Source organism: Misgurnus anguillicaudatus, chromosome 21, assembly GCF_027580225.2.
Source record: "Misgurnus anguillicaudatus chromosome 21, ASM2758022v2, whole genome shotgun sequence".
NCBI lineage: Eukaryota > Metazoa > Chordata > Actinopteri > Cypriniformes > Cobitidae > Misgurnus > Misgurnus anguillicaudatus.
Genome location: NC_073357.2, coordinates 1,529,177 through 1,673,355, shown reverse-complemented (window position 1 = coordinate 1,673,355; position 144,179 = coordinate 1,529,177). Strand labels below are relative to the sequence as shown.

The window sequence follows — 144,179 nt, the reverse complement described above, 5'->3', positions numbered from 1 at the left end:
CAATCGAATTTATCGAAATCGTGCTCATTTCTTTTTTTCTTAAAGGGGACAGAGAATGAAAAAGCATTTTTACCTTGTCTTTGTTGAATAATGGTAGTCTACCCACATTCACAAACATACAAAAAGTTCTAAACATCTCAGTCTCATAGAAATTCCTCTTTTAGAAATGTCAGCCAGAAAACAGCCCAATCTGAAAAACTGATGCTTATGACATCACAGGCATCTAACTACCCATCCACTTTAAAATAATTGGCTACATTTTTGAGTGGCAGCAAAGTCAGCCAATCAGTAATGAGATTGCAAGTTAAGCCAGTAGGGGGAGCCAAATAGGTGCAAAACCACTTGTTTAAAATCCCCCACCCTAATAGAGCTATCTGAGAGAGGTTTTTAGGAAGCTTCTAAGGCATTACAGATCCAAACAAAAAAAATTTTGTCTACATGTCACATCACAGAACAAGGATAAATACTCCGTTCAACCATTCTATGTCACCTTTAAGTAAAATGCAAAATAGAAATAATTTACATGTGATAACAGGCTAGAATGTCTAGGGTTCAATTTCTCTTTAAGGAGCCAAAAAGCGCTGAATGTAGTATGTAACATTCCATTTTGAACACCTGTGTACGTGGACAAATCAAACAAACTATGCACGTAAAAAAACAAATTTATTGTGTGTGTGAACAGCACATTTTTGCAGTTACTGGGAAAGTCATTCTGGTAAATTCATGGTAATTTATAGAAATTACTGTGTGAAATAGGCTTCTCTCTTTTCTTAAACTCATTCTAGAGAATCTGGCCTTAAGAGGACATGCCGTACAGTCATCCACATATGCTACTTTTCAAGCATCAAGGGCCATTGACACTTCACTCTCAACCTGCACCATTACGGACACAAGTAATGCTAATAACCCCTGGTGGAGAGTGGATCTTCTGGATTCTTACTATATCTCCAGTGTTGTCATCACTAACAGACCAGACTGCTGTGAGGGTCGAATGGAGGGAGCAGAAATTCGTATTGGAAACTCGTTGGTGAACAACGGCAACAATAATCCCAGGTTAAGTGAAAACATTAAAAGTTTCTGGTTTTCGTTTTCGTTCCGTGAACCGGTTCAAAGCCTTGATTTCAACTTCATGTTAAGCATTAATATAAAGCTGATAAAGGAGACATTCAACAGTACTGATGGCAAATTGATTATGTTTGACAGGTGCATATTTACATAATCGATCATTATTTATTTCTGTATATTTTAAATTACATTTATATCTGAATGTATGTCAATCTATAGACTTTCAAACATCAAAATGTCATTCATTTAAATTTATTTGTGTACAAAATGACATATAAACATATTTTCGTATTCTATTTTGCCTGGAAATGCTTCCAACACGCTTGCGTCTCGCATGAAAAATGGGCGTTGTTTCTATTTCTTTACCAAGCACGCGTTTTCCGTATTAGAAACGAACACGCCACACAGCTGAGACACTTACGGCATCAATTTGCAATGTCAATTTGCGCAATTTAAAGAGTAAAGGAAAGACCACTATTGGGAGAAACTTCTTAAAATGCTCATGAACATAAAACTGTGGCTAATAAGAGTGTTTTTCTCCTTAGATGTGGTGTGCTGTATGGTGTGGCATTGGGTCAGGTTGTATCTGTGTCCTGTGGCGACATAAAGGGACGATATGTGAACATCATTATACCTGGAAGTCCAAAAGTTGTCTCTATGTGTGATGTAAAGGTGTATAGAACAAAAGGTAATTTTGTACAGTCAGATTTAAACATAATGTCACTCTTAAATATATGTGTATGGATTATACTGTATATACACTTACACTAAGCAGTGTTTTTCACACTGGGGGTTTTGCTGTGTAATGTTAGATCATGAAAATAAATTGCTGAATAAATGAAAGATGTTAAGAAAAACAAACGTCTGTTTTAGTATTTCAGATGTTTAGGTGAAATTCTACTGTACAGAAGTGTTGACATCTGAATGAGATCATCTTGAAAACTTTATGTAACCTATTTTGTCTGTGATTGTTTGTGTTTTCCAGTCAAAAGATGTTTCATGAGTATAAAATTTACCTCCAGTCTCGATATGTCAGATCCAGCAAAGAGGAACAGCACTCTTAATGAGGTAAGAAAGACATTTTAAGAAACCTTTGAAGGACATCCACACTCTTAAAAAATAAAGGTGTTTCACGAAGCAGATTCTAAGGCTATGTTTACATTAATGCGTTTATCCTTTAAAACGCGTTACTTTTGCTACGTTTACGCCTTTCATCTACACTACATCACCGTTTTCAACCCTCATAAACGGATATGTTCGCAAACGCTGAAGACCCTGTTTTAGTTTGAGAACTCAGACGTTGCTCTGAGTGTAAATGAATGTAGACAGAGTCTTATGTAAACGAACAGCTGATGTTAACGTGACAGCGCATCATTTTCAAAGTAAAAATTATTTTTATTCAGGTAAATAGAGGTTTGCAACGGAGGTTTTGCCAAAAATAGTAAACATCTACCAACCAGCTATTATAAACGCTATATCAGATTGTTTTAACATGTATCCGTATAGATAATGTCTGTTTTATATTAATGTTTGAGTATTGTTGGGTTGCAAAGGCCAATATGAAGGGAGAATTGTAATGGGTCAGACATTATTTTCCAGTTTAATGTAAGTTTTGTTTGCTACTTTAAAATGAATTTCGTTTAAGATAATTTGTCTCTTAATTTTAATCGATGTTTTATTAATAAGTTTTGTGAATATAAATTAATAAAAACAATAAACTCAACGTCATTAATATAATGCTCGTTTAGGCGCTTGCGCTTTTAGCTATTTGTGTGTTGCTAGCGGATGACGTGCATGGACCTCGCACACTTTAAAAAATTTAATGCAATAAGCATTTCGGGTACTCTCTAAAAACAAACGGTGCCATATAGCACCAAAAGTGGTTCTTTGCTCGTAATCATAGAAGAACCGTTTTTAGTGCCATATAGCACCGGTGAAGCACCTGTGTAGAACCATATAGTGCTATGTAGAACCAAATGTGGTGCTATAGTGGTGCTATATGGAACCTTTATATTTCTACACAGGTGTTTCACCGGTGCTATATGGCAGTAATAACGGTTCTTCTATGGTTACGATACAAATCAACAGTTTTGGTGCTATATAGCACTGTTTGATTTTTTAGAGTGTAGGCTAAAGCAACACTTCACCTCCTACTATGTTTGATTGAAGTTTGCATTTGCTGAAATTTATTTTTGCTTCAAGTTCATTTAGTACTGTTCACTTGAATGCTTTTTTTTTAAATCATAAAGACCTTTCTGTTTAGTTATAAAATCAAAATTAACCTATTAATCATATTAATATGTTGTATGGGGGGGGGGTAGAACAGTACACATTTTTATAGGTTCAAAAATAGTGTCTGTTATAGTTGCCAGCAAATGACCCATGTATGACTTTTTGTCAATATCGCACACCTTTAGGCTGCGTAAACGCGCAAAGGTAAGCTATTATTAGAGTAATAAGTTATTTTACACTTTTATGCGCATGCCCAGTTACGTGATTGGTCATGTTTCATGCGTTTATGGTGGTGTATAGTGTGGATGAAGATTCTTTTTTTAAATGCCAGTATAAACGAGGATCGTTTTCATTTTAAAATGCCGTTTTAAAACACAAATGCTCTAATGTAAACATGGCCTAAGTTTGTCTAAATGTGTCACCTTTCTGTTTCACAAATAAAATGTTTAAGGTTGAAAAAGGCTCTTCAGATTATAAAAAATGTAATAAAGAAATCTTTCTTTAAAGAACATTTGACTAAATGGTTCATTGAGAAAGCAAAAAAGTTCAATCTTTCAAGCACCTTTGTTTATAAGAGTGCATTCATCTGTTATCACAGGACTAACAACATTCACTGCTCTCATTTTATCTGCAAACAATGAACCTGTTAAAACTACCTTAGTAAAATGACCACAAGTTAAATGTTTGTTAGCTTTAAGGTTATCTACAAGAGGTTTAAGTGATAACAAAGCAGATGTAGTCCAATACAGTCCTGGGCCTGGATTCACAAAACATTCTTAAGAAACTTAGCTTAAGAAAGAAGTTAAAAATAATATTTTATATTGTATTCTTAAAGTTCTTTTTTTTCTTAAGAGACATAAGACAACATTCATAATATTTCAAAAGCAAACATGCATTGAAAAAATCATCTAAAAAATAAAAGGAACAGACAATATTAGCCTCAGTGCAACTCAACTCTAACCAGCTCCAGAGATTTTATAATATTGACTTGTCTACAAAATATTTATTAGTAAGGGCGCTTTTGAAACACTGGATACATCCAATCTCAAACGCTGCTTATTTTCATTTTATTCAGATATTTTTAATAATTTAAAACAACAGGTGACACAACTCTGGCTGCCAGGTTTTAATTCCAACAACCCGAGGCTAGATTTTGTGGGGTTATTAAGTTGGTGGATAAAGTGGATAATTTTGGCACTTAAAGGGGTGGTTCAATGTTTTTTCATGCATTCTGACTTATTAACACAGTTATAGAGTTGTTTCCTCATGCTAAACGTTGGCAAAGTGTCAAAAAAGCAGTTGGACGTGTTACAGAGTATTTCTGTGCCGAATGCACTTCGCCAGGGTTTGTACAAGTTTGGGGAAATTTTTTCGATTACAGGTCCAGCTGACGTTTCCAGTAGTGCCTCACTGCAGAACACGACATCCAGAGGGCAGGGTTGGATCCAGATCCAGGGGGCGGGGTTGGATTCAGATCCAGGGGCGGAGCTGGATCCAGATCCAGAGATCTCTTCCCACTGCATTATGATTGGTCAGCAGTTTTACCACAAGATATGTCATACACGTGTTGTTGCGTTACCATTTCCGCATTGAGTTGTAACTAAATTAAGTTAATCTTTTGACAGAAAAGCAAACTTTAATTATGACTACAATAAAAGTAGTGCCTTTAAGGGGAAATGTAAGTGTATTTGCTATTACACTTGAATGTTTATCTTTTAGGGACTTTGAACTTGTTTTAACGTGTCTTTGCTTACAGCCATTAGGAAACATGTTTCTTAAACATGGTTTACATTTTTTTTAAATGTGCTCATAAAAGATATCAAATAAATTTGTGTTTTTATGTGTAATAAGTGGGATAATGTACAGCCATGCGGGTCTCAAATGTATCCCTTCAGTGATATCACCCTGTCGGGAACGTCTCCCTTACCTCCCCTTACACTAACTGATCATTACTTACTAAATTATGAATCATTCTCGACTATATTATTAATCAGACATACACTTAAACTGATAAGAGCAAACGTTGTCAACCACATGATGCAACTAATTGCGGGCTGCAACAACGCAAATATACTGGTTCAACAAAGTATATAAAGTGGGAGGATATGGATCTAGATCCAACCCCGCCCCCTGGATGTCATGTTCTGCATTGAGGACCATCTCGACGTTTCAGGGGTTTTTATACGTATCACTTCTTTTTATGGGCACTTCCCCCTGAAAACCCATTCGTCAATCAGTGGGAGACACTAGAACTTGCAAACTTCTTATCACGCGACAGCTTTCTTTAATTTCAAAACTCAACAATGGCACGAAAGAAGAAGTGTATTTTTGGATCTAAGGAAAAGAAAGCCAGCCTTATGAAAACAATGGATATAGTTTATTATCCGGGGTAGCAGCGTAGTTTTGTGTGTAAGTTTGATGCGCTGGATTTCATTGAAAAGTCCCAACCGGGTCACGAGTTGCATGCGGTAAGTAAGACTTCTGTCTTATTAGGATTAGGATTCTTTATTGTCATTCCAAAACATTTACATGAACTGGAACGAAATTAGTTTCTGAGGTCCGGTTAAAAACCATTCACAATAAAAATAACTACTACACATTAATAAATACAATAAATATAAATACAATATAATTAGGACAGCAAGTTCAGTTTGTCAGATTCTAGCATTGGCAGTGTTAAAAAGTCTCACAGCGTCTGGATATAAGCTGTTTTTTAACCTTGATGTTCTAGTTCTGATGCTACGCAACCTCTGTCCCGAAGGAAGAGGGTCAAATAGTCCATTAGCAGGGTGGGAGAAGTCTTTCATAATGTTTACAGCCCTGATCTTACATGCATTGGTGTATATATCTTCAATTTCAGGCAGACCGCAACCGATGACTTTCTCTGCCATCTTAACCACACGCTGTAGGGCCTTCCTATCTGTTACATAGCAGTTTCCATACCACACTGTAATGCAAGATGTTAAGGTGCTCTCCACCACACACTTATAAAAAGATGTAAGAACTGCAGTTCCCAGGCCAGCCTTTTTAAGCTTCCTCAGAAAATACAGTCTTTGATGAGCCTTTTTTACCAGGCTGCTGCAGTTGAGTTTCCACTTAAGATCATCGGTTATGTGTACTCCTAGATATTTGTAGCTTGAGACAATTTCCACCTCAACCCCTCCAATACAGATGGGAGGGGGGTGACTCCTATTGATTTTCCAGAAAACCACAATAATTTATTTGGTTTTCTTCACATTAATGCAAAGATTGTTATCCATGCACCAAGCCACCATTTGTTCCACCTCTGATCTGTAGGCTGACTCGTCATTCTGAGAGATGAGTCCCATCACAACTGTATCGTCTGCAAACTTGACAACATGGTTGCTCGGGTGTCTAGCAGAGCAATCATATGCCAGCATTGTGTACAGCATTGGGCTCAAAACACAGACCTGCGGCGAGCCGGTGTTGAGAATGATGGAGGAAGAAAATGTGTTATGGATTTTTACAGACTGTGTCCTATTTGTTAAAAAGTCCAATACCCAGTTGCACAGTGAATAACTCAGTCCTAAAGTTTCCAGTTTGTGTATCAATGTCTGGGGAATGATTGTATTAAAAGCTGAACTGAAATCCATAAAAAGCAGTCCTTGATGTCCAAGTGGGTAAGAGCTAGGTGTAAAACTGATGAAACAGCATCTGCAGCAGACCTATTCTTTCTGTAAGCATACTGATTCTGATCAATGCTGACATCTCTTTCCTCACAAATTTGAGTCATGACCAATCGCTCAAAGCACTTCATCACTATCGGAGTAAGTGCTATTGGGCGATAGTTATTTAAACATGACACAGTATTAGTCTTAGGCACAGGAATAATAGTGGTAGATTTAAAACATGATGGTACAACTGCTTTTGACAGTGAGATATTAAAAATGTCAGCCAGTACATCTGAGAGCTGATATGCACAGTCCTTCAGGACCCTGCCTGGGATGTTATCTGGGCCTGCAGCTTTCCGTGGTTTTACTCTCTGAAGAACCCTCCTTACATCCTCTGTGGTTACCCTGGGCGGCTGCTCACCAGATGGTACAGTGAATCTTGTGCTAGTATTGGTGTTAGAGGCCTCAATACGAGCATAAAAATTGTTGAGTGCATCGGGAAGAGATGGATCTGTGGGACATTCAGTATCTCTACTATTATAGTCAGTAATGCTCTTAATACCGGGCCCCATTCTCGGAGGATCGTTAGTAAAGAAATGGCCCGGTATCTTAAGAGCATAATCAGCTTTAGCTCTTTTAATACCGGTCCTCAGGTTCCTTCTTGCCACTCAAAGCACCTCCATATCACCATTCCTAAATGCTGAGTCTCGTGCTCTCAAAAGTGATCTGACCTCAGCAGTCAACCAGGGCTTCTGATTAGGGTGGACAGTTATTGTTCTGGTGGTAGTAACATTGTCCATGCACTTACTTATGTAACAGGTGACAGAGGACGCATACTCCTCCAGATCCACCTCTCCAGCATCTGTTGCTGCCTCCCTGAAGACCTGCCAGTCAGTACTTTCAAAATAGTGTTGCAACTCAGAGGCAGTGTTACTAGGACACACTGTGATTGACTTTTGTGTTGGTTTCATTGACTTCACAATAGGGCTGTAGGAGGGGACAAGCATAACAGAAATATGATCAGACATTCCAAGATTAGGAAGGGGAACTGCTCTGTAGGCTTCACGTCTGTTTGTGTACACCCGATCGAGGGTGTTTTTCCCTCTAGTTGCAATAGTAACATGTTGATAAAACCTTGGTGTAATGTCCGTCAAATTAACATGGTTAAAATCTCCAGAGATCACATAAAACGCGTCCGGGTGCTTGTCCTGAAGACAGACTATGTTTTTATGTAGTTTCTCTAATGCCTCATTAGCTTCCGCGCTCGGGGCAATGTAAACAGCAACAATAAACACCGCTGTAAACTCTCGCGGTAGATAATACGGCCGGCATTTGATGGTCACATATTCAACATTTCCAGAGCAGTAAGTGCTAATAATGGAACAGTTAGTGCACCAACCGTTGTTGATATACACGCAAAGCCACCTCCTCGAGTCTTCCCCGACAACCGACTCCTGTCGGCCCTATGAAGTAGCATGCCACTTATCTGGAGCGCCGAATCTGGAACATTGTCATTGAGCCATGTTTCCATCAATAGAAACACACAGCAATTTCTCATCTCCTTGTACATATTAATCCGCAGCCTTAGTAGATCCATTTTGTTATCCAGCGCCGAACATTGGCTAGAAAAAGGGATGGAATCACCAGTCTATTGTTCTTAGCCTTTAGCTTAGCCAGCAGACCCGCTCGCTTGCCCCTCTTTTGCCTCCGTACACACCACTTCCTCTTGCCTCTGAGCCGGCGTATGTTGCACTTCCAAGCCGTTGTCCTCAGGAGTCCCCTCCTACCCAGATCAGACTTCAGGTTCTGTGATAGTTTTGCTTCATATTTGCTGTATGTTGGAAATAGGCTCGTGCACATTATATAAATGACAAGAACATGTAGTGAATCATAAGTTAAACAGTGTTGTATAGTGTTGCATGACTCATACTCGCTCTTCCCAGAGTATAACTCATTTTTAGTACATTATCAGAAAGATTCAGTAAAGCAAATTTTTCTTTTATGAATCTGATTAAAGACTAAAGACTCTCTTCGGAGATATAGAGGATGTAATACTACTCTATAGGTACTCCAGACAGGGGTGTAATTATCGGTAAGCAGGGTAAGCATTGCTTATGGGCCCAGACCAATCAGGGGCCCGCCCGACTGGAAGATAGTGATTGCCCCTATCGGTTTTCATTTCTCACGACCGGGCCTTTCACTTTCACTGTAACAGCTTTCTGCTCAATGGTGTGTCCCTCTTTAAGAATGTCATCAGACTACATAAATACATATAAGAAGTAAATAAGACAACAACATATTTTACTGATCATTAAAAACATGTTTGAAACGAACAATGATGGATTTTGATGTAATTTGTTTGGAATTGGGACGGGCCCGATGTGATACGGTAATTGAACATGCTTAATACATATGCATAATACGCAATACATTCTAAATATCTATTGTGTGCAAAACAGTAAAAACATTGAACGTGATACAGACAATGTCGATATGGAGTCGTCAAATTACAAACACAAAAGTGGCTTTCAAAAGAGAAAACGAAAAGAGGAATTGGAGAAACTTACCCAAAATAGGACGTTTCTTTACAAAGATAGCACAGGAGGGGGAGCGTGAAGCACCTGCAGCAACCGTTAGCAGTAGCAGCTGCAGTTTGATGGTTAATGCTATCATCAGTGGATCAAGCGGTAGATTCTATGCCCATCACTGCTAATATACCCTCTTTGCATGAGTATCCAACCGACATGGGTCATTATACTGAGTGTCTAGACTCAAATGCCAAACGTTATATATTATCTACGGGGTTTTGCCAACCTACCTCCTTTCCCACGGGATCCCGCACAGGATGACCTCTCCTTTACTACGGCATATTATCTTAATAAAACAAAGTCTGGTTTGGAGATACCGAGGACATGGCTGTGCTACTCCCCGACAACAGCCCTGTTGGCTTTTTGCCAAGTCAACATGGAAAACAAATACCTGGCGTAATTTATCAAAGAAAATTCAACAACACGAGTCATCCACTCTACATAAAGCTGCATGTGTGACATGCGACCATTGGCATAAGAATAAAACTATCGATAAGGATATGGAGAGGGACATACTTCATGAGTCCAAGCAAGGATAGCTGCTAAGGAGCCAACTGCCGTGTATGTACACTGTGCCTCACACAATTTGAATCTCATCCTTAATGATGCAGTGAAAATACAAGAAGTAAGGCAGTTCTTTGGCATTGTTGATTGCATTTATGTGTTCTTTGGGCACAGCATAAAGGAATGGGCAATGCTCTCAAATAAAAGACACAGTGACGACACAAACAATGACAACATAACACTGAAAAAGTTATGCCCGACTAGATGGTCCTCACGTTACGATGCCGCTGAGATATTGGTACAATGATGTGATGAAGGCATTGGCAAAACTTTCACTGACAAGCAGAAAGAAAGATGAACAGGACGAGGCTGCATCGTTAAAACAGGCAATGGAAAATGTTCATTTGTTTGTCTGGTTGTCCTCCAAAGCAAAATCCTGGAGCGAACTAATGTGATATCAAAACTTTTACAGTCCAAAGACATGGATCTACAGCAGTCCAGCTACTGGACAGTGTTATCAGAGACTTAACTGTGTTCCGAGAACATTTTGAAGATGTGAAACAAACAACTAAGGTCCTTTCAGAGAGGTGGGGAGTGAGCAAGGCATTTGAGAACACTCGGCTGAGAAAACTGAAAGTGCATTTTGATGAGCTGTGTCAAGATGAACGTTTATAGCAGGTGCTAAAGAGTCTTACTTTCACGTCCATGTGTTTAATGCCTGCCTTGATATTGCCATCTCTCAGCTGACCCAGAGATTCATCGGTTTACGATCAACAGTTGACAATTTTAAAGTTGTACTGCCCGAGACCCTTTGCACTGCAACAGATGATGAACTGTTTTTGCAAGCAAACAGGCTGGTGGAGATTTATAGTGTTATTGTTTGTGTCGTCACTGTGTGTTTTATTTGAGAGCATTGCCCATTCCTTTATGCTGTGCCCAAAGAACACATAAATGCACTCAACAATGCCAAAGAACTGCCTTACTTCTTGTATTGTCACCCCATCATTAAAGGGGCAGTGAATTTGTGGATTTTATTGTTTTATACTGTTGTCTGATGTCTACTTATGATGTTCGTGTGGTTTTTACATTCAAAAACATCAAAAGCAATAAGTAATAGGCTATTTTGTAACATGGATTAGTGGCTGTCTGGAGAAATGGTTTGTTTGAAGGGGCGGGCCACACTGAAGACCTGGACGTAACGCCCACTGCTATGATTGGACAGCTTCATTCCCCGTCATTAACTGTGGGCAAATGTTTTAAAAACATTAATGTGTAAAAATAGCAGCCGAACACAAATATGTTTGAGCCACAAAAGATTATGGGTGCTAAAGATGATACACATAAATGACAATACGTATAGTAAAGTAGAAACAAAAATTTAAACTCGACGTGACTAAATTACCGTATACAACACAGTAAGCACGCATCAGAATCTAAACTGCGGCTGATAAATCCTCATCAATAACTTTGTATATTTCTATTGTGCTTGTGAGGTTGTTCTGACATACACGTAACGTTACATACCACAATTATATGATAAAAAAGCTCTGTTGAGTGTTTGACATTTCAAACGCAACTTGCCTAAATTACCGTATACAACACAGTAAGTGCGCATCAGAATCTAAACTGCGGCTGATAAATCCTTCTTTATCACTAACTTTGTAGATTTCTACTGTAAAATTATAGTCGTGTTTGTTAAGTGTTGTACCTTTATTAATCGGTTAATGTTTTTAGTACATTAAAACAGTCAAACATAGACACAGATGTTACAACAGGACACATCAAGAAATCTCTTCTAACAAAGCAATAGTGAAATGCAGTTACTTAAATAAAGTAAATTGTCTTACTTACTTACTGTGTATACTGCTGTGTCATTTTTGTTAGATCCAATATTAGTGGTGTTTTTAATCACAGTCTCTCTGCAAATCTACCATCGACTTCTTTACAAATGAATTTATGTACACAAAGTAAACAAACACTCCCCACGCGAGCTGGAACTTCTTCAAAAGCAAACTTTATACACGTATTCCTAATGTTGAGCCTCCGTTATCCAGCGTCTGTGTTCTTCCCATAGACGGTTCTTCCACAACCGAAAATGCGTTTCCATGGTTACTTCCGATCACCGCGTCAAAATAAAAGTCTCTCAGAAAAAATGTATTTAAAAGTCATTTTGGTTACATTTGGCAATCTTTAAAGACATGTTTACTTATTGTTGAGACACACGTGTGTCACGCGAAGCTGTTGGAGGGGCTACAAAAGTGGTCGTTGCATTTGGCTATGGGGAGGTGCTTCAATTCTACTTTGACGTCATATTTTTTCGAATTCCATACTTGGTCGTAATACTGGCTTGGTGCCAAAAACTGTTATATTTCAGTAGCAAAATTATCAAGTTAAAATTTTGTATTTGATTCACCGCTCCTTTAAAGATGAGATTCAAATTGTGTGAGGCACAGTGTACATACACGGCAGTTGGCTCCTTAGCAGCTATCCTTGCTTGGACTCCACCGTGCATATTTGCGGCACTGTCTGAAAAATGATGGACATATGCATCTCCGACCGCTTCGGGGTGAGTAAATCAGGGGTTTAATATAATTTTTGGCCGAACTATCCCTTTAAAGGTCTCATTATATTTGTTGCTTTTGGACCAGCAGGCGTCACCAGCGTGTTTTAAACGTTTTAAAAAAGTAACTTGTTTCGCAAAGCAATTGGTTCAGTTGATTCACAGCTTCGAAAAGCTTCTGGAGGAATCACATGAGTTTCACAGTTACACTGATTCAGTAAAGTATGTGTATATATTTTAACAGTAATGTTTTTATTTTAGCTGAAGACCGTTTTTACTTCAAAAGGACTCTCTGTTTTCACATTTTCCTGGTCAATACTCCCTCAGAAGGTCAAAGCGAAGACTTACCTGGGTGGTAAGTTTTACACAACAAAATAATAAAAAACCTTTTAAAGTCCACAGTACATGAAATAAAAGTGTATTTATGATTCACCTTATTGTTTTATTCAAAGGTCCATGTGTTAAGGGCAGATACTGAATGAACAGACTGTCTTTGGAGAAAAAAAGAAAGGTGTTTTTCATGTGACTGAAACATGCATTTCACATTTATTTCATTTAATTTATTACATTATTTAATTTATCATCATTAAGTAATGCTTTGTGTTGTTTTAGCCATTGTCTCAGTGTATATTGTCTATTGTGCTTTAGCCACATTGAAGCTTTCTTGCTTTGAAAGACATATCACAGCTAAAAAATTTTTTTTGCATGGAGCATGATCTAATAAGTCCATTGCTGCTATAAGTATATATTATTAAACAATTATACATGCTAGCACAAAGTTTCACATAATACTCGAATGTGTTAAACTTCAAAGGTGTTGAGCAACCTCTAAATATTAATTAATAATGAAAAAAATGCCCAATTTATTTATTCAAACATATTGGTGGGGTGAGAGCATGAAAGTTGAAAAATAAGGACCACCCTAATATATATATATATATATATATATATCATAATATTTAGTTTATATTATATTTATTTTATTCTATCTATTTATTTTCATTTATCTTCATTACTTTCTTAATTTTGTTTAATCTTATGGTGATGCTCTATAGTCTCCAGTGGTTTCCATCTCAAGGTTCGTGATAATTTCAATAATGTAATTTATAACCACTATCTTGCATGCTATAATAATATCTGAATCTTTTTATAGATTATATAAATTATTTTTTAATTTTATTTAACAACACTTCATATCCTGCCTGCTGTTTTTCCCTTCATCTCTGTATCTGCCATCTCGTGGTTGATTTGAAGTATTAACTCACACAACAGAGTTTATATGTATGTACAGATTTAGTGATTTTGTTATGGAGAGAGAGAAATCTAGTGAAACTGTAATTTAATTAAATCTATAAGATCTGCAAGTCATACAGTTGAAACCAGATATTTACATACACTTAAGAGAAAACCACAAAAACCTTTATTTCATTACTGTCATACATTAAATCAGAGTAAACTTTTTCTGTTTTAGATCAATAAATATTAACATATTTTTAGCATTTGTTAAATGTCAGAATCGAGCAAGGGATCATTTTTATGTTTTTTTCTTATCACTTTCTTATCACAAGTCAGAAGTATACATACACTAAGTTTATTGTATCTTTAAACAACACAAAGAAACTCCAGATGATTCCATTCTGAGCTTAAGACGCTTCTGATGGGTTAATTGATTCCATTTGAGTTAATAGTGGTACACCTGTGGATGCATATAAAGGCACACCTCAAACACAGAGCCTCTTCCTTGACATCATGGAAAAATCAAGAAAAATCCACCAAGACATCAGGAAAAGAATTGTGGACCTCCACAAGTGTGACTCATCCTTAGGTGCAATTTCCAGATGCCTGAAGGTCCCACGTTTTTCTGGTCAGATAATTATATGCAAGTATAAAAACATGGGAATGTACAACCATCATACTGCTGAGGAAAGAGACTGATTCTGAGTCCCAGAGAGGAACGTTTTTGGTGCGAAATGTGCAAATCAACCCCAGGACAACAGTAAAAGTTCTTGTGAGGATGCTGGCTAAAACTGGTAAGACACTGTAATTATCCACAGATAAACAAGTCCTGTACTGCCATTAGCTGAAAGGTTACTCTGGGATGAGAAAGCCATTACTTCAAAACCACCATAAAAACTTCAAAAGCACCATAAAAAAGCCAGACTACATTTTGCAACTGCACATTGGAACAAAAATCTTAATTTCTGGGGACATTTCCTGTGGTCTGACAAAATAAAAATTCAACTGTTCGGCCATAATGCTAAACGTATATTTGGAGGAAAAAGGGCGAAGCTTTGAAGCCTCAAAACACCATCCCAACTGTGAAATATGGGGGTGGTAGTATAATGTTGTAGGGCTGCTTTGCTGCAGAAGGAACTGATGCACTTCACAAAATAGATGGCATCATGAGAAAAGAAAGTTATGTGGATCTATTGAAGCAACATCTGAAGACATCAGCAAGGAAGATAAAGGGGCCGTGAATTTGTTGATTTTATTGTTTTATACTGTTGTCTGATGTCTACTTATGATGTTCGCGTGGTTTTTACATTCAAAAACATCAAAAGCAATAAGTAATACGCTATTTTGTAACATGGATTAGTGGCTGTCTGGAGAAATGGTTCGTTTGAAGGGGCGGGCCGCACTGAAGACCTGGACGTAAACGCCCACTGCTATGATTGGATAGCTTCATTCCCCCGTAATTACACGTGGGGAAATGTTTTAAAAACATTAATGTGATAAAAATAGCAGCCGAACACAAATATGTTTGAGCCACAAAAGATTCTGGGTGCTAAAGATGATACACATAAATGACAATATGTATACTAAAGTAGAAACAAAACTTTAAACTCGACATGACTAAATTACCGTATACAACACAGTAAGTGCACATCAGATTATAAACTGCGGCTGTTTAGCTCATATCAATAACTTTGTATATTTCTATTGTGCTTGTGAGTTTGCTCTTAGATACACGTAATGTTAAATACCACAGTTATATGATAAAAAATAAGCTTTGTTGAGTATTTGACCTTTCAAACGGAAGTCGCCTAAATTACCGTATACAACACAGAAAACGGGCATCAGAATCTAAACTGCGGCTGATAAATCCTTCCTTATCACTACCTTTGTATATTTCTACCTTTAAATTACAGTCTGGTCTGTGTCTTCCTGGACGGGTTCGGGTCCAGATTTGAAATAATTTTACATAGAGAGTCAATGGGGCTGTAGTCATTGGGTGACAGGGCTAAAGCCGAAAGTATACTAGGAACGTCCGCGTATGCGCGCCGTCTGCATGACGTCATTTTCGTCATCAAGAGGGTCCGCGGCTGGCCGCGCGGACCGTCCGCGTGCAGCCAAAAATTTGAGAGCGCGCGGACAGTGCGCGTACAGTCCGCGTACGACATCGCATGCGCGTGAACATATTTAGACAGGGCATTCCACTATAAACAATTATACAAAGGAAATAGACAGCATTTGCACACACACTATCGTTTTTCTTCTTTAACTTTTACTTCTTCCAAGAACAGAAAGCCTTGGAGCATGTTTGTTTGATTCCTGTTCTTTGTTGTCTTATTGTTTGTTCTAAACTGTGTTTGCAATGGTGGATCAGTTACTTTTCTTCACCTATCCTAATGTTTTAATGTACTGTAAATGTCGCCAAATCAGTGCTGCCCTGACAGCCTGTTAGACTAATAATTTGAATAAGAAATCATTTGAACTGCGTATAGTGTCGAACGCGGCCATCCGCGTGTAGCCGCAGGGACTATACTCGGAAAGCTGCGCGGACCCGTGCGCGTGCGAGCCGGACGCGGACGCGGAAAAAAAGTATACCCGGGCCTTAAGTATATCTGGGTGTCATCTGCATAGCTGTGGTAAGCAATTTGGTTATTTTTCATTATTTGACCAAGTGGGAGCATATACAAATTAAACAGAAGCGGTGCAAGAATTGAACCCTGTGGGACTCCACATGTCATGGGTGTCCACTCAGATTTATGGTTACCTATGTTCACATAGTAACCTCTTCCTTGTAGGTATGATTTAAACCATTTGAGGACCATCCCAGAGAGCCCTACCCAGTTTTCCAGTCTTAGCAGGATCAGGCTTAACCCCTTGGAAGTGATAATACGGCCCAGGAATGTAACAGACTCAGCATGGAACTCACAATGAATACCAGAAAGAAAAAGGTTTCCTGAGGAGTGATGTGAGTTATAGAAGAAAGCAGGTGCCCAGATAAAGTCCAGACCATGAAGGGTTTAGCAAGAGGGATAGCTGGAATCTTCCACTTTAGAACTGTGGAACGATAAAATTTTCCTCAGCCCCAGAGTCCAGGAAGGCACTGCTAGTGTAGAAAGTACCCTGAAATCACAAGTTACATGGCAACAAGATGTGAAATCTAGGAGAGTTAGACATGGGAGTAACACCCACCAGGGCTCTCTGCTGGTGGTTGGTGTGGGCTTTTCCTGGACACACAGAAACAATATGCCCTGACTTCCCGCTATAAAAACATAAATGGTGAAGAAGGCGGTGCTGTCTTTGAGCAGTGAAAAGCGCGCTGTCCCTAGCTGCATTCGTTCGATATCACTTGAGGGAGACGAGGAAGATGTCTCAGGGGTGCGACTCATATGACTCTCGGAACTACACCAGTTTGAGTCAAGACAACGCCAGCGGAGGAGGGCGAAATGACTTTCAACGCGTAGAGCAAGATTAATGATGCCTTAAAAAATCCTGAGGTATTTCAGACACAGCGAGTTCATCAACAATCGTAAAGTTCAACCCCTCTAAGAAGTGAGCGCCCAGAGCCACCTCATTCCAGCTGCAGACTGCCACCAATATCTTAAAGTGAATAGCAAAGTCTGTGATTGACAATTTTCCTGGGTTAACCGTGAAAGCCACACCTTCTTCACCCCGAGCGGACCTGTCAAACAGCCTTGACATCTCGCCAGGAAAGTCTTCAAAAGCGCGACAACACTTAGCGCGAGCATTCCAGACAGCGATCCCCCACTTGCGAGCGCAGCCCATAAAAAATGTGAGAACATATGCAACCTTGGCATCTTCGGATGCATAACGGCAGGCTGGAGAAAAAAGACTAAGGCACACTCGGAAAGGAAGGCTTGACATGCATTGGGATCCACATTGTAGACCAGAGAGTTCTTTGCATGCGGTTTGGGATCAGCTGAAAAGACTCCCCGCCAGGCGGAGGTGGCATCTAACTGCAACTCTTCAGCCCGCGCGAGCAGTTCTGCAACTCTGGCATTTAAGGCTCCAATCTCCTGGGAGGTAACATTTTACTGAGTAGCTTGTTGGCCTAACATTATGCCTTGCAGGTGTAAAACTAAATGAAGCAGGTCACCCCCCTGCTGAATCCATGGGTTGGTTAGTTCATCTGTCATAACAAACAAGAACAGGACTCCGACGCTGGGAATGCAGCTCACACAGTGTTTATTAAAGACACAAAACACTGGCTGGAAATAGCTGGCAGAGGGATAAGGTCAACGAAGGATAACAAACAAGGAGGATAACAAACAACCTGGAGCCTGGACAGATGAGACACAGTGAAAGGTAAGAGTTTTAAACAACAACTATAACTAATCTCAAAACTGTGAAAATACACTTGGCGTGACTATGGATAAAGATCAGACAGGTAACAATGTACAACGAACTGACAAGGAACCAGAGAAAACACAGGGATAAAATAATGGAGATAAGAACGAACAGGTTTGACCCGAAATAGATAATGAATGGGGAAACAAGGAGGGAGGGGCGAAAGCACGGAGACAACCAAGCACGAGGCGGGCTGTCAAAACACCACCACATGCTCAACAAAACATCAACAAAACACGAACACAGACAACAAAACCCAGATGATCAGACATGACACATAAAGCAGATGAATGAATGCGATAAAACACACAAACTTTGTGCTGAACAGGCAAATATGAACAAATCAAATTACAAAATATTATCAATTATTACAATATCAACAAACATGTAAAAACTCTAAAGTCAACTAAACTAATGGCACTGTGTGTTTGCAACCATCTTGTGTAATAAACACATGAAGGCAGATTAATGCAGACTCTCTTGTCATTAGATTTTGTATCTTTACCTCAGACAGACATGTCTTGTTACAGTTTTACTTTTGTTCTGGAGATTGATCTTGATATTCAACTTGCTTCCACTGACAAGTACTGTATCTATCAGTTACATGACAATCTGTGACCTCCAATCACATGAGGTCAAAAACATAAAAAACAATATTGATTTACTTACAACATAAGTGTGAGGGTTTGGGGTGCACAGTGCTGCGGCACAAGGCGGATCTGAAACCAGCCAATTAGAGTTCAGCCTCAAGTCACATGCTTTTAAGAAGTTTACTGACCTACATACACATTCGTTTGGGTGGCGCACCACACACACACACGACACACAGGCAATGAAATTAAGTTTTTATTTTAAATGAATTATAATACGACTAACAGTGAAATAGTCCAACTAAATTATTCTATTTTGTATTAATTTGCACTATATATTTAACTTTTTGGTAACATGTTAAAATAGCTTTCTTCTCTGGCCAACTTTAAGGGTTTATTTCATTTGTACTTTTTAAACAATATTGTGGTGTTTATTTTCTGTTTCTATAAAGAGCCTGGATGTAGCAATTTATAAAAATGTTCAGTTGTAAATTATTTATAAGTTATAAGTTATACGGCTGGTTGGAATGCTTGATTCTTATTGGCCAGTTATGACATTTGCAGGTTTGTTATTTCTGAGATAACAACAGTCTGATCCTAACTGTTGAGACTTTTTAGCTCATCCACGAAAAAAAAGAAAAAAAATATATGTATGTAATGTATATGTATGCACATGTATGTATATTTATATAGATGGATGACAGTCAAATGGGTCTGATGTGTTTAAATTAAATGAGAAATGAGTGATTTCATGTTCAGATATGTTACGTTATGTGCGCATGCGTAGCTTTATTAAAGACTTAAGTTATGGCAGCTGCTAATCACTTCATCACAGACATTCAGCAGGAGTACACAGCCCGTTGGTATGTAACTCACACAGTCTAGTATTAATGTATAAGTGGCCTGTGAAGACGGCCAATGAGATAGTGACCTGAGTCGCTGATGATATTAAAAAGTTGCAGAGAAGAGCATTCTCAGCAGTAGTCACCAGGTCTCAGGCAGAGAAAATCACGAGCCCCAGCAATACTGATGATAGATTTGGTCCAACTCTAGTAGTAGAGAGGCAAAAGAGAAAGCCCTGGGGTGTAGCTCTTGTGCGCCTTGTTGGGCCTGAACAATTTAGTAATTTGTCTAAACTGTGTGGAACAATTGCCTGGGTTCGAAGAGCTGCAGAATCCTGGCTGAGAACAATCTACAAAGCATCAAGCTCAGCAAAGTGGGAGGTGAAGTGTCGCAGACTTTCTGTGAAAGAGAGGAAGGCGGCTTTCCAAGACCTAGCCCTTGAGGCCCAAGATGGCGTGAACTTTCAAGATACGACCTTAAATCGCCTTGTTGTAATTAAAGATGATAACAGTGGGCTCTTACTTTGTGGTGGTAGAGTCCAGTCTTGGAATGAAGATGGAACCGCTGTACCTTTAATCCCATTTCAGGCATGGCTGGGGACTTTGCTTGCGAGGGAAGCTCACAAAGTGAATCATGAAGGCGTTGCTGCCACACTGCTGCACATTAAAAGAAAGGCCTGGGTTGTGCAAGGTCGAAGGACAGTGAAGAAGGTGGTTAACTCTTTCACCGCCATTGACGAGTTATCTCGTCATTTATGAGTTCATATTTAACTAATAAATGTGCCTTTCTGGACGAATTTCAAAGTGAAAGTGTAATACCGCTTTTATCCACCAGATGGCGAAGCGAATTTATCAAAAACGGAAGTTAAAAAGAGTTAATGATTTTTTTTTAACTGCGTTTATGTTTGATAGTCATTCTGAGTCTGATCTCTAACATGAATTTCTTTACAAAAACGCAATTTTTTAAGCTTTTTGCTCAAAATATTGTATTTTTGAAGAGAAATATTACCAGTGGCAAATTAAGTAGAAAAAGTAAATATATAATGAAACGTTTTTCCCCATTTTGTTTGTTTGTTTGTTTATTGTTTCTTTGAAAGCAGAGGGTGTGGTCTTTAATTTGATATAATTTGTATGTTTATATATTTATAGAAAATAATTTTTCCTGCAAGGAATTTTGTGAAAATTTTGTTAAAATCACAAAAATGCAGGTGGGCAACTTTTCTCAAAAAGGCTGGCGGTGAATGAGTTAATAGGTGCATCACTTGCAAGAAACAAGAGGCCCGGCTGTGCCAACAAGTTATGAGCGTGCTTCCTTAGGAACGTACCAGTAGAGCGAATCCATTTGAGTATACTACACTGGACCTCTTTGGACCATTTGAAGTTAGAGACGCTGTTAAGAAAAGAACCAAGAAAAAGGTCTGGGGAGTTGTGTACTGCTGCATGAGTTCTAGAGCCATCCATGCCGATCTTGTTGACGACCAGTCTTCGGAAAGCTTTCTTCAGGCATACTCCCGGTTCACTGCTCTGAGGGGGCATCCCAAAAAACTATGGTCAGACAGAGGCACAAACTTTTTGGGTGCAAGGCCTGCTCTGAGAGAGCTGCACAAGCACCTAGCCTGTTTGCAGAATGCATCTATTGAAGATAAGGCTGCCAGAAATAACACAGAATGGCAATGGGACTTTCATCCTGCAGACTCGCCACACAGGAATGGAGCAGCAGAGGCAGCTGTCAAGCTCCTTAAAAGAGCTCTTAACAGTCTTGGCGCAATAACTGGTAACTACACCTGGGGGGAGTTCCAGACACTTCTTTACTCAGCAGCCAACTTGACTAATGAGAGACCTATTGACACCAGGGCACAGGAACAAGAGGACTCTGTTGAGTACCTTACCCCCAACTCCCTTATCCTGGGACGCACCGGACAGGGAGGAGACTTGTACGGAATCGATGTGGACACCCGCTCTTGGCGTAGACTAAGGGCTGTCCAGGCTGGAGTCGACAGGTTCTGGAAGAAATTGAGTGAACTGGCAGGACCAAACTTGTTCATACGACATAAGTGGCACCAAGCAGAGAGAAGTGTCAAGGTCGGAGATGTAGTCTGGATTGCGGACCAGAACGTTTTAAGGGGGCAGTTCCGGCTTGGCCGGGTTGCTACAACGTATCCAGACAAAAAAGGGATTGTCCGGGATGCGGACATAACAACCTGCATGGGTCTTCCTGCTCCCATGGTGCCTAGAGCCTGGAGAAAGGACTCAACCATGCCCACGACCATTGTCATTCGCAGAGATGTGCGGAAGCTTGTGATCTTGATTCCTGCTGAAGATCAAGGGGAGGACATATAAGTCCTCACCATGGGTACCCAAAGACTGTGACTCTGTGTTCTTTGCTTAGTTAGTGAGTAACCCTGGGAGGCAGCTGAGTGCTTCAAGGGTAAACCTACACTCAGTAGGAGGAAAGGTGGTGGAGCCTACCTCCTTAGTTAAAAAAAAAAATTCTCATTGAGATTAAATAGGTTGTGCCCTCCTTGGATCTTCGATCAGTCGGCCAAGTGGGAGGTGTTGAGACTTTTTAGCTCATCCACGAAAAAAAAAGAAAAAAATATATATGTATGTAATGTATATGTATGCACATGTATGTATATTTATATAGATGGATGACAGTCAAATGGGTCTGATGTGTTTAAATTAAATGAGAAATGAGTGATTTCATGTTCAGATATGTTACGTTATGTGCGCATGCGTAGCTTTATTAAAGACTTAAGTTATGGCAGCTGGTAATCACTTCATCACAGACATTCAGCAGGAGCACACAGCCCGTTGGTATGTAACCGCTATCTACTCACACAGTCTAGTATTAATGTATAAGTCACTTTTATGTTTGAGCACTGAATGTTTACCTTACTGTGTCGGTGTTAGTTGGCAAATAGTAACTTGCAGCTCGCTGGGTGCAGTAGCGTAACCACCGGACGCTGTATAGCATTCGGCTATTATTATCAGCCATTTGCGTTGTGCAAACCAGCACTTTGCTGGTTTCCTGGTGGGGTGAATTAGTTCGGTAGTCCATAATAGAGTGCAGCGTTACAATGTGTTTAGGCGTGTGTAATTCCTTTGGTAGGGGATCGCGGTGGCATGGGGTTTGTTTACTGAAATGGCGACATAGCAACCAGTGACGTAAAGTCACTGTGCGCATGCTCCTCTGGCGCTAGGCATTCTGGGTGATGTAGTTAATGTAGTTTTAAGCTAGATTTTCCACATTTGTTGGTGTTGTAGGCTTCCTTTCATTATTATTATTATTATTATATTATTTGAATAATTTACATGATATATTTGAGTAATATATTGTCATTATTTAAATAATTTAAATTATTGATTTAATTGCCATTATTTGAATGATTTATTGCCATTATTTGAATGATTAATTGCCATTACTTAAACAATTTATTGTCATTATTTAAATAATATATTGCCATTTATTACTATTTGTTTTTGTATTTTTGGTTTATGACCTGTGGTCACTTGATTTAAATAAAATTAAGGACAATCACGAGTTATGAAATTGTGTGCTTCCTGGTGAGCCTTTTCGGAGGGCTAAATAATAGAAAGTCTGAACACTAACACTTGGTAACCCAGATGCTGCAAATCATTTTGACAGGTACAGTTAAATATTACACAAAACCAAATATAAGTATTTATTTTAATAACAAATATGACATTATATTTACAAATGATTAAACCAAATAGCGTGTTCGTGGACATTTAAATGTCTTATTGCAAAACCGAACGTAAACGTGTTTTCCTTGCTGAAAGGTCTGCATTTGTTAAAAATTAGCAAATAACATATTTCAAATCAATTTTTAATGTTCCTTACCTTATGAGGTAAATAACTGTGTAATAAGCAGAATAATGTACAGGCAGCAGGTCGTTATCACGAAATAAGTCCTCTGCTCCATGTCAGGTCCTGATCACACTGTTGGGGGTTTATTTCTGTGATAACAACCTGCTGCCTATGCATTATCCCTTACATAATTAACTAATTATTGACAAAACATGACTACATATTCATAAATTATTAATAAGTGATATGCTAACATTTTATTTAATTTGGTAAGAAAAAAAAAACGTAATTCAGGGGCATTTCCACCAGCATGTCAATGTTAATACATTGTGGTTGTTGATTTTTTTTTAGATCCAGTTAATCAATATTAGTCTAAGAATATTAGGCTGATAAGTTTTTAGTCAAACCCACCTGGTTGAACCAAGTTAAGTTGTCTGTGTTTTTAGTGATTTTGACGCTTATTTGCATTTTTCTTTGACACGTTTAAGTTCCTAGAAGTTATTTACTTACTTATGTAATACGCCAAATCAGTGGCAGTTGGGATGGGATCACTTTTGCAACTTTAGTAGCACAAAGGTAGTTTTAAAATTTAGCACACTGTTGTATCTGTGACATTACATACTATAACATCTACTGTAGTAATATATCTACTGTAGTAATATAGAGAATATCTGAGGAAGAATTTTAAAATGTATTTGATTTCTGCACTTATTGCTTTAGTTTTCACTCAAGCAGAGATGAACTGTACAAAGTGGTCAAAAGAGAATAATACAAGTTATCCCAACATAACTAATAATGCTTCAAACAGCCTCTTGAAGTATGTCTTTAAGGAAAGCAACAAAAAAACTGCCCCTTCTGTGCAAAAGCGTCAATCAAAAAATAATGCAAAACCTTAAATATTCAAGGTCATACGATTGCTTTGCATTTTTTAAATTCCACATCTAAAAAAGAAAATGTAGGTTTCAGTGACATCTCTTACTGCTGCCATTGAAACATATAGTTTACATTTAGTTTAAATTGTGAATTTCTGCACCACCTGGACACTCAATAAATTTTGCATTGCAAATGTCACGGAGTGACTTTTTGAGGGCAGAACTAAAGATGAGGGAGATTGGTTCCGCCCGGACCATAAACCCCAAACACCGGAACTCCGGGAAAGAAATTAGGGCGTCATCGGTCGCAGGTGTGTCGACGAGCGTGGCGATCGCGGATTGGATAGTGAAGAGAAGAGGAGGAGTATAAAGAGAGCCTTAGAAACGTCAGAGGTTGCAGTTTATTCTAGGCGATACGGCGAGAGTTGGAGTGTTTGGGCGAGTGCAGCTAAAAGAAGGCGGAGGATATTGTTGACTGGGCGAAGAAGGAATTGAGGAATTGGCAAGAACAGCGATCAGGCTGAGTATATTTGGATAAGTACTTATCTGTGAACGACCTATGCAAATGTGTAACAAACTCTGAGTGATTGCAAACAGGAAGACTCACCGGAAGTATTGCCGAAGGAGGCCTTTCAGAGACAGTCACACGGCAGTGGGGAAATCATCCAGTAGCTGGAAAGGAGAGGAACTTCCTCTAAAGTGAAATTGAGTCTTTGTGAGTTGTGGCGTAGTATGTGAGTAGCCCCACTGTGGAGAACAGTTGTGGGTGAGCCGAAAATAGTGAGCGAAGGAAGACGCAGGGGTGTCGTGACGGCGCCGTCTACACTTGACTATTTTGCTGAATCAGTGTCTCAACAAATTCCAGGACGAGTCCACGGTCAGAGGTGGTGCCTGACCTTATTTCACAAAGAGTGTTTGGAGTGCAGTAGGTGAGTCCTTGTCCTTTGCTATGAGTGTATACACTTGAAAACTGCAGTGTTGTGCTGTGTCCGTGTCGTCATTAAACACCTTTCAGGCCGGACGGACTCCTGTGAAAGAAGTGAACATTGAGGCTGGTGAAGTAAACATATTTATTCATATGCCGTGGGCGATATCCTGACCTTTCTTCCCCACGAGGCGGTGGTGAGATAACTAAACCAAGTAAGAACAGTGTGGATAAAGTGGGAAGTATTAACGGTGAGAAGTTTGGCTGCTGTAGGAGGAAATCAGCTGTGTGTATAACATTACCTGCTGTGAAGTCTCTTCAAAGGTTCGCCCCTGTCTAGATCTTTTGCCCTGTTGGTTGGAAGAGAGGAGAGGGAAGCATTTCGATCCACTCAGTGTAGCACACCCAGGGTGAAACATCTTACCTGAACTTACCTGTGTGGTGACACCAGCGGAGGCCGTGTTCGGCCCAACGCAGCAGCTTTCGACCCACATCTCTATCAGCCTTTTGTTGAAGCTCCAGAAAAGGTGAACGCCTGACGTCCATCTCCCCAAAGGTCTGTGAGTTACATCTACTTTCTGTTTCTCTGTATATTCACTGTAAGCCCACCGCCAAAGATAGCCTGTTGTGTTATACTCACCTTGTGCCAAAAGCTAAAGCCAGCATATTGTGTTGTACGCCCGCCTGTATGCCCAAGTGAAGCCCCAGTTAACTTCAATGTACTTACCTTATGCCAAAAACTAAAGCCAGCATATTGTGTTGTACACCTGCCTGTAAGCCCAAGTGAAGCCCCAGTTACCTTCAATGCACTTACATTATGCCAAAAGCTAAAGCCAGCATATTGTGTTGTACCCTCGCCTGTAAGCCCAAGTGAAGACCCAGTTACTTTCCATGTACTTACCCTATGCCCAAAGCTAAAGTCAGCATACTGTGTTGTACACCTACCTGTATGCCCAAAGGAGCCCCCGTTTGCCTTTTCGATATACTTACTGTATTGCATACTTACCTGTGAATCAAGTGAAGATCCAGTGGCCTCTCTGTCTACCGTTAGTACACGGTCCTGTTATACTTACCTGTCTGCTCCAGTGTAGATCCAGCGGATCCCTTCTGAAGCACCTACCTGTACATTGACCTGTTGCCCAGTGATTCCTCAACTGCGAAAACCCTCCATACATCTACCAGGGCGGTTTAAGTTAGATCCCGGCAGCCGACGTACAGCCCCACCTGGATCTGGACGGTCAGGAGTGCAACCCGCTGGGCTGTTTCGGAGCTCGCCACGTGTGACCACAGGTACCCATCGCACATTCAAAACCTCAATACTTACCACCTGTATCCCTTACGTCCAGGAAAAGGCCCTGGACGTCTCCCTGCAAGCCAGAACAAAGGAGCACTTTGTGAATAAGCTGATTGTCGTCGCAAAGCCAGAAGAAAAGAGGAGTGGAGGACCCACCTGAGGTCTCCCGCGACAGAGTCCAAGAGACTCGAGACTGTGCCTCTCCAATTGGAGAGTTGGATTTTAGCTTCCCTTTCCCCCCTGCCCAAATACCTTTTTAAATAATTTAATACAGCTTGTTTTAATATTTACTTAATTTCTCTGTATGTCTGGTCATTGGGGTGCTCTTGGGACCTCCTCGAGGTGGAAACTAGGAAGGGGCATGGCTCACGACATCTGTGGCCCGCTCCGACCTGTGACACAAACATGTCAGGTTTTCACTTGACACCTGGCGTCCCTCAAGGGGACACATTACAGGTGATAAATGACTGACTGGAACACAGACAAAAACACAAGAACACGACAAACAACAACGGGGTACAAGAATACATCATAAATGGGTTAGGGTGTGACAATAAAAATAACAAAAATGGTAGGGGGGCAGAATAGAATTCAGGAGGGGAGGGCAGGGTGGGAAAAGGAGGTGCTGAGAATGGTTGTAAGTGGAAAGTCCAGGTAGACTTGACAGGGGATTTGGAAAGGGCAGATCCAGGGGGGCATATTCTGCGTCCAGGGTGAAATAGGGACTGGGGCAGGACTGGACCTTGAGTAACAGGAAAACAGATGTGAACAGGCCATGGATTCAGAACTGAGAAGGGTCATGAAAGACTGGACCGGGCAAGGCTGAAGATGTGAGCCAGGGGGGAGGAAAGTTGGAGCAGCCGTAGGCAGGGTTTAAATTTGGCCAGGGCCATCTGGGGGTAAGTCCCAGCACATAGGTTGAAGGTCTCGCTTTGCTCCGTCCCATTGTACCTGCTGCCGCTGGTGCATGTGGACTTATGTGAACAGAATAACGTGTTTTCATTCATCGATTGTTTTTGAGCATCCGCACGCAGTCTCGCGTCAAGTCTAACACAACACAACTCACTAGAGCCCAGCACGGGCCTGAAATCTAGGCCCTGACCCGGCCCTGGCCTGAGACGCTTAGGCCCTAGCCCGGCCCTTGTACGACAGCTTATCAGAATTCTCAGCCCGAGTCCGAACACTTTAATTCTCCCCATTAGGAATCGGTGTCCGCAGATATAGTCACTGCATCGCGTGTGTTTGTGAGTAGAAGTCTGTGCTGTCTGCTGTGAGGTTTTTATGAGAGAAGCACAAACTTTTTAATAGCCTATTTAATATGTAAAACTTGAATTTGAAATAAAACTTACTGCGGAGAAGTTAATGAGATCTCTATCGTCTCTCTTGCTACGTGACGCGACAATTATTTATTATTTCAAATCCGTTTACAAGATAAATCTATATACATTGTGTTGTTAAACTGATGAAATGATCTTGCTATATACGCTACATTCATTATGAGAAGCCTTTTCTTTTTACTCTTACATTGTAGACAGTAATATATGTATATTATATAAAACTCTATGGTCGTGACAGCACATTATCCATTATCTGTTTGTTCATGTTGGTCCAGTTTAATTCAGGGTAATCCTTTAATAAAATGTATAATATAGTTATAAAATATTTTATTGTTTTGTAATATTCACAGCGCACATTCTCTCAGATCATTTTAAAACATTTTAAATCATTCTGCAAAATTCCGCATAGATTTTGCAAAAGAAATCCAAAGAAATAGCAAAAAAAATCCTTACACAGCTTGTACAGCTGTACTCTTGCAACAATTAAAGCAGTTCAGTTTTGTTTTAAATGGCAAAATAGTTATATTTCTTTTTTATTTACATTTTAGAGCAGTTTTTGTTTGTTAAAGTTTTTTATGATAACCAAGTGGTTAGCGGCGGACAGCAAATTGACAACATGTTTGATGAATTGAGCCTCTCAAATCAACACTTCACTTGCCTATAATAACAACTATATAAAATAAATATTTTCAGCATATCACAATGTTAGTTTAATCGTTTATTATCAACACACACTATTTTTAAAAAGGGAAGGCAGGTTGCTCTGCTGTTCGCAGTTGCAACGGGGTGCAGAAATAAAAAAATAAAAAGGGCTATACAAAACGAAACGAAATAAACATGCATGTTGCCTTATCTTACAACTTCGCTTTTGCATATACATTTTTTTAAATGTAAGGACTTACCACAGAAGATGGCTATTTATGTGTCCATCCAACAGTTAAACTAAGAAAAAAGTCGATCCATACACAAACAAGAAATAAAGACACAGCCTTCTTACACGAAATTAATACAGGGAGAAGTCTTTAATAGATTATGTACAGTATCCAAGGTTTTACTCTAGTACTCCATTTATAATTTTTCCTGGTGCGCTGAAGGTCCTGCTGTTAAATACGCAACAGCTGCATTGTAAATGTGTGGCTGGCTGTGCTTATAGCGCACTCATGCGATAGGTTAAACGTCTTCCTATGTTTGTTTTGCAACCCGACCCGAGGGGTGTAAACAGGTCGGGCCCCGTCGGGCTCAGGCTGAAATTCAGGGCTCTACAACTCACTTAGATCCTCAAGAACATGCATGTGAGTGGGGTAACCAAGATGGGTTAGTTGTGACTCAGTACAAGGTAAGTAACCACTTGCGCAAGATCTCTCGGGGTTCGTGAGTCTTTTCAGAGTGGATTTAGCTTCCGCTTAGTTCAAGGTAAGTATCTCACTTTTACGGGATCTCTCTCTGGGCTTACGAGTCTTCGTAGAGTGGGTGTTAGCTTTAGCTCGGTAAGTATCACACTTTGACAGGGTCTCTCTAGGCTTACGAGTCTTCGCAGAGGGAGTGTTAGCTTTAGCTCGGTGCAAGGTAAGTATCACTCTTCGACAGGGTCTCTATCACTCTTCGACAGGGTCTCTCTAGGCTATAAAAAGATGGATAAGCCACTCGTAGAGTGGGTTTAGCTTTAGCTCAGTGCAAGGTAAGTATCACACTTTTACAGGGTTTCTCTAGGCTTACGAGTCTTCGTAGAGTGGGTTTAGCTTTAGCTCGGTGCAAGGTAAGTATCACACTTTTACAGGGTTTCTCTAGGCTTACGAGTCTTCGTAGAGTGGGTTTAGCTTTAGCTCGGTGCAAGGTAAGTATCACACTTTTACAGGGTTTCTCTAGGCTTATGAGTCTTCGTAGATTGGGTTTAGCTTTAGCTCGGTGCAAGGTAAGTATCACACTTTTACAGGGTTTCTCTAGGCTTACGGGTCTTTGTAAAGTGGGTTTAGTTTAACTCGGTGCAAGGTTAGTATCACACTCTTACAGGGTTTCTCTAGGCTTACGAGTCTTGGTAGAGTGGGTTTAGCTTTAGCTCGGTGCAAGGTAAGTATCACCCTTTTACAGGGTTTCTCTTGGCTTACGAGTTTTCGTAGAGTGGGTTTAGCTTTAGCTCGGTGCAAGGTAAGTATCACACTTTTACAGGGTTTCTCTAGGCTTACGAGTCTTTGTAGAGTGGGTTTAGCTTTAGCTCTGGCACAGAGTGACAACAAGAATGAATGCAAAACCATATGTCACCTCTAGCTTCATGCACGGGTAAGGAGAGGGAGGCTTTTTACCGGCGTCTTAGCGGTGGCTGACAAGCCTATGCGGTCAGTGCCCCGTTGGTGATGGAATTTAGGATAGAAACGTGAGCATACGTCCGTCCTCCCGGACCGACACGTCCTCTTCCCTTCCTCCTGTGGACAGGCAAAGATCTAGACGATAAGGTAAGTTGCTCGACGTACACCACCACACACAGAGTATACACAGCCGTCCAGATGAATACAGCACTCCCAACATCTTCTCTGATGTTACGTTTCAGATTACAATGTTCCCACAGTACCTCACTCGATGAGTCCGTTCACCTCCTCTGGCTACGATCGTGTCGCGTAGTTAAAAGTTTGGCGTCCACCATCTCAGCGGCTCCCATTGGCTTCCACAGAGGCCTGATCCTTCCTGGGGTGAGTACAGACAACAGAGACACGGCACAACACTGCAAAAAGCTTCAGGTGTACTCACATCAAATAGGTAACTCACACGCTGCACAGCACACACTCCAGTGAATAACTCGCCTGGCTAGACCGGCTCTGGGGGGAGGGATCTGAATCGCTACCCCGAGCGGTGTCCGGTCCAAGTCGTAGCAGCTTCACAACACAATGCCAGTACAGTTTCCAATGCTCCGGCTCGCCCACCCGTCGCAACACACACGGTGGGGCCGCTATCAGCAGGTAACACTTTCACGCTGTTATATGAATTCGTCACAATAGTGGTCGTTTAATGGTACTCACGAACTTTCATTTCGTTGACCGAACTTTCCTTCCGTTCCTCTCCCTCCAGGGAATCCGCAGAACATCCAACTCTACCGGTGTATTTCGCCCTGACCTTCTGCAAGCACATGCAATCAGTACGTATCAACTCACTCCAATGTTGTCTTTCTCACCCTCCTTTGGGTCCTGGTTCTCTTCCTCCTCCTCGTTACAAGCAGTTTCACAAAGACTCAAAACAGTACCTTTTCCCACACTCGTATTTCAACCCTGCGTCCACTCACGGCGTTTTTCCCAACACAACAGCACACTTTCTGTATTTCCATGCCTTCTTTTATACTCCTCTTCCTGGTGTGACTCACCCAATCAGCACTCGCCACGTCGGTCACACACCTGCGGTCGATTTCGTCTGATTTGGGGGTTCCCGGGGATACCCGGAAGTGATGGTGTTTGTAGAATTCGGTCCGGGTGGAACCTCTTCTCTCACTTTTGGTTCCGCCCTACCAAGTCACTCCGTGACATCATACAAATCATCAATTACAACTTTACTAAAGTTACTGTTTTACTACCTGATTCTTTTAACAGTGTGTCTGTGTTATCCTTGACTTTCACTCTTTGATAGTATTATTTGATACGGCTAAAATTCTACGACACATGTCAGACTCATAGATTTGCATCATTTAAAGCCTAGACACTCTTTTTAAAATATTTTGGGTCAACCTCTGGCACAGCTTCAATGCTGTAACTTATCAGTTACTATCAGAGGTCCAGAATGTCTTCGAAACACACCAGTGGCTTTGCTAAGTATTAATCATACCCACTTAACAAATCCCTGGCCGTAGGTGACCTGTACCCCCTTCCACCCGAAAGAGACGGATGCTAGTTCAGAGCTAGTGCTGTTGCTGGTTCAAAATTGGATCGACTTGCGAGCCTTCTAACTCACATTAGAATTTTCTGATTTTCACAAAAGTTAAGTTTTTCTACTATAAATCAATAAACACACAATATAACAAATTAGAAAACAGACCCTCTGCTTCCAAGCAAATAAAACATTTTTTAATTCTATCTTCATTTGTTCTCCTTTATCATTTTTCAAATATGGGTAGGTTTCTTATATACCAAATACCAAATTTTGAACAAAAAGCCGAGATAATTGCAATTTTGAAAAGGACTTTTAAAATACTTTTTTGAGACCACTAGTTAATGGTGGGGAAAGAGATATGAACTGTTTTGCCTTTCCATGCGCTAGAGAGCCACTACAGAGCCAAGTCTTATGTCACTGAATATGTCTAATTTTTCCCAGCAATGTTAGCGTGGCAGCACCAAACACAAACACACCATAACAATGTGGGATGTTGCATTATTATTAATGGTCAATGGCGTCACATATACATTGGCATCCAAACGCAGCAAATGAACGTGTACGTGGAGCTTGACATAATGTATATAAACGGAGGTTGCAATCGAGAATAACGGTACGGGCATAACATATTGTATCATTTACACAGGACAACTTAGCATGTACCACTCAGTTCTTAATTCTTGACCAACAATGTTTTGGTGCTACTTAGGAACAGGCACGTGCGGGGGGGGGGGGGGGGGGGTTGGAGGGTGCCCCTGGATGACCAAAGTGCCCTTTTTGTAAAGGCATTTTTTTGTAATTAAATGCCCTTTTGTGAATGCCTGCCCAATCTAACTATTAGTAAAACTAATAAAAAATAATTTAGCCATAAATAAAATTAGTCACATGATGACATATTGACCTTTCATTGGACAATCTCTTAAGGGACGATCACTAGCTCACAGCGCTAGCTGCGCACCCACACATGCACGACACAGTGCGCAGTACAGGGAGGATGCCCCTTGAGGCGGCATTGAACCGAAGCGGTATGCTTGTTAACCTTACTTACTATTATTATTTTACAAGAGCAACGTGAGGAGAGCATGCACAGCTTTTGTTTATTGCTGTCTGTGTGTATTAACATCTCTGGTCGTTAGATGCAAACAGGGCTCTCAAGTCTCACAAATTCGGCGTGAGACACACGCATTTCAGCCAGTTCACATGCCACACCTTGTATTTCTCACGCTGAAAATGAAACATTCTTCCCATATAAAAACAATGGATAAGCCAAAGGCAGGGACGTTCTCTGGTGGGAGTTCATACAGGTAGCTGTCTCTAGTTTTTAGGTGTGCTCAACTTCACGCAGCACTGCAAGAACCGAAACGCACATGACATCAAAGTACCGCGAGAAATATTCAGGAAATCATATGGAGGAGTTTGATTTCAAATCACTCTCGCGCTAGTTAGTTAGTTAGTTAGTTATCAACTTTATTAATCCCACAAGGGGCAATTAGTTAAGAGCAGCAAGTTCTGTATACATTCATAACATACATCATACACATTCACTTAACGTACATGTCACGGAGTTACTTTTATGGGCGGAACGGAAAGGGTGATGATGGTTCCGCCCGGACGAGTTTTAATGAAGCACCAGGCCGGTTCCGGCTAACTCCGGGCAACTCAAATCAAGCGCTATCGGGATCAGGTTTGTTTTAGTAAGCATGGTGATCGGTGATTGGGTGTCGTAAGGAGAGGAGGCTCATAAATAGAGCGTGGAAGAAACTGAGTGAGGGAGTTGTTTAGGGAGGTCCTGTTCCGCAGCTTGCGCTGGGAGGCCACTGGGATGCGGTGAAAGGGGGACGGGTGAGCGAAAGCCGGAAGCCGTGCGTACGATGAGCATCTGAGTAAGAGAAACCAATGGCAGATGAAACGTAACCTTCAAAGAAGGAGTTGGAAAGCCACGTTGATCCGGCGTTCGCGAAGAAGCGAGGCAGAGAGAGTACAGGGCTGAAGAGACGAGATTGTGAAGAAGTTTATTCCGGCAAATGCTGCAGCAAGACGGAAGTGGCCGGTGTGTTTGGAACGACGTGTTGATGTGGATTGGCAGGCTGGGCACGAAAAACAAGATGGAGAATTGGACTGCAAAAGAATAAAGCTAAGTGTTATCATTTATTCACCTCCAAAGTGACTGTTGTTGATGTGCCTGTGTATATTGGAGGAACACAGGAAACAGAGCTGAGGGGAGAATTTACCAACGAAGCATCTGGTGTATGTGAGACCTCAGATGCAGGAGATATCTGCAAGAAAGAGGGAAGCAATTAGCAATTAAAGAGACAATGTGTTGAGTTTGAAATTCGTTCTGCTGCTGCCCTGTCATTTGCCCGAGTGCTAATACTGTCACTTCAGTCTATCCCTGTCATTGCAAAGTGTTGGAATCTAGCGAGAAGAGGAAGGAGGAGCGCAAGGATCGTGGTCTCGACGTTACCTAGTTATCTAGTTGCCCTCTGTCCCAGTCGTTCGACATCTCAGGAACTACAGGCTCAGCCAAACGTTGTGACGCTGACCTTATATCACAGTGAGTGTGTGGAGTGCTGTGTGTGAGTCTTTTTGAAGTGTGTACACTTGGGCAGTGTAGTGCTGTGCTGATGTCAGTGTTGTCAGTGATCACTTCTTAGGCCGAAGGAAGAGCCCTGTGTCGGAGGAACAGAGTGGTGGCGTCGGACGGCTGCCATATACACATACACGACGGTGATCTGTGAAGCTCCTTCCCGCCTGGTGAGGCGTCGCGGCTGTGGAGGGTGTCAGCTTACGCTCAGTTTGTGTGTCAGTCCAGTGTACTCCCCTATATGCCTCTCCCTGTACGCCCAAAGCCAAAACCCAAGTGTACTCACCTGTATACTTACCTGAATGCCCAAAGCCAAGAGCCCAGTGTACTCATCTGTATACCTCCCTGTACGCCCAAAGCCAAGACCGCAGTGTACTCGCCTGGATACTTACCTGTATCCCGACCTGAATGCCCCTCCCCTGTGTGTGCCCAAGAGGTGAAGGCTAAAGGACTGGAGATTTTTTTAAAAGTATTTAAATCCTCCTAAGATTGTTTTTAATATTTATAAAACCTGTTACATTTTATTTTCCTTGTCTGTCTGGTCATTGGGGTGTTTTGGGACCTCCTCGGGGTGGAAACAGAAGGAGGAGCGTGACCTGCAACAGGGGCGGTCCGCTCCCACCTGTGACACATCATACACATTCACAACATACAATCTTCAATCTATACGTGCACTTGTTTAAATAATATCCCCCAAGGAGCCCTACACAGAATTTAAGATTTTGATAGAAGAAGGAATGAAAGATTTGTGATAGCGATTTGTTTTACACACAGGAAGCGCATAACAACGCCCAGAAGGCAACAGAGAAAATTCCCCTGCTAAAACGTGTCCCGGAGAGGCAAGAATACAAATTTTGAAACCAACAGATAAAAGAAAAACTTTATATACTCTTGTTACAATAAAGATGTTGTATTAGGGGTATTTGTAACACTATTTATTAAAAACTATAATTTTAGGGTGTCAGGCAAAATCAAGAAACAAAGGTGCGGTGCAAAAACAAGTGTTTTATTTATACAGTGATAGTGATTTGTGTACAAAGTGCTGGTGTTATATTTTAATATTTACAAACTATTTACAGTATTTGATAAACAAACAAACAAACACAAAATATCTTCAGCGTCCAAGACGCCCTATCTAAGCTACACTCTCTAACCAAAAAGTCGGGGAAAACATACAGTGGGTGGCACTCACTCCTTACCTAGTGTACTAATACAGTAAATACCAAAAACCTACGTGTTGCAAATGTACGTCACGTGACAATAAAAGATTGGTAGAATCTGCCCAAGATGACCGGCGAGACAGAAAAATAATTTAATTTACGTAAAAGGTAAATTCTCTGTTGCCCCTGTTTCTATTCTAATGTCATTCACCTGTCACGCAGAGTTTGTTGGAAGAGCAAGATCCGATATCCGATGAATATGGTAAAAAAAAATTTGTATCATATTGAATTTACGATTCCTGGACTCGCCTTTGATAAAAGACAATGGGAGCTGATGTTGGGTAATATAGCCATACTCGTGCTAAATGATTAACTCAGTCAAAAACTCCCCAGCTTTGCAACCAGTTTTAGGTTACCTTAAAATAATGAAAGTACTAGAGGCTTCCTAAAATGAATAAAAGGACTAGAGATGAATGTCATTATTATTGCCCTGTCATCAAGGCATCAAAGTGTGCAAAAACACCACACAAAACACCATTCAAAAGCTAAAATATGTAGGCTACTCTCTTTGTATACAAATTTCGAACAGGATTAGAATAGAATAGAATTATATTTTAAATGACAACTAAAACACAAGCCTGTAAACGTAATAATATCTTAATGTCACAATCCAATTAATAATATTATATAATATCAAAGCATACTGTTGACACACACACACACAAAATGTAATGCACTGTAAGTTGCTTTGGATAAAAGCAGCTGCCAAATGCATAAATACATAGATATGTCTATGTAGATTTTCTGTCTCACTCTATTTGCAAGGAAAATAAAGAAAAACTTTAGACTTAAAATGGTCTTTTTTATTCTGTATTGCTTTATTATTTGTTTCAATTGTGTGTTTGCATGTCAGCGAGCAAAGTGCCCTTTTTATTCTTTGAGCACCTGCCCCTCCAATGGTCTTTGCACAGCCCTGCTTAGGAAGCACTTTGCTTGGTTCAGAGCTGGTGCTTTGGCTGTCGAAAAAGAAAGAACTGATGTGAAATCAGGCACAGGCTCTGAACCAGCACTCAAACTGCCTTGGCGGAAAAGGGGCACTTGAGGAAGTCCAGGGAGTACATTGAGCCCAGAGCAGCAACTGAATTAACATGACACGACATAACATGTAAACTTTAAATATATTGTAGTTATGTCAGACATTTCCTCGTCCTGCATATTTTTTTTAAATCATTTGCTTTACAAAGAGGCTGGAACAGCTGCTTCTTTGCATGAACTTAACATGCGATCAACAAGACAAGATGTTTTGCTGTCAAGAATATTTCCATTTGGTCATGGATAGAAAGTACGAATAGGTGAGAAATAGCCAAAGATAAAGAAAAAAACTAAAGGTAAGCTTTTTCTTTTGAATGTATGCATTCATAAGTATTTCTGTCTTGTTTTCCAGTAAAATAAATGAAATGCAAGACTCTATTGTAGTTATTTTCTTTACCCTGCACTCTTTATCACAATGATAATAATAGTAAACTGAGATGTAGATGTATATTATATCAAAACAACTTATTAATGCCAACTACATTTGTTTTGCATAAAAAAAGTTTTTGTTGTGTGGTATGACATTTAACTTGGTTATGCAAGTAAATTTTACCTACTAAAGTTAAAGTTATGACTTGTGATAATTTGATATAACTTAGAAAAACATGTTTAAATTGTTCAACTTAATTTGTTAAGTTAAAGTAACATAAAAATATATGTTATCATTTTTTAACAGTGCAGCTAAAGATATTATTTGTGATTTACTGGTTTCTACATAAACTTATCCAACATACTGTAGTGTAAAGGGCATTCTGTGCTAAAAATTTAATCATCTCAATTTAATGTAAATGTTGTTCATGTTAAAGATTGAAATCAAACTTTGATGCTCCAACCCAGGTGAAAAAGTAGTACACTTCCATAGTGTACTTAAAGTGCTTTATTTTCGCACACTAATTTTGAACTTAATATACTAAAAATTCATCTTTAGTACTTAAGATGTTCTTAAGATTATCTAAGTGTACTTTACTGTGCTATTTTGAGACATCATAAATATGAACTAAAATGTGCTAAAATGTATTTAATTCACTTGTAGTAAACTTGAAGCCATCTTTGTATGAAAGTTGAGTTCAAGTTTAATACAAGTGTTAACTAAATAATTTTTTTTAATACAGAGATAGTATGTTAAAACTGCATTTTAGTTTATATTCATGGTGTCTCAAAATGGCACACAAAGTGAAGTTCACTTTGATAATCTTAACTCTTTCCCCGACAGCGTTTTAAAAAAAAAGTAGCCAGCCAGCGCCAGCATTTTTCATGATTTTCACAAAAGTTAAATGCCTTCCAGAAAATGTTCTTCTTTAAATATATAAACAAACAATATATCAGATGAAAGGACAGACCCTCTGCTTTCAAAAAAAAAAAAAAAGTTTCATCCTACCTTCATTAGTTCTCTTGTAATTACCTCTCAAACATGGGTAGGTTTCTTCAAAAACACCCAATTTTGAGCAAAAAGCTGAGATAATTCCATTTTTGCAAGGACTTTTGATAGAGATCAGATGCAGAGCGATCTTTAAAACATACACGGAGTTCTTTCTCTTTCACGTGAGGCGCTACTTCCGGGTTGTATAAGTTGCGGAAGTGCGCCTGGTGGATAATAGCGGTATTGCGGAAAGACGGAAAATCTCTTCATTGGCAGGGAAGCGTTTTATCTTAATTGACGAGATATCTCGTCAATGGCGGCGAAAGAGTTAAGAACATCTTAAAGAAGTACTACAGATTAAGTACAAATTAGTGTGTGACAATAAAGCACTTTAAGTACACTATGGAAGTGTACTACTTTTTCACCTGGGAAATCTCATTTTTAGACACATTATTAAATTATTAGACCTTAAAAAATGCGTCATTTTTGTCAAATCAACATATATTTTTATGTTACTTTAACTTATAAAAACAAGTTGAAATTGTTTATCTTAATTTGTTAAGTTATGTTAACTTATTACAGGTCAAATAACTTGCATAACCAAGTTGTTTTAACTTCATGCTGCATTTGAGATGTGGATTTCAGACAGACACATATACTGTATGCTTAACATATGTGTTTCTTACATGTCAGAAAAAAAACTGTCTGTGTGAGATTGTAAGCTGTGTTTTCATTGAGATGTGGATGTTCAGTTGTCTCTGTGTATTTTTCGGTAAGTGTTACTGATTTATGTTATTTATCTTAAAGAAATTCGAAATTTATTAGACTGATAACAAAAAGTTTAATTGATTAATTTATTTATTAATTATCCAAGTAGTGTAGTGGTTTTCACACGGGGCACCAATTGGTTAGTATGCCATACACAGGACATCAGAGATGAATTTCACCTCTAGTGTGTGTTTGTGTGCGTGTGTGTCAGATCACCGTTTCCTCCTTTACTTCGGGACTCCAGCTACAGAATTTTACTTTAACAGGATAACAACAATCTAAATAGATCATTCAACAAATATGAAAATATGTAAATTAGAGGGAGTTTGTCATCTAATTTGATTTGAAGGATTTTGTGAGATTCTGGCCAGCTTGTAGAACCTTTAACTGTATTATCAACACAAGGAAGACACAGTGGTTAAAAAAAGAATTTATTAACGAAAGATAAACAAGAAAACTAAAAACACAACTAAATGATACAAAAATACTAAAAAATAGAAAGGAGGAAAAACAAAGTGCAAAGAATAGATGAGTTGAATTTATGACAGAATGTTTTCTGTATCTGATAAGATGAAAACCTTATTTCTCATAACCCAAATAATTTAAGAATTGTCTGCTAAACATAAAAATCAGTTACTGACACAAAATGTGTGCATTCAAGTTCAAAGTCTACTCCTCCTGCAAGATTTGTTAGTTTTGATCATATTTTATATTATTTTCATTGAACAATAAGTGACATTTGAACATGAATTAACAAATATGCTCTATGTGACATTGTTAAACCTCTTATTAGTGATGCACCGATCAACTGGCCATAGCCTGATTCTGAACCAGTCGGTAACACTGAAACAGTTTCTTTGTTTTATTTTGACTGATTTGCATTATGGAAACAAAGCTGTTATAGCAAGAAAGTAGGGACTTTAAGCAACAGCCTCTGGTGGAACGGCAATGGCATTCTGACGTTGTATTGCGCATGCGCGAATTTAACTGCTACTTTGCGACGTTCTACTGTAACGGTCTACTACAGGAGAACAGCTGATTTGCCGTAGTCGCTACAACATGAGAGATTATGTAAATAAATGTTATGTTTTATGGCATATGACATTGTAATTGCATCAGTTTATGATTGGACCACAAGTCTTTTATATAATATGTGTTAAAATGTTTTAAATTTAAGCTAATTTAAACGATTTTTAAGTATTCAACTTTTCAAGTACTGTATTGCTCAAATCTAGGTTTTTAGACTTATTTACATCATACAATAGTAAAAACTCCTCTTCTGACAAAAAAAATTGTCATTTAATGCCAATAGCAATCCTTCTCTTGTTTTTTAAAATAATTTTTTTTTGTATCTCAGTAAATGAATTAATGCCGTGTTGCGCTGTCCTGCTTACGGTTGCTTAGTGATTTTTATGTTCATTCCCAGCTGTTGCTTAAAGTCCCTACTGTCTTGAGAAAAGTCTTGATGGTATTTTCACATATCTCACTTTAATGCAAGATAAAGCATTCTGCTGATGAGCAGGGTCAACAACTGCTTAAAAGTCATCAGCATTATGCTGACTCCATAGCTAAAGATTTCCAAACCCTGGCACTTATGGCATTAATGTAAGCACAAAAAGTGAGCGGTGGAAGATTCATGAAATAGCTTTCTATGGCCGAGCAGTTGCATGCAAGCCTTAAATCTCCAAAGCCAAACATCAGATGGAGTGATGTTTGTTTAGTTATTCTTAACAACATCTATGGCTATATTCATGGTGAGAACTGGTTAATCTATAAACAAGTTGGGGCGGGGGCAATTTGGCATCTCCACTTCACATAACTTGGATGTTTTTAGGCTGTGGGTGGAAACCGGAGTACCTGGAGTAAACCACACCCAGAAAGGCCACCTGACCTAGCCGGGTCTCGAACTTAGGACCTTCTTACAGTGCTACCCACTGAGCCACTGTACCGCCCAGGATGGAGTGATGTTAAATATACCACCACAGAATTGTAGAGCAGTGAAAACATGTTTGGTGTAGTGATGCATTACACTTCTCTGTTTGGCAGTCAAATAGTGAATAAATTCATTATTTACTGACAATTTAAGAAGCAGCTTTTAAAAGCCACACAGCAGACATACACACAGACTGGAAACAAATACTTTGCACTAACAAATGTGATTATATGAAATATGCGGTTCCCCACTCCTAAAAAAACAGCAATGTATTGCAATGGTTTTGCAACCCTTGGTTAATGTCATGCACTGCTAGGGAACAGAAGCATTTATGATTCAGAAACAAATGGTTACTTAGTGAAACTGTCACAAAGAATTTATCTATGTGACAGTTAGTCCTCTCCTGGCTTAAGTGTTTACATGCCAGTTTAACATTTGCCTTTTGCTTTTTTAGGTGCAGGAGTTTTCACCACTACACATGCCCAGAAGGAAGGTAACAACTATAAACCTACTTAACTACTGAAACAAATAATAACATCTCAGTGAAGATTGCTCATAACTGTTTCATGCTTAAAACGTTTCTGGTTAGTCCAGATTGTTACTTACTGAATTGTAAAGCAGAACTAAGAGTTAAACAAAGATTCTTTACAGTATGCTTTCACAAATGCAGACTGACTCGAATTCCTTTTACACATATGGCGCTTTGCATAGTACCCCACGGTTTAGTTTAGTTTGGGTCGGGTCAGCTCACCTCACTTTGGCGTGGTTAGCTTTTCCATCGAGTTTTGTATCACTTCGCAGTGGGAGGGATTATAGGCGTGTCGTTATATTTGCGCTGCCTACTGCTGTGACATCATACAAGTGAGAGTGTCGTTGTACATTCCCATACATTTATTATTTCTCAGTCTGCCGCAAAATCAAAATTGGCCACCACAAATAGATGTTTTCACATAGCATTTATCACTAACGTTACCTCTGTCTCACATGACAGTTTATGTACAAACACCCGTGGCGTCAGACACACTCCGCTGAGCCTTATTCAAGTTGCATTTAAGCATATAATGCTGACGTGCTCGTCGCGAATGTTCCGCCACAAACTGCAAGTCTGGAAAAAACTGTTATGGTGTCTCTGATTCTCAACCTTTGAATGTTTTTCATCACTAAAATGAAGTTTGGGAACTTATAGCAGAGCACAGATGACAGCATGTTTTCTCGAGTGCAAGCTAGCACTAAGGTAAAGCTAATCTTTTACATTACAGCAATGAGGCTGGTAGTGACGATTCTCTCAGACCATTCAGTGATCTACAGTGTTTTCACGTAACGTTTGGTATCAGCTCGGGTCGCTTGGAACCCCAACCGAGGTGGTACGAAAAAAAGTAACGGGTACTACGTACTGCACCTAATGGAAAAGCTCCCAAAAGTAAGCTGACCCGACCCAAACTAAACCAAACCAAACCATAGGGTACTATGCAATGGAAAAGTGCCACTACTGTACAGTCTTTACTGGTAAATTACTGTTAAATTGCAGTTAAGAGATTATGTAAGGAACCATTCTGGTAAATCATACAATTTACCAGTAAGAAAGATTCTAAGATTACCCTTAATTTACTGGTATGATGCTATGTGTGAACAAAGAATAGGATTACAGGTAAAGTGCAATTTATAGTCGTGCGTACTATAGGTTCTAGGCAGTTGGCTGTGCTTAGCCTGACATGCACCTCTGAAAAAATGTGACGGCAGGTATGTTGTATGCAGATAGCAAGCGTCCACTACAACCCCTCCCATCAGGTAAAAAAAATCTGCGTCACATTTCCTTATACAGACTTCCGCTTGCGATTATGAAAACTAATATAGGTCAAGTTGAAATTGTGATAAACACAAGCTGCCACAATAGGAGCTGTCCATTTACCTCCACCACATCTGGTCTTGTCAAATACAGTGGCGTGCAAAAATACCAGTGGGCACCCCTGGTAAAAACATTTGTTCATGTGAACAGTTAAGTGAGTGAAAGATGAAATGATCTCCAAAAGACATACAGTTAAACATGAAACACTCTTTTGAAATATTTTAAGCAATATTAGTGTATTGTTTTAAGTTTTCTGGGATTTTAGAGTAAAAAAAGGAAAAGCAGCACCCTGCAAAAGAATGGGAACCCCATGAGACCTGAGCTCTCAGATAACTTTGACCAAAGTATCAGACCTTAATTAGCCTGTTAGGGCCATGGCTTGTTGGCACAGTCATTGTTAGGAAAGGCCAGGTGATGCAAATTTCAAAGCTTTATAAATACCCAGGATCCTCCAACAATCAGCATCCATAGGTTCCTCTAAGCAGTTGTCTGGCACTCTGAAAATGATTGACGCCGACAAAAAAGTGAAAGGCTGTAAGAAGATTGCAAAGCATTTTCAGGTACAGATTTTCTCAGTTCAGATTGTTATTAAGAAATGATGGCAGTTACCAGAAAGAGTGGAGGTCAAGATAAGGTCTGGAAGACCAAGAAAACTATCAGAGAAAATTGCTCATAGACTGCTAGAAAAGCAAGTCAGAATCCCTGTTTTGACTGCAAAAGACCTCCAAAAGATTGGTCAGACTCTGGAGTTGTGGTGCACTGCTCAACTGTGTAGTAACACCTGCACAAAAATGGTCTTCATGGAAGAGTCTTCAGAATAAAACATAACTAAAATTATAACAAGCCCTTTAGGTGCCAGAACGCCCTGTTTACAGACGTTTCTAACAACACGCATGCTGCTTCAAGTCGAGCAAACCTGAAGTTATCGCCTACATCTCTTTACCACAAAGAATTTACAACATATTACCCGAGTTGCCCACGTCCTTAGCACACTCTCTGGGAAGACTGAAGCTAGAAGTAAAGTCCTGTTTTTACGCATACGCGAGGGTCCTCGTACAGTTTGTGTGAAGCAAATTTTGGCAGTAGAATAGTATGCGTGACTGTATGCGCACTGCCGGATTTTTGTAACCGTGTGTACTTTGTACACATAGGTTGCATGTGTGTACAGGAGAATGTAGTATGTAGCATTGCATTTTGAACATCTGCGTACACGGACAAATCAAATAAACTACGCTATGCAAGGATGTTCGTTCGACAATGCGAGTACATTCACGTACATGTAAAAAACAGAATATAATCCAGATTTTATGTGTAAACATTACTGCTGTTCTGGGCCGTGTTGCAACTATTTCCCCTACAGTTCAGTCTGAATGCAATGTTGTTTGCTCAAAAACCTTTGTTTACAACACAACATCAATCTTGCCGAATGCTGTTTTGAGGAAACTCCTGCGAGTTTACCAGTATTGTGGTACTGATGTGTGAATGATATTTTACTGGTAAAAAAATGGAAAATGGTTGTGTGTGTGAACAGCAAATTTTTGTAGTTACTGGGAAAGTCATTCTGGTAAATTTATGGTAATTTATATAAATTAGTGTGTGAAATAAGCTTCTCTATTTTCTTAAACTCATTCTAGAGAATCTGGCCTTAAGAGGACAGGCCGTACAGTCATCCACATATGATACTTTTAATGCATCAAAGGCAATTGACACTTCACTCGCAACCTACAGCACTACGAGCACAAGTAATGCTAAAAACCCCTGGTGGAGAGTGGATCTTCTGGATTCTTACTACATCTCCAGAGTTGTCGTCACCAACAGAGCAGACTGCTGTGTGGGTCGAATCGACGGAGCGGAAATTCATATTGGAAACTCTTTGGTGAACAACGGCAACAATAATACCAGGTTACTGTAACAGTGTATTTATATAAGGTTAAAGATGAAGGATAAAGAGTGTGTTGCACCATGAAGGATTAAAGGGTTAATTCACCTAAAATTATCGATTTCTGTATTGGGTTGTACTGTATTGTATTTCCAAGTGAAACCAAATATCACACAAGGGAATAGTGGGTGTGGCTTGTGTTTTACACTGTGGATTGATTGGATATAGAAAATTCATCGAAACTCCCCGTAGACCGGTGTTCTTCCCATCTAATCCTTGAGAGCCGGTGCCCTGCAGAGTTTAACTCCAACCTTGATCAAACACACCTGAGCAAGGTAATCAATGTCTTCATGATCACTAGAAAATCACAGTTAGGTGTGTTTGATCAAGGTTGGAGCTAAACTCTGCAGGGCACCGGCTCTCAAGGGTTAGATGGGAAGAACACTGGCGTAGACTGACAGTTGGCAGGGCCGGGGTAAGAGGATGCCCTGCCCAAGCTAATAAGCTGACGTCTTCAGAAAATGATTGCCAATGATCGTGATAAAACGAAATATTCTGGCAACACTCCTGTCAGTACCTCGTAAAGGAAGTAAAAACAATCCTGATAATTTACTCACCCCCATGTCTTCCAAGATGTTTGTCTTTCTTTCGTCAGTTGAGAGAAAATTAAGTTTTTTGAGGAAAACATTCTAGGATTTTTCTCCATATGGTGGACCCCAACAGTTTACAGTTTCAATGCAGCTTCAAAGGACTCTAAACGATCCCAACCGAGGTATAAGGGTCTTATCTAACAAAACCGTCCATCACCATGTCAGGATTATGAATTTGTGTTGGCCACTAGAGGCTCCCATTGTGACTTTTTTTCAGGTCTTATAATTAGTATTTTTTTACCTGTCTCCTGTTTTTCTTGTTCTTTATTCAAGTGGCTATGATTACTCAGTCCTCTGCTCAGTATTTAAGCTTCGAAACATCAATCTGAAACTACCTACACAGTGACACCTAGTGGCCACCTCTTGCACGTGTTGATGTGAAACAGCCTCGTCAATGATTCAGACAACAGATTGTAGCTCACCTGATAATGTTCTTGATTAGCATGCTGGCACCTTAGGTTCAAACCCTGGGTGAAGTGTCCTTGTCCACTAAGAATTTTAAAATATTTTTTTGTTTATTAATGTGTTGAGTTTTTAACATCTGTCTGACACCGCTGCTATGGTGAAATATGGCGGCCACACTGCTCGTGTGGGTTGTGGCTAGAAGGGATACAGCTATGGCCAACATCTCATTGTTCTCATCCTAATCCTACCCCCAAACCCAACTGTTACAATCGGCTCGTAGTTGCAACATTAACGAGAGGCAAACAGGTGGGCAAGTAGGAAAAAGATAAGTTTTATTTAACAAAATGATAAATAAAGCAATTTACTTACAATTTGAGCTCCGCCCCCTACGTACACATCGAAATATTGCAGAGACCATTTTAGAGCAAGTGTTTTCTTTTCAATTAATGAGTAATATTGATAATTGTTACATTTACGGGAAAAGTAACTAACTGGGTGATCGAAGAACCCCACCTGCCCCGACTTGACTCGCATCCACCTGGATTTTAAAAAGGTTTATCAAACTGCAGCGCCGCCAAAATCAGAAACGCAATCAATACGCTTCGGGGACTAATTCAAAAGCTTTAAGAACTGCAGCTCTTACTTTCAAAAAATCTTTACGATCCTATACAGAAAGCGCAGTATAAGCTTCTTGAGCTCTACTGACTGAAGCATATGTCTGATCAGTACTAGGCCAATCTCATTCACCAGCCACACTTTCAAATAATAAAAAAAATCTTCATGATCGTTTTCATAATATTTTGGTAGCAAATTCAAATTACTTACTGATTCTCCGGAATGATCACAACTTCCAAAACCATCTGCTGATATTTTCCCATCAGCCATTAGCTTTAATCGTTCTATTTGTAACTGATGATTTTGGGTTTGTCGATCGAACTCAAATCTTTGTGCATGCTTTAGTTTTTCGTTCTCAAATTTGCGTTTCCTTATCAAATCATCGGCCCTAAGTTTTTTCAACATAACTTAAATTTTCCATAAGTTATCTTTTGCACTCCGTAGCCTGTTTATACTTATTTCCTTTTCATGAGCTTGCTGCCATTCTAACATTCTTTCCGCTTTTCAAATGATAGTTTACTCATCACAACATCAAATTTTTGTGATCCTACACCAGCCATGTCTGGCACCTCAGTTATCACACCACAATCAGTCATCATTTCTTATCACTGCTCTCAATTCGTCTTTTCGTAAATGTTTATCGATACCCACCCATTTATAACTTTCTACAATCCCCCACAATTGTTTCTTCGAACGGGGAATTAACAAAATCCTCTAACAAAGTCATTTTTCTCAACCTCCAAACGAATTCAGTTACTGATAAATGAGACACTATGTCACTACCAAACATTAGACACAATAAGATACAATCCGGCTCATAACCAAATCTCCCCTTAAACATTCCACAAGCTCAACAAACTTAACCCTAACTCATCTGTGTTTTTCCAAGAGATGAGCCTCTTTAAGCAACTACTGTAATACCACTGTGGCAGAGCTGAAAAATCAGTCCAGACCTACAACCATGGCTGTGCTTTAAACCCAGGAATACACACACAAAAAAAACTACAACCTATCTGGGGAGCATAACAAATCATTTATGAGCCGTATTGACTTACCTGTCTAAAGCTAAACACGCACGAACGGTTTACCTACGCACACCATGTGCCTCTTAAAATAAATTAACAAGCCCCCATTTGTTCTGAATCTGATTAGGCCATTAGCACGGCGCTCAAAAATGACATTATGCAGTGCCCGAAAATAGTCCCTGCTATTGAAAGTAACCAAGGGGGAAATTTTCGCGTGCTGCGTAATATCATTGTGAGTGACAAGAGAGTATAGTTCCTAGCCATATTGGTCTAAAAAAACGCAACTTTTTATTTTCCCTTGGTCTTAGTACACGATGTCACTACAGAAGTTTTAAAAAAAGAAAAATTAAGTTATTTTTAAGTGCGATGCTAATGGTCTGATCAGATTCAATGGATTATGCTGAGCTATGCTGGAAGTGGTGGCGCCGGCCCTGGAGATCGGCTGAATGGATTTCAAAATGGTAAGAATTTAATCAAATGTTTAACTCTAGGGAGCTGGAAAATGAGCATATTTTAAAAAAGTGGAGTGTCCCTTTAAAATGCTCCTGAACATAAAACTGTGGATAATAAGAGTTTTTTTTTCTCCTCAGATGTGGTGTGCTGTATGATGTGGCATTGGGTGAGGCTGTATCTGTTTCCTGTGGTGACATAAAGGGACGATATGTGAATGTCTTTTTACCTGGAAGTTCAAGAGTTCTCACTATGTGTGATGTAAAGGTGTTTGCAGTTAAAGGTAATTTTGTATAATCACCTTTAAAGGTAAACATGATGTCAAGCTTAAATATCTGAGTGTGGATTATATACACTTACACTAAGCAGTGTTTTTTTTACACTGGGGATTTTGGTAAAGTTAGATCATGAAAATAAAGAGCTGAATGAATGAAAGATGTTAAAGGAACACGCCCAGATTTGGGGAATTTAGCTTATTCACCGTATCCCCATGAGTTAGATAAGTCCATACATACCTTTCTCATCTCCATGTTAGCTTAGCTTAGATTTGTATAGTCACACCGTGTACAAATAACAAGGTGATATGAGACACAGCGATCGTTTAACAGTATACATACTGGGAACTATATTCTCTGCTAGCGGGGGCTGCGTCAGACAGAGTTACAGCACGTACGGAGATGAGAAAGGTATGTTTTAGGGGTGTGCATTGGCACTGCCCTCACAATTCGATTCAATTACGATTCACCAGGTAACGATTCAATTCGATTCTACGCTGCATAGATGAATTCTACTGTACACAACAAGGCAAATTTTTAATCAATCAAGTAGTAAAGTCAAGTGCAAATATTCTCAACAAAAACGGAAGCTTAGCAGCTTTAAGACAATGACAATGATATACCTGAGATGAGAATTTTACACACGGCTTAAGTCTTGTCTAGTTTCCCATTAACTTCATAGAATCCGAAATGTGCATTTTTATTTACAAGTCTATCACGGTCATCTCTCTCCGCCTCAGCCATCTTGATTGTTGATGTTATGCCCCCGGAAGTAATTGAAACTTCACAACTTTATTGTCCACTCGAGGCCAGAAAATAAACAGTGACATAATCGATTATGGCACTTTGCTGCATCGGTGCTGAATCGTGCATGCGCGCATTGCGATGCATTGCCGAATCGATTATTGTTGACACCACTAGTATGTATAGACTTATCTAACTCTGGGGGGATACGGTGAATAAGCTAAATTCCCAAAATCTGGGCGTGTTCCTTTAAGAGAGTCTGTTTTAGTATTTCAGATGTTTAGGTGAAATTCTACTGTACAGAAGTGTTGACATCTGAGTGAGATCCTCTTGAAACTTTATGTAATCCATTTTGTCTGTGATTGTTTGTGTTTTCCAGTCATAAAAGGTTTTATAAGGATCAAATTTAACTCCAGTCTAGATATGTCAGATCCAGCAGAGAGGAACAACGTTCTTAATGAGGTAAGAAAGACATTTTAACAGACCTTTGAAAGGACATCGACATTCTTAACAATAAAGGTGTTTCACGATGCCATAGAAGAACTTTTCTGTCTAAATGGTTCACCTTTCTGTTTCACAAAAGATTCTTTAAGGTGAAAAAGGCTCTTCAGATTTAAAAAAATGATAAAAGAAATGTTTCTTTAAAGAACATTTGACTTTTATTTTTAAGAGTGGATTCATATGTTATCAGGACTAACACAAACATTCACTCCTCTCATTATGTACAGTATTTATCTGCAAACAATTAAAATGTTAAAACTACCTCAGTTAAATGTTTGTTAGCTTTAAGGTTATCTACAAAAGGTTTAAGTGATAACAAAGCAGATGTAGTACAATACAGTTCTGGGGTGGGATTCACAAAACATTCTTAAGAAACGTAACTTTAGGAAAAAGTATATTTAGGGCCAGAGCACCGAGGAGCAGGCCAGAATGGCTTTGCTCAGTTTCTTCTTCTTCTCCGAACTGAATCGCATTTTGAGGGCCTAAACTTCTTAAAAACTCATGAAACTTTGCACACGCGTCAGAAGTGACGAAAATGTACATGTGGTATAGGCGTCAGAAGTGGGCATGTAGAAATGACTCGATAACGCCACCTGCGAAATTTCAAAAGAACAACCCTCCCGCTACGAAAAACGTACCGATAAGAAATTTGATAGGGTCATCACCTCAAGATCTACAAAAAAGTCTCTTGGAGCCAAGCTCTAAACCCCACAGGAAGTCAGCCATTTTGAATTTTCTCTGTAGCTTGAGTTCAAATTTTGCCCTTCTTCTTTAGTTTTTATTGGCGGTTGGCATCCAGCATGGTGCATTACCCCCACCAACTGTTGGGTGGGTGTGGAGAATCAATGGAGATTAATTTTGTCATTTCTGGGCTTCGTACTTTAACAAACTTCTCCTACAGATTTTATTAGATTAAAACCATATTTGGTCTGTGTCATCTAAAGGACTTTGCGATGCTAAATTGCGAAGATCTTGACTTTTCGTTGGAGGGTGTGTCCGTGGCGGTCTGCCCAATTTCTGCTTTTTGCCATAAAACAGGAAGTTGTTTTACCTCATGCTTACAATGTCTAATCTGACCAACGATTCACATGTTTGAGAAGTGTCTTGACCTGAACACATCAACATGGCAATATTCAGAGACAGTCTTAGCGCCACCTGCTGGCAGCAGGAAATGTCAGATTTTACACTGTGATTTACTGCTCATAGAAATTTTATTTAATTTAAAGGCCATCAGGTGGCGGTGCACATACGTGCGAGGGCCCTTCCATCGCTGCTTGCAGCTTTTATTTGTATTGTATTTCTGAGAAAGTTCTTATTTCTCATAAGATTTCAAAAGCAAACGTGCATTGAAAAAAATCACCTAAAAAATAAAAGTAACAGACAATTTTTGTGCAACTCAACTCTAACCAGCTTCAGAGATTTTATAATATTGACTTGTTTACAAAATATTTATTAGTAAGGGTGCTTTTGAAATAGTGGATGCATCCAAACTCAAAGGCTGTATTTTTTTCATTTTATTCAGATATTTTTAATAATTTAAAACAGCAGGGGACACAACTCCAGTTGACAGGTTTTAATTCAAACAAGCCAAGGCCAGATGTTGTGGGATTATTACATTGGTGGATAAAGTGGATTATTTTAACATTTGAAGATCACTGTAAAATTGAGTGGAATTAAAAGACCAAAGTTGATTGCTTTGATAACTTTTTGAGAATTTGGAAAACAATGTTGTGACATGTATGCTATGTGATCAACATCTAAAATACCACAATAACACTCATATTTAATTGTATTTATCAATTTGTAAATTATATTGAATACATTACACTTCAACCTTTTTGTGAGGCAAATCCACAATCCTGAAGGCTACTTTTATGATATAATCTACTCAAAACGTTTTTGTTTTAGTTGTTGTTTTAATTTTTTTACTTGTTTATATGTTTTATCATTGTTTTAAATTCTAACTTGCACAAAATAAGCCAAGCTAATATAAAAATATGTTAGAAATAAATGAAGCGTTTGGTTCCAAAACGTGATAAACGCCATTTTTAAAAAAAATGAGTTACTGCCAAAATCAGTATTATATCAGTTCAGTGTTTAAAAGTAAATAATTAATTTTACGCAAAATCCAATATACGCCGTGTTATTCTGTCATCTTTTCTCCCTTTTTTCCCAAAATGCGATAAACGCCACTCCTCCTTTATTACAAAACGCAATAAATCCTCTCCAGAAATTACAGCGCACCATTCACGCAATGTAAACAAACAATGGCGGCGCGCTGAGTACACGGAATCCTAGTTTTCCTCATCTGCTTTGTACTTTGTGATCAACAAACAAAACAAAATTATACTTTAATGGCATTGATAAACCTGTGATGGTTTTCTGTGATGGGAAAGATTGTCATCAACATCTAATAATTTACGCGAAGCACTCGGGAGACTGATGCTTATCTCCCGACAGCATCAAGTTTCTCATGCTAACACATTGACCCCAGAGGATCTTATGAAAAACTTTACATTACTTTACTCAAAGTCAACGAAAATCGAGCAGGACCAAAACATTTTACAGCTGATCGCTGTGAAAAATGCTAAGCAACGACATCAAGTATAACCGCTGCAATGACAGTGATCTTAATATGACAAAGTAAGTGTTTTGATTAATGACATTAATGTTTATTTTTTATCAGTGTGTACAACTGTTCAACTAAATGAATATAAAATGGCAAAGATGAATGCACATTTGTACATTGAATTAATAGATTTCTAGCATTTTGAAACAAAACTGTCATGGATTTATGCATTTTGTGGAAAAATAATTCGTTTTTATAATAAATCTTTGAAAATGAAGTTATGGATTTAATTTTTTTATGTTTTTATAACCTAAAGATGCTATGGGAAAGTTTGTAACAGAAAATAGTGGTTTTCATCTTATCACTTTCTTGGTATAGAAAACACGTTTTTACCGAAATTTGTCAAAATGGATTTATTGCGTTTTGGAACCAAACTCTTCAAATATTACAATTTAGGCTATTAATATAATGTGCTTTGGCGGGCAACACACAGACTGTGTGCACCATGTTGAAGACTACTGCATTACACAGTTGTGAAGATATTTGCAATTGTTTGTTAATGGTCTCATTATGTTTGTTGCTTTACACTTTTTGGACCAGCAGGTGTCACCAGCGTGTTTTGAATGTTTTAAAAAAGTAAGTCGTTTTGCAAAGCAATTGGTTCAGGTAATTCAGAGTGTCAAAGCTTAATTTCTTCCAACACAATATTTTGACAATATAGACACACAATTGTAACCATCAGCCTTATCAGCTTAGTTACATAAAATTAAGATGGGGCAGATTTTAATGAGTGAGACAAACGAGTGAAATTAATTAAATTAATGTATGTACAATCACCACATTGAACTTGAATAACACAATAAAACTCAGACTGAGAATTCATAAACAATAAACCTAAAACAACCAAAAAGTCCAAATGTATTAAAAGTCCAATTGTGGAAAGTGTCCACTGCTGTCTATTCAATCCAGAAATATAAAACCAAAAGTACTTTAAATGCGACTGGAATGGCAAGTCTAATAAGGGAAAACTCCCACAGTCGTTTGGTTGTGCTAAAGCTAACCGCATGGTGCTCTGCTGCCTCATTTTATACTAAGTTCCCATTTCCTGTCATGTGACCCCTCAAAATAAAAGACATAAGGCTTGTTCGACTTCATGCGGCGCTGCAAGAACCGACAGCCGGATGACGTCAAAGTTCAGAGAGAGCGATTTAAAAGCAAACTCCTCCATAAAATAAAGTCGGGGGGTGCATGATTTTTGAAAACGCTTTGGAAAAGGGGGTCGGGTCGAGTACCAAAACACACTTGTAGCCAATCAGCAGTAAGGGGTGTGTCTACTAACTGGCATCGTGGCTTGGGTTGCATATGTGTGGGGCGGGTCTATCAAAAGAAGATCCAGATTCTATTGGGGTAGGGGCATGTTTGCTTGCTTAGGTTTTGTTTAGGGCGTGTTTGTTTCAGAGATCATGCACCCCGCCTTTAAATACCAAAGGAATAAATTGGAGTATAATGCCTAAGAAAACATAATATACATACACATATGCATGTATGTGACATCCTGTGGTTGCTGGAGGAATCACATGAGTCTCACAGTTACACTGATTCAGTATAGTGTGTGTGTGTATATATTTTAACAGTAATGTTTTTATTTTAGCTGAAGACCGCTTTGACTTCTAAAGGATTCTCTGTTTTCACATTGAACTGGTCAATACTCCCTCAGAAGATCAAACCGGAGACTTAGCTGGGTGGTAAGTTTTACACAACACAACAATAAAAAACCTTTTAAAGTCCACCGTACATGAAATAAAAGTGTATTTATGATTCATACGGTCTTATTGTTTTATTCACAGGTCCATGTGTTAAGGGCAGTTACTAAATTAACAGACTGTCTTTGGAGAAGGAAATGCAACTCAAAAACATGTATTTGTTGTGATAGATCTGAGAAAAACACATGTATTTCACATTTATTTCATTTTTTATTAATTTAATAATATATATTTATTTACTTGCAAACTCTTACTAATTTGTATTATATATTCGTTCATTTATTTTATCATTTAATCATTTACTTTCTCTTATTTTAATTATTCTTTACTACATATATTTAAGTTTATATTATATTTAGTTTATTCTGTTCTTCATTACTTTCTTAATGTTGTTTAATCTACTGGTGATGCTGTATAGTCTCCAGTGGTCTTTATCTCAAGGCTCATAATAACATCATGAGACAACGTTTTATAACAACTACCTTGCATGCTATAATAATATCTATTGAATCTGTTTCTAGTCAGATGAGGTCAGTCAGACAATCGAAGCAGCTAAACTGAGCACTGAAACGGAGATTATTTAATAAATTATTTTTTATTTTATTTAACAACACTTCATCTCCTGCCTGCTGTCTTTCCCTTCATCTCCGTATCTGCCATCTCGTGGTTGATATTTATGTAAAGATTTAGTGATTTTGTTATGGAGAGAGAGAAATCTAGTGAAACTGTACTTTAATTAAATCTATAAGATCTGCAAGTCATAGATCCATAGTTGGATCTATCAGTTGCTTGCTTTTATTTTTATAATAATTGATGTGTTTTTCTTGTACAGAATGCATCTTTTTTTATTGATCTGTGACAGTTTTCTTTCACCAGGCAAAGGTATCAATTTTAAGATAATGACTAGATGATAAGTACACAGTAGCCTGCAAACAGAATGTGACATTCGTGAATAATAAAGACATTACAATTATTTTAGGATTTAAATATTTTAATTTACAAAATTAAAAATATTACAAATAAGTACATGCATTTATTTGACACAATTTTGCATCATTTGCATCATGTTTCAACATGTTAATGAAATAGACAAACTTAATCCTATAATTAAGATATTAAAACTCATTCTGATTTCACTCACAGGCTGTTTATAAAGAAAAGATCAAAGGTTTGCAATAAAAATACTTAGATGATCAAGATGTTTCATAATTCTGCCTGGTTGCTTGCTGTATAATCTTATGAGATATAATCCTACCAATATTATACTGAGCTCCATCTTAGGTATCTTATAGAAACCGTATTAATCCTGTTTAATTGCAGCAGTGTTATGTTAATGTCAAGGGCAGTGGCGGCTGGTGCTAAAAAAACAAACACACTCAAAATCAAACTTTTACTGTAGTAATGCAGTACTGTTAATAGCCATTTATCAGGTGATGAATATCATTAGGCTACTTAGCTAAAATGCTGAAAATGTTACAGTTGAAATTAAAAGCACAAAATAAATGTACTATGAATCTGTAATGAACTAACTCTAAAAAATGCTGGGTTGTTTTTTCAACCCAAATGCTGGGTTGAGACTGTTGGGTAATTTTGTTGGGTTAATGTAACCCAATTTGGGTTGAAAATCGTTTTTAATCTGTAACCCAGCGAAAGTGATTGGTGGGTTGGAGAGACGTGTTAACGTGGACATTGCAAGCTGGGCGAAGTTGAAGCAGAGTATTTGGGCTGAAGATAGACAGAGTTAAGTTGTCTAATCATTCCTTCTGAAGTCTTTGTGCTGAAGTGATTGTTTACCTCGAAAGAGTCGTGTTATTGAAGTACACGGGAAAACGGAGCAACAGGGAACGAACAGAGGAATTGGGTATAGCCGCCTCAGATGCACCAGACATCTGGAAGAAAGAGGGAAGTATTAAGTGTCGAAGAAAACTGTGAGTTACATTGGAATTCGTCTTGTGTTGTTTTACACCATTGTTTATACTGCACCCCAGTGTATCTTCTGTGTATCCGAGCAGTGTGTGAGTGGCCCCACCCGTGTTGAGGATCGGTGGGTGAGCCGGAACCGGCCGAGAAAAGGAAGAAGTGTGTTTAACGGTCGTGGTCTTGACGTCCTCACATGGTCATCCTCCGCACCGACCCCTTCAACTACCCAGGACTATTCCCTGGCCAAACGTTGTGATTCTGACCCTAATTCACTGTGAGTGTGTGGAGTGCATTGGGTGAGTCTTTTTGACATGTGTACACCTGAAGAATTGTAGTGTTGTGCTGTGCCAATGTTGTCAGCGATCACTCCCTAGGCCGAAGAGAAAGCCCTGTGCTAGAAGAAGTGAACTGGTGACGTTGGGCGACTGTTGTATATTTATCCAACCGACCGTGCTCCATCAATCTCTTTCCCCCACCTGGTTGCGGTGTGGCGACTAAATGAAGTAAGACATTGCTGCGAATACGGAGAGAGAGAACTTATAATTGCCCGCTGTGTGGAAAAAGTGTACTTGCTGTCTTGTGTATATTACCCATCTGTGGAGTGTGTCCAGACATCCGTCCATGTCGAGATCTCCCGCCCCGCTGTCTGAAAGGAAGAAGAGTTGAAGCGGTTGGCAGTACATCACATGATGTGGCGCTTTACCTCAACCTATTCAACTTCGCGACCCCATCTGCGGGTGGCTAAGCTATATATTCCAGCAGCATTGACTGGTGCCTCCATCCGCTTTTCTGTCTGAAGTGAAGAGGTGTTGTATCTCCCCCCTATATGTCCATTGAAGTATTGTACTGTTGAAGGAAATCTGTGTTTTCTGCTGCTATTCTGCTGGTTTGAGCCAAGGGCTCTGTGTCATCGTGGGACTGTTCTACCACATGTTGGGAAGTCAACGCCGAAGTGTTTTCCAGAAGTCTGTCCAAGTGAGGAAGGCTTAAAGTTAGCAGTGAGCCCACACGCCCTCTCTAATCATCTGAGTCCTGAAGAGCTGAAGCCAGATGCATGCTTATCCAAGAGTCTGTGAGTTAAATCCATTCTAGCTAAAAGCCAGGGATACTCACCTGTATACCTACCTGCACGGCCACAGTACTAAGCCCAGTGTACTATATTGTATACCTACCTGTACGCCCAGAGCTCTAAGCTCAGTGTATCATCTGTATACTTCTCTGTACGCCCAAGGTCTAAGCCAAGTATACTCACTTGTATACCGACCTGCACGCCCACCGTCTCAAGTCCCATATTCTTCCCCCCTATACTAGCCTACACGCCAAAGTTCCAATCCCAACGTACTCCTTGCATCCTTACCTGTACAACCGCAGTGCCAAGTCCAGTATACCCCCGTATACTTACCTGTACGCCCACAGTACCAAGCCCAGTATACCCCCGTATACTTATCTGTACACCCAAAGTCTAAGCCCAGTGTACTTATCGCATACTTACCTGTACACCCACAGTACCAAGTCCAGTATACCCCCGTATTCTTATCTGTACGCCCACAGTACCAAGCCCAGTATACCCCCGTATACTTACCTGCACGCCCAAGGCCTAAGCCAAGAGGACCTATTTGGATCCCGTACATTCGAGATCCAAGCTCCAAGCTAGTGCACCCCCTGCATACTTACCTGCACGCCCAAAGTCCAAGTCCAGTGTACCTCTTGTGAACCTGCCTGTACGCCTAACGCTCCCAGTATAGTGTACTCACCTGTATACCTTCCAGGCACCTCCAGCTCCAAGCCCGGGGACGCTCCTGCATACCTTCTGGATGCCCACACTCTCAGTCTAGTGCACTTACCTGATTACCTTCTGGAGGTCCAAGCTTCAAGCCCAGTGTGCCCTTTACACGCCAGGGCCGCTAGTCTAAGGTACTTACCCACTCACTTACCAGTGTGCTTACTTGTGTTTGTCCTTTGCATCCAGGAAGAGAAGAGTTGGAAGTTTCACCTGCAGTTCACCTGGGAGGCACAAGGGGGAGAGAGCAGAGAATATTCATCTGTAATTCACGTGTGGAGAAAGAAGAAAGGAAGTTGGAGTACTTACCTGCAGGTCCCCGTGAGAGTCAGCAGCGACTCGGACCAAGAGCCCTCCAGTCCCCGAGAGCATCTTTAAGAACCCCTTTCGTCCCCCCCTTACCCTTTTTAAATTAATAAACCTTGTTTTAACTTACTTGCTCTCATCTGTCTGGTCATTGGGGTGTTTTTGGGACCTCCTCGAGGTGGAAACTGAGGGAGGAGCGAGACTCACGATATTGGTGGTGCGCTTCGACCTATTACATGTGTCCGTGGTGGCCTGTCAAATTTCTGTGTTTGGCAATGAAACAGGAAGTTGTTCTAAGTCAGGCTTTAAATGTCCAATCTGACCCACGCTTCACATGTTTGATAAGTGTCCTGGCCTGAACACATTAACATGGCAATATTCAGTAAATGTTATAGCGCCACCTGCTGGCAGCAGGAAATGCCATGTTTTACACTGTGATTTACTGCTCATAGAAATTTATTCAGATCATCATCATACTTGGTCAGTCTGAACTTAAGGACTTCACAATGGTAAAATGTGAAGATCTTGAATTTTCTTTAAAGTAAAGTGTCCGTGGCTGCCTGCTAAAGTTTGATGTTTTCCTATGAGAAAGCTGTTGTAACTCAGGCATACAATGTCCGACCTGTCACAGACTTCATATGTTTGACAAGGTTCCTGGCCTGAACACATCAATGTAACAACAATCAGTTACAATTATAGCGCCACCTGCTGCACACAGGAGGTGTGGCACATCAAAATTCTTTTGCAAATCCACCTATATTTATCCACTTAAATTCAAATCCCCCTGGTTCATTGTTTTATTAAGGCCATAGGGTGGCGGTACCCATGTGTGCGAGGGCCCTACCATCGCTGCTTGCAGCTTTAATATCACTTATAATGGTGTTACTGCAAATCTTGTAGATCAGAGACCCCCAAATCTTACCGTGGAGGGCTGGAGCACTGCAGGGTTTATCTCCAACCCTGATCAAACACACCTGAGCAAGCTAATCGAGGTCTTCATGATCACTAGAAAACCACATGTGGGTAAGTTTGATTAGGGTTGGACCTAAACTCTGGCTATTTCTCAATTCAAAGAACGCGAAGAACGGACTTGCGTACTTGTGGAGATCGGTCTTGCCAGGCGACCTCGGAAAAACGAACACAGCAGGTCGCGAGAACACAGAACGCACTTCTGAGAATTGAGATGTGCGCGATCTTCCTGTTGGTCACCTGACCTCCGCCATTGTTTTGCCGCAATGACTTCTGGGGCGTAAAGCGATTTCAGTGCGATATCAGTGATTAATGCTATTGTACATTTTATGGTATTTTATTAACCTGACATTTCTTAGCCTACTTAAACAGTATACTGTATACAATTAGCACGTCTTGATACATTGTCTGCTTCTTAAAAAATCTTGGTACTGTTCAAGCCCTTGAATAAGTTTTGCTGATATATCTTATCCATTTTATATTTTATAAAATGTATACAATGACATCATTCTTAGAATTTTCACACAGTTGTTACTCTGAGCTGCTTTATGCATTCGGCCCCTGGTTGAATTCTGCCCGTAGCTCAAACTGTTTTGATAACCAAAACTGTCACATGGTTTTTATAACCGAAACATGAATGTTCATTTTGACTATCAAATGAGGGTCAGTAACTACAGTAGCACCACATACGGTGAATGAGAAATGGGCTGCTTCTTTAAACTCATTTGTAAGTGTAACCGCTGAGTCTCGACTTTAAGCTTAGCTGATATGCAGCTTTTTAGATGTTATAATATAGAAACAGAAACACAGCTGATAAACAACACACAAACAAACAACCCATACTGTTCTTTCTACTGAATCACCACATGCACTTATTTTTTACAACATGCACTTATTTTTAACAATACAGGTCCAGTGTGGGTTTTTAGCGCCATCTAGTGGTGAGATTGCAAACTGCAACCAACAGCTCAATCCACAGCTCACCATTCAATTTCAAAACACATAAAGAAGCTATGGTAGCTGCCACACGAAGTAAATTTGCATGGCCAGACTCTTTCTTAGCTTAACTTGACTTCATATACATCATAATTATTTGCAGTGTTTGTTAAAATGAGGCTGTTGTTTTGAAATTACTCTGTTTGAAAGATATATATCAAATGTTCTTTGACTCATCCTATTTAAGTTTGTGTAACTCAAAGCGGTAAAGTCATTGGACACACATGAAACTTTTAAGTTAAATAAACGTTTATCGCTGGTTTGAGTTCAGTTCAATCATTTTTAATGAGTACATTATAGTTTTAAACACGAAAAGTATGGTCTAAATCAGGGGTCTCCAACCTTTTTTCACCGCGGACCGGTTTCAGCTTTAAAAAAAATTTGCGGACCGGGCGTGAGATTGGGGGGGATTTGGGGTCGCTGAGTTGCTGTTCAAAGTAAGTGCTGAAAATCCTCCTTTTCGAAATGTATACGTTTTAAAAGATAATAACCATGCATTAGGAAAATTAACAATTGCTTTATTTAGGCTATAGTATATTTTCTATAGACGTGTAAAACCATATTTTGGCGGATTGTTTTTTACTTTCATTGTTTTTACTAGTTTGCCTGCCATTTAATAATTAATGGAACCTAAATGAACTTGGCTTGCTGTTCTCAAAGGCAGCTCGAATCTTGGTCGGCTCGAGACCTAATTCCAAGTAACAGAACAAAAGAAAAATGCAGTGAAGGAGGAGAGATGCCAGAAGAATTGCGGCTGGGCACAGACCCAGCAAACATGCCCATGCGGGCCCACTGTGGGTATGCTGTGGGACACTGTGGGCAGGGCAAACCCACACCAAACCCCAAATGGGCCCCATGCGGGTTAGCCCATGTGGGGCCCACAGTAGTTTGCCCTTTGGGGGCCCTACATGGGTTTACTAGGGGCAAGCCCACTGTGGGCTTGCCCATAGTAAACCCACACAGGCCCCATATGGGCCAGCCCATGCGGGCCCCATATGACTTTGCCCTTTTGGGCCCCATGAGGGTTTTTTAGTGGGCCAACCCACTGTGGGCTTGCCCACAGAAAAACCCAAACAGGGCCCATATTGGCCAGCCCATGCAGGCCCCGTATGACTTTGCCCTTTTGGGCCCCATGAGGGTTTTTTGTGGGCAAACCCACTGTGGGCTTGCCCACGGAAAAACCCAAACGGGGCCCATATGGGCTAGCCCATGCGGGCCCTCTATTACTTTGCCCTTTTGCGCCCCATGAGGTTTTTTGTGGGCCATCCCACTGTGGGCTTGCCCACAAAAAAAACCACACAAGCCCCATATTTTCTAGCTAGCCCCAATTATTTTGCCATTTATTCTTGGATCCCACACATCCAAGTCACCCCATTTTTTAACTTTTGCCATCTGGCCGGCGCTTCTTCCCCCAGGCAATCTACCTCATGAACAGTTAAATGTTCCCCACTCATGCTTATGCAAAAAAAGTGCAATACCCTTATATTTTATTTGTTACCCCTCCATAGAACATCCCTGCATCTTATTTAATCCTATTAAATTGTCATTTATAGCACAATTGTTTACACACATATTTATTTGCCTACAATTTTTGTCTGTGTGTTGGTGTGTTTGTGTACTGGAAGCTTATGTCACTAAAACAAATTCCTTGTATGTGCAAGCATTCTTGGCAATAAAGCTCTTTCTGATTCTGATTTCTGATTCATTTATCATATAGTAATAATATTTTTTTAATATTTGAATGATTAAAATAAGTATAATTATTATTAAATTATTAAAATAATTATCATTGGTTGTTATTATCTTAGCAGATAATTTCCTTTTGATGTTAATTGTTGTTGTTAAATCAAAAACCATAGTTACTACACTTGCTATAATTAAACCATTTTTATACATTTTTATGAAGGTCTGTCCATTTAGAACAAAATGTGCATGCATGTTTATGTAGAAATAATTGAACACACCCCCGGATAAGGATCTTAAAAGCTATGCTTTAAAGCACAACATTTCTGTTTATTTTAATACAATAAATATTTAATGTTAAACTAGTTCTAATTTTCAGTCCGTCTGAACGCAGTGCTTCGCTATGAGAAACGCTTTCTTTACCATCTTTATTGTGTTTTAACATGTTGTCTTTTGTCATGTGTTATTAGGCATGTTCAACTTCATGAAGCGCTGCGAGAACCCACATCATATGTTGATGACGTAAACGTATCGCGAGACTGAGTCAAGAAATTACACGTAGAGGTCTAATTTTTTTTTTTTTTTTTATTGAATAAATGAACAACATAAATCAACAAAAAAAAAAGATTGACAGTAACAATACAAATACAAGGTATGCTAGGGGGAATTTACAATAGAATATTAAATAAGGTACACATTTTTAAAGTTTTCAGTGCCTTTTGCTTTAACGAGAATCTTATAGAATCAATATACAGTTCCATCTCTTTTTTAAATAATATAAAACAGGGTTTTTTTCCAGAGAATTTACATTTGTGAATATGAAATTTTGCTAACAGAAGGATCAGATTAATAATGTAAATATTATTAGTATCATGATAGTCTCTTTGATTCTTGAAAATACCAAAAAGCACATATTTCCAAAATAACATAAAATCAGCATCAATATTCTTACAAATAAATTCACAAACATTTTCCCAAAAGGGTTTTACATGTGGGCAGTACCAGTATAAGTGAACCATAGTTTCTAAGCTGTTATTGCAAAAAGTACAATTTGTATCTATATCGCTTTTAAATTTCACAAGAAAATGTTTTGTTGGGTAGATTCTATGAATTAGTTTAAATGAAACTTCCTTTATTTTATTTGTTATTAAATATTGATTAGGAAGTAACCAAACCTTTTTCCAAACAATATCATCTGAGAACCGGTTCCAGAACGAATGAACATAAGGCAAGGATACAATATTTCTTTGAAATAAAGTTCTTATACAACTGTTATGAGAGTTAAACGACAAACATATCCTACCTTCATAGGTATTTACAATATTAGGTAGGGACCAGAGTGTAGTATTTATTCTTGTTGTATATTTAAATAAAGTACAGATTTTAGGAGATATGGCATCAAAAACTTTGGCATAATCCTTTGGTGTTACAGGGATTTTGTAGTAAGCCAAAAATTCGCCAAAAGTGAAAAGAAAACCATTAGAATTAAACAATTGATCTACCAGAATTATGCCATTCTTAAACCAATACTCAAGAAAAAGAGATTTACGCTTGTACACAATGTCCTTGTTATTCCAGATATAATACCTATGCGGTGAGAAATTGTGCTTGAAGATTAAAGACCATGAAAGAAATGCCTGGCGATGAAACTCCGCTAGTTTTACTGGTATTTTATCAATATCATAATTGCAACCAAGGAAAAACTGAAGGCCACCCAAGGTGGAAAAAATATAGGAGGGAATAAAATTCCAGATGGAATTGGGATTTCTGATAATCTGTCTAAGCCAATTAACTTTGAATGTATTATTTAATGTTGCAAAGTCCAAAAAATTTAGGCCACCCTTTTCATAACTATTCATAATAACAGTTTTCTTTATATAATGCGTTTTGTTTTTCCAAACAAAGTTATACAACATTTTGTCAATCTCTTTGCATTCTTTTTTACCAAGATGTAAAGCCAATGCTGCATAAGTTAAACGAGAAATAGCCTCTGCCTTAGTAATCAGTACTCGACCCCTTAACGAAAGATCCCTTATAAGCCAATGGTTCAAAATTCTTTTAGTTTTTTCAATTATAACCTCAAAATTAATCGAACATCTTCTGCATTGGTCTTTAGTGATTAACAATCCTAAATACTGCACTTCAGTTTTGATGGGAATATTAAAGTAAGAAGTCTCAGAACACTCCTTAATGGCCAAAAGTTCACATTTATTCAAATTCAGAGATACCCCAGATGCCTTTGAGAACTCATCAATCAAATCTATGGCTACAGAAATCTGGCTTTCATCTTGAATGAAGAGTGTTGTGTCATCGGCTAACTGAGTTACTTTTAATTCTCTATCAACAATTTTAATGCCTTTCATCGGACTTGAAATAATGTGAGCTGAGAGAAGCTGACTCACTAACAAAAAAAGATATGGTGATACAGGACATCCCTGCCTAATTCCTCTAGATACCGAAAATCTAGGAGAAGTCCCATTTGACAACTTAATGGAGCAGTTACCTTTTTCATAGAGGGTTTTAATTGCATTGGAAAAAAAATTCCCAAAACCAAATTTTTTAAGGGTATCAAAAATGAATTTATGTTCAACAGAGTCGAAGGCTTTATAAAAATCTAAAAATAAAATAAAAGCATTATCATTAATCAACTCTGAGTAATCTAAAATATCCAAAACTAGTCTAATATTATTTGAAATGTGTCGATTTTTCATAAAACCTGACTGTGACTCGTCAATTATTGAATTCAATACCGATTTTAATCTTCTAGCTAAAATTAAAGCCAATAATTTATAATCATTGTTTAATAAACAGATAGGGCGCCAATTATCAATAAAATATTTATCTTTTTTTGGTTTGGGAATCAGTGTAATTAACCCCTGTGTTAAAGTGGGAGGAAGACATTGTTTCTTAATACTTTCAACAAAAACCTCTAAAAGAAATGGTGCTAAATCTTCTAAAAACTGCTTGTAAAACTCTGATGTCAGTCCATCAGTACCTGGCGATTTGGAATTTTTAAGATGAGTAACTGCATCCATTAATTCACTGAGTACAATAGGATTGTCACATAAATCTCTTTGATTTTCATCAATAGATTTAACTTGCAACGAGTCCAGAAAGGCATCAGCTGTCACCTGTGAATAATTAGAAGTATATAGTTTTTTATAAAAGTCACTACAATACTTAGAGATTATTATATGATCATCAACAATAATCCCATTAATATTTAATTTAGATATGGTGTTATTTACAAAATTCCTCCTTTCCAAGTTGAAAAAGTAATGGGAATTTTGTTCCCCTTCCTCAATCCATTTTCTTCTTGAACGAATGAAGGCACCTTTTGCTTTTCTTTTATAGACTTCGTCTAATTCAGTCATCAGCAGTGTCATTTCTACTTTCTCATCCTCTAAAATCAGATTAGGATGTTTCTGAGACAACTCTGTTATTCTTGATATTATTCTTGTTTCTTCTTCTCTCTTTTTTCTGGCCATTAAAGAACCAAACTTTCTTACATATTTCCCAATCTCATACTTTAACATTTCCCAATTTGTACTGAATGCATTCTCCATTTTAGCTTTAATCCAGAATCTAGCAATCAAGGTTTTTATCTTCTTTTGAACTTCCTCATGAAGCAGGAGTGAATTATTCAGTTTCCAGTATGAGGAAGATGTAGCGTTATTGTTTTTCACATGCAGCTTGATATTAATGAAAATGGCTTTATGATCTGATAAAGGAGTTGGTAAAATATCTACCTCTACCCCATCTTTTTGAAAGCTTTTAGAGATTAACCAATAATCTATTCTAGACTGACTTGTTCCAGACTTATTACTCCAAGTAAAGATTATATCATTAGGAAATTTTTCTCTCCAGATATCATTAAGGTCAAATTGATCCATAAAGTTTTTTAAAGTATTATCTGTTGACTTTGGGCGACCTGGTGGCCATTTATCTACAGCACAGTCCTGAACAATATTAAAATCTCCACCCATAATTATATAAGCTCTTGGATATTTTTCCAACCAACTTTTAAGTATGTTTTCTATTGCTTTCAGAAGATTGTCATTTTCTGGTTTCCTATTATACCCATACAAATTAACAGTTATAATAAAAAAATCGTTACAGGTAAGTAATAAACAAACAAAATGTCCATCTGGATCATTAACCGATTGCAAAACTTCACCATTAAACCTATTCCTAAGTGTTATTACCCCAGCTGAATGTTCCGATCCATGGGAGAACCATAAGGAATTCCCCCACTGGGTAGTCCAAAATTTAGCATCATCTTTAACAGAATGAGCTTCTTGTATATAACAAAAATCAACCCTGAATTGTTTAGCAAAAAGAAACAGTGCTTTCCTTTTATTATTACAACGTAACCCCCTAGCATTGAATGAAATAAAAGATAAATTAAGCAAAACAAGTGAACAATAGCAAATATCAAAAAGAGAAACTTTAAATTTGGAAGAATTAAACCTGTTTAAGTCGAGATCAGCATCCATAAGAACAACAAATTAGGGTAACTGAATTATATCTTCACTTTGAATGTGTCTTTTTACCTCATGTTCCGAAGAATATAAAAAACACGACGAAACACGAGAAGGGAAAAAAATGTCACAACACAGCATATTTTCAAAGCTTATGCATCCGAGCGAGAGGTCATGTAATTTCTGAGCCTTCGACGAACGCTCGGCCTCCCACAAAGTAAGCCGACTTGCCTTCCTCTCGTGCCTTTTTAATCAGTGGCCAAAGTTTTTGCCTCGCTTCTCTATCCTCTTTCGACAAATCTTCGGCGAAGCGCAGGTGGCGGCTTTGAAGGAATGGACTGTTTTTTGCAGCTTTCCAGATTGCTTCCCTGTATCTTCGAACGACAAAACGGATGATAACCGCTCGTGGTCTTGACTCATTCGAGCGCTTAGTGCCCAGCCGATGCGCAACATCAATAACATCTGGTAACTTTTCTTTCTCCTGCGGTAACACTTCTTGACAGATGCGGATCACTTCATCGAGCACATTCTCCCTCGCCGCCTCCGGGATCCCGTAAAGTTTCAAATTCCATCGTCTGCCATAACGCTCCAAATCAGAGACGCGATTCATGCAGGTCAAGGTAGACTGTTCACTTTTCTCTATACGTTTTTCCATACCACTCATTTTCTCTTTAAGATCCTTGATTTCTGCACATGTCGACTTCGCCATCTCTTCTAGAGCATCACATCTGGTGTTAATGAGATTCGCCAGCCTATTAACAATCTCATCCGAATTCCAACTGTTTTTACTGTTGGAAAGTGATGGTTTTTTAGCTACCGGTGGCTTGCTAGGAGTTATTGGAAGTGGGGGAAATTCCTCCTCATTTCCCAGATAGTCAGCCATTCCGTCATCGTAGTCGTGATCAGTGTTAGCCATTGTGCTATCGTTGCTCGCTCCTTTGCTTTGAACATTCGATCGTTTCTGAGCAGATTTTGGCATTTTTTCATCTTTGTGAAAAACAAAAAGTTGTTCCAGAGTACTGCACTGCTGCACCGAGTAAAAAAACAATTCTACAACACGTTTACCCTAGTATACTTAACTTTAATGCCGAGAGCTCGAAAGTTTTGTCTACTCACACCGCCATCTTGGTCGGCCCCACGTAGAGGTCTAATTTCGAACCGCTCTCACGGTACATTGACGTCATCATCATGTCAGCGCCGCATGAGGTCGAACACACCTATTATTTGCGGGCACGCGCCTCCGTCCTCGTGAGTTCAAAAACTGAATTTAACCGATGTTTACCTCAGACGACAGTTTTCGTTTCTGTGATAAATTCTGAGGTAAGTTTTCCTTAAATCCTGCTTACTTCATTAAAAATAAGTAAGTTCACAGTAATGTTCATTTTGTTGTTAGTAAATTGATATGACTAAAATATTATGAACTTTAATGTTTACTGTTGATTAAAGCTGTTTGTTTGACTGACCTCGTGATGTAGCTATGAGCTAATGTAGAGCAGATCTTTTATTTGTCTTTAGTTTCTATAAAATGTGTTATCCTCGTTCTTAAATGTATTTTACATTGTTTAGTTAATTATTACGCAGGTTATTTCGATGTAGGGTTTTTACGCGTAAATAATAAGGTTATAACGTAACTTACAGTACGGGAACACAGTTTACAGTAGAAGAATTTAAACAGAAGCCATCAATTCTGCATTAATAACTATTGTACTTTTATGTTCACTTTTCTTTCAGCTAATTTTCTTGTTGTGTTTGATCTTTTCCATTGGCTGAAGAGTAAGTATTACTTTGTTTGTATTTGCACCCAAAATAAATGGGTCAGAATAAGTGCTCAAAACGCTCTCCTCAATACAATGGATAAATTAAAAATATAACTAAAAAATATTAAGTACAACAAGTAGTCAGAGCTCACTTTGACTTGATGTACACCTCAGTCCCATATCATGTATTAGAAGATGCATATAGTTTTAATAAAAAATGTTTTTCTGTCATCATTTTATATTTTATTGTGCTCAAGTTCAGAACACAGCTCATTCACCTAAATCAAATAGTGACTCGCTGGTTAATATCCATCAGCTTTCTGCAATAAAATCCTAAAGATGTACCCTTAAACAAAGACAATTATAAGATCATCCATTTGGATCCAGTTAAAGCAATAAAACCTACTTGAAATACTTGGTAAGAAAAACTAGTGCAGTATACATTGTATAAATTATAGTATCTTAGCACTTATCTTATTATTGCCACCTTAAAGCTCACATAAAACACCACACACTGTTTCTGCTAATGTTAAAGGAGTAGTTCACTCAAAAACGGTCACCATTGACTTGACCATAGTAATTTTTCCTACTATGAAAATTCAATGGGCCCCATTTTAAGAATGTACTTCCCTTTAATCTTATATACCTATAGAGTAGTATTGCATCCTTCAAATATATAAAGACCTTTTAGTTTTATCAGACTTATAAAAGACGGATCAGCTGTACAGATTCTTTAGGCATAAATCCGGGCGGGAGCAAATGTAAGTCCCTTTGCTTACATTTACAAGTATACATTTACTTATATATGCTACTACACCAATCTTATCTTGCACTGAACGATTTCTTTATATATATATAGCTTAGCTTAGACTTTAAACTGTTAAGCGCCGCCGTCCCGAATACGGGACACCTAAGTTTGCATTAATATTGTTAATGTAAATTTTAATCTATCACTAAAAACTATATATCGTTGGAAAGGTCTAAGCCTCCAGAATAGACATTTCAACAGTGTTTTATAAAATAAATTATGTAGGGAGAGTAATTGATTCATTTATGAAGAAAGTGTGCCTCAAAACATTTATTTTCTGCTAAATGTCACTGTCCCACCAGCAGGACGCCTACACTTACTTCAATGTTTGCATATGAATTCTTATCTAATCATGACAAACTGTATATTGTTTGAAAGCTCCAAGAGTGTAGATTTAACTCAATAGGGTGGGGTGACACTTAAAAGGTTAAGCACATAATAACTAGGTCTCAAATCAAGCAATTGAAGTATTAATAATTGGGGCTAAATACAATGTTAAAATGTAGAAAACCCCTTTTATAATTAGTTTCCTACTTGGATTAATCATGATTGACTTTTTGTAAAAAAAAACTTGTTTTAATGTTGATGTTTATATTGTTTTTTATGTTTTCACTTAGATGCTGTGACAAAAAAGCAACCAGGACACCACATCTGCAGTGACAGAGAGCAGGATGGGGGAGGAATCAGAAGGTCCAGAAGATAATATCAACTGGTGCCCCTGAGGAGATTCACGTTGTTCTGTTTCTTTTGTTTAGTAATAAGTGGTTTTATGTGATTTTGTAAAATAAAAGAAATTCATTATTCAATCTACATGTTTTGCACATAATTTTCTATATTTTACTTCCGTGTATTTACAGCCAGGGTGCCTACTGTATTTATTGCCCAATGTGCCCACAAGTTGCCCACAGTTAGCCCAAACTTTGCCCAGTGTGCCCACATTAAATCCACACTTTGTCCACAGTAAGCCCACACTTTGCCCAGTGTACCCACAGTTAGCCCACACTTTGCCCACAGCCCACACTTTGCTCAATGTGCCCACACTTTGCCCAATGTGCCCACAGTTAGGCCCACAGTTATCCCACACTTTGCCCAATGTGCCCACACTTTGCCCAATATGTGCCCACAGTAAGCACACACTTTGCCCACTGTGCCCACACTTTGCTCAATGTGCCCACAGTAAACCCACACTTTGCCCACAGTTAGCCCACACTTTGCCCAATGTGCCCACAGTAAGCCCACACTTTACCCAATGTGCCCACAGTAAGCCCACACTTTGCCCACAGTTAGCCCACGCTTTGCCCAATGTGCCCACAGTAAGCCCACACCCAGCCCACACTTTGGGCTGTCCCACTGGGGCCCCACTAAAGGTAGTAGTGGTATAAATAATATTACAAATTAAGCTACACGCACAAACAAACACTCTCTCTCTCCCTCTTATGATCAGTGATACAGAATAATGAGTGATACAGAGAATACTTCAGCTGACACTGAACCACCTGTCAGAGTTTGCTTAACCTTGCAGGACAGTGAGGGTCAAATCAGTGACAATGAAAACAGTGGCAGTAGCACCCACATTTCCCCCTCTGAGACCAATATTGCATCTGGTGATGGAGGTCCTCCTCCAACAAAGACCAAGAGGACTTCTGCAGTATGGGACTCTTTCACTGTTTCTGAAAGTGATCCCTCCAAAGCCATTTGCAAGCTTTGCAAGTCCAAGCTAAGCAGAGGCAGAGATGCAAAACATTGCAACACAACATCTCTACATAACCATCTGCTATATGTCCATCACATGAGAAAGCCCACTGTATCAGCCACCTCCTCTCCTCTTCCTTCTCAGGTCACTGGTGTTCAGCTGGGTGCTGCTAAGGGCTCACATTCATCTTCCTCTTCACCAATACTCACTGCATTTGCAGCAAAGCAGCCATTCTCAGCAAACCATCCCCGGGCAAAACAAATTACAGAGATGATTGGTAAAATGATCTGCACTGATCTTGAACCTTTCTCTGTAGTGGAGAGGAGAGGCTTTAAGCAACTTGTTGGCTTTTTAGAGCCCAAGTATAAGATCCCATCGAGGCACTATTTCAGTCGAACTGTAGTGCCTGAGCTGTATGAGGCAATGAGAGGGGAGTTGGTCCAGTCACTTAAGGCAGCTGAAGGAGGTGTCATCAACCTCACTACAGATCTTTGGACCAGCAATCACAATGCACATGCATATCTCTGTCTTACTGGGCACTGGTGTGAACGTGTAGGGGAAGCTTCAGTACAGAGGAAAGCAGGGCTGCTAAATGTTGGTGTGCTGGACATTGAGCACACATCAAACAACATTCTGTGCTGCCTTAAGGAAAAGATGAGAGAGTGGGAAGAGTCTGTTGGTCAGTCTGTCACAATACGGTTTGTTGTTTCAGATAATGCAGCCAACATGGTGAAAGCTTTGACTGAATATGGGCACATTCGTTGCGTGTCCCATACGCTTCACTTGGTGGTGATCAAAGCACTGGAGAAGAACAGGGTTGTGACATCCCTTCTCTCCAAAGCCAGGAGCATATCTGGCCATGTTCATCGCTCAAGCAAAGCCAGCAACAGACTACACGAGCTGCAAACACAATTGAACCTCCCCCAGCACACGCTCATAACCGATATAAAAGCAAGGTGGAACTATACGTTCTACATGCTCCAGCGGCTGGTGGAGCAGCGCAGGGCTGTGCAGATTATGACACAGGAGTCTAACATGGGTAGAGCTCCAACAATCATCTATCCAAATGAGTGGGGGTTAGCATCAGACATGCTCACTGTTCTTAGTCCTTTTGAGGAAGTCACACGGGCACTCTCAAAACACAGCGCCTCCATCTCTGAGGTCATCCCCCTCCTGCATGGCCTCTGCTTCATCATCAGGTCACTTCATGTGGGAGGTCTTGCAGCTGGTGAGGAATCTGAGGATGAATCTGATCAGTTCATGGCTGGTGATGATGATCAGGATGCCACAGTGGGGCTGGGCCAAGATGAGTCCAGGGAAAAGTTAGGCACAGCAGCAAGGAAACTGGCAGCCAGTTTGAGCAAAGAATTAGAATGGCGTTTCGAACCAATTTTTGCAAACTCCACATTTCTGCTTGCCACTCTTCTTGACCCCAGATATAAGGTCAGCTGTTTTCCAAACAATGTTGATGTTGAGGCACTGAAGAGGACATTACTCCTCAGGATGGGCCTCTGTGACCCTGTGGCTACACCTGCAAGAAACACAGAAGAGACACCTGCCACCAGCAGCACTTCAGTCTTGTCTTTCCTGCAGAAAAAGAAATCGGCTATGCCAATGAGGACATATTTACCATCAGGTGATGTGGAGGCCTACCTGACAGACGGGGACATCAGCCTTACCGATGACCCAGTGAAATACTGGTCAGGCAAGCTTCAGTGCTGGCCCAATCTTGCACGCTTTGCACTGCAGCATCTCAGTTGTCCACCTATAAGTGTCCAGTCTGAGCGTGTTTTTAGCACAGCTGGAAATGTGGTCAGTTCACAGCGTGCAAACTTAGACCCTAGCCATGTGGAACAACTGGTCTTCATCAAAGTCAATACAGATCTGAAAAACAGCGTCGGACTATTTGATTCGTAGACTCCCCCCGCTCTCTATCTCTCTCGCTTTCCCTCTTATGCACTCTCTCACACACACACACACACACACACACACACACACACACACACACACACACACACACACACACACACACACACACACACTCACCTGGTGTGGAAATAAAAAAATAAAAAAAGAACAAAAAAAAATAAAAAATAAAAAATAAAACTGATCATAAAAAAATTAAAAGTTAAAGAAAGTTATGTTGTTCATTACATTTTACTTCATAATTGCACTGCATTGTTTTGATTTCATTGATGCAAAACTTGTTCTGTAATATAGTTCGTTTGCTATTGTGATCAAAACCATTGATCTGAAGCTCAATCCTGATGCTGTCCTGTAAATATTTTTCGAATCCGCAATAAATATAACAAGTTCTGATCAACCCATATATTAATTGCATGCTTAAAATAACATACCGGTTAAAGCCCCGCCCATTTCAAGACAAACTCCACCTACTTTCGTGTTAGGCCACACCCACTCCGAGTACAGATACAGATACAGATAATTCATATGGTTAACAGATACAGATACAGATACAGATAATGCTGTACTCGCTCATCCCTAGGAAAAACGTTGATGTGTTTGGTCACTTCTAACTTTATCTCTAAATGGTACCATTGAATGAATGGGGCTAAGCTAAATGCTATCGAAGCGTCGCAGCGCGCTCCAGCGCTTACGTACACGCACACAGATGATAGAGGGATGTATCAACAATTCTTAGTTAAGGTAATAACATATTTTAATATTGAAAATGAGTAGACTATTCCTTTAAATCCAGTAACATTGAGATGGTTTCAAATTGTCTATGATCTCATCTACACTACATTTTAACTATAGTATTTGTGGTCACATGATTACTGCACTTTTACTACAGTATAAGAAAACCATGGTGAATTTTCCAAAATTTAACAGATGCTTACTATGCCAAATGTTTCAAAAAAAGAACTGTGTATACACATTTGTTTTGATATTTGTAAATCCAGTGATATGCACAAGGGTAAAGGTACAGAAAACATTTTTTTACAACATATTAAATTCTGTTTATTAACAACAAGGTAGAGATGATACTGGAATAAATTGGAATGAATAAGAAATGCTTCATTCCATGTGCGTTCTTGGGGTTACACGTCTGGTCTGAACGTTACTTCCGGTTTCTGTTTGTTTATTGGTCTGACTACTGACTACTATGCAACAAATGTTTTAGTTTCCTAAAGACAGGGGGAGATGGCGATGGATCACCACTATATGAAGGGAGGTTTGGCAGCCGGTTTGTAGTTAAGATTACAAAGATTATAGATTATATAACATAATAAATGTATACATTATAGTACACATTTACACAGCAACATTACCTTAGTTCATATTTCATAGCTAAAGTGTATAAAAATAACACTGAGCTAATCTACTTTGTTTATTTTGCTTGTTATCAGAAATAAACTACACTGTAAAATTTGCTGTAATTATGCAGCTGGTTGCCAGTAACTTACTGTAGAAGTTAAAGACTGAAAATTTTTCATGTTCGTTTAACTTTGAACAAAATAACATAAATGTAAAATCTACAGTAAGTTACTGGCAAACAGCTGCTGAACCCATCTATAGTCATCGAAAAACTAACCTATAGCATTCATTCCACAGGATATCACATATCAATTCAAATGCAGTCATCACCAATTAAAATCAGCAAATCAGTAATGACACTTTAACACAGGGGCAACTCTCTCTCTTTTTTTTGAAAAAGCGTAATATAGTACTTTGCGCGCCAGCTGCCATCGTCACAAAATATTAATGAACTCTCTTGAAAAGATGACAGCATAAGTTACGCACAACAATATGTGACATGAGCTAATCCAATCAAGTTTGAAAACAGCTGTCAATCAGACTTCAACATTTTCTTATTTTATTTCTTTTATTTTAAGCAAATGGAAATCTGAGGGGGCGGACATGTAAATGAGGGGGCCAAGGCCCACCCATGCCCCCTCGTGCTTGCTTTAACAAATTAAATTAGTAATCCCTGATGGCAGAAATACACATTTGTAGTATTGACTGAATAAAACTACACTGTAAAAAATTCCATAGAAATTGCAGCTGGGTTGCCGGTAACTTACCGTAGATTTAAATTTATGTTTTTACTGGCAACATTTTGTTCAAAGTTAAATGAACATTAAACATTTACAAGTCTTTGTCTTTACAGAGTAAAACAAAAAAACAGCATCAAGCAAAACATTTTGGGAAACAAAATCTGAAGCAAAAAACAAAAAAAGGTTGATGATGATTTCTGGTTCCCAGAATGCTTTGCATGAGGCTGTTATTGTATAGTTTTATTCTGTAAAGATAAAGACTTGTTAATATTTAAAATGTATTTAACTTTGAACAAAATCTTGCCAGTAAATAACATAAATTTAAATCTACGGTAAATTACTGGCAACCCAGCTGCAATAACATTGTCATTTCTACAGATTTTTTACTTTAATACATTTTATGACCTTTAAAAGGTTTATAGACCACTTAGGGACAAAAAGCCACATACCTATGAAGTTATTTTGATGAAACCTTTATAAAGCAAAATGTAAATTCTTCATTAAATATTTGAATCTCTCACTTCAGTGTGAAAAGGTCTATGATTTGTCCTTTAGATTTTAATAAATCATTTGATTTACAAAGGAGCTTGAACAGCTAGCTTTGCATAAACTTAAAAGTGAGATCAGCAAGTCAAGATGTTCTGTTGAGAAGAATATTTCCATTTGGTCATGGATAGAAAATGAAGAATAGCTAAGAAATAGACAAAGAGGAAGAGTGAGAGAAAGAAACGAAAGGTAAGCGCTGATAGTTATGGGGGGAAATTGCATACAGAAATGCAATGTTAACCAGTATTTCTCTCTTGTTTCCAGTAAAATAAAGAAATCAAAGAATAAGACTTCTTGAATTGTAGTTATTTTCTTTACAGAACTTAATAATAAACTTAAATGTATGTAGATATATATCTCATAACAGCTCTTTTTCATCAAAGTACATTTCATTTAAAATAGTTTTTGTTGTGTAGTACAACATTTATTTATGTTCCAGTACTAATGTCATAGATATTTATGTTTATTTCACATGTGTCTTACATGTCTCACAGTATCTGTATGAGATTGTGACCTGTTTAACAGTGAGATGTGGATGTTCAGTTGTCTCTGCATACTTTTCGGTAAGTTTTAGATGTTTTTTGTTTATGAAATTCTGAATTCAATTGACTGATAACACAAAAAATAATCAGACATGTATACATAAAGAGAAATTAATTTCAGCATTTACTGACATGTTAACTCTTTCACCGCCACAATTTTTAAAAAAAGTTTCCAGCCAGCGCCAGCGTTTTTCATGATTTTCACCAAAGTTTAATGCCTTCCAGAAAATGTTCTTCTTTAAATACATAAACATACAATATACCAAATGAAAGAACAGACCCTCTGCTTTCAAAAAAAAAAAAACGTTTCATCCTACCTTCAGTGGTTCTTTTGTAATCAGCTTTTGAATATGGGTAGGTTTCTGCAAAAACACCACATTTTGAGCAAAAAGCAGAGATAATTCCATTTTTGTGACAGACTTTTCATAGAGATCCCATTCAGAGTGATCTTTAAAACAGACACGGACATGCAGCAGCTTGCCATAGGGCAATACATCCAGGTTTAAAAAGTTGCGGTGGATAATAGCGGTATTGCGGAAAGAAGGAAAATCTCGTCATGTGCGGGGAAGCGTTTTCTTCTAATTGACAAGATATCTCGTCAATGGCGGTGAAAGAGTTAAGAACCAATACAAACCGATTGGAAACAATTTTTTTTTTATAATAAATTTGTTTTAACATTAGTAAAATAGAGTCTAATGTTTTTAAAATTTTAATACACTAAAAAATATAGAATTTATATTATTGAAAGTATTTGGCAGATTGGTACGCAACTGTAACTGTCTGAAATTATTTCATGGTCACAAGATTATGTGGTGGTGCGTCTCAAAACAAAACAACTCAAGACCATCTTCTAGACCAGATTTCTTTAATAGACTGCCCGCAGGCCACATCTGGCCACAAGAGAAAGATGTTTGAACTGCGAAACTCAAATATTACTATGACAAAATCTAGACCGTTTCATCAGGCGCACGTGCTGTGACGCGATAAGCATCTGGTCCAAACTTAACTTCCGGTTTCTGTTTGTTTAATGGTCTGACTAGTTGCTGAAACTGAACTATAAACAAATATCTCGTCGAAAATAATAAATGTTGTGGGTTCCTATGTAATCTAAGTGTTGTTTATTTTGCTTGTTATATACAGTGGGGCAAAAAAGTATTTAGTCAGCCACCAATTGTGCAAGTTCTCCCACTTAAAAAGATGAGAGAGGCCTGTAATTTTTATCAAAGGTACACTTCAACTATAAAAGACAAAATGAGAAAAAAAATCCAGAAAATCTTATTGTCTGATTTTTTAAAGAATTTATTTGTAAATTATGGTGAAAAATAAGTATTTGGTCAATAACTTTGTCATGTCAATACTTTGTTATATACCCTTTTTTGGCAATGAAAGAGATCAAACATTTTCTGTAAGTCTCCACAAGGTTTTTACACAGTGTTGCTGGTAGTTTGGCCCATTCCTCCATGCAGATCTCCTCTAGAGCAGTGATGTTTTAGGGCTGTCGCTGGGCAACACGGATTTTCAACTCCCTCCAAAGATTTGCTACGGGGTTGAGATCTGGAGACTGACTAGGCCACTCCAGGACCTTGAAATGCTTCTTACAAAACCACTCCTTCGTTGCCCGGGTGGTATGTTTGGGATCACTGTCATGCTGAAAGACCCAGCCATGTTTCATCTTCAATGTCCTTTCTAACGAAAGGAGGTTTTCTGTCAAAATCTCACGATACATGGCCCCATTAATTATTTCCTTTACGCGGATCAGTCGTCCTGGTCCCTTGGCAGAAAAACTTGATGTTTCCACCACCATGCTTCACAGTAGGTATGGTGTTCTTTGGATGCAACTCAGCGTTCTTTCTCCTCCAAACACAAGAAGTTGAGTTTCTACCAAAAAGTTATGTTTTGGTTTCATCTGACCATATGACATTCTCCCAATCTTCTTCTGGATCATCCAAATGCTCTCTAGCAAACTTCAGATGGGTCCGGACATGTACTGGCTTAAGCAGGTGGACACGTCTGGCACTGCAGGATTTGAGTCCCTGGCTGCATAGTGCGTTACTGATGGTAGCCTTTGTTACTTTGGTCCCAGCTCTCTGCAGGTCATTCACTAGGTTCCCCCATGTGGTTCTGGGATTTTTGCTCACCATTCTGGTGATAATTTTTACCCTACGGGATGAGATCTTGCGTTGAGCCCCAGATTGAGGAAGATTATCAGTGTTCTTGTATGTCTTCCATTTTCTAATAATTGCTCTCATAGTTGATTTCCTCACACCAAGCTGCTTACCTATTGCAGATTCAGTCATCCCAGCCTGGTGCAGGTCTACAATTTTTGTTTTTGGTGTCCTTTGACAGCTCTTTGGTCTTGGCCATAGTTGAGTCTGGAGTCTGACTGTTTTAGGTTTTGGACAGGTGTCTTTTATACTGCTAACAAGTTCAAACAGGTGCCATTAATACAGGTAACAAGTGGAGGACAGAGGATCCTCTTAAAGAATTAGTTACAGGTCTGTGAGAGCCAGAAATCTTGCTTTTTTGTTATTGACCAAATACTTACCTTCCACCACAAATCGCAAATAAATTCTTAAAAAATCAGATTTTCTGAATTTTTTTCTCATTTTGTCTCTCAGTCGAAGTGTACCTATGATGAAAATTACAGGCCCCTCTCATCTTTTTAAGTGGGAGAACTTGCACAATTGGTGGCTGACTAAATACTTTTTTGCCCCACTGTAAATAAATTACTTTTAAAGGACTTTGTTGTTATTTATTCTTCGCGGAGTTTACCAGAAGTTACGTGATGACCACGAAAGCCGCTTGTTTATGTTGTTACTGCTGAAACCGTCTATAGCCCCAGCATTATAGCTATGGATTGAGTGAGAGAACTGCAATGCATGCACATTCAATTTAGTTTTTCTATTGATGGGACGAAAAGAGAGAGAGCACACAGACCGTGCTCAGTTTGGAGAAAGAGTGTGTGCGTGCAGGGCTTTCTGCTCATACTTCTAGGGCTGTCATGATTTAAAAATTTGGCTGGCGGTTAATTGTCTGAAAAATAACTGAAAATAAAAATGCAATAAAAAAAATTGACTATACCAGAAGAGGCTTTAAATGCTGTTTTGCGTATTGAATGGCAATGGCTTTGCAATGTATCACGTTACACTGTCAGTTAAAGGAACACGCCCACATTTTGGGAATTTAGCTTATTCACCATATCCCCCAGAGTTAGAGTTAGTCCATATATACCTTTATCATCCCTGCGCGTGCCGTAACTCTAGCTAGCTTATTCTTTATCTTCTACAGTAAGTTACTGGCAACCAGCTGCATAATTAGCCATTTTTAACAGTGTAATAAAAACATCATCAAAGTACACTGCAAAAAAATGATTTTCAAGAAAAAAAATTCTTAGTATTTTTGTCTCATTTTCAGTAAAAATATCACTAAAAATTATCTTAATATCTTAAATTAAGATGCTTTTTCTTTATGAGCAAAACGACCCAAGACAATAAGTCTAGTTTTTAGACCAAAAATATTTTGTGCATAAAACAAGAAAAAAATCTGCCAATGGAGTAAGTAAAAAAATCTTTACAATTTCTCTACAAACACTAAATTCAAGGAAAACTGAGGAAAATTTGCTTCCTCCATTGGCAGATTTTTTTTCTTGTTTTATGCTCAAAATATTTTTGGTCTAAATTGGTTTAGAATCGTTTTGCTCATCAAGAAAAAGCATCCTAATTACATATTTTTTTCTGAAAACAAGACAAAAATAGTAAGAAATGTTTTCTTAAAATCCTTTTTTGCAGTGTAGTCTATGTGAAAATACATTTTGGTCCAAATTCTAACTGACCCACTGATGTCACATGGACTACTTTGATGATGTTTTAATTAAAACTAATCCCGTCCGAAGCAATAGTAGAGCAAACATTTTGCTTTGTGTTGTTTTAAAAATTTGGCACGTGCTGAAACTAATTGAGGAACCCTGGTATAGACCATGACCTAGAGAAATTGACTAGTCTGATAACATGAATTATATACAAGTTTTTTTAAAAACATGGTGAGGAGAAATTATTCTAAAATGTAGAGAAGTTCCTGTCACACAACTGTATTCAGTCTCATTTTAGCTTTAGGCAAACAAGAAATTGTACATGATTTCATCGCACTTTTTTCATGAACTGCTAGAGAACAAAAGAATTTATGAATCATACACTAAGATAAATTCTTTATGACCGTTTCACCATGTGACAACTCACCCTCAAGTGTTTACATGCCAGTTTATCATTTGCCTTTTGCTTTTTTAGGTGGAGACGTTCTCACCAGTTCACATGCCCAAGAGGGAGGTAACGACTAAAATTCCCTTCTTAACTACCAACATGAATCAAAACATCCCAGTTAAGATAACTCATTAAGTCAATCTTTTCTAGTGAATTTGGCAAGAAGAGGACGGCCTGTACAGTCATCCACATCAGGTAGTTGGGTAGCAGCAAATGGCATTGACACTTCACCCTACACCTGCACCCATACTGCCACAACTGATAACCCCTGGTGGAGAGTGGATCTTCTGGATTCTTACTTCATCTCTACAGTCGTCATCACTAACAGACCAACCTGCTGTCCAGAACGACTCGATGGGGCAGAAGTTCGTATCGGAAACTCTTTGGAGAACAATGGCAACAATAACACCAGGTTAAGTTATTACTGTATGTATATGTTAAAGATGAATGATTGAGAGTGTCTTGCAACAAGGATTAAACGGTTACATCGGTTTCACAACACTTTTTCTTTTTCTCTATAGATATAAATAAATTTTTAGACCATTTAAACGTGTTTTTTGGAGATTTAGGCTAAACTCTGGAAACATTGTGTTTTTGCTTTCTTTGAAAATTGCTTAAAAGTCAAGGTTATTGTTAAAAAACACATATGGGGTGGACAGAGATTAGCTTATTCAATTCAATTTTATTTATACAGCACTTTTCACAATTGGTAATTGTTTCAAAGCAGCTTTAAATTAATACGCTTAAACCGGGATTAGGCCTTAGTTTAATTAGGAAATATAACTAGTTTGAACAAACATGCTAAAAACATTACTGGTGTGCATTTTGAGGCAAAACAAAGGGCACTGATGTATTTTAAGATATGTCGGTGCAAGTTGTTATCAGCTCTTACATTTATTTTAGTCTAGGACTAGTCTAATCCCTGTCCGGGAAACCACCCCAAAGAGTAAGCTTGAGCTAATTTACACCTCTGGTCACCAAGTAGACTTTTCTGAGGGAAAAGGGTCAAAACAAGTAATAAAAAATAAAAAACAAAATATAAATAAAGAAAAAAATGTAATACAAAGAAAAACAATTTAACTAAAGCAGCAAATCATTTTAACCCTGCCAACATGAGTAACACATACAACCAGATTCATAGATTTAAATATGTCTACAACTCTGGTTGATGTTAAACAAACACTATACTGTCAATTATGCGGTTGTCAATCCTGCAAATGCCGGTGCTGCACAATTGAGATATAAGATTTTCACATCCGCATGGCCTAAATTTTAAATCACAATTTCCATTTATAAACACATTCGAAATTTTTTTTTTTTAAATCTTGTTTTGTGAGTCAGGTCTGGACAACAACAAAAAACAGATTTAATCTGGGTTTAGGCCGAATCTATGTTGGTGCAACCCAGCTATTTCTGATGCTGTAAGGAAGAGGTCAAAACCATGCAAAACACTTTGTTAAAATGCACATAAATTTGGATAATGAGATTGTTTTTCTTTTTCAGATGTGCTGTGCTGTATGGTGTGCCAATGGCTCAGTCCGTATCTGTGACCTGTGATGACATATTGGGACGATATGTGAACGTCATCATACCTGGAAGTTTGAAGATTCTCACTATGTGTGATGTACAGGTGTATCAAAAAGGTAATTCTCACCTATTAAAAGGTAAACAAAAAGCCTGGCCCATGCAACGAAGAACTGCACAATGAGATGGGAACAGGCTGTACCTGTATTTAAAGGAGTCAAAAATTAAAGGGGTGGTTTCCCAGACAGGGATTAGCTTAAACCAGGACTAGGCCTTAGTTTAATTAAGAAATATAACTAGTTTTAACAAACATGTCTTACTAAAAACCTTTTTGAGGCAAAACAAAGGGCACTGATATATTTTAAAGGCGGGTTTTAATGCTTTTTCATGCATTCTGACTTAACACAGTTTAAGAGTTGTAGTCCTCATGCTAAACATAAGCAAAGTATCAAAAAAGCAGTTGAGCTTGTGACTGAGTATTTCCGCACAGCACGCAAGCAACTTTGTTTTATCAAGATGGTTCGAAAAAAGAAGTGTGTTTTGGATGTAAGGAGAAGAAAACCTTATTTAGCTTTCCATGTCTTAAGACAACACTGGATGCAGTTTGTTTTTCCCGCACAGCAACGTATTTGCAAATGGGTTTATGTTTGTTCCCTGGCTGCATTTTGGAGAGGACTGCTTTACAAACAAGGCTCAGTTTGCCTGATGAACTTTAAAAGACACTGTTTAGGAGTCGCAACCACAGGCGTAAGTAAATCAAAATCTCACATGTTTTGTTTGCAATCGGCGCATACGTGCATGTAATGTAAACAACAGCAAACATTCTCCACCTCAGTTGGCATTGTACTGCACTTACGAAAATTAACACCTTTTAAACAGGTAAATGCAGAGCAGAGGTGGAAAAAGTAATAAAATATTGTACTCAAGTAAAAGTAAAGTTACTTTAATAATATTTTACTTAAGTAAAAGTAAAGTTACTTGTCTAAAAATCTACTCAAGTAAAAGTAAAAAGTAAGTCATTTTAACTTTACTCAGAGTAAAAGTTACTTTTTTACAGCGGGAAGAGGTGGAGGATTCTAGTATAGTTCAAAAACGACAAGGGAATATAAATATCAAACTAGTTATTTTTAATTGTAGGAACATCTTAACAATTAAAGTGCAATAACAAAAAGTTAATAAAATAAAAAGCTTTTATAAAGTAAGAAACATTTATGGAATTGTTTAATTATTTTTACATGTGAGTTATGCACTTTTGAAGGTGGTCAGCAGCTTGTAAATACAATCACTATAGTAAGGTTGTAATTGATGTATTGCTGGTAACATACATTATTTTATTAAACTATATCTAGTTTAAATGAGCATTTAATGAGATGAGTGCCATGTCTACAGAGGCGGACAGAGTACACAGCTTCAGTACTTGAGTAAAAGTACAGTTACCCCTTGCTAAATTTTACTCAAGTAAAAGTAAAAGTACTATAGTCAGATGTCTACTTAAGTAAAAGTACAAAAGTACTTGTTTTTAAAAGTACTTGAGTATCAAGAGTACAAGAGTACATTTTCTAAATGTTGCATTACTAATGCCACAGTGCACATTGAACCATGTGAGATGATTGACAGCTGTACAGCAAATGATAGAGCTCTGAGGTCAAATCTGAAGCAAATCAGGAAGAGGAGACACAAATCGCTCTGTTCACTGTTTGAGCTTTTCAGATCGCATATCAGTGGAAAATTAATAGAAATGTTATTCTTTAAGACTAAATATTTTACTAACATGTGATAATTAATCATTATTTTCCCAAATATGCTCACCATTGTACTAATAGCCCCGGCGGATTCTGTATATTTTATCTATTTGAACACAAATAAACCGGAGAAGAACAGAATAAATGTTTTACGAATGATGATTTCTATTCAAAATAAAGAGCGTTACATATTCATTATTTTGGACTCCTGGCATAAATTAAGAAATTAATGTTATTGCAAACCAGTTTAATCATAAACAGTAGTCAAATGTCGAAACTGAAGTCTTAAACCTGTCTTGTGATGCTGAGTTTGTCCAGATCAAGTAAGAGTGTGATGTTTTGAAGAGTAATTCATTTTGAACAACAATAATCCGGGCTCACCAGTGATTCCGGCCGCTGAAGTTTTGTTTTGGTAAACACAGCAAACACTTGTAAAGAAAACGATCATTAACTTGTTCAGAAAATTTAAATAGTCTGGCGAGGTGGGGCCACGGGTTGACACATTCTCAGAATGGACCTGCTGCGTCTTCATCCATTGTTTCGTGAGTGGTTTCGTCTCTTATCTAAATCTGACCATGGTGACTTTGGCGGAAAGCTGAAGGTGATTGCTGATAGGCTGTCCCAATCAGTTGCGCCTGCACAATCCAATCACGTTTAAGAGAGGGAAACAACAAATTGAGGGTTTCTGTTATTTTTATTTTTTCCTTTTTTTTAAGAAAAAGTAACTTGTACTTACGGTTACGGATAGAAATGTAGTGGAGTAAAGAGTAAAATATTTGCTTCTCAAATGTACTTGAGTAAAGTCATGAGTACTCCAAAAAAATTATACTCGAGTAAAGTACAGATCCCTCAAAATTGTACTTAAGTACTGTACTCAAGTAAGTGTACTCCGTTACTGTCCGGCTCTGCATGTCTATATACATTTGACACGTTTATTATCTTCTTACTTCCCTGACCTGGGGACCTGATGTCAGACCTTAATTCTTCTTTCACTTCTCTCTCTCTCTCTCTCTCTCTGCAATGTCTAATGACCTGCGCATTCTCGAGGACGTTTTGAAGTTGTGTTTGACTTGACGCGAAGCTGCTAGACCTCGGAAGATAATGCGCATGGTATTAAAAACGCGTCGTGCAATTTCGTACTTAAGAGCATGAATCCTACTTTTCATAGAAATGAAACACTCGCGTCAGTGGAAAGTGGTCGCTTAAATATGATGAGGGGTTTCTTTCATAAGATTTAAACTGAGGCGGGTCTGTATTAGCGCGCGCCTGTCTCGTCCGTCTCCATGGTTCTTTTTGCGCATTCCCCGCCCATCAATCATCCGTTGCACATCTTTATCACCTTGCTTTTTAAAATATTTTTTACTCAGTAACAGATATGATTTAAAATGTAGCGAAGTACAATACTTTAAATAAAACATACTTAAGTAAAAGTAAAAGTACAGATTTTAAAAACTACTCAAAAAAGTAAAAATACACAAAAAAACTACTCAATTACAGTAACGTGAGTAAATGTAATTCGTTACTTTCCACCTCTGATGCAGAGAAACACGTCAAGATTTACGTCGCATTTCTTAGTTAAAATAGACAGTGTTTCCGCTATATACATTCTACCGTGGCGGCCCGCCATGCCTAAAACATCCCCGCCACGCCTGCGGTTGTGTATAGAAGGGATACAGCAAACGAAATCTCCCTGGATGACCACTGTTTTATCCTAATCCTTCAACCAAACCCAACTCTAAACACAAAATTTCACACGATTGTAGGATGTATGTATCTCATTTAGCCAGAGCCGCTGTTTTCATCCTAATAATCCTACCTCCAAATCTAATCCTTAACTTTTCGGCATTTGCTGTATCCCTTCTAGACAAAACCCACGGCGGCAGCTTGCAAAAAAGCTACAAAAATGTCCGCCCTGCCAGACTGGCTGTTTTAGAAATAAATTCCTTTCTGGATTCGCGTGTTAACTCATTTATAAATAAATCTCCTAAAGTATCATAATTTCTTCCATGGGTTTAGTTTAATAAACAAATAAATTTAAATCAAAAGAGGATGATTAGGCTACGTCTCTGTTTTGAGAAATAATAATAAAATAAATAAGCCTATACGAAATATGTTACACTTAAATAATAATTAAATTGACAAAACGAATAAAAAAGTATTTGAGTTTCTGTTTTTTTGTGACGCGCTGACCAAAGCAGCAGAAAGCACGTCATGTTTTTAATGATTTTAAATAAGCACAAAGTTTTCTCCTTATGAGTTTATACAAATAAAAAGACATAATTTGAAGTTTCGAATATTGTTTTACTTTTATCTTTATGACTATAAATTTAGTTTAATTTAAGGTGCAAGGTCATCACGCATTTGATGTTCACCGGCGCATATACACGGACGCAGCGCAGGGCTGCGAGAAAAGACATTATTAAACTTTCGATTTAACATATTACAAGTTTTTTGGACATTCATTTGGAATCACTGTACTCATATTATCAACTTATCTGGTCATTAGTTATTCAGAATATAGGCTATAAGCGCAGTAGCGCGCTGCTGACCGCTCAGCTGTCAATCAATCTTCTGTGCTTTAGATCGACACTTACAAAGTTTCACATTAAATGATATGATATTTGTCCAAAAACAAAAGGCTAAATACTGAATACTACTTATATGCGACTGCAAGACATTAATAGTCGAATCTGTTTGTAAAGAAACTTACATTATTCCCGTGGAAGAGAAGAACGTTGGTAATAGAAACTTGAGGCAGACGGTGAGACTCTTTTATCTGTTTTCAGACGAAACAGCAGGGTCGGGGTACCCGCGGGTGAACCGCGTATTATTTGATGTAACGGGTGTAATAATAGGCTTTTCGCGCGTCATTTGCGTTGTAGATGCAGGTCAGGACTCAATAGACAAGAGTAAAATGCGGGTCTAACATCCAAGACCAAAATTCGACTGGTTTTTAAATGGCCCCGTGCTTTGTGTTTAAGATCTGTCTGAAGACCGTTAAAGGTTTCTATTCAACTGCGCGATTTGCGGTGTGACCGGCTCGGGGTCTTTATGTCAAATGGTCCGGGTGTGAAATAAAATTGCTGCTGATGGATGTTCGGTCAATCACAGCGGTGCGGATTATCAAACAGGACTGTGCGTGAGTTTGCAACAGCTCTGTAACGCTAAACACGAGCACAACTTGCAATGCACACTACATTAAAACTACAATGAAATATCCGAACTACGTACGTAGCTATGTAACGTTTTTTTAAGAAAATACATTTTAGATCAAACATAGAAAAGCAATATGCTATAAATATAAGGAAAAGTAAATGACAGCATGAAAATGATAAAAAAAATAGATGTTAGTTTACTGTAGCCTATATTCTACTTTAAAAAAAATAATGTACATTTATAATCATCATGGGCGCCCCCTGCCGCCACAGCTGAAAAAAATCCTAGAGGAAACACTGATAGAGGATAAACAAACAAGGATTAATCACCAGAAAGAGACGTCATGCTGTAATTATTGCTGCTGTTGATCAATTACTGACTCAATATTCGATTCTGGATCATATGTGTAAGGCTGTATCTGACTGTAAGCCATGGTCGTTTTAAAAAAAGTTTTTGTTTGATTTCCATCAATGTCACAGCTGGTAGATTAGTATCCAAAGGCTGACTCGTAACTCTTCAGCTCTGCCCACCGCACGCCTTCAAGTGTTCGAGTATTTCCAGCAAAAACCGGAATGGCCGTTCTGCCTTTCAATAATCTGAAAACACGAAAGACTCTTTGGACATATGAATGATGAAATCATTTGGCTTGGTTAGCTTTTCCATTGAGTTTTGTAACACTTTGCAGTAGAAGGGATTATAGGCGAATCATTATATTTGCGCTGCCTGCTGCTGTATCATACAGGTGAGAGCGTTGTTGGAATGCTAAACATCCCCATACATTCATTTATTTCTTTCAAAATTGACCACCACAAAGATGTTTGCACATCATGTTTATCACTACCATTACAAAAAAGTGGTATGGTGTTCCTGGTTCTCAACCTGTGGATGTTTTTCACCGCTTAAAGGGATAGTTCGGCCAAAAACGATATTAAACCCATGATTTACTCACCCCCAAGCTGTCCGAGTTGCATATGTCCATCGTTTTTCAGACAAACACATTTTCGGATATTTTAGAAAATATTTTAGATCTTTCTGTTCATTAAATGTAATGTTGCGGGGTCCAGCAATAGTCCACGACCTTCAAGTCCAAAAAAGTGCGTCCATCCATCACAAATTAAATCCAAACGGCTCCAGAATGATAAACAAAGGTCTTCTGTGGGTAATCCGTGCGGTGTTGTTGTAGAAATGTCCATATTTAAAATGTTATTAACGTTATAAACTAGCTTCCGGTGGCGCCGCCATTTTGGAGTGATGCGCATTCAGGATGAGAGCTTACGCAGCGTACAGAGTTTCTCTGCTGCTGCTCGGTGCCCCCGCCCTCCGAATTTGTCATACGTCACTAAGAAAAGTGCGTACACTACGCTAATACTCTCTCCTGAGTCTAAGATGGCGGCGCTACCGGAAGCTAGTTTATAAAGTTAATAACATTTTAAATATGGATATTTCTACAACAACACCGCACGGATTACCCTCAGAAGATCTTTGTTTATCATCCTGGAGCCGTTTGGATTTAATTTGTGAAGGATGGACGCACTTTTTTGGACTTGAAGGTCGTGGACTATTGCTGGACCCCGCAACATTAGATATTTCTGTTCATTAAATGTAAAATATTTTCTAAAATATCCGAAAATGTGTTTGTCTGAAAAACGATGGACATATGCAACTCGGACAGCTTGGGGGTGAGTAAATCATGGGTTTAATATCGTTTTTGGCCGAACTATCCCTTTAAAGGGAGTTGGGGAACTTATAGCAGAGCACAGATGACAACATGTTTGCTCAAGACAGCGCAAGCTGGTAAAGCTAATCTTTACATTATAGTGATGACGCTGGTAGTGACGATTCTCTCAGACCAATCCTTGATCTACGATGTTTGGTATCAGCTTGGATCGTGGTACTAAAAAAAGTGTTGGGTACTACGTACTGCACCCAATGAAAAAAGCTCCCAAAAGTAAGCTGAATCAAACCAAACTGTGGGGTACTACGCAATGGAAAAGCACCAATACTGTACTGACATAACCCAGCTGGCAAAGGTTGTCAATGATAATGTCAGAAGTATGCTAGACTCCAACATTAACAACGCTGGACAACATTGGATTTTGGTTGTAAATGAAAGTCAGAATGACGTCAAAACGAGAGGCTGTGGACTGTAGAGCAATAACATAATTCATTTTAGCGACATAATGCATGTCTCAAAGCCCATGCGTAGAGAGAAACCATGACACATGCTGTAGTGCACATTTCAAATGCATTATATGTCAATTTGTGCTACCTTGTCAGATTGTTCTACCACTAATACTAAACACACTATTAACCCTAATACCAAATCGCCAAGCATGACGATGCAAAAATAGAAAACTATGTAAAAAAACACTGAAACAAGCATGCACCACATCACCAAAATTCACTACATCAGTACATTCTCCACTACATTCTCCTGATGAGCTACTGTCCTGCCTTTTAGCTCCAACCCCAATCAAAAAAAGCAACTATTTAAGCTGTTCAGCGTTGCTTTTTAATTACAGACAGGTGTGTTGGAGCTGGGTTGGAGCTGAAGTTTGCAGGGTGGTAACTCACCAAGGGTTGGAGACACCCGCACTACTGTCCACATTGAGGAGTACTTGTGTAATAAACAAAAAACTGACTTAATATCTACAAAAGCTTATACTAAGATTTAACAGAGGTTTACCTCTAGTTCATCTTGATGTTTTGATTTTGTTTAAATCACCTTCATGGTGACCAGTGTTTGTTTTAGTTGAGGTCTTGGGTGTCAATAAATCTCATTCAATTATTTTAAATCTTTTTCGATAATTGCAATAATGATATATGAAGAACACTTGTACAATAATGAATGACATTAATATTAACAACTTTGGTTAATGGAAACTATGTTATTTTGCAATAGCATTTTATTGACATTTAGAAAATATTGCAAAATTTTGTAATGGAAACCAGGCTAGTGTAAGAAGGACATGTTTGATTCCTTCAGTTATTTATTATCACGATATAAGATATAAAGATTAGTATTACAGTTTTATCTACTGTACAGTAAGTTGACAAGTGACTTAGATCCTCTTGGAAACTACAATAACCCAGTTTATCTGTGTGTTTGTTTTTTCTAGTCCAAAAAAGTTTTATGAAGATGAACTTTACCTCCATTCTCGATATGTCAGATGCAACAAAGCGGAGCAACGTTCTAAATGAGGTTATAAGTGCTTTAACCATCTTTTAGCTGCTTGTAAAGAACTTATGTGTGTTTCTATTTGCTCTAAGGTTAGCTTTAGTATCGCGAAATGAAGACATACCGTCCTATTCATTTGCTTTAATTGATACTTTTTTAATAATTTTTGTAGCTTATGCGTAATCTAAATGATTCTTTGATTAATTAAAAGATAAATTCACTGAGCTATGATTGATTAACTGAGCTCTGACTGATTCCAGTGGTGACTTGTGACTTCTTTTCAGAGGAGAAACTCGTGAAAACATCGTCATGTGTGGATTGTCATGTCAAAATGTGTTCTGTGGATTATGTGAACCTATGTGCGACGCGCATCATGTCAAAATGCGTGCCTGCTACAAATGCTTCTTAGAGGTTTATGATAAAATGAGTAGTGTTGTAGTTCTCGAGACCGGTCTCAAGACCACTTTTTAAAGGTCTTGGTCTCGTCTTGGAATCGAACGCATTTGTACTCGGCCTCGTCTCGGTCTCAGACAAAGAGGAATCTGAATTTTATTTCAAGACCGGTCAAGATCACAACTGATGGGACATTTTTATAATTCATTTTATGCCGTTTATTCAGGTTTGGCATATGATGTTGGCATTGTTTAAGCATTGTTTAAGTTTCTCCCAATGACAATTTTTCTAATTTTATTACTAAAAACACCTGCATTGTGTTAACTGGATGGCAAGCCATGGAAAGACAGTTCGGAATAAATGGTTAAGTTGATTTCAGCGCTTTAGTGTTTGTTCACTTTTATTTGCTTATAGACAAAGATAAATTCCCAAATATCTGCAATGCCTTTGATTATTTGATCAACTTCTCTGATGGCATACACACACTCACACACGCACACACACATAAAGTGCCTAATCATATGCATATTCCACATTTTATCATAAGTGTTACAATGCAGTGACTTGCACTGGTCTTGACTTGGTCTCAACCCTTTAAAGTCTTTGTCTTGTCTCGGCGGTTTTGACTACAACACTAAAATGAGACTCTCGCGTTTGCAAGAAACTTGCTTAATCCAGGGCTCGTTTTGGAACCAAACTCTTCATTTCTAAGGTTGATTAACTTGATATTCTGTTGCTTAGTTTAATCTACATCATCGCGTCATATAAATAAATAAATACATTTTAAAAAAATGGTTTCATATTTATTTTAATAAGTCAGAAACGTATCCGCTGTGTCCTGCTGACAGGCATGGTGCACAAATTATGAATCATTTCGAAGGCTAGACCATCTCATTTCAGTTTCAAAGTCCAAGTGCTCACCTTTTTGAGAATTGCTCGCTGTCCTTAGAAGGTTGCAGCCCTTGATTTGCGACCGAGGGGCAACCCTCCGATCTCTCTGATGAGGCCAATACGGAAGTGACTTAAACTGCAATTTATCGACTGATCGCTAGAGGCTGGCTCCAAAAGAGAGTCAATTTCCATAGACCCCCCCCCCCCCATGTTAAAATGCCCAACTTTACAGCAGAAATAATGTTTACAGCTTGGTTTAAAAAATGTGTTTTTGGTCTAAATAGCTAATTGTACCTTTACGGCAAGTGTGGTGAATTTATTTATAACTCATCCGTTTAAATTACATTAAGCCTTAAAGTTCTGAATAATTAAGGGTGTGGTCACTAGAATTGAGCTAGGCGGGTGTGAACTATACTGCTTTGCTCTCATTGGTAGTCGCTCCTTAAAGTCGAACACATATTTTGACATGACGAGCCACACACGAGACCCTGACTCACTGAGCTCTATTTGATTTACTGATTTAATTATTATTTTAATGAGACTGAAATCAACATGAAAAAATGCTCATGAAGGCCATGCATATGATTTTAAAACCAAAGTATCTAAAAAATAAAAATGACATTGACAATATTACCCTCAGTGATATAATCTACAACAAAGCTCTACGAAAATCTAGAGATTTTAAAATATTGAAAATTTTACACAATATTCTGTTTAGACTCAGGATGCACAGTAGCTATGTTTACATGGACAATTATAATCCGTTTAAATGTTCATTATGAATAAAAATGCTTCATGTAAATACCTCAATCAGAATAAAAAGGGCTGTTCACATTAGGGCTGTGACGGTGGCAGTATTTTACCACAGTGATGGTAATGCACCAATTCCTTAAATGTGTGTTTGGGTATGTGCACACGCATCAATGCATATGCTTATATATAATGCATACATATATTTTAAAATATAAAAATGTAAACGAGTGTAACGGAGTGACTTATACGGGCGGAACGAAAATGGCTTAAATACATATGTAACACTCATGAGAGGTTTTAATGAAGAGATGAGCATCAGCTGTGAGAGTAGAGAACATGGATCAGTGATTGTGTCACTTAGGTGGAGGATGGATTATAAAAGCCATCATCTGAGGAGAGAGTGGAAGGACACAGACAGAGCAGCGGGGGGACCTCGAGGAGAGTCGGAATCGGCCGACATGGGGGGTAGAGAGAGAAGTGAAGTTACTTCAACCCCAGAGGATTCATGAGAGATGAAGAACGGACGTGTACGTACCCATCGGGGCGAAGCTAAGTGCTGTGTTTACCGTCCACATTGTCTTTTGTGAAGTTTGTTCCGGCGTGCGCTGGGATTGAGGTGGAAGCTACCGGTGGTTTGGAGGAGACGTTTTTGGGTGGATCTACAGGCTGGGCAAAGGAAAGACGGATATTGGGCTGAGACTAAACACAGAGATAAGTGAAAAACCATTCATTTCTGCAGTGTTGTCGTGGTCCTGTTATGTGTGTTGAAGGAACTGGAGATGTCGAAGGGACATAGAAAGTGGATCTAAGGAGAGGAAGCGGAGACGGAGGAGAGTGAAGTAGTCCCCTGGGCAAAAGGTTCGGATAACTGAGACGTCTGGTGTCAAGAGTGAGTCTGTCTGAGTCACTATTGTGTGTGGGAGTTAGCGGAGGAGAAGAAGGAGGAGTTCTAGGATCGTGGCCTCTACGCTTTCCCGTGCTGCCCTCCTGCCTCTGTCCTTCGCCTATCCAGGTCTCCGAACCCAGGCCGAAGCCATGACACTGACCTTAATTCACTGTGAGTGTGAGGATTGCGGTGGGTGATTTTATTGAAGTGAGTGCACGTGGAGAATTGTAGTGCTGTGCTGTCATCAGTGTTTGTCAGTGGTCATATCCTAGGCCGAGGAAAGAGCCCTGCGTATGAAGAGCCGAGTGGTGGCGTTGGACAGCCGTTTTCATACACGTACACGAATGAAGAACCAGTTCAACCTTCCTCCCCGTCTGGTGGTGGTGCTGTGGCTGTATAAAGTAAGGACCGATTCGATTATTGTGCCTGGTGTCAAGAGAGAGAGAGAGCGCTTGTGTTTACCTGTTGTGCTGAAAAATCCATTGGCTGTCGTTGTGGATAACTATTCACCTGTTGAGTGCTTCCAATGCCAACTTGTGCTTAAACGTCCTAAAAGCCCAGTGTACCCACCTGTACGCCCAGAGCTAAAAGCCCAGTGTTTCCACCTGAATGCCCAACATTAAAGGCCCTGTGTACTCACCTGTACGCCCAGAGCTAAAGGCCAGTGTATCCACCTGTATGCCCAAAGCTAAAGGCCCTGTGCACTCACCTGTATGCCCAGAGTTAAAGGCCCCGTGCACTTACCTGTCTGCCCAAAGTTAAAGGCCCCGTGTACTTGCCTGTACGCCCAGAGTTAAAGGCCCCGTGCACTTACCTGTCTGCCTAAAGTTACAGGTACTCACCTGTACACCCAAAGCTAAAAGCCCCGTGTACCTACCTGAATACCCCCTGTGTGCCTCGGAGAGACGAAGGTCCGAAGACTTGCCCGCCGGCCCATGTGCAAGGCGAGGAGATGCCGCCAGAAACTCTTTTTAATATTTAAAAAAACGTGTTAAATTTTATATCTCTTGTCTGTCTGGTCATTGGGACCTCCTCGGGGTGGAAACAGAGGGAGGAGCGCGAATCACGATAGGGGTGGTCCGCTCCGACCTGTGACACGAGGATCAGATATACGTTTCTTAACAAACGTGCGTATTTACAAGCGCCGTTTTTTTCTCCGCCGGTGGGGGCTCGTCACAACGTCAAGAGATGCTTAGGTTACTTGGCAACGACAGATGCTCCGGAGCCCCCACGCGCTTTGAAAAGGTGGAAGGCGGCGCGGTCACGTTTACCGTGTGGTTTAGATGCGAAATGTAAAGCAAATAAGCATACGTGCTTGGCCATTTCGGTGGGTGATCGAGCCCAGCACCGGAGCACCCACAGGAATGGTGCCTATGTGCGTGCTGTAGCACTTATATCCATAAAACAATACTCGGTTTAAGTGAGAAATGTTTTGGGGGTTATAATGTTTCCAGCCGTGCTGAAACACGTTCTGAGGATGTACTGGTAGTGCAGATTTTTTGTGACCAAAAGAGAATACCTTGCCTCATTGTTCCGCCCCAAGCAGCGGGTAATCACCGATCTTAGTTGCCTCGTTTTGCAAATAGTGCAATATCTCTGAGGCTGCTGGCCGTTTGCATTGAAACAAACTTGAAGACATCTTGATGTGCAAGATTGTAATTTATATATTTTTTACATTTTTGGTGATGTGCACACCACCGCAGGTCGCACTTCACCACCGCATCACATATATACCGGATACTATGTACTAGATACCGTACATGTTTTATCAATCAGAATGATTTCATTCCGATTGAGGCAAAAGGTGTCCATGTAAACTTAGCTAGTGACATCCAGTGCTTGCTGGTGGAGTCACATACATGTTACAGCTACAAGAAAACACTAATTCATTATTAATAAATTCAGTATAGCGTGTATATATTTTAACTATTATGTTTTTATTTTAGCTGAAGACTGCTTTGACTATTAAAGGACTCTCAAATTTCACCCTGACCTGGAAAAAACTCCCTCAGAAAGTCCAACTAAAGACAAGCCTGAATGATACGTATGTTTACACAACATAACATTAGAAAAAAACTTTTTAAATCCACAGTACATGAAATAAAAGTGTATTTATGATTCATATAATCTCATTGTTTTAATCACAGGTCCATGTGTTAGGAACAATTTGAATAAACAGACATGGCCCATTTCATATCAACTCAACCAGATGTCCCTGGCACAAAGCTCTGATGAATTTATTTATTTATTTATTGAGAAAAAAAGCTATATTATTAAATGGCAAAGGTAAATATATTGAGTAATCCACTCATTTGTAAAGGGAGCATGAAGGTCAAAATATCAACTAGTCACTTGTCAATGGAAAGTAGTTAAAGCTTGCTTGGAAAGTCGCTAAATGTTGGTAAATTAAGTCATTACTTCATTAGCATAACAGTGACGTCATTACGCCATATTTGCATTTTTACTACATTGGTCCTTAAAATCTGTTTCACGTTTCTCTCACTCTCTGAACTGTTGCTCTAAAAAATTGCATTATTGCCTAAAAAGGTTTTCTCATTTGTATATCTGTTTCTCAGAAAACAAAGTGTATGTGTATGTTTATATGTTCAAATAGTCCAGTTTTAAAACATATGAGGTGCATACTTGTCTAATCTGAATGTGCTGCTGCTCATTTATTTTTGTACAATGATTTATTTTATTCAAAAACCATTTTACATTAACATCCCGTCCTGAATATAAGCCATCTCAGGATCATCTCAGCTACGTGCCGCCCATCTACATTTAAATTAACATATCTGGGCACTCAAAAGATGTGAACCACACCTGTTTTTCCAATGTTTGCGTGCCTGTAACTCAAGATACCTTCGTGGTATCTTGCTATTCTTTTAGATTCTGGTCCTTAACATACTTGTCTTTCATATCTTTATTTTTAAGGTCCTATGTATACAATGCCAGAGATATTGGGATTTAAATGTGGCTTCAAATTGTAAAATTTTACTTATTTTCGATAGTCAAGAAGTTATCATTTTATTTGTCTTTTTTAAAGTGATGCTTTCTATTAGTGATGATTAAATGAATCATAAAAAAATTATCAACACATCCTGACCACATGAATCATTTGAAAACGTGTGTAAATAAAATATTGTAAAGTTTGAGGTGATGTTTGTTGAATATAGCAGTGAATACTATTTGATGTGTGGCTTTGCTTTACATTTTGAAATCAGATGAAGATCTAATAGTTTAACAGTGAATGTTTGTGTGCATGCATCCATAAATTTGCATGCAAGTTTCATAGAGGATCACCACCTCATCTGACATCAATGAAGCCTTAATTTTACCAGGTTTAAAATTTTAAATCAGCAAAATCAACACAAATTTTCGCACATTTTCAAAGTGAGTAGTACTGCGTTTTCAAATTCCCGAAATATAAAAAAGGTTTAAATGAAGTAAATAAGTGTGTTTGTTCACGAGTGCTCAGTTTATAGATAACAAGTTCTGTCGAGCAGCAGGAACATAACAGTTGTATTACTGAACTGTATTACTGGCTGATATTAAAGGTAGGGTAACAGATTTGATCCTGAAACATTTTTAGTTATGCTGGTTTAAAGTCTCCTCACATCCTGATAGCAATCACTGTGTTAAGTTGTTTAAACTGTTAAGCATCGCCGTCCCGAATACAGGACACCTAAGTTTGCATTAATATTGTTGATGTAAATTTTAATCCATTACTATAAACTATATATCGTTGGAAAGGTCTAAGCCTCCAGAATAGACATTTCAACAGTGTTTTATAAAATAAATTATGTAGTAATTATGTGTATTCATTTATGAAGAGAGTTTGGCTCAAAACATTTATTTTCTGCTAAATGTCACTGTCCCACCAGCAGGACACCTACATGTACTTCAATGTTTGCATATGAATTCTTATCTAATAATGACAAACTGTATATTGTTTGAAAGCTCCAAGAGGGTAGATTTAACTCAATAGGGTGGGGTGACACTTAAAAGGTTAAATGTATTTGTAGAAATTTATGTCATCTGTGAAAGGCGAAGGACCAAAAAATGTTCAACCAATCATAGATTTCGGTCCGAAAGGACGTTTCCTTTTTTGTCCCTCATACGCAAGCGTAATTTGTAATTTGCAAAACTAAAGGCATCTTTTATAACAACTGCAAAAACTGCCTGGATCAGCAAAGAGCAAAAACCCAAATTAACATCGGTAACTTTACTGCTTTACCACGAGATGCAAACAGCTGCAGGAGGCAAAGGGTCTGAAAGGGACCGACGTAATGGGAATCCCTTACAAAGCACCATGCGTGCTGCCCCTTCTCAGTGTTACACTGGAGTCAGCGGGCCCGAAATGTAGACACGAATCGTCAAACGTAAATGCGTGTAGGTCCCCTACCTTCTTTACTGAGGCCAATGCAGTCAGCATCAGTTTTCATTAAAAGAAACTTGACACTCACTGACAGCAAAGGCTCAAAGGGAGCGCCCTGGAGCGATTTCACCACCATGGACAGGTCCAATGCGGGTATAGAGCCAACCGCTGCTGAAGGAAAAATTGGGCATCTTTGGGGGTCCTCAGAACACCACTCCAAGAAGTTCCACTTTTGTGCATAAGCATGTCTTGTAGACGGTGCTCAGACTGAAGCTATTGGGCTCTATCTTACACCTGGGGCAATGCAGCGCAATGCGCGACGCAAGTGTCTTTCGCTAGTTTCCACCCTAATTTTCACGTTTAGCGCCGCGTTGTTTAAATAGCAAATGCATTTGCGCCCCCTTTGCGCCCATGGGCGTTCTGGTCTGAAAAACGAGGTGTGTTCAGGCGCATTGTTGGCGCGTTGCTATTTTGAGGCAACTAAAATAGACTACGCCATTGACCAACAAAAACCTGGTCTAAAGTCTAAAGTCAATGGCGCAATATGTTTTATGTTATTTAAAGAGCGCATTAGTAATATGCGCCTATAAACAGGAGGACAACGCGGGTTTGCTTATCACAAAGTACATAAATGCGCAGCAGCACAAAAATGCTTTTAAATATGAAAGATTAAAGGATTGAATTTAAGAGATTATTATTGAGTCTCTTGGACATATTTATAAATGAGGACTGATTATGAGACGTTAGAAGGCGCAAAGAGCTGCTTCACCTGCAGCCTGATAAGTAAATAAATGCTTTGCTTTAAACAAATGCGTTTGTTTTTAAATGTTTTATTTTTTAATGCTACCTCACGGATTTATTGTATATGATGTACCTGTGGATATGGCGAGATGAGAAACATTTGTAAGTAATGCTTAAAAAAACTCTTTGCTAAAAAAAACGCTCTCCAAAGTGCTGAAACGTGAGGAGAGCCGTTTGTAAATTCTGTAAAGACTGTTAGTTACAAATAAAGTATTTTTAGAGTACAAACCTTATCTTACATACTTGTAAATTATTTTTTGATGGTATTGGATAGCCATACATTTAAAGTAATTACAAGCCCGCTTTTTACTTCCATGACTAAAAGAAAACGGGTTTTAAAGGTTTTAATAAAAAAATAACAATTTCAATATAAGTGAAAAACAACACAATTATTTAACATTAATCTTAAACTGGGGATCTTCTACCTCCGTTTAGTTTTTCAGTTTACAAAGTCCGTCATCTAAATAGGGATTAGACATAGCGCCAGCGCAACTTGCTTTTAAAGGGAATGAGAGCTGTGACTCTCATTGGTTTACTGCACGTTACGCCCAAAATACTCCCATTACAATAGGACCTACCCTTTTCGACCATGCGCTCGGCGCAAAAACGATTTTTCCCGTCGTTAAATTAGCAAAAGTGGATTCGGACACGCCCATTTAGACGTTGCGCTGTGCGCTTTAGACAATGCGCTTAGATCGTTAAAATAGGGCCCATTGTGTTAGCTACCTCCTGGGGTAAGCCACTTAGAACCTCCGCACCATACTGTGCTCCCTCCCTGAGACAGAAGGACCTTCCTAAGGGGAATCCACTCCAGGGGGGCTTTCACAAGGAGCTGAAGTTCGGGGAACCATGTCCTGGTGGGCCAGTACTACTACAGAGCCACTAGTAGGACAAGCTCCTTGTCCTACCTGACTTTGCAGAGTGTTTGTGCAAGCAGGCTCACTGAGGGAAAAGCATACTTGCGGACCCGGACATCTTTAGGTACTATTATAAGTGCATGACGTCATAGCGACCGACTGAAATGGAACAAGTAACATATAGTATATGTTGAACAATGATGAACTTTATTTCAGCATAATACTGTAATTTTCTCTACCTATGAATACCGTTTTTAAGAAATCTATGACCATTACGTGATTTTCACTCCTTGAAAATGAAACCAGAAATAATATTGTAGATTTCCTTGTCCACGATACAGAATGTATTTGCAAAAACAGAATACCATTTATACTCCTGCAGGTCACTATTTGTGATTTAAAGATCACACAACATAACTGATACAACCCAAACTTTACATTATTTGCTTTTAGTACAAACAAAAAATAATAAAATACTACAGTATTCACAGACACAAAATACACTGCTAGTGTAAACCTTCACAACAAACAAATGATCGGTCACGATTAGTCGGTCAGTCATGGTTATTGTTAGTAAGGTGCCGATCGAGGATTTTCAGGGTCCTGCAGCGTTTTCCACAGTGGGAACACACAAACGGACTCTCTCCGGCATGGGAGCGCCAATGAATTCTGAGTTTTTTCCAGTGTCTGTATCGATTACCACACTGCGTGCAGCTGTACGGTCTCTTGAAGTGTATCCTCTCATGTTTACGAAGGGTCTTCCGTAGGATAAAGGCTTTGGGACAGAGCGAGCAGCTGTGAGGTCTCTCGCCCGTGTGTAAACGCAGGTGTCGTCTCAGACGTTTCTTGTATAGGAAGATTTTGGTACAGACGCTACAAACATGGAACAATCTAGACTGACTGCTGGCTTTCTGAAGTATTTTGACCTTTTGGAGCTTTACAGAGCAGGGTTTGAGCTCGAACAAAGACGACGCCGGTTTCTGGACACAAGATGACAAACAAGACAGCTCTAGATGTGCATCAGAAGATCTGATCCGGTCCGACTCCAGCGGTTTACAGTCCTCAATCTCCCCACGCTTCACTTCAATTTCACCTTCCACTAAACTCTCAGCTTCCGTATCGGCTCCTGAAATTCGAAATGCTTGAATTTCCTCTTCCACATTATCTTCCTTCAGTACAAACAGTCTCACATCTTCATCTTCTGTTACAGATGTGTCTTTAATCTCAAGTTTAATGTCCAGTGTGAGTTTGTCTTCATCTGTGTCTGGTGCGTCTTGCTGATCAACAGTCAGACAGGATTCCTCCTCTTCCAACTTTCCAATGAGCATGCTTGAAATGTCAGAGTCATTGGCTGGTAATATAGTTATATTAACCTTTTCTTCTAGAGTGGACAGTTGGATTTCTCTCTCTTCTGACTGAGACTGAACTGAAAATGAACGGAGATCTTTTGGGGTCTCTGATTGGTTCAGTGCAGCCTCCATTACTCCCTGAACGTCAATGAACATTGTCTGCAGTGGAGATACTGTGTCTCTGTATAGCTGATCTGCAAATGACTGTGACTCTTCTGATCCTGCTCGTCCTCTGCACCCCTAACATGTTAAAACAATCTGAGTATCTTATTTACTGTATAATGCCTAACACACAACTATTAAAGCTAGATCTGGGCTGGACTTTGTGCAGTGATTTTGCAATTAATATAAAAATATACCACTACACAAACTAACTACAATTAGGGTTACAAAAGGGACGATTACTTAATTGGGAACTTAATCTGGGGAATTTTAAAAATATTCCAAATTGGAAACTTAACAGGAATTTATGGGAATCATTTGGAAATGTATATGTTACATAGAAACACAAATAAACATTTTGTGTGGTCATAAGCAGACATGAATGCAAGGTAATACAAATTTTTAAATGACATCTTGACTGATTTAATTGGACGTAGAAATTGTAAGTAGTAATTGATTATTTCATTGAGTAACACAAAAGCAAAATAAATATTAAAATATTATTAAAGTTACCTTAATAGTGCAAGCTTACATTTAGATATCTGATTTACTGGCTAGCTAGCTTGCTACTGTGTAAACAAATTTTGGTATTTGCTAATTAAACTGTAGTCGTCTGTGGTAGTCAAAGCCTTGACCCCCCCCCATCATAATTTTTAGACTTTTTTTATTATCTCACCTAAATGCATATTCTGAGCAGGTTAAACAGTAGTTATCAGGTATGTCATCAGTCAGCTGCCATAAGTTTGGTTAAAATAGTTTTTCTGGTGTTACTGAATGAGGATTATAAATCTTACTGAAAATGAGCTAAACACAAATCTTTATGAAGTAATTTGGTGCAAAACAAACAAAAACTTAAATTTGCTGTCAAAACTCAAAAGGAACAAAACAATGAAACTTTACCTCAATGTCCTCTTGTGGATTATTGAAGGAACATTTCTCACCTGTAAATCAAAATGTGTACGATTATCAAAATCAAAAGTCATCTTTTCATTATTATTTCATAATGCACCCATATTTCTGTTGTTTACTATACTCTCTGTAATAAATCTGTGCAAATCATTGCATTTGTTAAACGTCAACAGGCAACAACTTGTAATGTTATTCTTACATTACCTGCATGCAATGAACTTCATTCTGACTTTGTAATAGTTTGTCATTGTGCCAAAAATTTAATGCCACAGTTAGTTTAAACTAATCCTAAAATATCATACTCTTTATTAATGTTGGTTATTTTTTATCTGTATACTTTGTATTATATTTTTATTTTACTATACTGATGTAAATAGGGCCATACTACAGACGTACATACATTAGAAAAGTTAATCTGAATGATGGTTTGTGTGTGTATTTGAGAGATGACCCAAGAATATAGACATTAAACTGTGTTGTATTTTATTTTCGTATCCTTTACTGTTTTATATAATTATTCAGTTTATTAGTTATATATATATATATATATTTATTTCATTCTACATTACATTTCATGTTGTTTAATATCATGTTGATGCTGTATTGTCTTCACAAGAAGGCTAGATATGGATTTCTAATTGTCACCAGCTTAAGGTTTTAATAACATCATGAAAATGTTGTGAATCAGTAAATGTCCACTCACTGTCTGTGTTTGGTGTAATAACACACCTGCTAAATCTGAAGTAAGACAGACCATCAGGTTAAACCAAAACCAAGTCTTGCTTATTTTGTAAATCAAAAGAACAGGTAATAGATAAAAATGTGCTGTGGTGTCAGTAAGTTAAAAAAATAATTCAAAATGATAAGTGACAGACATATTCGTAAAATTAAACTTAAATCATTTATTTGTTTTACTTGCAAGATTGCAAGTCTTTGTTCTCACATATCTTATTTGTGTTTTACCATTTTAAAATGGCATAAAAACTCACTCTATACACACTAAAGACCCCTTCACAGTTCACAATCAAAGGCTGTTCCCACTGCGCATATCGGGGTCAGAAAAATCATTACAGCAGATTGAGTTGTGTATTATTCGGTATCGTCAAAAATGCCTACTTGCGTCGTGGGCTTTGAAAATCATTTTTAAGCCCTGTTAGATTAAATTATAAAGCCTGGATGGTATGAACAGTTTGACCCCATGCTGCGCGCGCACCCGATAGTCATTCAATGTTTACAAACCTTGAAGAGGTCTATAGGTCTGACCATTATAGACTTTATATTTCCCCTAACCCAGTGGTTCTTAGTTTTTTTTTTTTGGCGTGCTGCCCTCCTTGTGTATGGTGCATCCCTTTATGCCCCCCTAAGAAAAATTCTTAAATAAAACATGTCAAAACTTAAAAGTTGAATTAAACAAAACATACTAAATTATAAAACATAGTGGTGTTGGTTAAGTAGACTTACATATTTTGCTGAGGTTTAATTACACAGAATTTATGATAAATTAACGGATTAAAAAAAATGTTATTAAACTGGGGCCCCCACTGGCACCATCTCAGGGCCCCCAGTTTGAGAACCACTGCCCTAAACCAGTGGGCACCAGGTTGCTCACCAAAGCACATTCTATTGATAGCCTCAATTTTATGATTTGTTTATTATATATTTTATATAAGCTTGGCTTCTTTGATGTATGTTAACATTTTAAACAATATAAAGATAAAACATATCAAGTAAAACAAAGTTTTGAGTAGACAATATTAAAAAAGTAGTCCTCCAGATTGTTTTATCCGTTGTGGTAGCCCTTTCTCACAAAAAGTTTGAAGACCCCTGGCTTTTTATGTCTTTACATGTTAGCTGTTTTGATATTTTACTTTGTTAGTTTGAACCTGGCAAATATAAACAGACAGACAAACACAGACAGACACTTACATTGTGTCAGGCACAAACTCTCTCTATACGCCTTTGTGATTTCCAACAGCAGAACCTCCAGCAAAACTTTCACCCGGTCGTGGAAAACACGCGCTCTCCTTTCTGCCATAACCATCATGACATTTAACGTTAAACTATTAAAACGATTCAGATGAACGCACTGACAAATTAAACACAAGCTAATTTCAAATTACGCATTTCGTACCCTCACGATGACGCAAAAACGCTAATCGTATTTGAATTCATGCGGCGCTGCGCAGAACGATCAACTTATGACATCAACAATGTACCGCGAGAGTCGACTGCTTCCGTATATTATTACATACTCTCGCGGTACCTTGATGTCATATGCTAATCGGTCTGCGCAGTAGCGCATCACCTCATGAAGTCGAGCGTTTCCACTCTGATTCCGTATCCATCAAATCACATGACACTAATCGGCGCTCCTGATTGGTCGACGCAATAAATCACTGCAGCAGATGTAAAAGAGCTTCCGCACAAGAGCTTGATTATCTTTAATCAGTAATACGTTTTCATGATATAAGGTGCGTTCGCTTAACTCGTTTAACAAGCCTATGGTGTGTTAAATATAAAATGTGTGGCATTAATCTTACCGTTAGGTTTGCGGAAGTGCGTCATAGTGCAGTTAATTAATGCGCTTCTTTAAATCGCAAAATCCAAATGATCGATCCATGATCACAGAGGTGCATTTCTGAAGAGTTCTTCCATGTGAGTGCCACATGTATGCGGTTATTAAAATGCTGTTTGTTAAAATGCTGTTTCTTAAAATGAATGTCTTCAAGTGCGTTAAACAGCTGCCAGGGCAACACAGACATTAAAACACATGTATGTACTGTATGTGTGATGAAAGTTAGCAGGTAGGAATTCGGACTTTATAAAACAACAACAAAAAAAGTAAGCTGCGTGCAGGTATAGACTGCCCTGAGATTATACACAACATAGACTTCAGTCAGCGTTGGTTACTGTTTGTTTTAGTTATAACATGTGTTTGTTTGAGTTCAATAAGTTACTGGAACACATGAGAACAGCAGAACAATGTAACGTAACTCATGATGAATAAGGAGTTAAAAGGCCACTAAATTTATTGTGCGCCTCTCATTGTTTTGCTGTTTTGGTTTGCTTGTGAGACATAATCAGAAAGAAAATTACTCATTATTTGTCAGTGTGTGTCTAATTTAGCCCGTGTGTTTTCAATCGTTTGTATGTTAAAACTTTTATTTTGACAGGCAGTCGACACATGCTGCGTTTTGTGTTCCGGATTGTTGCAGCAAATTCTTTTAACAGTGCTGAGAAAATGTTGCGTCTCACGTGACTTTAGTTTACACCTGGCTTTTGCTAGAAACGTTTACATTTAAAGTAAGTTATGAAAAGGAAAAAACAATGTTATTAAAAGGAAAAACGTAAACTATTTATTAGCCGTGACCAATCAGATGCGGAATCCAGGCCGCTAGCCCCCCGCCCACGCATGACGGTTGCTAAGATACACGCTGAGTCAGCAGGCAGCGCCGGTGACATCACACTTGTCACTTTCACTTTTGATTTTCTTACGATAAGAATACACGCGATACTCCGCTTTGACCATTCTGTTAGGGGTAAGTTGTGGTTAATTTACATTCGTTTGATTACGTTACTTGTAAATGCTGTTTATTAAATAATTTATTTGTAAGTTTTAAGTTATTTATCTTTTCCTGCCCTGTAACTGTAACGACAACACTAAATATAACTGACTGAAGTAAGATCATTGTGTATGTCGTTTGTTTGTGGATATGTTTTTGCGGCTTTATTTTTAATTTCGGCATGTTTAAGTGTTGATTTGATTGTGTTACTGTGCCGTTGAGTTAATAATCGACGCCTGTGTTTATAACACATTGTCCTATCATGTGTCGTCGTTATGATTAAATGGAATACCGGTACTTAAAAACCTTTACAGCCACGACTATCAATTAATCAATGTTAACGTTAGGACTGCATAACAATTAATCGAAAGTAATCGTAAAAAATGTGTTTACATATGTGTATTATAATTATGTACGCGTATATATATCTAAGAAGTATTTACATGTGTATATACATTTTTATATTTATATATAATTTATATTATTTATATATATATATATATATATATATATATATATATAAGTCTGAATATTTTATCTATTTAATACAGGCATTCTATTTATTTTTTACATACATGTGTGTGTATTTATATATACATAATTATTAAACACAATATAAACCTATATAGACGTTTCAGCAGTAACAACATAAACAAGCGTCTGTCACGGTCCGCACGTAACTTCCGGTAAACTCCGCTAAGAATAAATAACAACAAAGTACTTTAAACTTAGTTTATTTATATGACAAGCAAAACAACAACACATAGATTACCTACGAAACCAAAACATTTGTTATTTTCGATGAGGCATTTGTTCAAGAGATCAGTTTAGCAACTAGTCAAACCACCGAAGTAGACCAACAAGCTTTACAGCATCAAATAACTAAAACAAAATATACAAAACACACAAACAGGAAAACAGCAAACTTGAGCAAAGAGTCAGAGATGACAAAAGAAATAAAAAACTTAAGAAACATTCTTGGAGATAAAACAAATGATATCCAGTGTAGCAGAAATAACATCAATGTATATTTGAAAGGATCCTTAGGCAACTGAAAATGTCTTAAAACTTCCTATGTGAAAGATTCGACTGACGTTAGATGTTCCGGAAGGACTGATTTCATATTAAAGAACAAATGAGAAAACTGTCTGTTTCTCAATTCCAAGAACGCAAAGAAGGGACTTGCATTCTCGTGGAGATCTATCTTGCAAGGCGACCTCGGAAGAACGAACTCAGAAGGTCGCGAGAACACAGAACGCACTTGTGAAAATTGAGATGTGTGCGATCTTCCTGTTGGTCACCTGACCTCCGCCATTGTTTTGCCGCAATGACTTCTGGTTCGTAAAGCGAGTTCAGCGCGCATCTGCACTCAATGCATCCTCGATATCAAGAACACAGCCGGGTATTTTCATGCATCCTCTGTACTTGCGTTCTTGAGAATTGGAATTGAACTTCGTTAATGATGATGTAGAGCGAGAACATGAGGCCACAAGATTGCTGAAGAACGCATATTGAGAAACAGCCTATGAGATCAGTTTCGGTAACACATAAGACAATCTGTAATTACTGTACTTTTGTTTGTACTCTGATGTTGATCCAACCAGCCACATCCATGTAAAAAAATGTGCTGTAGATATAATGTGCTTAGTGTTATAATGTGATGTATGCAGAAGGTCAACCATACTTCTTAACCATAACCTCAGTCATAACTGGCCATTTTATGTGTTTATGATGTTTCATAACAGAGCTGTCCACATTAACGTGTTTGATCTGCCCATCATGGCAACATCTGGAGGAGACAGCAGCATCCTGGAGGAGGAGCTGACGTGTCCCGTGTGTTTGGACCTTTACCGTGACCCCCACCTGCTGCCTTGTGGCCATAACTTCTGTCTTCCTTGCCTGCGCAGACTCAAAAGCCGATCGGACCACGGCCGGTTGAGATGTCCTGAGTGCAGGCAGAGTCACCGCAGCTCCGCCAGCTGGCAGAAAAATTTTAAACTGGCTAACATCGCCGACAGCTTCCGCCGGCGCCCCCAATCGGACCGCCACAGCCGGAGCGGCCCGCCTCACACCCACGCCGAGGTGCGCTGCGACTACTGCCCAAAGGAGGACGGTGAGAAGGATCCCAAGGCTGTTAAAACCTGCCTAAAATGTGAAGTGTCTATGTGCGCGAAGCACGTTCAGCCTCACCTGGAGCTCCCAGCGTTTCGAGAGCATCCTCTGGTGGAGCCGCTGAAAGATATGAGAAAACGAAAGTGTGTGGAGCATGATGAGATGTTCAAGTACTACTGCGTGGACGAGCGGCTCTTCTTGTGCAATGCCTGCACCATAGAGGGAACTCACAATGGACATATAATCAAAACGTTAAAGAACACCATGAGAGATCTCAAGGTAAGAGTCGGTGTACGACCAGGTCCACATCTCGCTGTCCTTGCATTCAGTTCTTAAAGGTTTTTTTGCTTGATTCACTCATTCATGTCCCTTGTCATTGTTTTCTAAAAACTGTTTTCGTTATTTACAAACTAGTTACCTTGGGGCAGCAGTGGTTGAGTGGTTCATGTAGGTTGTCTATAAATCCTCGGTTCCACCTGACTAACCCTACAGTCACATTAGCTACAAAAGCGACACGCACTCGCTTGATGGGCATTCCTTGGCTAGTTTCTCAAAGCGGTATCGAAAGTCACTTTAGAGGTGTTAAGTTACAAGAACAGTGTTTTTGGATTTAAACGTATTTATTTCTCGATAAAAGTAACAAAATATATGAGGTAAAATGCCAAACTTATCAGATATATACATAAATACGCATTTTCTGCCATCTTGAATTATTTTCTCAGACTCGACCACAGACCTACGTCATGCTGCTTCTTCACTCTGATTGGCAGTCGCTTTCTCGCATCGCTCAGCATTTGCATAAAATAGCCTGCTTGTCTATTTTGGTCCCGCCGTGCTCGCGCAGCGGCGAGCTCGTCGCTTGTAGCTGGCCAACGGCCACTTCCATTGAAAATGAATGGTAGCCTGTCGCTCTGTCTCTGTCGCTTGTAGCTAATGTGACTGGGGGGTAAGTGTCAAGGTGTCCTTGAGCAAGACACCTAACCCCAGCTGCTCCTGACAAGTCTCTTCTCAACTTATGCAGTTGTAATGGTGCGTTCACACCAGATACAAATGAAGCGTTAAGCGCGTCTGAAATTCATGCGCGAATGGGACAAAACTCAAAATGTTAACTCAAAATGTTCAAGTGTCCAACTACGTGCGTATAGCACCATTTATTCGTGTCTGGTGTGAAGAAGAAAAACTTGTAAATAGTGTGTGTTGTTGTTTTTCATCTGTAATCTCTTTATTACTCCTCCTATTGTCTGCTGTAGGTTTGTGTTGACATTCAGATGCACAAGGTGAACAGAAAAATCGTAAAGGTGGAAAAAATCCGTCAGGAACAAAAAGAGATTGAGCGTCAGAACAAGGTAAAGTTCACCATTTAAAAATGGTGTGCTTCTTAATCGGAATCACGCATTTTATCCAGTACAAAAGTGCCTTCTGTAAAATAATGCACATTGGGGAAAGCGGATAAATCTAGTTGGAAAATGAGAGGGTAAGCCTCCCAAAAATGACCCTATGATTTAGGCACCCTCAAATTATTTGAGATACATATGTCCATCATCTATCAGGTATTTTAGAATCTGTCCAATTGAGTCAGAAGGCAATTTTGTTGTGGATAGATTCCTTCAGTAAATGTAGAAACCTCTGTTCTGCTTCAGGCCTATCTGGATGATACAGAGGGGCATCTAGAAGCTTTCCGAGAGACCTCCATTGCGCAGTTGGATGCGTTTCTGTCTTCCATGCGTGATTGCGTTCACACACATGAAGTTGAGCAGGGATCTGGAGTACAACAGAACCTGAGCCGAATCGCTCAAGATCATACTCGCCTGCAGGGGGTTCACTCGGGGCTCGACAGACTTCTACAGGAGAACGATCCTTTTCAGTTCATTAAGGTATCTTTCACCAGCTCGTGTCACGTAAATGACAGTATAATTATTGTATGCATCGCAAGCTAAGGCTTTCTCTTTATTTTGTTTTTATTTTAGGAATATAATTCATCTGAGAAAAGGTACGAGTTTGGATTTCTGCCTGCAGTGCGCGCTGCTTATTTGGTAATAAAATTGTGAATATATTTCTAGGTACCGGAGGCTGTTAAGAACACCTCTGTTCTTCCCCGATGAGCCCACAGTCGACACAGAGCCGCTCTATGAGACCGTTGAAGGGAAGATGACGGAGTTTATCGCTGAATTACGTCTGCAGGCCTCCACTCTCATCAGTACAATCTGTGAGTCTACCCGTCACCTGATCACTAACCGATGTTAACGTGTGTTTGACATGATTAACATTATATATCTTTTGATTCCATATTGAAGGTCATTTTGAGGGAGCAGACGGTGTGGACGAGGATGAGGAAGAAAGCTTTGAGGATGATTACAATGACAGCGGCAGTGAGGTAGACGATGAAGAAGAGATGAGGAGTGAGGAAGAGGAAAACCTCAGCACAGGAGCAGAGACTGCTGATGAAGAGTACACACCCGAGGAAGATGATGATGATGATGAGGTGGAGGAGGAAGATGATGATGAAGACGACGACTAACGGATAATTTGCACTGCTGCCTTCACACTCGTGAGTTGCCAAAGCCCTCACACCTGTGTGTGTTTAAAGTCAGTATTCAGTCTTGCACTGCTAAGACACTTTGGTCAAAAGGTTTGATGTTTTGATGCAAAAAATTAAAGTGAGAATATTAAATATGATCTGTCTAATAATTTATGAGAATGTCCTGTGTTAAACATGAGAGACTTGGAAAAGTAAATTTGGATCCAGTCAGAGCTTGTAATGTCTTTCTAACAATATAAAAAAAGAGCTTTTGCCAGGTTTGTTTAATAGCTCAGGGTTGAAATGTTAAAACGGACGTCACTTTGGGGTGGACTTCAGTTGCACTTTTTTTCTTTTACTTTTGTCAAGATGTAAAATGTATATAATAAACAACTAATGACTATAGTTATTGTATACAATTTTTATAGTCAATTTGCCAGAAAGTGATGTATTGAATAAATAAAGTATGCATCATTTACAGAACTGTTGTTACTGAAACATCAGATATTCACGTAAGTAATGACCGGTCAAAGGTTCGGACACTCTACTTAATCCTGGAAACATGGCTTTCACTCAAATTCTTGACATTAGTTTTATATAAATCATCATCAAATTTAATCTTATAACATGGTGAACATTCACCACTTTCTACATAAACTGGATATATGGGATGAAGAAATACTGTACAGGGGTGTATGTATATTGGGGTAAAAACACAAAGAAACATTAACACATTTTTGATGTTTTGCATTAATATAACTGTATCAGGGCATATACACTCGTTGTTGGTACAGATAGTGTACTAACGTTTTTGGAGACTGATAAATTAATTTTTATTTTTAATAAATTTGTTAATTGGTTTAAAGTTTTTGCAAATGAATAAATAACTGCACGGAGCTACAAAACAAAGCATCAGGACTGATTATAGAAGAATTAAAGACACCTGACCGTTTTACAACAGCTGGGTTTCCAATAAACACATTTTATTCTCATTTTGAAGTGGTCATGTGCAATTAATCGTTTTTCGATTTTTGCAAATTTCAATAGCAAAAAATATGAATCACGTTCCGCAGGACCGATGTATTTAAAAGGCACTTCTGAAGGCACCGCAGTCATTAAGGAGGCCTAATCGTGTTAAATAATCGGGATTAGTATTTTTCCCATAATTGAGCAGCCCTATTTCGAATAAAAATCCCGTAATGTGCAAAAAACAAAGTTTTTACGCTGACTTGAGGTGGTTTGTGAATAAAGCCCGGGATACACTGCACGATTATTGGCTGTCCCAGACGAAAGATTGCCATCATGAAACAATCGTCGCGATTTCTGTGATCGTGGCTTTTCATCGGTGGTCCTAAGTATGAGAGGCTCAAAGACGGCTGTTTTCTAGGTCTTGCGTCCGAAGATAGCCTACAATAGATTTCTGACAGTGTCAGAAAAAATCCTGCAGAGTATTCCGGGCTTTATGCGAAAAAGTGTAAATGTGAATAATGGGAGATGGAAACGCATTTGCAGAATTTATTCTGATGTAGCGAAGATTAAACCCATGTAACGGATTGTCTAGCTGTATCGTCTTCCAATATACCTGTATGGGGCTTGAAATTGTCGTAATGCCCTTACTGCTAATGCATGAACACAGTTGCCAACTCTCGCGAGACAAATACGCTACTGCAGCTTCAAAAACAAGCCCAACATAATATTATTTAGTTTCAGCATTATATATTATTTAATACCAATAAATGAGCCTGCAACATGTTAAACGGAAACCTCTCCAAAAGGATAAACACGTTATTTAGCAAAATCTTCTACACAGGAGATAAAGATAAGAGCATCAATGGGAGCTGTAACATATTTAGCTTAATAAAATACATTTTAACCATATAACTTTATATCTTCTTTTAGTATTAGTAGACTACTTGTTTTATATATTACATATGCATTCATACATTACAAAACATGGTAAAAGTGACATATTTACCTTACAAAAGGTGTCCATCCATTACACTGTCCATCATCTACTCAGCTGTCTCCTCTTAACTATCATAACGTTAGTTTAATTACAGTTTTGAAGAGTTATTAGCTCTCGCGAGCGCGCTGCCTGCGCAGTGAAGGTGACTTTTCTCCAATGAGTGGGAGAAGGGGCGAATCCGGTGGGATATTTTTACGAATTACTCCACAGCACTTACTGTATATTAGCTGTGAGCAGACAGTGTCAATCAATGTATTGGATATTGAGAAAACGCCAACCATAAATGTAAAGAAAACAGATTTTCATAACAAGCAACCTTATTTCTTTAAATAAGCCCAAAAAACCGCAACCCGTGATTTTTTTTAACGCAACTTGCTAAAATAAGAAGCCGAAAGTCGCGTATTATAAGCGGACTTGGCAACTATGTGCATGAATCAAAAATTTGTTTTTGTGTGCACAGCATTCAGTTTGGCAATTACAAGCACTGCTAGTAAATTTATAACTTGCCCAATCGTAACTAAATGCAGTCCCGTCTTCATTTTCGTGTGCCTTGTTTTATTCACTGTTGGTTTCACCTTCATTCGCTTGAACAACTTGATGAAAACGCTTCTAATCTTTATTTTTTGCCAATTTTAAAAAGATACACTTCAGGTTTGGATGGAAACCTAATGACACCTGATAATCATTACTTCAGTGCTATAATAAATGAGTTTAACCCTGATGCAATAAATTGAATGCAATAAATTAGTGTCTAATAATGTTTAAATGTTCTGTGTACTATTTCAAATACTGTAGGCCTTAATGATGTTATATACAGTAGTGTGCATCTCTGTTCAGAACAAAGAGAATAGCCCAAACAAAAACAACTTTAAGTGTGTTAAAAAACAGACTTTCATGCAGCTCAGTAGGTTAGCAAATATATTTTAATATACAATATAATATTTATATATTTAAGCACAATGACAAAATGGCATCATTTCTGTTCAGCCTAATGTACTCTGAGAGAGAAGCCACACTGCATGTAATATTTAACAAACATATTTCCATATTGAGCTTTTATAGCTTTTATTACAACATAAGACAAAGAAAAACAATACTGAAGAAACGCTGACAGGATCAAAGAGGAAAAATAACACACAGAGGTTTTATCAACAGGAACAATCTGCAAAGCAGAATATGTCAAAGTGTAGTTTTAATTAAGAGAAATTCATGTAGTAAAAAAAGAAAGAAAGAACAAGTCAATAAATAAGCACGGTGCTACCCCAACCAATGATGTTTTATTTCTGTTCATTAATTTATCTGTTTGTGTAAATCCAGTTGACATCTATGACTATAAAGAATATAAATCACAAAACAAATCCTTCTGTCTAAAACTAATTTACCCAAATCCAGTTCATCAATGTCACCACACAACTGCCTTTCCAGAAGAACCTACAACACACAACCAACCTGCAGCTCTCTACCTCTACTGTACACAACACACAATGCAAACCCCATTCAATCACAGACTCATGCATGTTTGTGTCACTAAATAAGTTCATTATTAAATGATCTGCCCATTTCTGTGGGAACATCGACTGAACTATAATGTTTAATTTATCATCATATTCCACATGAATATTTCCACATAAATATCTGGATAAGAAAGAACATCTTTTACATATAAACTGATACTGTCCTGGTTATGCATTTTCACTCTAAAACCAACTTTTTAGACCAATCGTATTTTTGGCATTGTGACATTAGGGTCCTAACACGTTAAAAACAACAGTAACCTACTGTAATACGAAGAAATCACATTACTGTAATATAACAAAAATATTTAATTTGCATATTACAGCTGTAAGTTATGGCAGAATTTGTTGCATTTAAAAAATAAATGGTGTCCTTAAAGATGATTTTCCTTACCGCATAATTACAGTAATCGTTTTTCACTGTATTATTTTTGTGGTTAATATATCAGATATCATTAGATTTACTAACACACTGTACTACAATCCATTCAATCTTCACACCAAACCATATTTTAACACCATCATAACTCTTAAGGGCAGTTCACATTATAATGATAACTATAAAAAAGCGGAGTTCAATACAATGAATGGTATCATTTGGGATCACTTTCTGTGCGTTTTTCCAACTGATGAATGATAAATCAAATTTATTTGAATCTAAAGTGCACGCACATTTGAACTGATAGGTGCTGTGGAGAAGCTGAGGTCCATAGCATAAAATTACCTCAGGTGTCTAGCGCTGTTGCAGTGAAATTTACTTCATAATGTTTTATTGTACTACACTGACTATTACACCAAAAGGTAAGATATTAGATTTACACTAACTAGATTCACTGTTTAGAGATACATGAAACACAATGTGTTGAGATCATCTGCTGGTTATAGCTGCTGTAAATGCAACAAAAACAGCATATTTGTAAATTTAATGACGTGAACAATTCCTAACGTTTTTATTAAAGGAAATATGCAGTATTACTTAATGCCATGATTTGCACGAGTAGCATAGTCCGGTGGTGTGGACGCTAATAATGTTATCATTATAGTTAATGTTATATTTATCTTTATAATGCGAACGGCCATTTACAATCTATATTCCCTGTATCAAACATCAATCATGTTTTGTGAGATAATCTTTACGCAAAACTGCCCTCCTCATTGTCACAACCTGAAAAATGAGTGATCTTTAAAGGTTTTCTTGCATTTACGATACAAACGTTTCACAACATGACAAGGCTTTACGAACACGTTCAGAACGGCCATATTTTTACTAAGAGAACAAGCATCTGAAGCATTGAAATGTAAAAAGACAAAGAAATGACATGGAAATTATGATGTTTTCGAAAGTCAATATAAAAAAATTGAGCCTCCTGTCTTACATTACAATGAGCACGTTTAAAATATTAGATGTGTTCCCCGTATCCAGTTAGTAAACATACTTCAATACACCAAAACAACATACAGTTGCATTGAATAAATTAATTCATAATAAAACACGCTCGTATAAATCCACAATATACTTTATATGTACAACTTAAGTACAGAACAAACTTTTAATTCATTACAACTAATTATTCTCACATGGAAATGCGTAGGTCACATTTCACCCCAGAAAACATTTTGCGTAGAAAGTCACGCCTGCTTTACCACACATCTAATGTGATGTCTTTAAACGTCATTCTTACCCCGTGAACCAAAAAATAACACCACTCTTACAACTGTACTTTACAATCTAAGTAGCTTACATGTTGAATAATTCATTTCACATCACATTCGGTTTCTAAGAATTTTACCGTGACGTCAAAAATCCTAAACATGCTTCTGTGCGTTATGCAAAACTTCATTTCGTGTTTTCTCTTGGTGTTGGGGTGAAATGTGACCCAGACATTTCTTGACAGTTTTCATGATATTAATGTTTCGTTTATCTTCAGTTTTCATTAGATCGCAGTGCGTTTCTGCTCGTATTAAACTAAACACTAGAGATTCAGTGTTTCTATTATGCCAATAATGACGAATCTTCAGCATTTTCTTGCTTTTGCAGCATCATCAAGGCTGATATGTTTTTAATACCGTGACATCCAATTTGACAATCAAATGACAGATTATATGTCTTCACACCATTTTGTTTTGGCCGAACACAGAATAGTGTGGAGGATTGCACATAGTGGTTAATAATGACAAAATGTGTCTCCAAGCGAAAGAGGCGACACACATGCATGCACAGTGCCAAATATTCTCTGCATAGAGGAAATATCAAGATATTGTGAAGAAAAAAGTTTCTTATTTTCTTGCAGATGAGAAAATTCATATTAGTATGGGTGAATAAGTATGCCTTATGGCTTCTTGAATGCTCCGGTGGAGGGATTTCAAAAGACCACCCAATGAAATTACTGTAAACGCAAAGCACAGTGCTTAAAACAGCCCCCTAATACAGACAATACTATATGAGCACCTGCTTAAAGAAAAACCACCGTGATACGAGGACATACCAAGCCCTTAGTTTCGGATTTGGGGAAATTGTACGGCAAAACGAGCTATAGGAGTGTTTCGCAATCCTGGTCCTCGAGGACACACTCCCAGAATGTTATTTAACACATCTGATTTCACTCACCAGCTTGTTAGTGAGACATGTTTACCATTTAAGTGTTTTAAATAAAGAGACATTTAAAACTTTCTGGAAGGGGGTACCCGAGGACCAGGATTGGGAAGCACTGAGCTATATATAGAGAGCTGACCTATAGCAGAGGATTCAGGTGCTGAATTCCTGATAAACACAAGATAATAACAAACATAAACAACCATAACATCACTGAACAAATCGACCGAACGTATAAAAAGAAAAGACTGGTGATGGTTTATCTTATGAGAGCGATTTTAAAGAGTTTTGTCCAGGGAGACAAACTATTTCAGGAACATTACCACAGTCACAATGTCACACACAGCAAAAATCACAAGATGATAACTATACACAATCGAGAAACATCAATACAACAACAACATAAAAACAAAACCGCTCTAGAATAAATATAATGTACAATCTGTTTTCAAAGTGAGGGGATCTTTTTTGACTTGTTGTACAGTGTTAAAATAAGTTTCAGAATTCATCATTTACTCAGCCTCACGTCATTTCAAGACACAGAAGTTAAACAGTATATAATGAAAGTGAATAGTGACCTGCGGCCTTGTGTGAAGAACAACATTGATATTAATTCTATAGTAAAGGAGCTTCACAGAAAATATTAGAGTAGTAGTTTGTATGATTTACATCTCCAATCCCCATTCACTTTCACTGATATACTCAAACAGTTTTGCAATGACTTGAGGTTAAGTACCTTTTAATTTTGGGATTTATTTAAAAAGTGGCAACATTAACTTTTAGATGTTGCAAGACCATTTTACTCCTATGATCTCTACATTTAATGTACATCTAAATGTTACAGACTTTCATTTCAAAGTAAGGGATAGAAGTAACGTTGCCCGTCCGCATCTCTTCGTCAATCTAACAAAACATCATTTGGAGTCACAGACGATACAGTAACTGAACGATGCATGCTGCTGTCATGCGCAGTCAAATTTATAAAGTGAAAACAACAGTCTAAGGCTGAGCTATGTGACGCACAGTGATCAAGCACATTTCGAGTTCAAACAGTCATTAATATTCATATTTAGAACCACAGCATGATCCTGCTGCGTTAAAATGCATGACGATGGATGTTTATATCCTTTACTTGCTTATTAAAATACACTTTTACGATAAAGAAACAAAGGTACAAATGAAAAAAAGAAACTATAAAATGATGCACTGTTTGGATCTCTGATATACTTTAACAATCAGAGATGCATACAGATTTTTGGCCATGTAGAGTGCTGTAGATGTACATTTATATGTTTTACCTATTTTAAATATATTTTTTTATTTCAGTCGTAGTTTTGCGTCCCCTCTATAGACTATACACTGAAAACGGCGTCCTGATGTTTCACATAATGGCATTCTGAGACATTGAAATAATTCACAGTTTTAGTTTTAATAAAAAATATATGCCTTCTATTTACTAATGCAAATACTGCATGGAGCTAGAAAGTTAATATAAACATACTTTTTAGCTAATTTTTTCTGTGGATATTTTTGCTATACTGATTTATGGTGTAGGAGGTATCGCCTAATTTTACCCTCGAGACAGACATCTATAACAACCTTCATTTATAATGATATTTGTCTATAACTGATCCTGAATATAATAAACTATCTTTTCTATGATTAGGAAATGCAGAAATATAAAAGCAATATTAATTTATCTACTGTATGTAGGTAATTGCATACCCTGAAATAATGCATTAGATATCTAATGAAGGCAAATATTGGCTTTCTATGTGGCAATCGCACAAATTCAGAGATTAATTCAAAATTCAGACTCTTTTTTTTTTAGTTTATCCTTTTTAAAGGGAATGTACTGACCTCAGGTCTACCCACATTACTAGCTATATAGTCAGTGTGGCTTATGGAGCATCTAAATGCGTTATCTTTACTAGATTCACACCATTTAGCCCTGTGGCACGTGAAGAAACGACAAACTTCTCATCATGTTGGTCTGACCAACTTCTTTAAACCAAATCTCTCTTTCTCTCTCTCTCAAACAAGCGTGAATAAACACAACATTTTCATTCAACACACACACACACACAACATGGACCCCTTCACTTAACAAATTCAACTGTACTTTTGTCTGTTTGTCCATGGCTTCTCTTTCATCCCAATTTTCCATAATTTGTGTGCCTCCGTGGCTTGGGCATGTAGCTGTAAAGCATCTTGGCAATCTGATTGGCTGCTTGGCTTCTGCACTGTGGATGATGGAGTGGGCGCGGCAGTGGGTGTGGTTTAGTGATGACGACGGGCATGATGAAGTGCCAGGGAGCAGAAGACATAAACTTTAACCTCATGCTTTTTTTGGCGGAGGGGCCAGTTTGATAATCTCATCTTCTGATGGCTGGCGAATGATATCTGAAACAGGAGAGTAAGAAGAATATTTTTAAAAGAGAGAATAGCCATTCAGTTGTATTGCATCCAGATAAAACACTTTTTTTCATTCTAGAGATCATAATGAGTCATGTTTTGGATGAGAACCGAATTCGTACCCTTGTATTTCTTGGCCGAAGGGATGCGTGTAAGTTTGGTGTCAATCTCATCGTCTTCAGAGATCTTCAGCACGGTCGTGCGGTACTCAATGACCCGGGTCAGGAGGTCAGGTCGCCTTGAGATCTCAAAGATGTGCTCGATGTAAGTTAAGTCATCTGCGTGACACACAGTCACATAAACGACAAGAATTAGAAGAGTAAAGACTGTCATGGGTGTACAACTATTTTGAACGATAAACAGGTTAGTTCAGCTAACAATGCAAATCCACTTTTTCCATACCGATCCAATTTTGATACCCTTAATTGAGTATCGGCCGATCCGGATCTGATCCTAGTTTTTCTGCATTTAATTCACCTCTACTCCAGTGAATCAACTTCACCACGCCATTTAGTTTTTGTGATCTTAAATATCTTCATATTTGCATTTGTTTTTTGCATAAAGCTGTCGAATACATTAGGAAGACTTTGAATATAGTGTTTAAAAATGTTTATGGTGCTTTTATAATAGTCTGACATTTCTATAGCATGACAGTAGTAACGCACATTATCAGTTTTGGATCGGCCTCATTAGTCCGATACCTGATCCAGCAAAAAAGGTCCGGATTGGCCCAATTTCCGATCCCAAGTATTGGATCGGCCCACCCCTAATACAAACCCATGTAATTTTCAAAAATTGATACACTGATTAAATAAAAAAATTCTTTTGCAGTACAAATAATCACGCCTGGTGTAAATTTCTTAATTTTTTAATTGCTGAACATATGTGACCAGTGTGAAAAGGCCTTAAAAGATTGTTCCACTGTCATAAAAAATCCCAATATTTACTCACCCCCATGTCATACAAGATGTTTATGTTTAGTCGAGTAGAATTTAAGTTTTTTGAGGAAAACATTATAGGTTTTTTCTCCATATAGTGGAGTTTAGTAGCCTGGCTCCGCCCTCCGTCGTGCTTCCGCTTAATTTTCATTTCGCTTCAGCAGTACGTCTGGGATTGCTCTGTAGAGTTTCGTTTTCTCCTGCAAAAATCTGCAGGACCAATCAGCAAACAGATGGGGGTGGCTAAGAACGATGACGTTTAGGTCGTGCGTCAGTTTGAGTTGTAGTTCAGTAATGGCAGCGGAGAAAGACGTGAGAAAAGCTATTCGCTCCGTTGGTGCAAAACTGCCGAATATACAGAAGTTAAAGCCGGAGCAAGAACCAGGTTTGCTAAGTTTTGTTTGTTTGATTATTCTGACTTGTTGTTTCCAGACGGTTTCGGTGCATGATATACGTCACGACCACACGTTAGCGATTGGCTTTGGCAGATCCTGAGTGACTCTGGGCAGATCCAATAGTTTTAAACTTCAGCAATGGACCCTCCTTAACGGAAGTAACGCTTTGCAATGGAGAGTGGCCAGACTCTCTGTACAAATGAAATGAATGTACGAGAGTCTGGTTGGACCAGGCTAGGAGTTTAGTGGATCTCAACAGTTTACAGTTTCAACGTTAAGGGCTCCAAACAAGTCCAACCAAGACATAAGGGTCCTATCCAGCAAAACCATTGTCATGTTCACCCCAAAAAAATATATATGTATTTTTTTTAACCACAACTTGCACTAGCCATGTGATTTGCCTAGGGATGGGACGGTATGAATATTTCATATCATAATTATAGTTGAGAAAAGTTATCACGGTTATCAATATTATCATGGTTTTGTTAAAATGAGATGGACTTGTTCAAAAAGAACTGATGCACACAATGAAAACATTTTTTTTTTTAAAAAGGTTTATTTTTAAAAATCTAAATTTAATATTTCATGTCCCTGAAATTATTTCTGTGGTAAAAAAAATGGTCTAAAAAGTTTAATGAATACAATACATTATCCCTTAAATGCCTTCTTGTGCAAAAAACTATGTTGCATGTGCGCGCCTGCGTCAAACTGATTGTGGCTGGACAGGATTTACCGCAAGTTTTTAAAATCACGGCAATCAAACACGGTTGTGATAATTAAATTTTAAACGATAATACTAATTGTCAGGACATTTTATTGTGGTTAATCGTGAAATCGATAATCGTCCCATCCCTAGATTCGCCAGTGCGACCTTACATATAACGTGATCATGTGGAGGAAAGGTCACACGTGTTACGTATGTGAAACGCACACTTGTGGACCATTTTAAACAATAAACTCAAACAAAGACATTAATTAATGTCATTCCACATTTAACAACGTCAGAACGCACCTCTTTCTCCATACTTGTAAACACTAGAGCGGTAGTTTCACATACGCCATGCGTGACCTCTCGACGTGATTATGTAATACGTCACGCTGGGGCATCACACAGCTAGTGCAAGACAAGAAGTTGTGGCCTAAAAGTACATATTTTTTATTTTTGGTGAAAATGCTGATGGTTTCGCTAAACAAGACCCCCATTGCCTCAGTTGGGATCGTTCAGAGCCCCTTGAAGCTGCACTGAAACTGTTGAGGTACACTATATGGAGAAAAATCATGGAATGCCTTCCTCAAAAAAACGTAACTTCCTCTGGACTGAACAAAGAAAACTGTAAACATCTTGGATGACATGGGGGTGATCAAATTAATCCTTTAACATGAAAACTTTTTTTGATTTTTATCACGTAACCTCAGGTTTAGGATTCTCTTTCTCTCTCTCACCTTGTGTCAGTTTGTCATTCTTCTCCAGGTAGGTGAACCAGTCTCTGGAGGAGGTGATGGAGTTGCTCTGATCTTCAGAGATGTCCTCCTTACAGGCTGATTTCAGCTGCTCCAGGTCTTCATTAGTGATGTTGTCAGACAGGTCACTCAACAGTGAGCTGTACTCCGACATATTCTGAAGAAACAGACAGAAACAAACAAACAGATGAGTACAAACGCATGACTTTAGATCTGCTGATTCTTCCTGAATCTCACTCATAGAATGAAAGTGTGAGACACCTCAATGTACTAGAACCCAAAAATTGTATTTGGTGAATTTTTTCTTTAATGGTCCTGGGTGAAATAAGAACAATTTTTAATGGATTCCTATGAGTCAAATGACTTTTTCTGCCCTCTAGTGAAGCTCAGCTACAACCAAAAGGGAAGCTTTTCACCTTTCCAGAAATTTCTGTCTTGTATTTTGACAACACGATGGTACCGATGATAACAAAGACGTGGTATGATATACAGCTAGTGCCACACGGTCACTCTGTAATGACACATTTAGTGTGACAGTAAACAAATGAATGGAAACGCATTTGCAGTTTTCAGCCCACACATGGACAGAGGTCTGAGGAAACCGAGTCGGTTCCGGAGCCAAGATGGACGCCTCTGTTATTTTACAATGTGGTATTTGTGCAGCGTGGCAGGCAGTTTAACAGTGCAAACATTCAACATTCATACAGCGGCAGATTATATGAGAATGTGTTTACTGTATTTTCGCCCTCGATGCCATCAAACACAATACAGCGTGTTTGTGTGTGCTGTTAGAAATAGAAGCTGTAGGAAGAACACAAAGGCATCCTGCACACAGACTCACATCCGCACAACACCGTTAACGTGCTGCTGTTTATCTGTGACTGTCTGTGAAATGTGCTGATCTGCTGTTGACCTAAATACTGCTGCTGCAGTTACACCCATCTGCCAGCAGGGGGAGAGAGAGAGGGGCTGTGTCTAAAATCGCCCCCTATACCCTCATTCCCTACATTACTTCACTAATACAGTGCACTTAAAGACGAGTGCCCCCAAAGGACGTTGGCTTCTTTTGAGATGTGGAAATTTATTTGGTGTGAGCCTCACGGTGGATTAGTAGCAACTGAGAGTAAACATTTGGTTGTACACTCATTACTGTGGTGCATTGTGGGATTGAATGAATAATGTGCACTGCTACAAATGAGAAAGAGAGCGAGAGAGAGTGTTGGGCAAAGAATGAAGTCATGCAAACAGAGCTTGGCAAGTCACGACTCAAAATAAAAAGCAGAAGTCGTTTTATTTGAGATCATGAATCACAATTCCTTGTATTTTCTAACATATACAACTTGATGGTTTGATATCGATGGGTTACGCGTGACAAATTCTGCTCTGGTTACAGAGACTCCGTGTGGTTTGTAAGGCTGTCTGTAAATGGCAGGAGGTTGTGATGTTCCTGCTGAGAACTGCACAGTGTTAAAGATCTGTGGCAAATACATGGCAGCTGGTGGCAAATGTGAGTTGGCGTCGACTGAAAATATTTTGAGATGATATGAGTTGCCGTCCACTGAAGATTATTGGGGATTTATTTAACAATTCATACGTAATTACATTTGTGACAAAATTAATCTATACACTAGGGCACAAAGACAAAACTCACGTTTATTTCAGTGACACATGCGCAGTTGGAGCGATGTAGGTTGACGTGCCATTTGCTCATAGTACAAACATGTTTGATCAGAAAGATGAGAAAGTAAAGCAACGGTTAAGGTGCAAGTCTAATGGGGCGTACACACCAAATGCGAATTCAACGATTTGCGCGAGTAGATTACATACAAAGTAAATGCAAAGATGTGAACAGACGCAAACGTGTGCAGGACGATGTGAATTGGGCAGTGCAATTGCCACAAAAAGACGTGCTATTCACCTTAAACACATCTTTGCGCAAGTTAAAAATATTCAACTAAATAGAAAATTTTGCATGACACGAAGATTATCTAGAGCGAGGAACGTGACGCTCATATACAGGTATTTTCGCGTCTTCGCCCAAATTGAAAATATTCAACTCGAGCAAAAAATTTGCATGACACGAAGTTAAATCCCGCGAGTAATCTAAAGCGAGTTTGCTCTAGCGTTTGGTGTAAACCCACAGTGATATATCTTCAATAGCCTACAAAATAAATAACAAGATTCTGTCTATCAAAACTCATCTTTTGTTATCTTTAGTGCATTTTAACACTTACAACTTATATATTTTTTAAACTCTGCTGTGAGCATGTAGTTAAAAGCCGAAATTTCTGTAAAATTGTAAATTCCAAACACAATATAAACATAAAGCTTATAAAACATATATACTGTGAGAAATACCATTATCGTGAAATAAAATGATTCTTTCTGTAAAAATAGATTTTTGGCCATACCCACCTCTACTATACACTATAAGGCGGTTTCCAGACGGGACTTATCCTAGACCCAGACTAAAATACGTGACTAAAAATCAACTTGCCCTGACGTATCTTAACATCGGTGCCATTGTTTTGTCTCAAGATGCACACCAGTATTGTTTTTTATAAAGTATGTTTGTAAAAACTCTGTAAATGTCCTAATATAACTAAGGCCTAGTCCTGGATTAATCTAAATTAATCTAAAACTGTCTGGGAAACTGGCCCTAATCATTTATAAATGCGTGTATTTAAATGTATGATACTTGAAATGTATTTTTATTTCACCTTTTTTCCACCTGGAATTCGTACTTAATTGTATGTGCTGGTACATTGCTTTACTTTACGTTTCTGGGTCTGTACACCCACACTGTTTTCTTGTTCTTCAATGGTTCAAATGTGCAATGAAAAGGTCTGTAAGCTAACGTTAAATGGTAGTGGATAGGAATGTGATTAAAACACTATGTTCCTCCAAACTGAGGTGAAGTAATTGCTTTCAATAGCATTGTAACCCAGCTGTGTTAATAGATGCCAGCGTCTAGAAACCCTCATAGCTGACTCTTTCTCTCTCTCGTTCTTCTTTAAGAAGAGATTTGAGCAATGTTCTCTAGTTTTAAATAGTTCAGAAAGAAAATATTAACGTAATTGAACAAATTGAGATAATAGTGGTAAATAAATGGCTGCTAATAGCAAGTAGTTAACAAGTTCATCAGTGTGGATTCTTCTCCTTATGAATACGTACCAACTGTTCAAACCCTCGAGAGCTATTCATCGTTTTCACCAAGCCAAAATGAAACCAATGAAGGTTTAATAACAAAAACCTTCACAGTTGCAGGGACACAATTCTGAAACATTGTCTGTGTTTCCTGCACTACTGCTCAGACGTGTCCATTGTAGCTGCGTTTCAATTTAAATATTTTAAAGAGCACTAATTTCCAAATGCAGACAAACAACTATTGCGAAATGACGCGTATCCATTATCCGATGTTATGTGACTAAAACTTAATTTTGTGGTCATTACAAAAACCATAATGACGGGCAAAAAGTTATTTTTAAAAGTAATGAATTACAAAAAAAGTAACTAATTGCGTTACTTTGTTATTTTTCATGGAAAGTAATGCTTCCATTACTTTTAAGTTACTTTTAAGTTACTCAAGTTTTTCTTACTTGGCTGAGGCTTGATCTTGTTCAGAACTTGCACATGTTCTTATGACTGAGAAGTTTTGCATTCAGAAATTGCACATTTTCATCGCAAAAATATCAAGCTCTGGCCTGCCATCTCTGTTTCGGACTCAAAACTGTTCTCACTCAGGCGCGCACGCACAGAGTGTGTAATTCTGTGAGACTACGTTCAGTTTAATTGAGTATGTTGTGTTGTTTAAAAATAATTAATGCAATTTGCTTTTAGGTTTAAGTAATTTGGTTTAAAAAGTAACTCAAATATTAGTGTACATTTATAAAGTAATGTGTTACTTTACTTGTTACTTCAGAAAAGTAATATAATTACGTAATGCATGTTACTTGTAATGCATTACCCCCAACACTGACAACGAGGTTTGTTTGGCGCCGCGCAGACGACATCAAAATACAGCGAGAGCAACTCGGAACCATGCAGAGAAATCGGCTACCATATCACTCTCGCTGTATTTTCATGTTCAAAGTTTTTCTTCCAATGCAATGTGAATATTTTTCCTTGGATTTAATTTTTTTACATCTATTAATTTTTCAAATATATTTTCAAAATATACAAAAACACTCCAAAATATATTTCAGCAAATTTTGTATATTTTGAAATATATTCAAAAATATATATTTTTTTGACATATGGGATTCCTTTTTCGAATTGCCTGAAAAACCACCTCATCTGAGCATGAACACTTTTTACGATATATGGGAGTTTATGCAAAATTGCTGTTTCTCCACTGGGCACGTTTTCAATTCGCAAATTTTAATTTGCGCAATTTGAAGGGTAATGGAAACGCAGCTAATGAATTTATAACACAAAACATACATCAGACGAATCGCTCACACAAGCTGTTTCTTAATAGTGAATCAGTACGCATCAGTTACAGCTCATTCTGAATTAATTTGCTAACTCTGATTTGCTAACTCAACTGCAATTACATGCGGCAAGGATTTTTCTTGTGTACATAAAGCCTAAATCTGTGTATAAATTGTTTTGTTAAAATAAATACCAAAACAATCACATTTCTTCTGAAACTAGAAGAGGAATTAGAAAATAAATTTCTTTACAATTCTCGTTCGGCTTTAAATCAAAATAATGTCATAATTCATTGCAGAGATGGCTGTTTCGGAACTCAGGACAGATGAATGGGATAAACGTTTGTGCAGGAGAGGAACGAGAGGGCGTTTAGTGTCACACACACTGTTATTGGAAGAGGAAGAAGGGCAAAAGGCCAGCGGAAAGTTTACATCTTATTACTGTTCATGGGCTTCCCGTCGCCCTCTGTGCACAGAGAGGAAGTAAAACCACGGAAACGGAAGGATGTAAGGCTGGCTGGTCGCTAACAGCTGGGTACCCATAGCAACCACACCTTTCTACCCACTTTTATTTTCTTAATAAACAAACACGACAGCACAGCAAGAGACAGAAGTGGTGTTTACAGAATCCTCATTGCTGAAGCAAATTTTGAGCAGATGCATGCGTTAAACTTGACCTTTAACCTCACTGTGTAATGCGTTTCTCAGCATGCAATGCATGATTTTCTTTCTTTGTTTCTGTATGTACGTGTGTGTTTTCTTGGACTAGTGTTTACGCAGGCCACTGGAATGCGATGAATGCCAGATGTGAGATGAATCATTGCAAAAACACACACAGAAAACCGGACGTAACAGGCAAATTTGAGATAAGCGAATCCTGTTAAATAATCAGTAAACTATGCTGTCTGACGTCCTGTGACTTCACAGTGATGTCATGCTGGTGTAAGCTGCAGTTTTCTGTGCAAATTTAAAGCCCAATAAAAACCACAGACCTCACAGCTCCATGCTTGTAAAACAACCATGATGTGAGTTTGTGTTTAAAAATGTGCGTCTTTTAACTTGAATATCTTTAAGAGGTTCTTCACAGCGATGCCATAGAGAATCATAAGGTCCAATGTTATTTAAAGATCCACTTCCTTCATCCATTTTCATAATCTGAAGAACCTTTATTCACTGTAAAGAAATTTTTGTGAAACAGAAAGGATTTTCAGATGTTAAAGGTGCTTTAAAGAACCATTTAGACAGAAAAGGCATTGTATAGCACCTTTATTTTCAAAAGTGTAGAGGTAGCAGACACCAGTAAAAATGTATAACGTGTGAAGTTAAAACAGCAGATGATGTACAGGGAGATCAATTAACCGTAGACACACTAAACACCCAGACAGCAGACGACTCCAGGCCAGATCCGTGCCGAAGTCGGCAGCTCCGGTGTGGATCCGGCCCAGAGTCATCTGCTATCTGGACAGTGTACTGTTGTTGTGCTGGGTTTTAAAACCATTCAACAAACAGTGAGAAATAAGGAAGTGGATGCTTATAAAAATATCATCAATGCATTTTATAAAGTAGACTGCCAGTTTTGCATGTTTTTGCTTTCATACTCATTTTTTAATTTGTACTGTATTGCACATCACTGTAGTTTATGATCAAATTAAACAAACTTATAAATAACTACTCTGAAACTTTCCCTATAGGTTATCTTTATGCTGCTACAAAACACTTTCCCGCATTCTGGAAAGATTAAAAAGTCATACATTCTTGGTTCCCAGAAAAATAACCGAACGGAAGCCAAATGCTAAAATATTGTGTTTGCTCGGTAACATATGTATCGCAAAACCAGACACACACACGTGTCATGTATCTCTCCACATATACGCTAAATCTATTCTGTAATGTTGTGTTTTGGCTGCAGAAGATAACTGAGCAACAAATGTGTGTTATTAAACATATTACAGTTGTTAAAGCGTTGAACTCGATGCTGACAGGAAATGACCCGTTGACCCTTGAGTTATGTAAAGAACTATAAATATAAGAGCGTGTGGGTCTTAAAGCATTTTCTTTACTATATGAGAGTCTGTAGTGTTTGTGTTAAAAATATGATCAGTCACCAGGTTACCATAGTCACTGGGTTGCTATGGTCACCCTCTAACTCCATTTTGGCTTCATCCTTAAACCAATTTTGTTTGTGTAATTCTTGGGGGGACACCTGACAACTTGCTGAAACATAAGATTGGACTCAACACACATAAAGACTTGTGTTTCTTGCATAAATTATCTTTATATGTGATTGTAAACCAAGACTGGATAAGACAAGGCACGATCAGTCTTTATGATATAATCAGTGCAGAAATCATTAGGTGTGTTCCAGCTTTGTGACATCAGCAGCTTTCACAAACACACGTCAGACGTCTGTATCATTGGGATAGAAGATGGATTGGATGCATTAAAGCTCACATAACACTGTCACTGTCTCTTCTCATCTCATGTTAATCTGGAGTACCTATAGAGTCGTATTTCATCCTTTATATCTCTGAAGAGTCTTTAGTTTGATCCGATTTATAAAAGACAGATCAGCTCTGATCGTTTCTGGAAAAACACGAAATCCCAGATGAGTGAGTCACGTACAAGCAACACACACAAAACCTTATCCCACTATCCCTGGATTACTTATGATTCACTATATGTTCGTGTAGTTGACGTTATATGCACTTACGCGCCGACTGCCAACAAAACACAGACATTTGATGCAGTTTACTTGCTGGCCACGACTGTCCAGTGTTAAACAAACACACGCAAAACTCCACTGCTAACCCGGATAAACAAACTATATCCATTGTTTCCAGAAGGCTGGCTTTCTTTTCCCTTACATCCAAAAACAACAAAGCTATCTGTGTCAAAAATGTCTGTGACTTCCACTCGAAGGAACAATGCTAATGAGCATCCTCGTTCTCACTCTGATTGACATGTGGGCATGGTTTTCTGGGGGAAGTGCCCATAAAAGGAATATGGGGTCACTGATACATAACAGGTACCCATGTTCGAAAAAAAATTCTGAAACTTCTAGGAAAGAGATGGCATAGAAATACTCTGTTGAACTAAATACTAAGTTGCCCAAGAAATACTCTGTCACACGCTCAAGTGCTTTTTTGACACTTTGCATTTGTTAAACATTGAGGATCACAACTCTTTAACTGTGTTAACACATCAGAATGCATTAACTAACATTAACCCCTCCCCAAACCAGAAGCCTAACCCACAAGTAAATGAAAGCACACATATTAATTCCTCTTACGCTATAAAGCTGGCTTGTTTCCCCTCATAATCATTTCAATTTCAAAAAGTATTTACTGTTGTGGGTTCTGTAGAAATATACACGGCATCTTTAAAGTAGTTTATTCAGAGCTCATGTAATTCTTATTTCAACTGTGCTCGCACAAACTTGATGTTGCAGAATTTTGTAATCTGTTTGAGTCAGAGACATTGTTGAAATCTTTTGTGAGTGGGACTTTTTATCTCAGGAGAAACATTTGTTTACCGCATCTCAATATGATTAGTCATTAGCCTTTTTCACACAGAAAATACAGAAATACATGGCAAAATATGCCCGTTATTCCAAAATAAGAAGCGTTTGATTCTTTTGGTTCAATCACACTGCCAATGATTTTCCAGAATCTGTGCATGCATTCACGTAAAGATCCCGTAAAGACATGTGACGTATTTAAAGTCCTGCACTTGTTAGGTTTTCTTCACAGCGTCTGAAGTTTGCTAATTATCTGTGATTTCTCTCTGGAGAAACCACACGCATGCATTACATTGTCAAAGAGCTGAACATAACTTCTTGTTGTTTTTTTGGGAATTTTATTGGGAATTTTCTGGGACCAGTGCTGCGTGAATGAAGTTATTGTCTTACGGCAGCGTCTTTTAAATCACTATCTGTCTCTCGGACAGATTTCTCAGCATTCATTCACACTCATTTACACCATGACTGTGTGTTCACAAAGGGGGAGGGGGGTCAGGGTGTAAAAGGGGAATGAGGGGGTAACACTCGTGCCAGTTGCTAGGTTACAGTCACCAGGCTGAAAGGAAGCTGGACTGGTTGGTATGGTGACATCAGACATGCGAAGGGCAAGTGAAGTTTGGAAGGCAGTGAACACACACACACACACACACACACACACACAGTACTTAAAGCTTTTATGTGAACGCATCATCATAGGCTAAAGATGCTGTCGCCATGACAATGCGTGACAGGAACAGCCACTCACAAAAGCAGTGATGGAGGGGGGCTGTGTAGATGTTTGTGAATCCCGGTGGGGCTTGCACACTCTGTGACCTAAATGTAGGTTCCCACAGGTAAACTAGCTTATAAATCAAATGTAAAATAATAAAAAGTTTTCTATGAGGGTTAGGGTTTAATTTGTAAAAGCATTATGAGATCATTTTTGAAATTCAAAACATGTTCTCATAGGAGTAGCGTATAATTTGTTGTGTGTGTTTGAGAGGTTGTTAGTTTACTTTGTTGGATTTGTTAAAATGACATTAATGCATTAAAAGCTATTATTCAAGTGACATACAGAATATATCATAAGTTTATATTTTTGTTATATCGGCACTATACTGTTATATGAACACTTTTGTCAATTTGTGCTCTCGGAAACTAAATATGACAAAAATATTTTTATTAGGATGCTTTCTGCTGTGGGCACAGTTAGGCTGCACTCATATGTAGTCATTTATTTCTAAGGAGCTCAGATTTAACAGCTGCTAAACACCGATGTTAACCGAATGTTCTTAGCACATATTATGAGCGTTCATCAAATAATTGCTTGAAATTATCTTTAATGGATTTTGTTGGCAAAAATCGAGGCTTACCTGTATTGCAGTGTGTCGTGTAGCTGTCCATCAATGTAAACAATGTGTTCAAAGTAGTTGAACCAAAAAGTGCACGATTAATAAAGTTATTGGCTTGTAAATCGCTGAAACGAATCTTCATATGGATTGAATCTCCAGCCTGACTTTATCCATGTAATACGAACACTTAGCATAATAATCTCCGCCTACAGCCTTACACGCGGGAGAAACTAAAACTATGACCTGCCCACAGCTAGTTAGTGTGTAAACATCATATCACGCTGTGTTTTCTGTTTATGTTGTTTTTACTACCAAAGGATGAAGATATATGAAGAATCAGTGGTTAAAATTACTTTTTCAAGAAAGGATATACTAAACGTTTGGCTGTGAAAATTAATTTTTAACGGAGGGATTTACTAGACGTTTGGCAATGAAAGATGGTTCAGTACCCACTTTATTTGGAACAACATGCGTCTCCTAACCACAACCTCTAAGTATGATTATAGCTACATACTTGCTTAAATGGGTGTAAAAATGTTAATGTCTGTCGTCGTTTTTATAGCTTGGATTAATGATAAATGATGTGTTTTGATGTCAGTGTTTAAACTCTTAATATATTGTCAGAGAGTCACGTTAGCAAGCGGCTAACGCATGTGCACTTATGTTTACACTTTTGCTATGGTCCGGTTAGCTTACATACTTGCTATAACGAGTGTAAAAATGTTAGCGTCTGTCGTAGTTTTTATTGCTTGGATTAATGATGAATGATGTGTATTGATGTCAATATTGTCTTCTCAGTAAATTATGTTAACACTAGGTCAATACATGTTGCACTATTGTTGGTCTGTGCGGAGACTCTGTCAGTTGACCAATCAGAGCAGAGTAGGCTACTGAAAGGTGGGGTTAAAGGGGATCGCACACCGTCGCACCTAGGAGAACTCGGAGGTGTTGTAAACCGGAAGTGCACATTAAATAGCGCGAGCTTCGTCAGATAGCGTCTACTTCAAAATGCAAAATATACGTTAGCAGCCAATGTTAGTCGTTAATGATTTGGGACAAATATGATGTTATTTAATGTTAAACTGTGTGAGTGGCGCTGTGGCGCCACAGGGATTTGAACAACTTCCTGAGTCACAGCTGGGCGGCGCGGACAGGCGCCACCTGGCGGCGCCGGTGTGCGTACACTCATAGAAAACAATGTGTTACATTTTTTTAGAACGGCGCGGCGCTGAGCTGCGCGGCTGGTGTGCGATCCCCTTTAGGCTGACTGATTCATTGAACGGCTTCACAAGAATTGTTTGGGGATCTCTGAGAAATTGGGTAATTTTAAATGTATATTTTGAGAAAATTACAATGTTTTTTGACCTTGCATGCATTTAAACCTGTTGTCCAGGACTTATAAACAGTGATAAGACGCTTAAAATTAAGGGTCTGATAAAAAAGGTAATTTACAAGAAAACATATCAGACACACTTAGAGGGTTTTGCATCTGTATTTTATGGAGTGTTATAAAATAGCAGTCTCTTGTATGAACTAAATTAGCTAAATGTGTGTGTCAGTGTCTGTGTGTGTGTCATTGTGTTTTATTGGCCTTGAGCTGCTGCGAATGGGGGGGGGGTGTTAAGAGTTTTGTCACGGGCCACACACAAACACACACACACACACAAACAAACAAACATACACACACAAGTCACAAGAAATGTGTGGAAGCTTCCATGGAACCTTCTGCATAGACAGCCTCTCACACATACACACAATAAAGAGCACACAAAAGCAGGAGTGTGTGTATGTGTGTGTGTGTGTGTGTGTGTGTGTGTGTGTGTGTGTGCGTGCGTGAGAGAGAGATGGCCGTGACAGACTCTTTTAAGAAGATAGATGAAGAACTTGTTAATAATTGTGCAACAAATAACTTGTGCAGAATACATTAATGCATTATAAGAAACTGACGTACCTTTCCTCACGTCCAACATTACAAAAAAGGAAAATATTCCCACGCATTTCTGTCATTTTATTTGCTGATTAACGAAACCACGTTAAGAAACTCGCATTTGAAAATGATTTAAACGACTGAATCCAAATAACGTGCCATTCTGTGTTGTACAGTAAATTACATTTTCATGCTTAGACTCATTGATTCCACATTGTGGAAATCCCCCTACATTGGATTAAACAGTCAAATGTGTAGACATTGTTTAAGATCTGAGTTATTATCAGTGATTTAATAACACCTGCAGTACAGATGAATCTTGTGAATGTGTTTTAATTCTCTACAGACTCACACCGGTGATGTAAAGCGCTGTATCTGATGAGTCAGTGAACACGCGTCCTCTTCTACATTCATCTTCAGTCTTTCATAAAGATGAATTAAACAGCCATGACATCTGACTTCTGTCTACGCGAAAGTCATTACTGATGTATTGTGAAGTATAAACGCTTCATGTGATGTGACACACTGTGTGTATTTTAGGAGAAAGCTTTTACTTCATTAGCCGAAAATACTACAACGCCTCAGGAAGAACGTGGCTGACGCTCGCTCGCTCAGTGTGTGAGAGACATCAAAAGACAAAAGGTGTGTGTGCGTGTTTTTCTCACGTTATATTTAAATATGGTGAAGATAATTTCCACCTGCTGTTCTAGATGTGTTTAGGTGAGACACATTGTGTCCTGTGAGGATGTCATCATCATTACTCACTATAATGTTTTATATCCCATCAGGAATAGATTGTAATAAAGCTGTGTACATTTTCTCCCAATTGTACATTAACTTTAGTGTATGTTTGTGCTTTACTGCTTTTACATTTTACATTACGACTAACAGACAAGGCCAATATTACACTCCAGTTATCATGCTCATCTCTCTTCGGTCCTCCTCCACACTGGCAGCAGATATTTTGCAGGCCGTGTCAGAGTTTCACTGTATTCTTGCACAAACTATCCCACACATACACACACAAGTCAGTATTTCTAATTGATTTTTACAATGCTGCATTTTCATTTGATTTTTATGGTAATAAAACCGTAAGTTTTATACAGAAGCCGTGCTATTTTTTTTACAGACATCCTTATGAGAAACGATGACGATCTGAACAGGATTAATAACACATAAGACTGGTCAACTGCTATTGGTTTATTAGTTTAGCCTTCATTACGAGTTTAGGCCTGATCTATTATTTTAAGTAGTGCGAGGTCAAGTCAGGAGGTTTTACACACATTTTTCAGATGTCTGTCGAATTATACTTTACACTGTTTGTGTGTCAATATTAGCGATGTAACGATTACCGGTTTCACCGCGCTAAAAATGCAACTAGCATCAATTTTTATTACCATTTAACTGTACCAGTGTCACGGCTTGAAAACCCCTGTCCAGCATCAACCAATTTAAGCAATATCGTGAGACAAACACATTCATTCACGTCTGCTCTCATGTGTTCTTGATGACTGAATTTAAATCCCAAAAATCTAATTGTACTGACGCATGTTTACTTCATATTTCTTTAGACAGATCCATCTTTTCTCTTCATTTTTCATTGATTGATGTGATGTGATGAGTTTAAAGCTTTGTTTGTTTCTTCTGTGATTGCTGTGAGCTCAGGTGTTGTGCAGATTTACTCCTGGGTCATAAAGTTCATCTGATCTCTCACAACATACACAGACAGATGGCTTGATGATTTGTCCTGTGTTTATGTGAAAATCTGATTTACTCACTTGTGTTTTATCTTCTGAACTAGATAAACATTTATCTCACCACCCCAAATGTGCCGTTATTAATGTTATTTATTTGATGTTTACGCGAACAAAGGTGCACTTACATGTAAAATCTATTTTAAATTTGTTTTGCATCAGTACTTTTTTTACATTTCTAGAAATTATTCACAAAACCATGATAATATTGATAACCGTGGTGATTTTGGTCACTATAACCGTGATGTTAAATTTGCATAACCTTTCATCTCTATTAATAATCTTCTGATATAAATTTATATTTCTCCTATTTACCCATTTATATCTATTGCTAATGCATTTATATCATCATCAGCTCCTGACGTTTGTATCTTCAGAGACCTGTCTGTCATATACAGAATTTACTTGCCACAATTATGCACATATTTATACTTACTCTATTCTTTATACATATAGCTTTAACGCACTTTACATTATTTTATATTAATAACTTTTTTATAAAAAAGCTCTATACAGTACAATACATTAAATTGAGTGAAGTTGCTCCCCTTAAAATGTGCAACCATTTAGATATTTCAATCAATATATATCAAAATATCCATCTGGCTTAAGAAGCCAAGCAGATTCAAAATGTTTCAGGGAATAAAGTACAAAAATACAAAAGGTAAGAACAATGTTTATTCATTTTCGTTTATATGTGTTATACGATCAACCACTGCATTCACTGGTCAAATATTTCTACACAATCACTGTTGTCATTTAAAAGTAAAGTTAGGAACACAATAATGCAGAATTAACCCTTTAAGAGACAAAGCCTTGTCTAAAGATCAATCCATATACACATTATAAGAACATGACATCCTCGAGGGCAAAGAACAGCCGTTGTCATAGCAACCACCACCCGCTCCATCCGAACACGTTGTGTCGTAAGAATAAAAGCTTTATATTGACTGTGTGCTTACCTATGTTCCTGTCATCTTTCAGAAACGACACATTACACCAGCAAAACCATGTCTTACTGACAATTCATACACACATCCCTATTTCTATATTAATCTGTTTTTAATACATGTGTTTAATGTAAATGAAAATTCTCAACATATGAGTAAAAGCTTTGTGTGTCTTACTTCAGTTTATGTTTGTATGTTTGCACATGGCAATCTCCCTCAGATTGACACCAAAACAATCAGACTTAAATCACCAACATAAATAATTTATCAGTAGAAAAATAAATGTATCTGATATTTTACCTTGATAATTCACAAAGCTTTGTAAAGTTGCTTAACATTACTGTTGTGTTGCTGCAGCCCACAAAGCCTAATGATGCCAGATGAGCTTGGTGTAGGTTAGTTTGCAAAATGCTAAGCCGAGCTTGCTTTTAGTTAGTTTGCAAAATGCTAAGCCGAGCTTGCTTTTAGTTAGTTTACAAAATGCTACGCTGAGCTTGCTTTTGGCTAGTTTACAAAATGCTAAGCTGAGCTTGCTGTTGGTTAGTTTACCAAATGCTAACCTGAGCTTGCTGTTGGCGTAGCATTTGGTAAACTAACCAACACCAAGGTCAGTTTAGCATTTTGTAAACTAACCAACAGCAAGCTCAGGTAAGCATTTGGTAAACTAACCAACACTAAGGTCAGTTTAGCATTTTGTAAACTAACCAACAGCAAGCTCGGCATAGCATTTGGTAAACTAACCAACACCAAGGCCAGTTTAGCATTTTGTAAACTAACCAACAGCAAGCTCGGCATAGCATTTGGTAAAATAACCAACACCAAGGTCAGTTTAGCATTTTGTAAACTAACCAACAGCAAGCTCGGAATAGCATTTGGTAAACTAACCAACACCAAGGTCAGTTTAGCATTTTGTAAACTAACCAACAGCAAGCTCGGAATAGCATTTGGTAAACTAACCAACACCAAGGTCAGTTTAGCATTTTGTAAACTAACCAACAGCAAGCTCAGGTGAGCATTTGGTAAACTAACCAACACTAAGGTCAGTTTAGCATTTTGTAAACTAACCAACAGCAAGCTCAGCTTAGCATTGTGTAAACTAACCAACACCAAGGTCAGTTTAGCATTTTGTAAACTAACCAACAGCAAGCTCAGCTTAGCATTTTGTAAACTAACCAACACCAAGGTCAGTTTAGCATTTTGTAAACTAACCAACACCAAGCTCAGCTTAGCATTTTGTAAACTAGCCAAAAGCAAGCTCAGCGTAGCATTTTGCAAACCAACCAACACACAGCTCATCTTAGCATTTTGCAAACTAACCAACAGCAAGCTCAGCTTAGCATTTTGTAAACTAACCAACAGCAAGCTCGGTTTAACATTTTGTATACTGACCAACAGCAAGCTCAGCTTAGCATTTTGCAAACTAACCAACATCAAGCTCAGCTTAGCATTTGGTAAACTAACCAACACCAAGGTCAGTTTAGCATTTTGTAAACTACCCAACACCAAGGGCAGCTAAGAATTTAAACTAACCAACAGCAAGCTCATGTTAGCATTGTGTAAATTAACATACCTAACTAACTTAAGCTGATAGCTAGAGATTTATTTATTTGTTGGTTTCCAAATAAAACAGCATGCGGTTCATCATGTCTTTAGTTCATACTCCCACATCAACACCTACCACAACACATACACACAATCTTCTCTGATTGGCTCTCTGGCCGATGCTCTCAGTAACAGCACAGTTTGAATGCGGAGGTCTGAAGTGAATCAGGAGGTATGAAATCCAATTACTCCCAGAGAGACATTTCATTTGACTGAAGAGCGAGTGAGTTATGAGAGGCGTTGTGTGTGTTTGTGAGTGTGTGAGTGTATGTTTGTCAGATTGTTTGTTACTCTAAAGCTCCACACATTTGCCCTTTATAATCCTTTGATGATCATCCTGATATTTGACACACACCGACTAAAACCACTAAGCTATCAAATCCTTTAAATAGGAATTTTTCTTTATTCACTTTTAATATATTTCTTCACAGCTAGTCCACGTTCATGTGCAGAATTGTTGCTTGATGTTCAGTCACGTCACATTCAAGAAGCAAAGCTCAGTTAATGATGTTGATGTGGCATTTCTGAGTCTGATAATTAGCAAATAATGACTTAAATGTCAGCATCCCGCTCACACAAACTTGAGCTCTTATAGGTCAGTCATGGGATACAACAGGCAGAATCTTGATATGAAGTCCAAAAGATGATCTGCTAAGTCGTGTCCTCAGAGACCGATGTAAATTAATACATTTAGATTTCCACCTGATTGCAATGAACTCAAAATGAGTCTCTATGATTTGCATTGATATGAAAAGCAGAAGTCCAGGTCATTTTGTCCTGTTGGAAGTTGAAATGTAAGACAAAGGACAACAGACGACTGAGTCAGCTTAATTGTGTGAATGAGACTGAACCGGATGTAAATCTGCACAGTCATTATGTCACTGAACCGTGAGAAGAACATACACAGCAATTCTGAAACCTAACATGTTATGTAACAGCACTCAAGAGAAACTGTCACGGCCCTTGTTTACCATCCTGTGTCAGTCATTCTTAAATCATTGGTCAACACCGGATCCTCACAGTTTGTCTAGCCGGTTCAGCTCTGTTACTCTTCTCGCTGGGAAGAAAGCACAGGCCTTCATGGTTTAGGGCTATAGGAGAACTCAGGGCCTTGACCGTCTGCTTTCATCAATGGAAAAATAAATACTCATGTTTATCAGACATTCTGCACTCATCCCACTTTGAACTCAATAACGTGTTTGAAACCTATCTTTTTTGTGTTTTATGTGTTAAAGCATTAGGTTTAACTGCTATTGTTATGGTTCTTTTAACCCAGACACTGAAGTAATCCAAAGGGTGACATACTGTTCTGCTACTTGAATGAGTGAGCGGAAATACCTGAGGTGTTTCGTTTAGATATCAGATATCATACTTTCAGTCAGATAGCAAAATCTCTCCCACGTATCCCGAGACAGTCATGAGGGTAACAGGGTTTTGCTACAACAAGTTAATTGACAAGAAACAAGCCATATATTAATAAAATGGTTTATTATGAAGACAATTGAGTCTTGTGGGGGAACAGAGACTAAATACTGCCAGAAGAAACTACTGCTATGCGTTTGGCTCATCAAAGGAAAAATTCATCCAAAAGTTTTGTCATGAATTACTCACTCTCGTGTCATTTAACCCCCAATGGTTTTCATTCCTTTTTGAAAGCAAAATGTTGTTTTGTGTTTTCTGGTTAAAATGGCAGTGGTGACCAACTATTCTCAAGCTTCAAAAGAATGAAAACATTATAGACGGTTTTATTGGGTGGTTACGCGCCTGGACGAAACATAACTTCCGGTTTCCGTTTGTTAAATGGTCTGGCTAGTGGCTAAACTGAACTTTGGAACAAATACCTCGTCGAAAATAACAAATGTTTTGATTTCCTAAAGACGAGGGGAGACCGCGATCATGAATCAGCGCTATGTGAATGGAGGTTTGGAAGCCGATCTGTCATTGTTTACATTCATTTCACACAGTAGCATTAGCTCAGTGTAGTTTTTGAGATGCTTTAGCTATGATTCGAGTTAATCTACCTGTTGTTTGTTTAGTTTGTCAGACATAAACTACTCTAAAAGGACTCTGTTGTTATTGATTCTTTGTGGAGTTTACCAGAAGTTACGTTTGTTCCACGATGCAGTTTGTTTAGGAAACCGTCTTTACGTGACTTGTTCTGTATATTCCAGGTGTCCTGAAAACATGCAAATGGGTTTAGTGAAAAACAAACTAAGATACAATCTATTTCTTGATTAATTTTTTTAACCACGCCTCTTCTCTTGGTGTGAGAACGGACGCTAGCAATGCAGTTTCCTCCTCTACTCCCATTTTCTGATAATCGCTGATGTATTGTTATGCATTATTTAGGGCGCACTCACACTATCCAAACCAAACCGCACTCGGACCCGTTTGACCCCCAAAATTAATCTAAATTTACAATATAAAAATCTGGAAAGTGTTTGTTATATTAAAAGTATATAACCATACTAACAATTTAACATGAAAAAACACAAATGTACAAATTTATTGTAAAAAGTGCAACAATTCTCCATTTAAGATATTGGTAGCCTAGGGGTAAGAGAGACTTGTTTGTAATCCAGAGGTTGCTGGTTCAATTCCCCCAGCTGGCAGGAATTGACTCGGTGTTGCAGTGATAGTTGCCCAGTATTTGCGTGTGTGTTCATGACTTGCAGTGGATGGGTGATGGGTATTACATGATTAGGCCTATAAACACATATAGGCCTAATCATGTAATAATATATAGTTTATAGACCTGTCATAGACGTCCAAAAAAATTACCCAGTTCAAACTAAGGTCAAATGTTGACCGTAAATATGACATCCAAGTAGGGTCATGGTTGGACGTCCAAATAGTGGACCTAGTTTGGACGTCGAATAGATGTCCAGAATTGGTCATGTACCGACGGACCCAATATAGACATGATCTGCACGTCTATCCGACGTCCAATGTTTAGTGGAAATAGGCTACACATGTCGAAGCTTTAGAAGTGCCTTTCAAACACATCGGTCCAACGGGATGCAATTTATATTTTTATCCCACAATAATTGTTTTACTACGATTATCTTGTTTTTTCATTTTTTTAATCAAAATTAAAAATAAATAAAGATTAATTGCACAGCACTAGTATTGGTTGATGTCATTCTACGTAACCAAATATCTGTATCGACACAGACATTTTAAGTGCACATCCTAAAATAACCGCAAACAATGTAGTACGGCATAGAGATCGCACACCGAAAGAGAGGAACGGTTAAAGAGATTCATCAACAAATGGATTGTATTTTAGTTTGTTTTTCACCAAACCCGATCATATGCTTTCAGGACACTTGAAATGTACTACGAGTCATATGCAGTATTTAATGATGCACTTGCATCCTTCTGAAGCTTTAGCTTATTTTCAAACAAAACAACAAGCCATTTGGGGTTTGAATGATGTGAGGGATTTTATTTCACGATCCTTTAATGTTCTAGAGTTTGTGTTAAACAAAGTTTCCAACAATTACTTTATTCTCTGCCAGTAAACAGTTGCGGTCTGCAAACACTCCCTTACACAGAGAGAGAGAGCGAGAGAGAGGGATTGACAAGTGCATTGCTGAACTGAACTGCCGACGTTCCTCACCACAGGAAAACCACAAATCAATGCATGAGAATGAGGAACAGTGAAAGCATTTCCAGGTGGAGGAAACACACAAACACCTGTAACTGGAAAAAAATGCATCTGCTCTTCTACACAAACTCTCTCTTTCTCTCTCTCTGGTTTACTTCCTTTAAATGGAGAAGAAAATGTGGCATGAAGGAACAGGGAAGCATGACGGTCCAAGAGGAAGAGGCTTTGTCTCATGAGCTTACATTATGAGTTAAGTTAACTGATTCTAGTGCAGATATTTTTCATAGATTTAATATCAATCACATGGCTAATAATAAGAATACTGTTATATTAGTCACTGTCTTTTTAAGTAAAAGGAAATAATGAATGCAGATCAGTGACATAATAAATGGACTCAATGTAAAAGAATGCATTAAATGCAACGTTGACATGCATGCAGAAAACACGTCAGATAATCTGATCCGGAAAGAAAGGTCTAGAAATAAAAACTGACTGAGGAAATCTCGATTCTTCTTTCAATGTTACAAGCTCGTGACATCACACCTGACCGCGACTGTCCGCCATCAAACCATTAAAATAAACCAAATGATATAAAAACGTAATAAAACAACGAACAGTGTGCCTTAAAAGTGATCGATAGAGGGACTTACTTATGATGATGGTGATGATGATGTTGTGTTCCCGGTGTGATGACGGCTGAGATCCGCTTCACGCTTTCAGTTCAGTTCAGAGTGAAAACATCAGCAGATCTCGATGTGATTATATTCACTGTGATTATAAAATGATGTGATTTATTTCGGTTAACTCCGCTCGGTCTGTCGGTCGTGCTCGTGTGTCTCGCCGGTTTGAGAATGGAAACGCCTTTTCCTCCCTATAATCCCCCTCCCTCGCTTACTCTGTGTCTCTCTCTCTCTTTCTCTCTTTCTCTCTCTTTCTCTCTCTCTCTCTCTCACACACACACACACACTGAATCTGAAGCCACACACATTTTTCGGGTGTGATGTCACTTTGGCTATCCGGTCAGATAATCCCTCCTCCTTTTATATTCCACACAATCCCACATCCGCATCTCTCTCTCTCTCTCTCTCTCTCTCTCTCTCTCTCTCTCTCTCTCTCTCTCTCTCTCTCTCTCTCTCTCTCTCTCTCTCTCTCGAAATACTTTACAGGCAGAATTGTATTTACAATATTTCCAAAGTATTTTACAAAAACAAATACTCTTTTTAAGTGAAAAAAGCTCTTTTTAAGTGGGGGGGGGGCGAAAATTTGATGCATATAACTTTGGTCTACAAGCATAATTTTGGTCTCTTTTTAAAAATGACACTTTAAAGTTACTGAAATATCCGAAGGTAAAATATTAAGATAAAAGTTAATATAGCAATTTATTTATTTTAAATTTAATACACGTCTGGACCCGAACTTTATTTCCGGTTTCGTTTTTTTTAATGGTCTGACTAGTAGCTAAACTGATCTCTTGAACAAATGCCTCGTCGAAAATAACATGTTTTGGTTTCCTTGGTAATCTATGTACGTGTGTTGTTTTTTGCTTGTTATATAAATAATAGGGCCGGGACTTTAACGCGTTAATTAAGATTAATTAATTACACAAAAAATAATGCGTTCAACATTTTTAACGCATTTTAATCGCACTTATTTTTGCACCACGGAACATTTCTCATTGGATGAGTTTCGGCGGACCGATTATACTGGAGCACCAACTAGCGTTCATGACGTCAGACAACAACAAACCACAGTGAACATGAACGAAGAAGCTGATGAGATCGTTTGGTTGGCTCCGTGGATGGGAATTTTTTTAGCCTCTAATTAATTAGATTAATTTTTTTAATCGAGTCCCGGCCCTAATAAATAAACAACGTTTAAAGAACTTTGTTGTTATTTATTCTTAGTGGAGTTTATCGGAAGTTATACGTGCGGACCACAACAGACGCTTGATTATGTTGTTACTGCTGAAACCATCTATAAATATGTAAAGGAATCATTTAAAAATAATGAGTTACCGTCAATTAACGGTACATTCACACGGGTGTAGGCATTAACGCTTCTCATTTACTTGTCACGGGTGACGTCATGCGTTGCCAAACTGAATTGTGGATACATCAACGTTGCGTCGCTGTTGTTGCTCACGGCAGAGGTTGAACATATTTATTGGTGTTATAAATATGTAATAACAACTTTGTCCCACCTTTGGTGACATTTTAGAAAATGGAGCTCCTCATGTGCTGAAGCAGAGATCATTCACCAGCATGACAGAACAGACCATCACACGCTCCTTCATGATCTTATCATAAATAAAAATGTACTCGCATGGTTTCTAAATAGAGAAATCATAGATAATAAGCAAATTTCAGATGCTGCGGAAAAAACTCACACATCAGAGCCACCAACTCCACCTGCGAAAAAAACACATGGTGCAGATGCCAAAGTCACTCCCATACCTCGAGAAGTCAGACGGGAACATAGTTTCCTGATTGGGAAATGTCACAGTCAGCACCCATAAGAACAGACCAAACATTTTTGGCTTCCAAACAAATGACAGAAAGATCCTGCATGTCATCCCGCGTAAGAAAATGAGGGCATGATGATGCACATCTTTTATAATCTCTGCTTGCCATATTTTACCTTAAAACACTAAATAGACAACAATATGACAAACAATCTTCACACAAACAGACATGTGGCTACGGACAAATCAGCTAATAATGTAAGATGTCATATTGCAGTCTTTGTGATGTGTCATCAAAAGGCACCACACTGGCCAATAAATTGGTGTGATGCTAGACACCAGCGCTGAATGCTTTCCCATAGTGTCAACACCATGACCTTACCCAGATACCAGACGACTCCGCTGTCCAAGTCATCTGCTATCTGGGTTGCCTCGAAAGGGCACATGACTCCTATTTTGTGTTTATTGATTATTTCCTCACCATTATAAACAATTTAATCACTAAAGTTGTAAAATGGTTATATATAGTTTTTTACAGCATCCTTGAGACCATAAATCATCATAAAGCATATATCCCAATATTGACTGTGAGGTCATGACAGATGAATATATTGAATATTCTAAGAGAATGAAATAAAAGATCCCATGACAAGAAAACAAGTTTAGTGTGTCACGCCTAATTTGTTGTGATATATGCATACTGTATTTGAATGTATTAAGGTAGTATGACAAGCTTTATGGAAATTTCACAGCAGTTGTATAAAAATGCAAATTGTTGCTGGAGAAGATGAGTATTAGTTTTGCTGTAGTGTCTTTTATTTGCTATGTTAGGATTTTATACACAATTTAAAAACTGAGTGCCATAGTGCCATGATACTGTGTGATTTCTGCAGAATGACAATTGTTTACCTCCAATGTGTATGTGTGTGCCCCAGGTTTTTCATGCACATGCCCATTCAAAACAAGACATGCATGCGTGTGTGTGTGTGTGTGTGTGTGTGTGTGTGTGTTCAGGAAATGGTCTAATGGGGAAGTTCTCTCTCCCTGTCACAAGATTGGCTCATTCAGGGAGCAGAACAGAAAAGAGTCTCAGAGAAGAAGTTATAAAAAAACATCCTGAGGAAACACAGTTACGATGGGGAGGGGTTACCAGAAAGAAAAGGAGAGAAATGGGAAAAAGAAAGAATGAACTTAGAGCGAGTTCAAGGAGAAAATTGTTATTGGGCAGTTGGAGACACAAATCTCATCTTTGTAAACGATCATCGAATGTAACATTAAACCATCATCATTTTAAATGCATTACATATCTGTACCCAAACTAGTAGCCAAACCCACAACATTTAGCTTTGTCCCACATTTTGTTCACAGTCTTGTTACCCCATGATTTTACCCCAAAACAAAATGTAATGTCCTAAAATTGTGATATATGAGAAAAGAACTTCATCAGATCCTTCTAAGCAGGCATATGACCGACCTTCAACGTTGAAATGTGGTTGAAATAATGTCAGTTCTTCTTTTAACATTGATACAACAGGTAATGGTAAACGATTGCAAAAGGTTAATAAAATTGATTCAACCTTGTTCTTGCCTTTGATTAAACGGTGAATCAACGTTGAAATGCTGGCCGGGTTTTATAGAAGACAAGTAACACTCTTACAACTTTAAATATTTTACACAAACATTGACAACATTGGTCAAGTTTAGACATTGAGCTCTGTTGTCAGTGTAACTGAGAAAGTCCCTGTGGTGGGGACATATGATGAAAATCTGACTTTTTTCCATGTTTAAGTGTTATAATTGGGGTCCACAGTGCTTGTATCAACCTAGAAAACACTAAAAAGATCAACCCAGTAACTTGGTTATAGGAAACCATTCTCTGCAAGCCTGTGAGAAAATATTTGGGATTTCAGAAGGGAATCTAATTATAATAATATACCGCCCCTTTATCTGCACTATCCAATCACGACACTGCCATTTAGTGCAGAGAGAGAGCGAAAGAGAAAATAATGGAATAATTACAATTTTAACAAATCACCATTATGGTGATCAGTGTTTGCATTATCAGCTTATTTGCATTTTAAAGGACACACCCAAAAGCAGGTGGTGCGAAAGAGTGGAGACAGAGGCTAATTTGGATATTCATAAATCTGCATATACTAAATAAGGCACGGATGTACTGTAACAAGAAAAACATTTACATATGCTAATTATGATGCTCAAATATGAGTTTTTAGGTGATAAAATTATCAGTGTGTTTATCAATGAACAATTCAGATAATTTTATTTGATCTTTTTTTTATTATTTAATAGTTATTTTCAGATATTTAAACTTTGCAATCAAACTCACATAAATCTGTAGATCTTTTAGTGACAGCAACAAGGTCATGGTTCAAGGTTCAGAAGACACACATATGAAATGTTGTAATGCACTGTTGAATTAAAGCATCTGTCAAATGCATAAATATAACATGTCAAATAAAACAATCTTATATGATGCTCGTACCCTGCGTGTGAAAAGAGCATATGACGAGAGAGAGAGAGAGAGAGAGAGAGAGAGAGAGCACATGTCTGTGTGTCATCTGATGCTTTTGCTGGATTCATTCTGTGATGTTGCTGAAACAACTGCTTGTTGTTGTTGGTGGTTTGGTGGTGTGGTGGTGTGTGTGTGTGTGTGTGTTTGTGTGTGTGTGTGTGTGTGTGTGTGTGTGTGTGTGTGTGTGTGTGTGTGTGTGCGTGTGTGTGTGTGTGTGTGTGTGTGTCAACAAAGAAAATGCAGAGTCACTTTACACTTTCTCTCTCTCTCTTCTCTCCTTTTCTTTCTTTCTTTCTCTCTCCCCTTCAACGTGAAAGATTGTCAATAACGCAGAGCAGCAACACAAACCGATCGAAGTGCTAAAATACGAATTTAATTTTTGAAACAAACCCACAAGGCCACAGACTCTGAATATATTACCCATTTACATTGACCCTGGACATAAAGAAATGAACGCTTCATACTGTATGTCCATTGACAGCTGTAAGGCATTGCATTTATAGACAAACATC

At 38.4% G+C, this 144,179-nt stretch overlaps 4 protein-coding genes and 2 long non-coding RNA genes across 8 annotated transcripts; 4 read left to right on the top strand and 2 right to left on the bottom strand.

Moving 5' to 3' along the window:
* Positions 1-42,728: 42,728 nt before the first annotated feature.
* On the top strand, positions 42,729-54,195 carry LOC129414649 (uncharacterized). The gene is made up of 6 exons (XR_008634489.2): positions 42,729-43,023; positions 44,098-44,365; positions 47,628-47,770; positions 48,886-48,968; positions 53,228-53,321; positions 53,424-54,195. It is a non-coding gene; the product is annotated as an uncharacterized lncRNA (long non-coding RNA).
* Positions 54,196-66,637: 12,442 nt separating this feature from the next.
* On the top strand, positions 66,638-68,845 carry LOC141352963 (uncharacterized). The gene is made up of 3 exons (XR_012360017.1): positions 66,638-66,794; positions 67,206-67,247; positions 68,657-68,845. It is a non-coding gene; the product is annotated as an uncharacterized lncRNA (long non-coding RNA).
* A 5,511-nt stretch (positions 68,846-74,356) lies between these two features.
* On the top strand, positions 74,357-94,412 carry LOC129414398 (fucolectin-1-like). The gene is made up of 8 exons (XM_055168478.2): positions 74,357-74,486; positions 74,792-74,860; positions 79,123-79,161; positions 79,246-79,507; positions 80,599-80,738; positions 88,637-88,719; positions 93,565-93,662; positions 93,766-94,412. The coding sequence occupies exons 2-8, from the start codon at positions 74,827-74,829 to the stop codon at positions 93,776-93,778; spliced, it is 669 nt and encodes a 222-aa protein (XP_055024453.2). The 5' UTR covers positions 74,357-74,486; positions 74,792-74,826; the 3' UTR covers positions 93,779-94,412.
* A 3,345-nt stretch (positions 94,413-97,757) lies between these two features.
* On the bottom strand, positions 97,758-102,286 carry LOC129413853 (uncharacterized). Its single transcript, XM_055167686.2, has 3 exons — positions 102,001-102,286; positions 100,066-100,106; positions 97,758-99,243 (listed from the first exon to the last, which is right to left on the bottom strand). Exons 1-3 carry the CDS (start codon positions 102,116-102,118, stop codon positions 98,209-98,211), a joined length of 1,194 nt encoding a protein of 397 aa, XP_055023661.2. The 5' UTR covers positions 102,119-102,286; the 3' UTR covers positions 97,758-98,208.
* Positions 102,287-102,426: 140 nt separating this feature from the next.
* LOC129455840 (E3 ubiquitin/ISG15 ligase TRIM25) lies at positions 102,427-108,750 on the top strand. 3 transcript variants are annotated; one of them, XM_055220822.2, is made up of 7 exons: positions 102,427-102,545; positions 105,383-106,028; positions 107,000-107,095; positions 107,390-107,623; positions 107,717-107,739; positions 107,810-107,955; positions 108,044-108,750. In XM_055220822.2, exons 2-7 carry the CDS (start codon positions 105,417-105,419, stop codon positions 108,265-108,267), a joined length of 1,335 nt encoding a protein of 444 aa, XP_055076797.2. In that variant the 5' UTR covers positions 102,427-102,545; positions 105,383-105,416; the 3' UTR covers positions 108,268-108,750. The 3 variants fall into 3 exon arrangements, with proteins under 3 accessions (XP_055076797.2, XP_055076681.2, XP_055076740.2); XM_055220706.2 differs by lacking the exon at positions 102,427-102,545 and adding an exon at positions 102,552-102,729; XM_055220765.2 differs by lacking the exon at positions 102,427-102,545 and adding an exon at positions 103,388-103,613.
* Positions 108,751-111,138: 2,388 nt separating this feature from the next.
* On the bottom strand, positions 111,139-139,572 carry pea15 (proliferation and apoptosis adaptor protein 15). Its single transcript, XM_055167173.2, has 4 exons — positions 139,324-139,572; positions 119,532-119,706; positions 116,878-117,033; positions 111,139-116,743 (listed from the first exon to the last, which is right to left on the bottom strand). Exons 2-4 carry the CDS (start codon positions 119,701-119,703, stop codon positions 116,679-116,681), a joined length of 393 nt encoding a protein of 130 aa, XP_055023148.1. The 5' UTR covers positions 119,704-119,706; positions 139,324-139,572; the 3' UTR covers positions 111,139-116,678.
* Between the last annotated feature and the right edge of the window lie 4,607 nt (positions 139,573-144,179).

What these genes read in the sequence shown, in the direction of transcription:
- LOC129455840 (XM_055220822.2), top strand. Translation starts at nt 105,417, where the DNA reads ATGGCAACATCTGGAGGAGACAGCAGCATCCTGGAGGAGGAGCTGACG. An exon ending in AGATTGAGCGTCAGAACAAG is followed by an intron (nt 107,096 to 107,389) that starts GTAAAGTTCACC and finishes GTTCTGCTTCAG; the next exon opens with GCCTATCTGGATGATACAGA. An exon ending in CACTCTCATCAGTACAATCT is followed by an intron (nt 107,956 to 108,043) that starts GTGAGTCTACCC and finishes TCCATATTGAAG; the next exon opens with GTCATTTTGAGGGAGCAGAC.
- LOC129413853 (XM_055167686.2), bottom strand. Translation starts at nt 102,118, where the DNA reads ATGATGGTTATGGCAGAAAGGAGAGCGCGTGTTTTCCACGACCGGGTG. An exon ending in GAGTTTGTGCCTGACACAAT is followed by an intron (nt 100,107 to 102,000) that starts GTAAGTGTCTGT and finishes TTTGATTTACAG; the next exon opens with GTGAGAAATGTTCCTTCAAT. An exon ending in ATCCACAAGAGGACATTGAG is followed by an intron (nt 99,244 to 100,065) that starts GTAAAGTTTCAT and finishes TTAACATGTTAG; the next exon opens with GGGTGCAGAGGACGAGCAGG.
- LOC129414398 (XM_055168478.2), top strand. Translation starts at nt 74,827, where the DNA reads ATGTGGATGTTCAGTTGTCTCTGCATACTTTTCG. An exon ending in TTCACATGCCCAAGAGGGAG is followed by an intron (nt 79,162 to 79,245) that starts GTAACGACTAAA and finishes AATCTTTTCTAG; the next exon opens with TGAATTTGGCAAGAAGAGGA. An exon ending in TGTACAGGTGTATCAAAAAG is followed by an intron (nt 80,739 to 88,636) that starts GTAATTCTCACC and finishes TGTTTTTTCTAG; the next exon opens with TCCAAAAAAGTTTTATGAAG.
- pea15 (XM_055167173.2), bottom strand. Translation starts at nt 119,703, where the DNA reads ATGTCGGAGTACAGCTCACTGTTGAGTGACCTGTCTGACAACATCACT. An exon ending in GAATGACAAACTGACACAAG is followed by an intron (nt 117,034 to 119,531) that starts GTGAGAGAGAGA and finishes TGTGTCACGCAG; the next exon opens with ATGACTTAACTTACATCGAG. An exon ending in TTCGGCCAAGAAATACAAGG is followed by an intron (nt 116,744 to 116,877) that starts GTACGAATTCGG and finishes CTCCTGTTTCAG; the next exon opens with ATATCATTCGCCAGCCATCA.